Here is a 127,146-nt window from a genome sequence, read left to right on the forward strand (position 1 = left end):
TTCAAGATACAAAAAGGTACAAGACAAGGTTGCCCATTATCTCCATTGTTATTTATTTTAACCCTGTAAGTCTTGTTGAACACAATTCGGGACTCAAACTCCTTAAATGGCATAGCTATTAGGCAAAAGGAATACAGAACTAGAGCATTTGCCGATGATCTGGTTGTTACCCTTTCACATCCTCTGAATTCAATAATTCAGATGAAAAACATCATAGCAGAATTTGGCATGGTGTCTGGGTTTAGACTAAATCAAAATAAAATGAAAATGATGGTTAAAAACATGACAGAGACTCAAAGAAAGAGACTTGTAAGTCTGGCAGGTTTCAAAATAGTTTCCAAGGTCAAATATTTAGGAATACAAATTGCAGAATCAAATACAAAACTTTTCTTAAATAATTATGAAGTGTTGTGGCAAAAGACACAGAAAGACCTCCAAGTATGGAAAAAGCTACAACTATCTTTGCTTGGAAGGATTTCAGCAATTAAAATGAACATTCTACCTAGATTCATTTTTTTATTTCAGATGATACCGGTGCTTAAATCAGATAAAATTTTGTCAGATAGGTAAGAATGTTTAGATTGACAGATGATCAGAGTAAATAATATATGGGATGCTTGGAATTGTTAGAGTGGTGTATAGCGGAAGTCAGGGGGGTGGGTTTGATTGGGAAGTGGGGGAGGGCTAGGGTGGAGGGTGGGGAAATATATATGTATAATTAATCTAGAAGATGGGATTAATGAGATATTGTTACTTTAAGAGAAACCTGTATTATGAATTATATATGTTTAATCAATTTAGAAGATGGGGTTAATGGGTTATTGTTAGTTTAAGAGAAACTTATATTATGATTGTTGGGAGGTAAGGGGGTACAATATTTGAATGAGAAATCTATTTTAAGACAGGGGGAGGGGAGGGGGTACAGTATTTGTATGTGATCTACATTATATGTCGGGGGGGGTAAAAAGGGGGAAAATTTGTCTGTATAAAACTTTTTCAATTAAAAAAAAAAAGAAAGCATGGATTTGTCAAGAAGACATTTGCCGGGCTAATCTTCCAGGTATACAAGATAAGAAACATGACCATATGAGCTAACTCTATTAGAAAAATGTATCAAGATATTCTTACAAGTCTGAAAGTACAAATCTCTCACAAACTCTTTTTAATGCCTGAAAAGTCATGGAAGATCTTTTCTGATTTTCTCTTCCAGTTAGGCAGCTGTGGGCTCCCCCACCTTATCTGCTATGTATCTCCTCCCCCGTCCCCCAGGGACACTTATTATTTATTTGTATCCCATCTTTATTATTTTTACAAACATCTCAAGGCAATGAAGATATCCAATACACTTCCTCCTCCTATTTTCTCCACAACAACCCTGTGAGGTGGATTGGTCTGAGACAGGATGATTGGCCCAGAAATGGGTTGCTCCCGGTTCGGCCCAGATTGGGCAAACCGATAGTGGCGGGGCGGGAAGCTCCACCCACCCGCTCGGACGCTTCTGCACATGCGCAGAAGTGTCATGCACGCATGCAAGCGCACGCACAAGCACAAGCAAACCAGTAGTGCGGGGATTTGAAACCCACCTCTGGATTGGCCCAAAGTCACCCAGACAGATTTGATTGCTAACGCAGGACTCACAATCTCCTGCTTTCTAGCACGGTGCCATAGTGTCATATCACTACACTTCCTTACTAGATTGTGGGAATGCTGGTGGTATAACTTGATTTCAGCAAAGCATTAACAAAGTACTTTCTAATAGTTAACCTAATTAATTGATCAAATATGATTCTGTGATGCAACATTTATACCAACTCTTCGACAAAACTATTTTGATGTAATTTTAAAAATAACCAGATTCCATAACAATATTTATTATTTCCTAATACTGTAGTTAGAGGTACATAAGTAAAATCGGGTAGAAAGATATGCAATTTTTAGAACTAGTACATAACAAACTATGACATCGTTTATAAGAAAAAAAGGATGGCAGCTACAATGTAGATCTTTCATTAAGATTTCATTTGTATTGTTTCTTATGTTATTTCTTAATGTATAATTTAAACCTAGATATAAACTTCAAAACACATCTTGATGGTTTACCAAAACGTGCTGGGAAAAAAACAGTATGGAATTTACAGACAGGCAAATACAAAGTTATTCACTTAGAACAAAGGTGTCAAAGTCATTTCGTCACGGCAGAGTCATTGGGAATTTCCCCCCCTTCACTAAACCAGGCGTGGTTGTGGCCAGCACGTGATACATCCAGCCCATGGGCCAGGAGTTTGACAGCCCTGACTTAGAAGAAGGAAAATGAAATGCAAGGGAAGACGGATGGGGGATGATGAGCATATTTGTGAAAATGTTCTCAAAATTGTCATTGATTGCAAACCAATTTGCTAATATGTGAACAAGAATGATACTGCACAGGGAATATGTATAGCTGTAGGAATTTTGATTTACATTTCAGACCCTTGTTTTAATTCTGGGTTTCCTTTCACAGTTTCCATTAGTTGTATCCAATTTCAAATCATAACACTAGGCGGATCTGTGGCTCTATGTATTTGTGGATGATCCTTAGTTTGGCCTCAACAGGTGGAGACATGCTTTCCCAAAATACCCTTAGACTTCCTTTTATGCTGCTCTTGTATCTTCTTTGGTTTCAACTATAGTACCAGCTGCCTTGTCTATTTTTAGGAGAAGTGTGCAAGAGTACTATTGAGTGGAAAAAAATTTCCACTGTCCCTCTCTAAGTTGTAATAAATCTGACAGATGTAAAATGATAGCATGTTTCTTTACATATTATCCTTCTCTCCGTCACTATTAGTACCCTCTGGTACATGTATTTCACTTTTCCTGGCTGTGAGTCACATGTATGTAAGCCTGTAACAGTTCATTAAAACAGATTTAAAATGAGAGGTCATTCCAGCAGGTAAAAGCTTTAATGTGTTTTACTACAGTATTTTGTTTTTTATATTTAAAAAAATGTTTGCAAAAAGAAATTGCTTTATTTTTCCTTGCTATGTGTTCCATGATCTTTTTTTTTCTTAATTCTTATACCTCGGTTTCATGCTTTAATTTAAAAAAATCTAAAATATTAATGAAAGGATTTCTATGGCTACCTCATGGAGTGGCTTTAAAGAGAGAAATTGAAAAGAAAATTATAGTGATTTTAGGTATGTTGTTGAATTAAATTTAAAACTACTTCTAGTGAAGATGTTAAAACCAAGAATACAAACGATAGCTGGACATGGAATATTTAATAATATAAATGCTATTTTACAAATCTGATTTAAACTAAAAAAAATAGTAAGTAGGAATCTAGTACGTATATGCTTTTAATAGTGGTATATATGCATATGAATTTTGTACAGAGTACCACTTTTTCTTTTTTAATAAAAATCATTTTGATGTAATTTTATTAAAATCCAATGTGTATTTTGTGGCAGACCAATCATGTGGAAATTTGAATATATACATATACATATACATATACATATACATATACATATACATATACATATGGGTACCGCTCCGGTACGGTGCTCTGGAGTGCCCACTTGCCTGCTTGCACTCCTGACTGGTGTTTAAATATTCAGCACTTACATGCACACGCACAGAACGTACAGCACCTGCGCGATGCTCTGCGAGCAGTTGGAATGTCACAGAGACTAACGGAGGCGTCGCTGGATGGTAAGATGCATGCGCATGTGCACTGTGTGCATCCATGTGGACGACACCGTGCCCATCCAAACCATACCGGTTGGAACGGGATCCGAAACCCACCATATATATATGTCCCACTCGTCATCTTTAGGTTGGTGCCTTCGGCTTCGTGCCTGTGCGAGCAAAGTGCAATTGGAGCTGCCATTCCTCTATAAATATTGGTGTGTGTGTGTGTGTAGTGCTGGCCTTGTTGCTGTAAGCGGATTAGTTGGCTGTGTTGTAACATCTTGATTAAATGATGGAGTTGATGTTTGCAGATTAGTTGGCTGTTTCGTAACATCCTGTATGGCTGAGGTACTGGCTGTGTGCCTATTGTTCTTTTATGTTGTAATGACCTAGGTAACGACCTAGGTAATGGGCTGTGTGATGACATCCTAAGCTCTATTGTAGTGATACCCTGTGTCCTGTGCTCCAACTCCTGGGGGGTTGGCTGCGTTGTAACATCCTGAGCCTTTGTGTTGTAACCTCCTGAGTTCTGTGATGTAATGTCCTGAGCCGATGGCTGAGGTGTGTTGGTAACGTAGAAAAGCAGATGCAGACAGGAGTAAGGTTGTGATGGGAAGGCACCCACCCCGAGTATCTCTCCAGTGCTCCATTTTATTGTCAAGCTTCTTGGAATAGCAAAAGCTCATTGGAAAGAAAATCCACTTGGCAAATACTGATTGGTTTACAAAGGCATGGTATGCTCGTGGACAGCTCATGATATAGATCTGCTAGTTAATCTTCTGCTGCATGCAATGTGTCTACGTGTACATTCCATCGTACCTTCTTGTAAGCAAAGGATTAAGAGGAAGAAATGTGGCCTTTGATTGATCACAAAGTGTGGTTTGCCAGCTACTGAGTAACCAATTAACTCCACATCTCCTCCTTTTTTATTTTAATTCATTTTGTTTTAGCAATTTGTACCCATTCATTATGTTGCGTCTGTGAGGTGGAATTCTGAGCTGAAACATTGTTATTAATGCAGGTACACATTGAATGCAGCAACAGCAACAAATTAAACCAATTATTACCATGATTACAATGCATGCAAATTCAACAGTCAGTTCTGTTAATCATTTTTGAAACATTTTGAACATCCCACAGAAAGCAATTTTGGTCCCAAAGCCCTTGTTCTGGAATGACTTCCTGTGTGGATAGCGTTGCCAAAGTTGGAGGGAAAAGACATGTAAAAAGTATGCACAACACAATAGTGAGAGAATTCGCATTTAAGCAAGAAAACCACTAAAAAGTTCTCTGGTGTTGGCTCCATATTTTGATCTTGCAAAAGCTGACTGGCTTGAGCAGACAAAGCCTTTATTTGTCTCCAAGTTGGATTATGTTTCTTCCGAGATGCCCGGTCTCGATCCATTTGAGGATTCTGCAGACTGAGTGAGAGGTTGGGTATCGGATTTTTCAATCCTTTGTGCCATGACATCTTTCCAAGGTTTTACACACCGCGCTGGAATCCACACGGGTCCTGTTGGAGCAAGCACAGCAGCATATCCTCGTCCCCATGTCAACAAAGGAACTGGACCATGCCATTCGGGATTAGGTAACAATCTATACATTACTTGTGGCTGAGGATGACTTGTTCTATGGCCAAAGTGATTATCTACTGGAGTAGATAAATTTTTTACATTAAGATGATTTAATGTCAATAGAACTTTGTTCAGCCATTCCTGTTTCCCAGGAAGGTCTACGGGGTTTCCCCCTGTTTGTTTATGTTTTTCCAAAGCTGATTTTTAGGGTATGATTAGCTCGTTCTACGATAGCATGCCCTGTGGAATTATAGGGAATGCCAAAAATGTGTTTAACTTGCCATTTCTCACAAAATTCAGCAAAGAGTTTACTACAATATGCTGGGCCATTATCTGTTTTTAAAGTAGAAGGTTGGCCCATAACGCAAATGTCCTAATACAATGATTTATAACATGTTTTGTGACCTCTCCTTTTTGCGGAGTAGCCCAAATGAAATTAGAAGAAGTATCAATTGTAATATGAAGATATTTCCAGGGGTTAAAGGGAGGATATTGGGTAACATCCATTTGCCAATGTTCATTGGCTTTGTGTCCTCTTGAATTAACCCCAATAGAAGGTGATGGGGTTACCTGTGAACATTGAGGACACTGTTGTATAATGGCTCGAGCATGATCCAAAGGTATATCGAATTGTTTTGCAAGAGCCTTAGCATGTTGATGGAACATAGCATGGCTATCCCATGGATTGATAGTCAATACCTGCCGCCTGGTGGCAGCATCAGCAACAGCATTTCCTTCTGATAACATGTCAGGAAAAGATTGATGACTTCTAATATGTGCAATATAAAGTTGCGATGTTCGACCTTCCATTGTTTGCTGCAGGGTCAAAAAGAGGGATAGTAAATTTTCATCTAATGAAAGAGTTACATATGCCCCTGGGAGAGAACAAACAACCTGACAAACATACAAGCTATCAGACATAATATTTAAAGCTATATTTGGAAAAGTCTGTAAGGCCAAAATTACAGCTGCCAACTCAGCTCGCTGAGCAGATTTTTGTGGTGGTGTTATTTTAGTCACCCATTTCCCTTGTTCCATACAGGCAGCGGCACCCCATTTAGGGCTGCCATCTGTAAAGATGGTGAGTGCTTCAACTATCGGAGTAGATGAAATCCCTGATTGAACTATAATGTCAAACTGATTAAAAGCTAGCAGGCGTGGATCAGAAGGTACATGATAAGAAACCCTTCCTACAAAGTCTGTAAATGCCGCTTGCAATGCAGGAGATAAACTAACCATTTGTTTCCAATCTTTCAAAGGAAGAGGCACTACAACCTTAACCGGATCTTGCCCTATGAGTAGTTTACATCAATAATAATAATAATAATAATAATAATAATAATAATAATAATAATAATAATAATAATTATTTGATTAGCCGCAACCCTCTCCCGAAGGACTCGGGGCGGCGTACAATCAAAACGGATAAAAATACACATAAGACAAACATATATACAAAAGAACAGAGACATATACATATGTGCATGGAGGAGGATTGACTTATAAGTGAAAGACAGTTAAAAATACAATTTAAAATCCCCTTAGATAAAATTACTAAATTAAAAAACCCATCAGGAGCGTTACGAAGTTATGGTCGAGCCAGGCCAGCTATTTGGAAAAGGTGGGTCTTGAGCTTGACACGGAAGGAGCGGAGGTCAGTAGTGGTCCTAATATCCGGGGGGAGGTCATTCCACAGGGCTGGGCCCGCCACAGAGAAGGCTCTGCTCCTAGGCGCCGCCCCATGGCACTGTCTGGTAGACGGCACCTGGAGAAGTCCCTCTCTGTGCGAGCGGATGGGTCGTAGGGATGTATGGGGCAGAATACGATCCCGCAGGTAACTAGGTCCTGAGCCATGGAGCGCTTTAAAGATCTCTCTTCCCTTGAATAGTAGTTCTGCATATATGTGAGCTGGTGCACTAATTGTATGTCCTGGACTATGTGAAAGATATAACCACTCTATAATTAATAAAGAATTTTAGTCTTGCCCTGTTGTATGATTTCTTGAGCTATGACAGCTGTAGGTTGTTTCTGAGTAGGAATGAAAATGATTGTTAAAGGTGTGTTATCTTGACATCTATCAATCCAAACTAATTTTAATGAAATTTATTTGGTCAAATACTTCCTTCTGCGCTGCTGTCAATTGTATTAAATCAGAAGGATTATCTCTTAGTTTTAATGCACCAAATAAAGGGCTAAGTATACTGGTAGGAAGACCCACATATGGGCGTAACCAGTTAATTGAACCTAAAAGCTGTTATAATTTAACATATGACAATGTATCCTCTATTTTTAATTGAGGAATTTGTGGGTGTGAATAAGTCTGTAATAGCTTATGACCTAAATAAAGAAAAGGTTCTTTAACTTGTACCTTTTCTGGTGCTATTTGCAATCCATAAACTGCAAGATCTTGAGTCAATTCAGGTAACCAATTTAAAGGAATCTTTGGTGCCGATACTAAAATATCATCTATGTAATGATAAACTACAGCTTGAGGATATCTTTTCCTAAAAGATTCTAAAGCTCTAGATACAAAGTGCTGACATAACGTTGGACTATTCAACATACCTTGAGGTAAAACTGTCCATTGATATCTTTCCGTTGGCTTTTCTGAATTTATAACTGGGACAGTAAAGGCAAAAAGAGGTTTGTCTTTTTTGCATTTGGGACAAACTGTTTGTGGTCTGGCACCTTGCCCCCACCCCCCAGCCCATTGCCTATATAAGCGCCTCCACCTGGAGCTTGGCATTGCTGTTTAAAATGTCCAGCTTTTGGCAATTAAAACAATTTCCTTTGGGCTTGCCAAAGTGCCCTTTTTGTAATGCAGTTGCTAATGCATCCATTTGAAATGCATTTGTGCCTATGTCTGAACATGCCTTCAGCATGTCCGCTAAAGTATATTCTCCTTTATTTATAATAGACATCAAAGCTTTATGACAATCTGCATTAGCATGTTCATAAACTAGTCATTTCATCAATTCCCCACTAGCTTCTTCATTATCTATTTGGCGTTGGATGGCTTCTTGTAATTTATCAATAAAATCAGAATAAGCCTCTCCTGCACCCTGACGTATGGATGAAAAAGATTTACTAGGTTTTCCTGACACTGGCACTCTCTGAAAGGCCTTTATGACACATCATCCTACAACAGGGTAGGCTTGTGGAGGTGTTCCTGCAGCTTGTTGTTCTATGCTAGAAAAATTTCCAACTCCATATATTTGATCTGGTATAAACTGCCCACCTGAATTGTTCCCTGCATGTATTGCTTCTCTTTGGTATTCTGAATCCCAAACTACATATTGTGCAGGTGTAAGAAGGTTTACAAAGGCATGGTATGCTCATGGACAGCTCATGATATAGATCTGCTAGTTAATCTTCTGCTGCATGCAATGTGTCTACGTGTACATTCCATCGTACCTTCTTGTAAGCAAAGGATTAAGAGGAAGAAATGTGGACTTTGATTGATCACAAAGTGTGGTTTGCCAGCTACTGAATAACCAATTGACTCCACAGAGGTGTAGCATCCCGGGCTTTGGTTTGGCTCCGGGTTTGCGGTCTGGCTATCTGTTCATGATGTGTGTCAGTTTGCTTTGTGTGGGGGTCAGAGGGGGGTGCAGCAGTTGGTGATGCCGCCGTGGTTTGGCTTCTGGATGGTGGTTGAATTTGGTCTATAGGATGGGTTTGGGTTTGAGCCTGGGGAGAGTGATTGGTGGTTGCATCCTGTGTTGTTTTGGGTCCAGTGTTGGTTTTCGTGGCTGGGACTCGTTTGTTGACTAGGGCTAGTTTCCAGATGTCTGGTAGATGGGAGGTATTGTCACGTATATTCGTATTGTGGGGGTGTTTCTCTATTTTGATAGCTTCCATAATTATTCTCTTGTTGACGTGTTCAGTTTTGGAGATTAATTTGGTTCTTTCAAAATCAATTTCATGTCCCGTTGCTTTAAGGTGCTGGAAGAGGGAGGAAGTTTTTTCTTCTTTTCTGACTTTGTTCTTGTGTTCTGCGATGCGTGTATTTATTCTCCTATTAGTTTGTCCAATGTATGTTGCTGGGCAGATTTTGCATGGTATTTCATAGACTCCTTGGTTTTCTAGCTGGATCTTGTCTTTGGGGTTTCTTAAGATGTTGGCTATTTTTTGGTCAGTGTCGAAGGCTGTCTTGATATTGTGTTTGTGGAGAATTTTGCTGATTTTATCTGTGGTGCCTTTGATGTAAGGGAGGAAGGTGATGCCATTGTCCTGTTCTGTGTCTCGGTTCTTGGGGGGTGTCTTCTTTTGGATTAGGTTGGTAATTGTGTTTCTTTGGAATCCGTTGGAAATTAATACATTTGTGAGAGTGTGTAATTCAGTTTTCAGGTGGTCTTTGTCAGCTAGGCGTTTGGTTCTGGAGATGAGGGTATTGGCATATATATATATGCTGGTCTTGTTGTATTTGGGTCTTTTCCCGTGTAAGATACCAGACATCTGGAAACCAGCCCTAGTCAACAAACAAATCCCACCCACCACCCAGATCATTACAACACAAAAGAACAATGGACACACAGCCAGCACCTCAGCCACACAGGATGATATGAAACAGCCGACCAATCTATAAACATCAACTCCATCTACCAATCAGGATGCAACCACACAACCAATCAACCCACTAATAGCAACAAAGCCAGCACTCCACACACCCCCATCAAGATTTATAGAAAGATGACAGCTCCGACCACGCCTTATTTGCACAAGCACGAAGCCAAAAACACCAGCCAAAACGTTGCCAAGACAATCTCAATCTTACAAGGGAAAATACCCGAATACAACAAGACCAACATACCTACACCCATGAAAATCTACGAAAACAAATATATATATAATTATATTGCTATTAGTTAACTGTTAGTGACAACATTCTCCCATATAATGCTAAAACATGATTTGTTTGTCAGATTTAGTTTGTAACACATGAAACTAACCATTTATAATTAGTGTGGTTTGTGAGCCCAGCCAATTGTGATTTGGTCAATGCAGTGACATGCGGTGAGGTTTATAGCTGGTAAGTTTCAAATATTTTTAGACTTGTGGACTTCAACTCCCAGAATTCCACAGCCAGGCATGCTCTGTTCTGATTTAAAGTGACAGCATTTGTTTTTCTCCTTTGCGAAAAAAGGTTCCTTTTTTCATTTTCTTTTTCTTCTCCCTTCCCCTCCTTCCTTCCTCTCTCCCTTCCTCCCCCCTTCTCAAACACACACACACACACAAGTTGGATTGGACTATCTCTCCTATCCCCTTCCCTCTCTCACTCACTCTCAAACAAACATACACACACACACAAAAGTTGGATTGGATATCTTTTCCAGTGGCTTGAAAGCAGCTCCTCTGCCATCCCCTTCATTCCCCTGCTGCCTTCCCCAAACACCTCCACCATTGCAAATGCAGCCTGCTGTCTGGGTGGGAAATGCCTGGAACGCAATAAAGCCCACCCACTCACCTCCTGCTGGCAGGCTGGGGTGAGAGGAGAGGCAGAGAAGCCGGAGGGGAGCCAATCCAAGCCTTCCAAAAGAAAGAGGCTGGGGGAAAGTGTATGTGCTACAGCATGGCTCTTTGCCTGGCTTCTGTGGATGACTCTGCTTAACTGATAAAAAATGGCAGGAGAACTGCATGCCTCATCTAGTCTGATTTTAGGTGTTTTATGATCACTCGAGCAGAGTTAAGCAAGGGTTAAAAGCCTAAAAATTCCTGATGTAGAGGAGGCATGCAGTTCTCCTGCCTCCTAGTAGAGGGTGCTTTTTAGAGGCTTTTTTTTAAGCAGTTAAGCAGAGTCATCCACGGTGAGGGAGCAACTAGCTCAGCTTTTTCCTTTTACATTTTTTTTCTTTTCATGATGAGAGCAGTGAGGCTGTGCCTCACTTGCCTCACCTGACTGCACATCACTGGGTCAATGAACTATAGTGAAGTTAGGGTTTAATAGGATATGCAGAATGTTGTGGCAAACCAAAGTTTAATTATTGTAATAGAATCTTGGTTTCATGTACTCAGTTTCCCTCCTTCCCTTACTGGTTTGCACAAATTATAATTTGTCAATAATTTTGAGGTGGAGAGATGATGAATGAATTTTGGCTATTGCTTGCTCAATGAAAAATGGAGGGAATTGGAGCATGTAAAGAAAGAAACAGCACTAATGTCAGCATTCTAAATACCATGTATGAAATCAATCAGAGACCAAGGCAGAATCATCTTTAAAGTTCCAATTTATTCATACAGGCAAGTTAGCATGTCTATGGAATTCCAACTCTAATGTTCTTCCTGGAATTCCACCCAGTTGAAAGTTCATGATCTATCCCCACACCCCAAAATCCATCACATGTTCCAATCATCATCTTCCACGCTGGCATCTACACCCCTCTGCTTCTGGTCAGGTGTTGAGGTGCAGAGACAAAAGATGACCTTGAGCTTCTATAAAAGAATGACAACAATACATTCCACAATTCTACTCCTTTCTATTCCCCCCTCCCAACTGCTGCACTAATGAAACACATAGGAAATTATAAGAAAGTGTGGCAGGCCAAAGATTCTAAAAGAAACATAACTACAGGCCTGACAACTAGTTCATTCAAAGTCTGTATAAATCTGTTCGCTGTTAGTATATTATACTATATTGAACACAGGGAAGCAATCATCTATTGGAAATGCCTTCATTTTAATGACTGTTAAGAAAAATCTTGAATTTAAGAGTAGCTAGATTTTTCAGGTATTTTAAGAAATGGACCTGGAAAGTTCAGTACATCATCCTTTTCCCCCCCTTATTCCTTACCAAATTAGCAGTGTTTGTTTTGATGTTGTTGCTTTGCTGTTGTTGTTCTTGTTAAGTGGTTTGCTTGTTTTTTTGTGTTTTTTTTTGTAGAAATAGTGTAAGTTAAAACCTTATCCTTGTGATTTGTAAGAGCCACTTTACACTTGACTGCAAAAGCTTAAAAATTACTTCTTTGATAATAGTTTGATGCCATATTATTAACAAATGAACTGGAAGATTTTTTTTAAACCAAAACTTACTCCATGATCAGATAAAAGTCACTAATTGTACAGCATCAGTATAGTAATAAGACTAATTAGGAAAGTCCAATAATGACGTTTTATTCGTCTGCAATGTTCTCTGGCTATATAGTCTAAAACAATTTTATATATTGGCTAGGTTGCTGTATGTGTAGTTCTTGATACTCTATATTTAAATAAAATTACTATCTTTTACTGTAGGTATCAATAATGTACACGTGCCCATGAAGGTTATGCTTTCTCAATGAGCTGCGTTCAAATTAAAAGGGGACATTTATATTATTTAGTTAAAGGAATATCCATGGGCTTTCGGGATGTAGGCATATGGCTTAAAAATGCTAAAAATTAAAATATGGAACGCTTCACGAATTTGCGTGTCATCCTTGCGCAGGGGCCATGCTAATCTTCTCTGTATCGTTCCAATTTTAGTATATGTGCTGCCGATAGTTGATCAGAGTAAACAATACATGGGATGCTTGGAATCATTAGAGTGGTGTATAGTGGAAGTCGGGGGGGGGTTGAGTGGGAGGTGGGGGTGGGTTAGGGTGGAGGGTGGGGCAATATATATGTATAAATATACTAGAAGATGGGATTAATGAAATATTATTTTAAGAGAAATTTATATTATGATTTATATATGTTAAATTAGTTTAGAAGAAGGGATTGATGGGCTATTATTATTCTAAGAGAAATTTATATTGTGATTGCTGGGAAGAGAGGGGGTACAATATGTGAATGTGTAATTTACTTTTAGACAGGGGGAGGGGAGGGGGTAAAATAATTGGTATAATATTTGAATTTCCTTTTTTTAGGGGGGGCTGGGGGGAGGGGAGGGGGTATAGTATCTGTATGGGATTTATACTGTATGGTGGGGGGGTTAAAAGGGGAAAATATGTTTGAATAAAACTTTTTCAATTAAAAAAAATGCTAAAAATTATAACTGTTTGCTTTTCAATTTGCTCTAATAGCTATTTCATAGGGCTAAGTTTGTATAACATTGAAAAAGGCCATAGGTTCTATGCAAATTATTGTGCCTCAGGAAAGACTCAATAATCAATATTAAATTGCTATCTATTAATGATTTGGCCTTAAAATCCAATACCCTTATTATTAAATACCAATATATCTTTTAACCAAAGCCTCATTTTGCTATGTAATCGTTCTGATGGGGGCTCCTGGGAGAGAATGGGAAAAGCATGCCAGACATTTATTCCAATAGTGTACATTCCCAGTAGAGTATGAACACCATCCTACCTGCCCAATTAAAGCAAGCAGGTAGTCCCCGACTTATAGCAATTCAATAAATGACAGTTCCAAGTAACAATGGCACTGAAAAAAGGAGCTTATGATTGTTTTTCACACTTACAACCATTGCAGCATCCCATGGTCATATCAAAATTCAGACACTTGACAACAGAGTCATATTTATGATGGTTGCAAGGTCTCAGGGTCATGTGATCACCTTTTGCCATCTTCTGACAAGCAAAGTCAATGGGGAAGCCAGATTCACTTAGCAGCCATGTTACTAACTTAACAATTGCAGTGATATATTTAACTACCATGGCAAGAAAGACCATAAAATGGGGCACAACTCACAATTGTCTCACTTAGCAACAGAGATTTTAGGCTCAATTGTGATCATAAGTAGAGGACTACCTGTATCATGCAGCAGAGATCAATGAAAGTGCTGGAGATGGATGATCATTTAGTGATAATGACAATGGGAGTATATCATGATGTATAGGAGAAGGCAGTGTAAACCCACTTCTATATTCTCCACAAAACAATATGAATAGGTGTGATAGACTGTCAATATAGTATTGGATGATGGGATCCTCAGATCAAATGACATACAAACTTAGCATTGAGAAAAGCTGACACATTTTGGAGTATGACTATAATGTGTTTATGAAACAACCATTTTAAAGTCTTCCAGACTTCTTTAAAAATGTTAGAAGCTGCAAAGACAGGATTATAGGAGAAATATTGAATCTAAGAGACAGGAACATGAGAAAGTTCAACACAGTGAAAGATTAAGTGAACAAATCACAAATAGAGATTTTGGATATCAGCGAATAACAGTGGAGCAGAAATGTACCCTTTCAGTTAAAATAGAAAATATTTATTACTCAGAACATGAAAACCTTGGAATTATCTGGCTTTCGTAGATGTAAAGAATATTGAAGAAACAGTATTTGGGTATAGTGCTGTCTTTGATCAAGTAATATCAATTATATTTTTGTGGAGAATTAGAATTCATAAGGAATGTAAGGAAGATATCAAAGTTGTAGATGGTTTCTGCCTTTTAAGATTAACCATCATTAACCAACCAATAGTAGAGGAACTAGCAATCAAGAAACATGCCATAGCCAGCACTTGGTAGAGCAGTCATGAAGACATTGTAAACAATATTCAGATGCCATAATGAGTCCATGCCTACAAAGTCTGGAATAATGAAAGCAACTATATTCCTTCTGACACTCTTATGGAAGTGAAAATTTCGACCTTGCAGAAACAGAATAGGAGCTGTACTTGGGCTTTGGAGCTTTGGTGTTGGAGAAGACTCCAGAGAATATCATGGAAAGCCAAGGGGGGAAATCCTAAACAAAGCAATCCAAAGTTCTCACCCAAGGCACAAATAACTAGGCTCAAATTATCTTACTATGCATTATGCAAAGACCTGGCTCTCTAGAGTAGTCTATAATGCTGAAAAATGTACATGTAGAACAGGGGTGTCCAAACTTGGGAACTTTAAGACTTGTGGACTTCAACTCCCAGAATTCCCCAGCCGGCTGGGGAATTCTGGGAGTTGAAGTCCACAAGTCTTAAAGTTCCCAAGTTTGGACACCCCTGATGTAGAAGGAAAGAGAAGAAAACAAGTAGGAGCAAGGTGAGAAAAGTAAATTGCAACAGCAGTGAACCGAAAGTCCATTTTGAAGACAGATCATCCTAGAGAAAGTCTATTTATCTAATCACTAAAAGCTGACATTTATTTGATAGCACCTAAACAATCAATTTCTTTTAAACTGCTGTGTGGATGTTAAAGCTTTTTGTGACTAAGAATTTCTGCTTCTGTTTGTTACATGGCTTTATATGTAACATAGATATTTGCACATCCTCACATCAGGATGAAAAATATAAAATGAAAAATATAAAATATGGGAGGAAGAATTATTTTATTATCGATGTGCATTTTATTACCTCAGTTGCCTTTTGAAAGAAAGTCCAGTTGCCTCTTGATAAAGCATCTTTGGTATAACTTTAGTACTTAGTACAGTGTGTGACCAAAAATTGGTATATGCTGGCACTCTCCCAAAAATACTGAGGATGCTTTGTTCTGTTTATAAGTGAATATTGGTAATTGTGTGTTGTGACAGACTCCTTCAGCTTCAATGGTATGAAAGGGAGCATGCAAAAGCATTAATGTTTAGCACCTGTCTAGTTCTTCTTTCCCTGGATTCATATGTTTGCTCACCATAGCATATTTCTGGTACATGACATATTTGTTTAAGGAGCTAAAGACTGGCTCTATGTGACCAGGTATACACTGTACATCTCAAAGCATCTTTTATATTAGAATCTTAGGTGGTATACAGCCGTTGTACACAAATGTCATTGTGTATCCAGTTTTCACATATGCCTTATTTAAAAAGTTTTCAAATATCAGTTCAAGGTCATACTTGAATTACATTAGACTTATATGGTAGAACAGGGCTGTCAAACTCGCGGGCACGCTGGCCACACCCATGCCCGGTTTAGCCAAGGGGAAAAAAGTCCTAATACGTTAACGTGGTGCTGCTGTGACGACACAAGTTTAACACGCCTGTGGTAAATGTTAGAAAGAAGGCAATATTAATGGCAATTATTTTGATTTTATGTTTCATTCTAGATATAGTATATAATTAAATATCATTGTGTGGATGTTTTACTGATTAATTTTTTATATATATATATATAATTTTATAATTGTAAGCTGTCCAGAGTTACTTGGTTGAGTTTTCCTTGGCTATAGAAATTAAATAAATAAACAAACAAAGTCATGTAAATATGTTTGGTTTTTGCGTTATATATTGTAAGAACTCAGTTTTTGGTTTTGGTTTATATACCATGGCTTATTATAGCTTAGTTAGTGTAATGTATGTATTCATATACATCAGCATACAACAGTTTAACTTCTGCATGCCATTATCTATAATTTCATTTCTCAAATTTCATTTTATTTTACTGAGGGACACAGTAATGTAGAGGACATAGGCAACAAGAAGAGCTACAAAATTCTAATGGAGTAACTTTAATTGCAAAGGATAAAAACTGGAAATAATTGATTTCCATCTTGCTTGCTATTAAATCATTTTCTTTTGAAAAGTAAGAGAGAGCTCATGCATGTCTAGTTTAAATGTAAGTGAAGAATAACATCCAGGAGGTTACAGTATAAGGAGAAAAGGGATCTCAAGACCAGGACATTGATCTTCATCTCAATATTTTCCCATCAAGCTCTGTGTTATTTTAGGCTGGTCAATGATCCACTTTACACATCTTCTAAGTTTTTTTCATCATGGCTCTTTAAATAAAATACAATTGGTCATGTTTGGCTTAGCCATTAGCCATAATTTATAATGGCTGGATTAATACCCAGTATTAAGCCATCATTGGGAGGTGGAGGTGGATGGGTTGCAGAATATTCAGCCAAAACAACTTTATTATGTAAATTCAGCCTGAGTTGTGAAGCTAGGCGTTTGCCTTAATGGAATTTCATGTTGCTTACTACTGAGTAAAATATTAATATGATTACCTTGCACCACAATTTAACGTGGATATAATGTTGCCACAGCAATTACTACCATAAATCTCTGAATTCTGTGATATTTTAGAGGCATATATTGACTTAATTACAATTCTCATTTTAAAAACAACAATTTTAATTACATTTTACAAAAAAAAACAGGTTTAAGAAGATTCAGTAGAACTTTTTTTAATCGAAGTGTTAATAATCATGTTGTACCACTTTTATAGCAATCCATATTCCGAGATGCACCCCACTGATCTAACTTTAGAATAGAACAGAGCTGGAAGGGACCTTGGAAGTCTTCTAGTCCAGTCCTCTGCTCAAGCAGGGGAACCTATATTATTTCAGATAAGCTGCTGTCTAGTTTCTTCTTAAAAACCTCCAGTGATGAAGCACCTACAGCTTCTGAAGGCAAGACGTTCCACTGGTTAATTATCCTGTTGGGAAGTTTCTCCTTAATTCCAGATTGTTTCTCTCTCTAGTTAGTTTCCAACCATAGTTTCTTGTCCTGCCCTCTGGTGCTTTGAAGAATAATTCGATCCCCTTTTCTTTGTGGTAGCCCTTCAAATACTGGAATATTGCTATCATGTCACCCCTAATTCTTCTTTTGACACATTCCTGTACTGTTTCTTTTTCTTTTTTTAAGGAAACCTTGGTCGGTAGGGACAATGGCTTCTTTCAAATGAAGCTCAAGATACATTTTGATGGAACAATGCGTTTATTTCAGTGAATCTTTAATATTCCCCTACTTTCATCTACAAATCAATTTAATAGGCTTTCCCCCGCAGTTGATATGTCTGTCTATTTAGCGAAGGGGAGGGAGCAGAGATGGGCGGAGTATCTGGCTCTGCCACACTCAAGATGACCGGAGCGCACAGAAACCGACTCGTCGATAGCCGTATTTCGGAGGTCTATGACTTCTCCGAGGACATATCGCGAGATTTCCAACCGCAGCTCCCGCCCTACCGCGCGCCGCTGGTATTCTGAAGCTCCCGCCCCGGTGGTTCTGAGTCGGTTACTGAGCGGTAATGGCGCCGGGCTGTTAAACGGCTACTGGGGAGAGGAGTGGGCTCCGCTTTACCGCAGCTCTCAATTCCGAAGGTTTGAGGGGATGAACCGACAACCTCTGTCGCCGCCAGGAAGGAGGAGGAAGGAACGGAAGCGGCGATAGACTAGGTGAGGCGGCTCTCCAATTGTGGGGAGCCCTCCGGCTAAAACCCAATTGGGGGCTTATGGGGAAAGCGAGAGAAACTTGACAGGATTTCCGGCTTTCGGTTCCTGGGATTCAGAAGCGCTGGGAGGCTGTTTTCTGTTAGCCTGTTTCGGAGTTCGTTACCTCTTGTTCGTTATTTTCGCCGCCCCCTTTTCCGTGCTCCGTTCCACTGCCGTTTGGCCTGGATTGTCACAGCTTCTTCCTGATTTAAAGGGAGGAAGCTCGCTTATTTAGATCCCCGAATTAGAGAAGAAACACCCGCACACACCTTTCTACCTCTTGTTTCAAGTCATTTAGACTGCAGGAATCCAGAAGGAGCTAAATTTATTTGACTGCCAGAAAAATTCCGAGCTTTACGCTGTATGAGATATAGAGAGATGGGGAAAAATGAGTTATTCAGAAGGGAGTGATTCTGATTTTATTATTTACAAGAACTAGTATGAAATACGGATAACTGAATATACTTATTTTCATGCGTTCCCATCAGTACTAGTGACACAAACTTGTATGCAAAATAGCATAAGTGGCCAGGTAAGGTTTTATCTCCAAGGAATGTACTTTTCAGCCCTATTGCGTTGTAGTCTGTTTTAGCAAAAGAGATATATTACAGGCTCCAGGTAGCCCTCGACCTATGGCCACAATTGACCCCCCAACATTTCTGTTGCTAAGTGAGACAGTTGAAGTTTGCCTCATTTTATGACCTGCCTTGCCGCACGTTGCTAAGTGAACCACTTCAATTGTTAAGTTAGTAACAGTTTTTAAGTGAATCTGCCCTCCCAATTGACTTTGCTTGGGACTTTGCTTTCTATGAGAGTACTCATGGAAAGAAGGTAGGATGTTTCCCCATGCCCCATAGGACGGGCAGCCCTGTTGAGAGGTAGCAGGTGATATCTGTTTTTGCATGCTGTGTTTGAACATTGTAATTGACTTGCTTTAGCTGTTTGTAGACCTGTTTTCTATGTTTGTCCAATTCATACCATTGGAGCAGTGAATTTGGTACAATTTTAATGTGGTACAAAAAGTTATCTGTTTGTATGTGTTCAATTGGCTAATGTATTTTATTGGATGATTGTTCAAAAGCCATTTGGAAATCAATATTATCTGTTGTATCAGACTGCCAGCACATTATAAATGGTTGGGGAGAAAGTACCCCATATAGAATTGATGTTAACATAATATAATGAGGAATGTTACCCAGATGCATAGTGTTAATTTGCAGAAAGCTGTAAACTAGCCAAATATAAGAATCATTAATAAAATGTATTTCCAAACATGTGGCTATGGCTCTGGATTTGCTGAAAATTAAAAGGTGTTTTGTAGAGAGGATTTCGTGATACAAATCCAAGCAAGAATCAGTCTCATCTCCAATTTGCAATATCAACAAGTAGATGGCATTGTAGGACTATCATAAGGCACTATCAGTCATCATTTCCTCATTCTCCTGTAGTATCAATATAATACTCCACACTAATATTGAATAATTTTTAAAGTTTTAGAAGGAACGATTAAGGTTTTCATTTTAAAAAAAGTATAACCTCCTGGTTTTATGACTGGCTTTTCTTTAATGACTGAAAATGTTTTTGTTTAAAAAAAGTTAAAATGAAGTTTTTATAAAGAGCCCAGTCTGAGGAAAGAATAAGTTCAGCAGCAACAGTATTAACAAATTCTACATTTACAAAATGAATCATGACTTTTAAAAAAATTCTTGTCTATCAGTACTTTTACTGCTTTTGATGATGGAAGTTGGTTTGATTGTTCAAATTTCACCTTAACATTTTGAGTTAAATTTCTGCTGTTAAGTTAACCTGGGATTTCTTTGAAAGTGAAAAATGGGAACTTAGTCAGTGCCAAGGAAACATTGCATCATTCACTAGACTTAGACTTAGAATAACTTTATTGTCACTTTGTACACTAATTGGCATACATTAAAATGAAATTATGTTGCATACAGCTCTCAAAGGGTCACTAATCTTTGTTATCTAATTTTTCTCCCTGTTTAGCAGTTGGAGAACATGGTAGGGATAATCTCTGGACAGTGATCTGGATTCCAGAGCTGGGAAAAATCGGTAATGTTTTTATATAGAATTTTTTAAAATCATGGATCTATACAGTAGAGTACCTTAGGTCTGAAATATCATCTGGTATTCATACAAAACATTTTGGACACCTGAAAATTCCATATGTAATTGGTACCACTATGGTCAGATGTGTGGCAAACCAGTAGTTGCATGCAAGGTGCCTGGTAGAGCATACAGTATTCCCCACTTAGCCATTTTTGGGTTGTGCATGATATGAACACAGCCTTAAATTTATTGACTTATTCCTTTGATGTGATATATGTTACCAATAGTAATGCTTCTCTGGATTCTGTGAAAGAAAATAGGAGAATCTTTGCAGGAAAAGAATTAGTTTGACATCATCACTCAAGTTTTATATCAGGACTCAAAACAGAGACAAAGTAAAATCAATGCATTTCACTACCCCAATATAACTTATGGCAGATCTGAAACTGACTTGTTTCAGAAAAAAAAAACTTTAAAAGTACTATTAAGTAAGAAATACACCAATACATAAACCATACTTGTTAGATTCTTTCGGGATCTGTAATGAGCAATCTAACTGAACTTGCTGGAAAGATTGTATTTACTTGCATTGATTATCCCTGGCAGCTTTCTTTTTTCATTGTCTCATTTTTTTATAAGCATTCCTTCTTTCATAAGCCAAAGGTAGTTTTTCTGGACAATCTATACATTATTTCCTAAAGTATTTCTATCTGTTATTTTTATTTAGCATGGCTTCTCTACTATGCACCCTTACACACACTCATATATTTCTAAATTGATAAGGTGTGTGCAATAGTACAGTGCTTGCAAACTCAAAAATATAGCTTAATAGTACTATATGATGTTAGTAAAAATGGGGTAAAACTGGACTTTGTTTGCAAATAAGTCCAAAATGTGGCAAAATTGACTGGTACACTAGCAAGTGATGTTGTATATGGCAAATACACTGTGTGCGCAATTACTAGGCAAGTGAGTATTTTGACCATATCATCATTTTATGCGTATTTTCCACCCCCAAGCTGTATAAACTTGAATGCCTAGTGGATATAAACATATCAGTTAATGTGTATTTATGTAATGAGGGATGGTGTGGCCTAAGGAAATCAATAACCTATGTCAAGGTGTGCATAATCATTAGACAGCTTCTTTTCTTCAGGCAAAATGAGCCAAAAAAGAGATTTAACTGACTCTGAAAAGTCAAACATTGTAAAGTCTTTCAGAGGGATGTAGCACTCTTGAAATTGCTAAGATATTGGGGTGTGATCACAGACCCATTAAACGTTTTTTTACAAATAGTCAACAGGGTCACAAGAACTGTGTTGAGAATAAAAGACGCAAATGAACTGTTAAATATTTGAGAAGAATCAAACACGAAGTTACCAGGAACCCATTATTCTCCAATGCTGTCATGTTCCAGAACTGCAATCTGCCTGAAGTGCTCAGAAGTAAAAGGTGTTCAGTGCTCAGAGACATGGCCAAGGTAAGGAAGGCTGAAACCTGACCATCACTGAAAAGACACATAAGTTGAAACTGCAAGTCTGGGCCACAAAATATCTGAATGCAGAATTTTCAAAGGTTTTGTGGACTGATGAGATGAGAGTGACTCTTGATGGACCAGATTGCTGGCTGTGGCTGGTCTATAGTGGGTACTGAGCTTCACTTCGACTCAGATGCCAGCAAGGTGAAGGTGGAGTACTGGTATAAGGTGGTATTTAAAGATGAGCTATTGGACTTTTGGGGTTGGAGATGGACTCAAAATCAATTCCCAAAGCCACTGCCAGATTTTAGAAGACACTTTCTTCAAGCAATGGTACAAGAAAAAGTCTGCATCTTTCAAGAAGATCATGATTTTTATGCAGGACAATGTTATCACATGCATTGAATTACTCCACTGTGTGGCTAGCCAGTTAACAGCCTTAAAGATGAAAGAATAATGACATGGACCTCTTCCCCACCTGACCTAAACCCTATTGAGAAATTGTGTACTCTTCTTAAATGGGAGATTTACAGTGAAGTAAATAAGTACACCTCTCTGAACAGTGTCTGGGAGCTGTGGTTGCTGCTGCACAAAAAGTTGATCGTCAACAGATCAAGAAACTGACAGACTCCATGAATGGAAAGCTTATGACTGTTATTGAAGAGCAGCTGTATTGGTCACTGGTTTTTTTAAAATGTCAGAAATGTTTATTTGTAAATTTTGAGTTTGTTTATTATTCTCACTTTAACAGATGAAAATAAATGAGTGAGATGGGAACATTTTCATTTTTCATTTAGTTACTTAATAATTCTGCACACTAATAGTTGCCCAATAATTGTGCACATATAGAAATTCCCCTAAGGAAACCAAAACCTCACTTTTACTTTCTTAAATATTCAAGTTTGATGTTTATTAACATTTTGGATTGACTGAGAGTACTGTAGTTGTTCAATAATAAAATTAAACCTCAAAAATACAACTTGCCCAATAATTGTGTATGTGAGATAGACATCCGACAGCCTGTACCCACAGGCCAATGAAAATTAAAATTAAATAAACATTGTATAGCAGTCACTTTTCAAATCTGTATCATGAGTTTACGACTTACAGCAGTTCATTTAGTGACCATTCAAAGTTACAATGTCTCTGAAAAAAGTGACATGACATTTTTCACATGACTATTGCAGCATCCCCATGGTGACATGATCAAAATTCAAATGCTTGGCAACTGACTCATATTTTTGATAATTGCAGTGTCCCAAGAGCACGTGATCCCCTTTTGCGATTCTCTGACAAGCAAAATCAACGGGGAAGGCAGATTCACTTAATACCTGTTACTAAACAACTTCAGTTATTCGTTTAACAACTGTGGCAAGAAAAGTCATAAAATGGGGCAAAAATGTTTCGCTTAGCAATAGAAATTCAATTGTGGTCATAAATTGAGGACTGCCTGTATACTGTGAAGACAGATTGATTTCCTAAAACCTAATCTACCATTTCTGTCTTATATCATTAATATACATAAGGAAATGAAGATTCAGGTTTGATTAAGGATGAAAGAACTAAAATGTCTGAAAGCATGAATTGGTATGGAATATTGAAAAAACATGTTAGGTAACTTGAATAGATGGGTTTGATCAAGATGAGAGAATACAGAAAATGTCTGGACTATTTAGAGACCTAAACATGAATGACATGGTGATAGTTTACTGAGGATCCGTTTAGGAAAAATGTCTGTTTTAAACTTAGCCTTATTCATATACATGGCAATGGAATAATTCTAAAACTAATGTGATTTTTTATGATGAAATATTAGAATATATGTAGTCCTTTAACAACTGCCCTGTTTAGCAACTGTTTCTAATTATAACAGTTCTGAAAAAAATAATTTAGGACTGTCCTCACATTTGCAACCATTGCAGTGTCCCATGGTCACATGATCAGCACTTGCGTACTTTATAGCCAGCTTCCAACAAGCAGAGAACCAATGGAGTCAATGGAGAATCCAGCTGTAAAATTGCAAGTCACGGTCATGTGTTGTTTCACTTAACAACCATATCAGTTAATAATTGAGTTGCTGATTCCACTTGAGGTTGTTAAGCAAGTAATTTCTGAAATATACAAGGGTGAGTGTTTCTAAATGTGGAACAGATTATTATTTAGTAGTAAGTAGATCTTGGGGAAAAATGAAAGTGAAGAAGAAAAATGAAATGAAGAGTAGAATGAAATTTGATTGATAGTAGGAATATGTATGAAAAATTATTGGAATGAACAAAAAGTAGACATAAAGAAAGTTTGGAATCTATATTGAACCAAGTAAAATGAATTGTGTTAGGGAATACCACGGAAATGGGTGAAATTATGGTAATGTGAAGTATGAAAAAGTATTTTTAGTGGAAAGATGATGTAAAAAAGCTGCAGGTGAGAAAATGCAAATAGAAGAATATAAGTAGTTCTCAATTGAGCCCAAATTTTATGTTGCTAAGTGAAATATTTGTTAAGTGAGTTTTGTCCTATTTTACTTTTCTTGCCACATTTATTAACCACAAATGTTAATGTGATTAGAGAAAAGAAGGATTAATTCAATTAAAGAAGGAACAGAAAATATATAAAAATAGTTTTGGAACTGAATGGAGTGAAAAAAGGAGTCACCAAAAGAATGAATGTTTCTTGCATAATTTGCATCTGCAAACCAGGGTGAATAAAAATTAGTGATTTTTTAAAAAAAATTAAAAAACTGAATTTTTAAAATTTAAATCAGATTTTTTAAATAAAATACTTTTGGAATAAAAATCTAACTAAAGATAGTTTTCTGTTTAAGATACATTAATAATTTAATTTATTCAGCATGAAATGAAGCTTAGTTATATAGCATGAGGCTGTATATTCTGCAATATTTGCATTTTTGGTAAACTCATTCAATGAATCGAAGTTCTGCAAGCTGAGATAACATGCACTGCATTGATGCATTTACACAATTTCATAGTAACCATGAGATAAATCATAAAACAAAGTTCAGGAATATTGTTTTATCCCATTGTTCTGCAAATCAATGTATGTACAATGTAAGTACACTACAAACTGTATGATTGTTTGAAGAGAAATGCATCTGTACCACCCTGCTCTAAGTGTGAGGAGAAAGGGAAAGCAGTAAAAATGAAAGTGAAACCCTCTAAGCCCTCTAAGTAGCTTATAAATATAATTTTAAAGAGCACCTGTCATTTCAGATCCATCATGGCACTGCCTGTTAGTGGGTATCCACTGCCGCTTCACCAGCCGTCCCATTAAAGTGAATGGGACTGTCGGTGAGTCAGCAGTGGGTTAGAGAAGGAGCCACTGCGGGACAGAGATGAAAGTTGCCCTATAAAAATTATTATTTAAATCGAGTCGATTTAAATTAAGCCTTTTTACTAGTGATTTAAATTATGTTTTCAATCGTGATTTAAATCGCAATTTAAATCGAGTCCATTTAAATCAAATTGATCTCCTGCAAACTACCGTACTTTGGGGAGTACGGCCTCCAGAAACCCCACCCCGCGCATCCTGTTTTTGGCAAAAACAGGGCACTCAGAGGGTTTGGGAGTCATGCAGAGTGCTCCTAGGGTCTGGGGAGGGCAAAAACGCAATTCCTGGGGGGTTGGGGAGGTGAGAAAAATGCCTGTTTTATGCTAAAATGGGCCTGTTTTTCACAAAACTGGCGTTTTTGCCCTCCCAAACCCTCAGGAGCACTCTGCAGGCTTCCAAACCCTCTGTGCACCCCATTTGTGGCCTCCCAAACCCCCCAGAAGTGCCATTTTTGCTCTCCCCAGCCCCCAGGACCACTCTGCACACCTTCCAAACCCTCTGTGTGCCTTGTTTTTGCAACAAACAGGCCCTTTTTTGGCCTCCCAAACCCCCCAGGGGTACCATTTTTGCTCTCCCCAGATCCCAGGAGCACTTTGCAGGCCTCCTAAACCCTCTGCATGTCCCATTTATGGCTTTCCAAACCTCCCAGGAGTGCTGTTTATGCTCTCCCCAGCTCCCAAGAGCACTTTGCAGACCTCTCAAACCCTCTGCACAGGCCAATTTTGTAAAAAATGCACCCATTTCTTGCCTCCCAAGCCCCCACATTTCGTGGTTTTGCCCTCCCCAGACCCTATGAGCACTCTGCACCCCTCCCAAACCCTCTGCGTGCTCCATTTTTATGAAAAATGGGACACGCAGAAGGTTTGGGAGGCCAACCAGAGTGCTTCTGGGGGCTGGGGTGGGCAAAAACCTTTTTTTTCTTGTTTATGTCTTCAAAATCTTTGTTCGTCTTATACTCTAGTGCCTCTTATAATCTGAAAAATACGGTATCTTCCTCCTCTTTCGCTCTACTTTTCCTCTTCCCCACCTCAGTCTAAATCATATATAAATCTAGCCCAGTGATAGTGACCCTTTTAGGCTCAGCGTATCACAAATTTGGAAGATGCCTAACTTCAGTCTGCTAGTATGACGTCTCTCTCTCTCTCTCTCTCTGTCACACACACACACACACACACACACACACACACTTCTCTGTCTCCTTCCATCTAGGCCACCCTGAACAGTGGCATTCAGCACTCATTCAAAACACGGTGTCACCTTTGACGCATGTCAGATATTTGCCATCACAGCCATGCTATACAACAGATGAAGTGAGCTGCAGTTATGAAGGCTTATACTTTGAAATAACATTTGCTAGTTGGAAAAGGTGCTACCAAACTCCTCCTGATTCTTGAGTGCAGAAATCTCCTTTGCCTCCTGAGACAGAGATTATGCAAAGAATTTTATTGTTTCCAGGCAAAACTTTAAAAAATCCTCAGTGAGTGATATTCCAGATGACTTATATATCCATGAAATGTTTTGGTAACAGAATTAACTCTTTGCCATTGTCATCTTCCAGGATGCTTTAAAAAAACAACAACTTTACAATATATTTTGCAGACCTGGGATTCTACTATCCAAACTAGAACTAGATCTTCTAGGCTTCACAAATCAGATCAGTTTAGTCAGAAGCTTCAGAATACAGTCTAGTCTAAAAGCATGTTACAGTATTTTAGTTTACACTGTTTTGAAAATACGATACAGCCCATTGTTTTGAAATCTGATTCTGAAGACATAGTGGGCTAGGTTTAGTAAAACAGTACAGCTTAAAAGGACGATTGCTACATGAACTGGAGGCTGTGAGCTCAGGTTTCACAGTAACTTATGAAAGAGTCAAGTTTTATGTAGGCTACATCTGCTGCCAGTTCCACACTGGGAATCTCAGGATATATTGATTTTCCTTCCCTGTTTTGAGTGAGCTCTATGTCAGATTTCTCAACCATTGGTCAGTTCTTAAGATATGTCAGTGTCCTCTCTCATCTGGATTGATTCTTCTGTTTTGTGTGCTTCTTTCTGCAGGGTAGAAAATTTGCCTTTCTGGCTTTCTTTGCCCTTGTTATGTTGTTCTAGTTGTGCCTTTTTTGTAAATTCTGTCACTTCCTCCAATACATCTGTTGGAAGAAGTGATTTCAGCTCTTGAGGTTTGTGTTCCACTCACTCTTTCAAAACGTCAATTGTAAAATTAATCTGTCTTATTATGTCATTGAGAAGAGAGACCAGATTACCTTAAACAGTCCCATTTGTTTCTTAGAGCCTAGTTTTTCATACAATCAGTAATTGGAGCAGCACTTGTAAAAAGCACAAAAGTCTGCTGAATGGCACTCTGCAATTCTGCCCTAGTTTGTGGCTGATGGTGTATCTAAAGCGCAGCTGGACACACTTTCATCCTTAACTTAAAAACATTAATTTAGTGACTGTTCGAAGTTACAATGACACTGAAAAAAGTGATGTTAAACTGACTTATCCCGCCCTCTTTTAAACAAATGGTTCATTATATAAGAAGGTATTATTTTTCTTCTAAAGTATATAATTTTGTATGTTATTATAATATTTATTAGTTTATAATATGTATTAATATATAAAAAGTTTTGAAATGCTTACTGTAACATTTTAAATATATAATTACATTGTTTTAAAAAGGTTGGTTAATGGCAGAATTATTACAAGTGAGCCTTCACGTAAGCAACATAATTTTGGATACAGGGTAAAACGTGAACAGTAAATATAATTGGGTTAGTACAATTGAAAATTGTACATACTGAATCTGTTGAATTTGACTTGAAGTAAAATATTTTGTCAGGTTCAGGTTTAGCTTTCTGTGCTAATAAAGTTCAAAATAGTATTGACAGTTACTATTGACAGTTCAATACTATTCAATAGTATTGAATAGTTATTGACATAACTTACAAGGTATGTATATGTATTTCTGTTCCACATTTCAGAGAGCGTTTATCTTTATATTGTAGGTGAAGCAACAGAATGTGTAGCAAAAAAGCAAATGAATTTTCCTTACACAATCCAAAATTCCCTCAAAACAGGAGTTCCATCAGAGGTACGAATTAATTTAATTTTATTCTCACTTGGTGCAAAGAATTTTATCTGACTTTCTAAATTTGAACAGAACAGAACAGAGATTTATGTTAAACTGAAACGATATTCGTTGGGAAGAATGATGAGATAACAAGTCTGCTTTTCTTATTCCCTAACTTCTGCTAGCAAACACTTTGGTTTCTATTTGCAAAGTTATTAGTGAAAGCTAAATAATAAAAAATAATAATCAACCTGAATCACTGGAGGATGAAGGCCTCTTCACTGACAGTTATTTATAGACCAAAATCTATACCTACCAGCCTGCACTGGACCACTGTTGTCAGATTTTGGTTTAAGATTTCCTAGTTTAAGATTCAAGTTCACCCAAATGATTTCCATACTGAAAAGGAGACTAGAACCTGGGTCTCTGCTCCTAGTTCCTAATTCAGCCTCTTAACTACACCATACTTGTTAAAGGCTAAATTAAGAGGTGCTAAATTTGCAATTAAAATTAAAATTGCTACAAATAGTCAACATAACTTAATGGAAGATGCATATTTGAAAAAAAAAAGTTGGAATTGTAAAATTGTCTACAGAAACTTTTTTAAAATACACAAATAAGAGCATTTTTACTGTTTTCTCAATGCTTTCACAATTTTAAGGTTGACATATTGCTAACATATGTTATCTAATCAAATATTATTTTAATGCTCTTATACACTAGGCATCATACAGTATAGTTTGCCCCAGGTAATTTCAAAGTTCTGCATCATTTGATAGCTTCCATGTAAAAATCTGCTGATTGAAGCTGGCTGACTCTATAGATTAGGTTTACAAATTGTAATAACTCAGAAAGCATGGCTGACATTTTATGGGTTAAGACTCTGTGTGAAACAGAAAATGGGTCTTATTTTGAACCTGAAACAAAGTATTAAATTTAAGAAGCTATGTTGAATCCTTTTTGTCATGATTTGATAGAAACAAAACTTGAAACATTTTAGTGGTTCTGGGTTTTGACTGAAACAAAAGTCAATTTGGTCTAGTGTTAAGGCACCAGAGTAGTCTGGCTGCCAGCATCCAACATGCCAGCAACAAGAGGACACAAATTTGGATATGCTGATGATTTGGCCATAGTAGTTCAAGAAAAACACATGGAGGTGGCAGAGTTTCCTGTCCAAAGATCTTAAAATCTTGGGGAAATTATTCACTGACTGGAGACTTACTTATAGCACCAGCAAAATGGTAAATATGTGCTTCTACCTTAACAAACTAGCACATGAAGCCCCAAGATGTATTTAAACAAGAACCTACTCCCCTATAATTCCCATCCAAATTACCTTGGAGTAACATTGGACCGGACTCACTTCTATAAAGTACACTTAGAGAATATGGTGGCAAAAATCAATACTAGGATCAACATACTCCAAAAATGATGTGAAACTAAATGGGGAGCTTCAGCTGCCACCCTGAGCAGCAGAATACTGTGCCCCTGTATGGTTTAACAGCTGCCATACTGGTAAGTTAAATGCCATGAGGATTATAAGCAGATGTATTAAAACCACTCTGACTTGCTGGCTTCCTGTTCTGAGCCATATAGCATCATCACCTTTATGAAGGCAAGATCCCCTAGTGAGAAAATACAGTACAGAAAAATAATGAACATTTCCTACCAGTGTACGCTGACCTTCCTCATTTATCAGCCGGAAGACTCAAATCCAGATAAACCCCACTGGCACTTGCGCAACATCTCCCCAACAATTTTAACATTGATTCCCAATGGAAAGCCAAATGGTTTGCTGAACACACAGACATAGGAAGATATACAGATGACACCCCAAAAGGGTGAGAGGTTTTGAATTGCCACGTCAGCAAAGGACAATCCTGAATAGGATTTGCACCTCACACAACATCTGCCTGGACTCTGGACTCTGTATAAATGAGGCATAGTATCCTCCCTTCAGTGTGACTGCAGAAGTCCCATGTCAAATTATAGATTACATCGTGACCGACTGTAAGCTAAGGACAGATACCTGTCCAGTATCTGATTTTTTTGTTTAGTGTAAGCAATGCTGTGCTTCAATGGTTGGATGGCCTAGACATTGTTTTTGAACACAAATCTTTTTAACATTTATATTTTATTGTGCTTTACTTATCTATGTGCAATATTGATAGGTAGGTAGGCAGGTAGGCAGGTAGGCAGGCAGGCAGGCAGACAGACAGACAGACAGACAGACAGACAGACAGACAGACAGACAGACAGATAATCTATGTATGATATGCCATACACTAAATAAATAAGGTACCAAACTAGAAACAAAGAGGCCCTGAGTTCAAGTCCCATCTTAGCCATGAAAGTCATGGCGTGACTTTGGGCCTGTTACTCTCTTCTCACCCAATCAACCTCACAGAGTATTGTGTGAGTTTGTCAGCTGAAATTATTGATAAAAATAATAAAAGTGGAATATAAATAAATAAATAGATGTATGATTTTAAAGGGGAAGTAGGAAAAAACTTGTTTCATTGCTTTTTCCATCTCCTTCAGAAACAAATTAACACTAATACTGTTCTAATGTCCCCTGCTTGGTTGCTGTTCCTATTCCTTACAATAAGTTGCCAGCATGGTAATAATAGGCATATCATGGAGATACTGAGGGTTTAGTTCCAGACCACTACAATAAAGCAAATATCTCAATAAAGTGAGCTATGTGAATGTTTTGGTTTCCCAGTGAATATTTAAGTTACATTTACACTATATTATGATCTATGAAGTCTGCAATAACATTATGCCTAAAAATATTATACCTTAATTAAAAGACACCTTAATGCTAAAAAAAGTTAATCAGCATCTGATTCCTCAGTGAATTGTAATTTTTTGCTGGTGGATGGTCTTGTAAAAAACCAAAATATTTATGAAGCGCAATAAATTAAAGCATAATAAAATGAGGTAAGGCTGCATTTTGTCATCTTGCCCATTGATTCCCAATCTTCTCAATGCTTTTCATTTTTTAACTTCTCTAGCTCCACTCAGCCTCTTCTGCTATCAATGTTTGCAAAACAAAACAAGAAAGAGTGTTTTGTAAGCCACACAGGCAACAAGCAGACCCTCCCTAATATCACCATTGTCACGGGAAGGAGTTATCCATCTACTTTTCCTACTGAACCTTGGCATTTTCTTATCCCTCATCACAAAAATACTTTTTGCTTGGAACAATCATATTTTGTTTTCTATCTGAATCAATGCTTCTGAAACATATGTATCTTAGTTTTAATAAACCACATGAAACAAGCTGTTCTATATATATAGAATCATTTCGTGCTTGAATCATTTTGTTTTGCCCTAGTTTGGGTTTATACCCCAAACCAGATTAATTTACATTACAACTTATTGTGATGTGTAAATCCAGCCACAGTCAAGTAAGTATATTCAGAGAAAAAATATTGTGAATAGATTGTTTTAAGCAGTATTTAAAACTGTTACTGAACCTTGAGAGAATGTTTTCAATTTTTTGTACAGATTTAGCAACAGCATGGGATTCTTTTTCACAAACAAAGGCAACAGTAAGTAGTATTTTAGCCCTGAGTTAAATGAAATTGAAAATAAAACATACAGGACATTATTATTTAAAAATGAAAATTAATAACTTATGTTTATCTCGTAAATGTTAGAGGACAGTAAAAGATTAAGATACTGTTTCAGTAAAATACAACCACTATTCTCCTAAAATGCATATAGGAATCAGCCACCCCTTAGTTTGTCCTATCTGGACACTGAGCTGTTTCTTACGATCCTAGGATTCCCAAAATTAGGAAGCTCCCGTCTTAATTCCAACAGACACTCTCTTCTTGTCTAAACAGTTGGTGAGGTTTTACCTTTTTCTTGATTCCTTGTTTCTGTCAGTCATCCAGATTTTAATTTTATTTCTCTGAAAATGCAACTGATCTGCTAAGGCAATTCTTCTCAATTCCTAATATGCAGCTTGCTTTTACAAAAAAACTACTATTAAGGAATTTGTTTGGAAGTTTTCCAATACAATGACTTTGATGTATTTGGTCTGATACATCAAATTTTTATTTATCATTCTGTTTTTTATTCATTCTTTTTTCAGGATTGAAAAACGTAATATACATTGTTTCCTGCAATGAAAATTTTTGCATTAATGTGAAACTATTTTTGATTATACAAAGTTAAAATTAAGTCTGAGTTAATTTTACTTAGGTTATGGAATGTTTTCATCCAATTTTTGTAAACTTTTTTTTTTACTTTTTGGGTTTTTTAAGTGGCGGTATAACAGATTTAAAATGTTGATGCCTTTTCTATCTCCTTTAATTTATCTAGTTGCAGCATATTGAGAACAAATTGGAAACAGGTCTTATTCTCACAGCCAGATTGGATTCTGTCATGGAAAAAAAGCCATCAATTAGTACTACCAGGAAAATAAGCAGGAAAGGTATGTATTAAGGCCTTGTCAAAAATGAGCTTTCAGTTGCTTAGGGTAGCATTTTTGCTATGCAACCAGGAAATTTTGAAAATTTTGTTTGGGAAGTAGAATTTCTATATGATGGCTGGTGGGGTATCTTACCATATTTTTTTGAGTATAACATGCACTTTTCTCCCCTAAAAGAGGATGAAAATTTGTGTATGCCTTATACACCGAATGTAGCCCTGCCCACCCACCAGCTACCACCCTTTGGCCTCTGCCTCCCAGCAATTTACCTCCTTGCAGCAAACAGGGAAAATGGGGCTTGCGGAGGCAGCAATAGACTATGGCAGCGATGGCGAACCTTTTTTGGCTCACGTGCCATAAGAGGGGAGCGCAGGGGGGTCGTGTGCAGGCGTACCACATCCATAATGCAATGCGTGATCCTCCCAGTGCGCATGCGCGCACTACAGGCGCAACCTCCCCATTTTTGCATGCTTTTTTTGCCCTCCCCAGGCTCCAGAGGCTTTATAGGAGCTTTGGGAGGGCGAAAACAGCCTCCCCCGCCCCCCTGGAAGTCCTCCGGAGGTTTCAGGGACCTCCAAGAGGCTTCCCTGAAGCCTCCAGAGCAGTCAAAACGACCCTCCAAGCAAACAGGAAGTCCGTTCCCGAAATTCTGGTTTGCCCGTAGGGCAGGTTTTTTGCGGTCTGGAGGCTTCAGGGAAGCTCATGAAGCCTCCGGAGAGCCTCCGGAGGGGGGTGGGGGAGGCTCTTTTCGCCCTCCCCAGGCTTCTATAAAGCTTCTGGAGCCTGGGGAAGGCGAAAAATGGCTTTAAAAAAGGGTGAACTCAGCTGGCCAGCGCATGCATGGCAGCGCCTTGTGTACTCTGACAAATGGCTCCGCGTGCTACCTCTGGCACACGTGCCATAGGTTCGCCATCACTGGACTATGGCAATCCCTGCAGTCTGAAACAGTTGATCATTGGGAGGCTGCTGCTGAAACTGAAATTGAAAGTGAAACGGGCTGTTTGCTGCAAGGAGGCAAATTGCTGGGAGGCAGTTTTTTTTTCTTGTGCTAATCAGGCTAAACCGAAACAGGCTGTTTGCTGTTTGCTACAAGGAGGTAAGTCAATAACTATATGCCTATAGAATGTTCAAAATATTAGACTTATTTTTTAAAGACTGTTTTATTATTGTTTTAGGCAACTTAACAAAATGAAGAAGCTTTTTAAAATAAATGCTTGATCTGAAGAGGCCCAGTGCTTTTGTATCTTCTTTTAAATAACAGAGAATAATATATACTTCCAGAAAGCTACATCAATTTTAACAGCATCTGTACAAGTATAGTCTGAAATGTAACACCACAAACAGTGTATATTGTCTGTGCTATTTGCTGAAAGGAGGCAAATTTCTAGGAGTCAGAGGCAGATTTTTTCCCCTTGTTTTCCTCCCCAAAAGATAGCTGCGTCTTATACTTCGGAGCGTCTTATACTCCGAAAAAGACGGTAAGTTCTTGCAGTGAAAAAGTTCTACGTTGAAAATATGTATGCGGTTATTGCTGACGTGTGTGAAGAACAGGAAGAAAAACTACCTGAGACTCCTTGTTTCTGTAAACAGAAGTTTGCCTTTATAATGTTTCCAATTTGCATAACATTAGCATTTTATTATTAGGGTTATGCAGTGCATCATTTTAATTTACAACAAAGTGCTTTGGGCACAGTACATGAAGACATGCACATAGCATCAGTCAGCAATTTTAAAAATCAAATCAGGTTTTTTTCCCCTTGTAAATCCATTCCAGTAGTACAGAGCAACCATGAGACCCTGGGATAAAACAGATTTTAAAAAGTTGCCAGCAAGTGCTATATAAACATCCCATCATCATCATCCATTCCATCACCATCATCACCCTTTCTTCTCTGCATCATTAACCCTTCTACTGTGGCCCTGAGTGTGCTTTCGTCCTCCCATTTAATATAATCCTTGGCAATGACAAAGTTGTCTTTGTTTTATAGCCTAAGCTTTTGGGCAGCAATTTCTTTAGGCCAGATATTCTCAAGGTTGTTGATATTGTTACATCATGGTGGTATCTCTCGGGAGCTGTCAGAACGCTTTTTGTTCTCCTTAATGAAATTGCTTTTTAACAATTTCTCTTCCTCTCATTTTTTGCTTTTTCACTTTGTAGTTTTAGATATTTCAGGAACAAGGATGTCTTTTGTGATTTTCCCCATATAAATCCTCTTAGTGCAGTGATGGCTAACCTTTTTGTCATCATGTGTCAAAAGCACGCACCCGCACCCATAATGCAATGCACATGTGCCCCCCACCCGGACCCCATTTTGGGCCTGGAAGGCCTGAACCAACCTGGAAGCCAAAATGAGGTATGGGGGTGCTATGTGAGCCTCCAAAATGCAATGCAAGTGCATGCACCCACCCCCTTGTATGCCTGCAAGTGTCCCCCACATGCGCCCCACCCACTGCGCATCGGTGGCAGGCACCCGAAGATCAGCTGGCCAGTGGGAGACACGCACGCACAGTGGAGCTGGGTTGGGGCAATGGCTGGTGTGCCCACAGAGAGGGCTCTGCGTGCCACCTGTGGCACATATGCCATAGGTTCGCCATCATAGTGTTTGTGCCTTTCTATTATAGGTTTTTGTCTATAAATCAAATTTTGTTTATTTTTTCTGGTGATGTCATATTGCAGAATTCAGTTTATTTTGCTAGGCATTTATAAAATGGGCCAAAAGAAAAAAGTCACTAAAGCTGAGACTAAAAATATAGAAATAAACAATTTGAATAACATTTGTTAAAAAAAGTGACCACAGAGATATTATTTAATTTATATTTAAGATTTTACATAAAGTGAAAAAATAAAGAAAACGAGAAAAATGTGTAAAACAAAAGTTAAGAAAGAAAAGCAAAGTTATTAAATATAATGATTTTTGACCTCTTCAGTAGATAACTAACAAACCTACTATTTCTCCTTCCTCTTAACTCTTCCAGAAATCTCTTTAGCCCCCTATTTAATTCTCATCTGTTTGAATCATTAAATACATACATCATTTTTTTGTTTTCTTCTTTTAGTAAAAAATTCATAGATTTCCACTCTTTAAAAAAAACATTTTTACTCCCTGATCAAACAGGTTTTACTATTTCCATGAGTTCTGACATTTTTACAATCCATTTCTCTACTGTAGGAATTTCAATACAATTTTTGGGCACATAAAAATCTTGACATTATTAATGTATACGAACTTAGTCTTTCATAAGTCTTTTCTGATTTGAAATCTGTAAGTCCCAATAAAAATTTATGGGCTTTTTGCAATATTAATCTTTAAAATTCTTTGTATAGTTGTATTTGTAACCAACTTTTCACAGCTTTTTCACGAGTCCATCACATATATTTTTCACATTTCCTGCACTTACTTACCTTTATATATTTTTGTTAATTTCTCTGGTATAATGTACCAATGATACATTTTATGTAAAATATTCTCTTAAAATATAACACAATGTAAATTCTATTTATCCACATTCTTTGCTGTGTATCCTACATACTATAGCCAAAATTAGGAGCCCATTTTATTATAACTAACTTGTTCTTCTTCAGTTTCAAAACTAAATAAAAGTTTATACATTTTTGCAAATACACGTTTATCATTTGTACAATACTCCCTTTCAAATTTCCTTGTAGGGTTTCAATTCAATTACATGAATATATTAAATCATTCTTTTAGTTATATGTATTGGAACCATTGAAAACACTATCCCTCTGCAGTCCATTGTTCTCTTGACTTAAATTTAAATTCTCCATCTTTCTGTATTAGTAAATGTGTCTCATTTTTCTCTCTCCTGTTTCTCTTTTGTAAAATCCTTCCAGTGGTAAGACCAGTAAAGGCATTTTCACACACAGCCTGGATTTGTATTTGTTCCATATTTTAGTATGGCATTTCTTGCATAATGATTTTTAAAAAACCACCTTAAATTTTACTTTATTGTGGCATAAACATCCATGCCAATTAAACCTCAAGTTACACCCTTTCAATTCTAGCATTCTTCTATTTCTCAGCAATACCCTAACTTTCATCCAAACTAAACAGTTGGCTGCAAAATACAGTTTAAAGTCAGGGAAGCCCAGTCCTACTCTATCTTTTGCGTCTTTCAGTATTTCATATTTAAACATTGTTTTCACTTATCACACAAATCAAAATTTTACCATTGTTTAAATGATTCCTCAATTTAAAAACCAATATTGTTTGAAATTTAAAAAACATCATTCTGGGCAATAAATTTATTTTCATGACAAAAAATTTACCAAGCAATAATTGCATTTTCCCCAATATTAATAAATCTTAATTATGTAAATTCATACCTTTACATAATTATTCTGAAATAACATATAGAGTTTATTAGATATATCAGGGTTCAAATATTTAACTATTGTTTCAACCTGAAAACCAACATAATCCCATTCAATTATGTTTGATCTTATATACTCACATTTTTGTTAATAGTTTATTTTTCTCATCAATTTTAAATGCAGCATTGTAGAAGCTGTGATAAGTCCCAGTATAGAATATCCTGGGTCTGCTAGAAGAGAATAGCACGTTGAACTTAATATGAAAATCCTTTTGTAAATCAGAGCCAGAGCAAATAACCCTATCAGACATTAAAAAGAGAGAAAATAAGAGAGAAGGAAATGAATATTATCAATATTTGCAACCGAAAGGCAAAATCTATTACTTATGTTTCTTAAGTTCTTCATTCTTTAAATTCTCTCTTCCCTGCTTTTCATTTCAAATGAAAGGAATAGTTTTCTCCCCTCAGAATCATTGTTGGAAACTTTTTCTAACCCTGCTTCCAAAATGGGAAACACTTTGGAAGTGCAGGATGGGCTGAATGGACTGTCTCTATTATAGATAAAGGTTCAGCATGATAAATCTTACTGTTTCTTATAAGACTGGCTAACATAATCAATTGTCTAAGTTGACTCATCTAAGTACTTTTAAAAGTGCATAGTTATGTACAATAAGTTTACTATGGGTACTGTATGTTATGCCTTTTCAATCATTTGACTTTATAGAATTAAATTTCTTCCCCAGTAACTGTTGATGGAATGGGAAGAACATTTCTTTATCCCTCTTGCTTATTATTGGAATAAATATATAACCCAATTACATGAATAAACAGTTGCTCATATGATATTTATTCAATATATTGTTTTTTCACATAACATACTGCACATTTAAATATTTATACATACATACATACATACATACATACATACATACATACATACATACATATATATATATATATATATATATATACATTTAAACATTTTCTAGGTAAAATTGAACTTTACCTTTATGATTTTTGAGTGGTCAAAATTCTCTCTCTTCCCTTTTTATTAAGTCTTTATAAAAGATACTTAGTGACAACTGAGAGGAAACGTGGGAATTGCTGCAATGGTTATGCACAATTTACAGAGGTGTGATCTAATTGTTAGATTTAGACAGCTTCTAAATGAGTGTGCCCAGACACATAATGTTTAGGTGTGAATACAAAAGTAGTCCCTTGTGTAAATCATGCTGCAATGTATCACTTCTGACATTTGAAGTCAGGAGATACGCTGTGGTTATACATGCTAATAACTATAACTATTACTAAGGTAAATAAACATGTCTATAAACAGAATAGATTAGTAGAGGAGAATATTTGTCACTCAGGGTTGAAATGCGGGGTCCTTGGTGCTCTCTAAGCTTGGTTTTCTTGCAAGAGCACCAAGAAACCTCTCATAGAATGGACTGATGTAATTGAAACAAGTCATTCTGCCATCACTGCTATTGTCCTATAAAGTTCTTGGTTCCATTTAACCTGTACAGTGAGAAGCAGAAAATGAGCAGCATTAGTTGTTTTCTGATCTTGCTTTCTGTCCAAAATGTTGTGTCATATATTACAGCTGCTTTTGCCCCTGAACTGCGCTGACATTAAAAGGAAGAAGCCACCCAGTAATACTAATTAATATTGCAGATGTTTTGCCATTAAAGTTCATTAGCTTTATATTGTGTTAATCATATTATTTATCCTTAATTAGAACTTTAATCTTTAATTTCTTAAAGCAATGTATTATATTTCATGATTTATAATGAATTATGGGCTGAAAATCTGTTATTACTTTGGCTTTAGAGACATTTTTACAGAGCTTTATTTTCTTCTGTTTTCTTTATTATTTCTAAAATGTTTAATAAAATAACTAAATAATAAAAATGGGAGAAAAAAATGAGCTTATAAATTTGACATAATATAAAGCTTTCCATTAGTGGTTCACAAATGTATGTCTATCTTTTACCATAGTTTCATTCTTTAGGGTTTACAAAACCAATAAATAAATAAAACTTATGTGGTCTTTAAATATAAAGAGTATAAATGACATTCAACTCTGAGGCTCTTTCAGTTGCTAGGCTAATTATACTGTGCCAATGTGGAAAAATCTTTCACCAAGACAGTAATGTGTGTAGGAAATTTTTCTCCTCCTCCCAATTCTGTATAGCTGAAGTTATCCCAAACTTGCCATGTTGTCATCTGGTTGTTCTTTTAAACCCAGAAATGTTATAAATTGAGAGAAAATCATAATCCTGGAAGTTTTCTACCAGAGCTCTCTTCAGCAGAAGTTATAATTATCTACCATGATTAACAAAGTTAATCTATCACAACAAAATTCATTGCAAATAAAAATTAAAAATAGAAAACCACATTCAAACCTCAGTTGAAACTGACCAGGTGTCTAAGTGTTTGATTCAGATGTTTCCTACCATTATTACAAAAACTTTAATTGTACTTGGAAATAAATAAAATTCCACTAGACCTTCCCCAAAGTTCCTTCATCTTTGAAATTTTACTTTTCTCTATTATAATATTGCTAGCACTAATAGCTGTGTGTGTGTTTCATTCATGCATTATTAAATATAAACAGGAGGAAGGAATAGCCCCGTACTTTGTTATTACAGATAGTCCTCACTTAATGAACCTATTTGTGATTAGTAACTGCAGTGCTAAGCAAAATAGTACTAAGTGGGAGGCCATGTGATCACAACTGTGCTTTCGAGCTAGAAAGAGACAAAATTTGTAATGTGTAGAAGAACAAACTGTTGTCAGACATAGGAGAGATTGCCTATAGCAGTGATGGCAAACCTTTTAGACACTGAGTGCCCAAACTGCACACATGTGCATGCCCAAACTAAAAGGTCCATGCGCGCGATGCACGCTTTCGCAGCAGACACCCGAAGACCATCTGGCTGGTGGGAGGCAGGGCAGCCCAACATTGGCAGTGGGCAAGAGGTAAGATCTTTTTCTTTTGTGAGCTTCTGTTTCATCATTTGCAGGGAAACAAAAGCTCACGAAAGAAATACCACGGAGATCTGACCTGAGGTATCAGTGCACATGCTAACAGAGAGGGCTCAGGCGCAGCAGCGGGCTTGCCCTCAAAGATCGCTCCAAGTGCCCATTTACATGCAGATGACCCCATTTGCATGCAAATGTGCTCCGTGGGACAATGGGGTCTCATTCCTTTCCCCACATGGCAAACTCTAGCCGGCTGGACACAGCTGTGTGGGCCCTGGCTCTGCAGTGCTTCCTCACTCAGTTGAAAGCTTCGTTCCTGCACTCAAACAGTAAGGCCTGCGCATGCAAATGAGCAGCGCACCCAGGCCATAGATGGCATTGGTTCCTGAACCTGGCCTTAGATCTGACCTGCGGGCCACCCTGGAGCCAATGAGGGACTTCCCAGCTGCCTTAGCCCCTCCCCCTACATGTACGCATAGGAAGCAGTGAGCATGCATGGGCTGGCGTCCTGGGTGAAGGGGAGGAGCTCAAAACAAGATCAGCCTGTGGGAGAAGACTGTCCCCAGGGATGCCACACTTGCTCGTTGCCTCCTTTCTGCGTGCGTAAGGGGTAGGGGCACCACTGGCTCCAGGGCGGCCCCGTCAATCTAAGGCTGACTGCATCCTGGCCCAGATGGCTGCCACCAGGTTGTAGCAGAGTGCCTGGGCCGGGCAGAGGCGGCGTGGGCTAATCCTTCACTGTGTCCAGGGTGGCTCCATGGGTCAGATCTAACACTGAATAGTGTCCAGATCTGGCCCACGTGCCTTGAGTTTGACACCCCTGGATTAGAGAGTACTTATACAAATAGAGCTATGTGGATGAGTGCTTGACCGCTGCTTGCACAGAACCATCTCTTCTCCCCCTCCTCAACACTGCCGGAGGTCTGCAAAGCTGGAAAGGTTGCTGCAGTCCTGAGTTCCTGTCATGATTGCATTGCTTTTGATAATGTGGAAGAGCAAACTTTTCCTGTGCACCGCTTGGAGAGTCCAAGCAATGGGTTAATTCAGTCTGGTTGCCCTTGGACTGAGGAACTTTTTTTTCCTTTGACCACACCTCCTCGTGTGGCCACTCCCCAGAATTTTTCCTCAGTCAAGCCCGTTCGGATGCAATTTCTTGAGTTCCAGCTGAATTAATCCTATTTTTTTGGCTTGGATTCTCCATTATTTTATTCCTTTCCTAAATTCTCCCCTTTACTGTAGTGTTCTTTGCTCTTTTGTTGCTGTGTCTTCTCCCAGCGGATTCTCCACTCTAGAAGGCCAGGAGGTAAGTTGGAAGGTGGGGGGGGGTGCTCCTCAGCTGCGCCGCGTTGGGACGGCTTCGGAGGCCCGCCGCTTGCCTTTACATCGGCGCAGCAAGAGCGGCGAGGTCCCTTGTGCATTTAGGCCCCTCGTTTATTGTTTTTGTCACATTTTTTTCGTCTCCCCGGCCTGCTAGAGGGGAAGAGCCGCGGGGAAGAGTGTGCGACCGTCATTTCGAAATGCGGTCATCGCTCTCGCCTCCCTTCACCCCCACGATGTTGCAGCAGCCATTTTGGGTGCGAAAATTTCGTGCTCTTTTTTGGCAATGGCCATTCCGCTCAGCCACGCTACTACAGGAGACCGCTGGGGGTTGGGGGGCTGGCAAGGGTCTCCAGGCCGGCCCACCAACCTCCCCTCCCTTTTTTTCAGGCGGCGCTGGTTCCCGGGCTGTATAAGAGCCATCGCACCGGCTCAGGGAGGGAGCCTCGTAACAAGCAGGCCAACCCTACTATTTTTATATAGTCATGTTCCTCCCTGTCTCTCCTGAGGGCCCTTGCACCTGGGTGCAGGCCCCAATCCACCTCTGGGGCCTAGGACTGGCGTCCTTTTTGCATAAGGCCCTTCTTCTATGTCAGCCAGATCGCAATTTTTTTCTGTGTTTAACATTGTGCAAGTACTAATCCTCTTGGTCTTTGTTCTTTCTCCAGCACTGACCAGTCTACGCCTCCAGCTCTTCAGCCCTGCCATAGCCTTGCACCATCTTGCGTGGTCATTGACTATGGAGCTACCCAGTCCCCCAGATTCCCAAGATATTAGGCCAGGTCTTTCCCAGGCCCCTAGCAAGGGATCCTCCTCTCCAGGGAGTGGGGGAGTGGGCAAAGGTGGAGGGGTGGATCTGGGAAACATCATTCCGAGACCCCGTCCACGGCAGAGACCAAGGATGCTGAAAGGCGTCAACGGGCCCTTGACAAGCAATTCGAAAAGGCCCGGCGCCAGGCAGGCAGGGAACCATCCCACTATGACCTTCCCCTATCTCGGGAGGACCCCCTAGTGGTGATGTCCGAGGAGGTGGAGTCTCAAGATTTGTCCCCTAACAGGTCTCTAGTGGAGCCGGTTTCCCCAGCCCCATCTTGGTCTTGCGAACAGGCCCCTCCCCCAGGGGACCCGTGCAAGGATGACATGCCCGAGGATGCTTACCCTCCCCTAGAGGAGGCTCTGGATCCAGATTCCGACTAGGAGCCCGAACTATTGGCTCGCATGCAGGTGGTAGTGGCCTGTGCCATTGCCAAGGGCATCGCTGAGGGCATGAAAACACACGCTCCACCTTCAACGGCCCCCAAGGTTCCCAAGCCCGACCAGGCCGCCCCTCCTCCGGCCAAGCGGGTCCGCCACCCTTCCCTGGAATCCTCTGTGGTCAGTGAGGCCTCAGCCCTTGAGGATCCTGACCAAGAGGGTCAAGAGCTATCTGAGGATGAGGACCTTCCTCCGGAGGCACCTGCCTTTGCGGGACTCTTTAAGCCCAGCCTTTTTAAGTCAGTCCTCCACAAAGTCAAGGCTGCCACTAAGGTGGGGATCAAACCCAAACCCGCTCAAACTGCGTCGGAGTCGACTCCAGTCAATCCTAACGCAGTCATGTTCGACGTGCCCACTCCTCAACAGGAGCTGGTACTGGTCCCTGGGTTGTTCCTTGATCTTATTCAACGTCAGTGGGCCCAGCCAGCCACGCAGTCCTCTCCCAGTGCAGTGGACAAGAAACTCTACACTATGGAGCCTGCCTTGGAGGACCTACTGGTCCTACCAACTGTTGATCCTCCCATAGCTGCCCTGACCTCAAACTCTTCCCTACCAGCAGACCTCCTGGAAGGCCTCAAGGCGGAGGATAAAAAGGCAGAGAAGGTGTGCCACAAAACCCATCTTGTGGCCGCCTGGGCCATTAAGGCTTCTTTGTCTGCATCATTCTTCAACAGGGCCTCTGTCATTTGGCTGCGTGAGCTGCTGGCCAAGCTTCCGGCGGGGGACACACGCCTCCGCCAAGATGTCTCTAAGATCATCGCAGCTTCCCAATACGCCACTGATGCATCTCTCAATGCCACCAAATTTGCCTCTAGGGCCCTGGCGTCCAACGTTACTTCCCGTCGTTTGGTCTGGCTCCGGCATTGGCAGGCGGATCAGAAAAACAAATGGAAGTTGGCTTCCGCCCCCTTAAATTATTTGGTGAAGTGCTGGACCCTTTCCTCATCGAGGCCAAAGACAAGAGGAAGGTCCTGCCCTCGTTGACCAAAAAGCAGGACAGCAAGGCCGGCCCCTACCCTAGGAGGCAGTCCTTTCGGGCCTCCGAACCTTCCACTTCCTCATTTTTCTCTTCCCCCAATAGATCCTTCAGACAGCAGGGGGACAGACCCCAGGACAGGCCCGCCTTTCGAGACAGGGGCAGACAGCAGTTCGGCTTCCGCAAGTACAATCGCGGTGGGGCCTCCAACAGGCCGTTCCATAAGTCCAAGTGACTGCCCGAACACAGCGCCCATAGGGGGTCGGCTACAACTATTTGCCTCCCATTGGGCTCAGACCACCGAGGACGCCTGGGTCCTCCAGATTGTCAGGGAGGGCCTCTCCCTGGAATTCCTGTCCCTTCCACCCCAGAACTTCATCCGGTGTCCCACTCCATCCTGTCCTCTGAAAAGGGAACGCATGAGCCAGGAGGTCGATCACCTCCTGGAGATAATAATAATAATAATTTATTAAATTTCTAGACCGCCCCCTCTCCCCGGAGATCAGTGCTGTAGAGCCGGTGCCCCCCAGCCAGGAGGGGAGGAGGTTCTACTCCATCCTCTTCCTGGGGCTCAACAGTTCAGGGGGATGGAGGGCCATCTTGGACCTCAAGAACCTCAACAGGCACATCACCTACCGGAGGTTCAAGATGCAGTCCCTCCAGACCATCCTGGCGGGGATCCACCAAGGAGACCTCCTCATCTCTATAGATCTAAAGGAGGCCTATCTTCGCATCCCCATCCGTCCCCAGCACAGGAAGTTCCTGCGCTTCTTCTGTGCCAGCCGCCACTTCCAATACAGGGCCCTGCCATTCGGCCTATCGTCGGCGCCCAGGACATTCACCAAGGTCCTGGCGGTGGTGGCGGCCCAGCTCAGGCGCAGGCCCGTAAGGCTGCAGTGCTACCTGGACGACATTCTCATCCAGTTGTCGTCCAGACAGCAGGCCTTACGGGACCACCGGGTCACCAAGAGGTCCCTCAGGAGTCACGGTTTTTCCCTGAACTTAGGGAAGAGCCATCTCGTTCCCACCACCAGGCTGGTTCACCTGGGGGCGGTGATAGATACCACCTTGTGCAGGGTATTCCTCTCCCAAGACAGGTTGGAGGGCCTAAAGTCCATGACCCACAAGGTGATGCACATGAGGCAAGCTCCAGTGGTCCTTCTGTCGCAGCTGCTGGGGAAGATGATCTCCTGCATCTCCATCGTTCCCTGGGCCCGTCTACATTCCAGGGCACTGCAGTGGCTGCTGTTACCCCATCAGAGATCCTCCAGGAGCAACTCGCCCATGCTGGTTCGCGTTCCCCCAAAGGTGAAGAGATATCTCCATTGGTGGGTGTCTCCGGCGCTTCTCATGGGCCACCTCTTCAAGGAGCCCGAGCAGTTGGTCATCACCACAGACGCCAGCCTCGCCGGCTGGGCGGCTCAAATTGACCACCTCGTGGTACAAGGCAAGTGGTCTCCAGCAGAGGCAAGCTACAGCATAAATCTTCTGGAGTTGCGAGCTGCGCGCCTGGCCCTGCGCCACTTTCACCAGTCCGTCCACTGACGCCATGTGCTCCTGATGACAGACAATGTGGCCACCAAGGCGCACATCAACCGCCAGGGCGGCACCAGGTCCAAGACGCTGATGAGAGAGGCAGAGACCCTGGGCCGCTGGGCGGAGAGTCACCTGGCGTCCCTCCGCTCCGACCACATCTCCGGAGTGGACAACACCCAGGCGGAGTGGTTGAGCAGGACAACCATAGATCCCGTGGAGTGGAAACTGGATCCTGCACTATCCCATTAGTTGTCCCGCAGATTCAGCACGCCGACAGTCGACCTCTTTGCGTCCAGGGACAACGCGCAACTTCAGCGGTTCTTCTCCCGATTCAACACCCTGGGTCAGAGGGGACAGATGCCCTGCGCTGCAGATGGCCCCAGAAGCTTCTGTACGCCTTTCCTCCTCTGCCCTTCCTTCCGCAGGTTATCACCAAGATCATCGCGGAGGGCGCAGAGGTATTTCTCGTGGCCCCCCATTGGCCCTGCAGATCGTGGTTCACCGACCTCGTCTACCTGTCGGTGTCTCCTCCGTGGTGAATTCCTCCAGGCCAGGTCTCCCTCAGCCAGGGGGCCATTGTCCATCCGGAGCCTCAGTGGCTTCAACTGGCCGTCTGTTGCTTGAGGGGGACCAGCTAAGGGGCGAAGGTTTGTCGGAGGAGGTGGTGCGCACCATCCAAGCAGTTAGACGTCCTTCTACAACAAGGGCCGTCCTGGGCCACCTTCGCAAAATGGTGTGAGGAGTTGCAGATTGACCCGGCAACTGCTTCAGTTTCCTGGGTCTTGGATTTCCTGCAGGGTGGACTCGACAATGGCCTGGCTCCCAACACGCTCCGTCGCCAGGTGGCGGCCCTTTCCACCGTTTGGTCTGGCGATCCTCTCTTGCCCCTCAGCAAGATCCCCAGGGTGCGCCTTTTCCTCAAGGGTGCCTCAAACCTCCGGCCTCCCACAGTCCATCGCTACCCTACCTGGCAGCTATCTGTGGTCTTGCAGGCACTCACCTCTCCACCTTTTGAGCCCCTGTGCACAGCGTCCCTACGCCACCTGATTCTCAAGACAGCCTGTCTTATCGCCATTACGTCCGCCTGTCGGATCTCAGAGCCGGCGGCCCTGTCCGTTCGACTGGACCTATGCGTGGTATATCCTGACAGGTTGGTCTTGAGACTGGACCCGACATTCACCCCGAAGGTAAACAGATGGACAATAACTTGGGTATGTCCCATTGCTTGGACTCTCCAAGCGGTGCACAGGAAAAAGACCATTGGCTTACCTGAAGGGTCCTTTTTTGTGCACCGCGGGAGAGTCCAACCCGCCCTGGATGTTCTGTCCGGGATTCGGGTTCTTCATGTCAACAGGATTGTCTTCTTGGCGCTTCGCTCCATCCTCACGTTCCTGACTTTATCGAAATTCTGGGGAGTGGCCACACGAGGAGGTGTGGTCAAAGGAAAAAAAGTTCCTCAGTCCAAGGGCAACCAGACTGAATTAACCCATTGCTTGGACTCTCCCGCGGTGCACAGAAAAGGACCCTTCAGGTAAGCCAATGGTCTATATCTCTTGCAATCCCTTCCTCTCCAATCCCTATAGAAGTGGGGGGAAAGGGGAAAAATACAGGTCACCTATAGTCATAGGACAATATGTACTGATGGTAATGGTGATCACATGACTGACGTAAATGGTTGTAAATCAGTAGTAAAGTTATTTTTTCAGAAACATCAGAACTTTGAATAGTTGCTAACTAAGTGGTAAGTAAGAAAGGACTGCCTGTACTTTGGATTATAGTGTCTCATTGCTATGAGATAGAGTATGGAAGTGTAAAACAATTGAAACTGAATAGTGTCCAAACCTCTGCACAAATGTCAAGTAAAGCATAGAACAACATTTAAAATTTAATTATATCTCTTTAGCAGTTCCAGACACTTCTAAATTTGAAATCAGTGTTTTGCACACTGGTGACAGGGTTCCCCTACCACAAACTTTTAGTAGTCACAACTTATCCAGCTTAATAAATTATTCTTTATTGTGTAACTGTTTTGTTGGTAATATCACAAAAAGTTCACATGTGTATGTGTGCATAATTAATGCAGCTCTTTTATCAATTATTTTTCAGTGGGTACTTACAAACTTGAAATTATATTGAAAGATTATCTAATGTTAATACAATGTTTTACCATTGTTCTTGACTTCTTATTGAATCCCTAGAGATGCATGAAAGACATTGATTTTTGTTTCAGGTTGCAGGTCTTCCAGTGAAAACAAGGAAAGTTCTTTACGCAGGCCTCTTCGTGCTACCACTTTGGATAGCAACGTGAGTAAGAATGGACATGTTGAATTTCGTCAGCCCCTGTCTTCCTCCAGGTGAGTTTGATTACTTTTGTCATTTTACCATTGCAGGGGTTATAGAAATAATGTGTAAGCATAATTATGTGCTGTTTTTGAAGAACTTAAATTTATCGATATAATTACTGTTTCGCCTTTAAAAGATTTCATGAAATAGAGCTCTTGCTTATTCTATTGCTTGCAATTTGGAAGACTTTTTACCAAGTTATCAAAATACTAGCTGTGTTCTAAAAACACCACTATTCTAAGAGTGAGGGAAGGGCGTTAATGGATCTTGGGAGAGGAAAAATATACTAAGTGAAGAAATTATCCTACTTGAATCTTTGATGCTATTTTATCCTGGAGAAGAGTACAATTCATGAAATTAGATTTCTCCTATATTATATTATCTGTCTTTCTTTAGCAAAGACTAGAGTGCTTTCCCTTCACCTCTGGTTTGGTGGGAGCAAGTACCATATATCACATTCCCGCTATGTTCTTATCTGGAAAGAGAGGGAGCATTCTTGTTTTAGCTCATTATTTGCAAAAAGAGATGTGCTTAGTATATCTACAATAATATCATGACTATTAAGAAAGTTCCTATGCTGTTTCATGCTGTGGGCATAGAAAGGGGACTTTTTGGTTTGGCTTTTTATAGCCAAGGTGCATTGGATATTTGGCAGTGAAAATGCCAATCCAAGTTTTGTGTTTGTCAATTCTTGGAATTGAAGAAGGAATAGGAATTATCTTGCTTAGAACTATGGCTTCAAAATGAAAAGGCTTGGATGATAGGACATTCTCAATGACAGGAGGAAAAAGATTTTATAATTGCTTAACTCTTTCTCTCAATTTCAAAGTTGTTTTTGTTTTATGACAAGCATTGGCTTATTAGAGTTCTTGTTTTTATTTTAATGTTTAATGTGCTTCTGTTAGAGATTCTCGGTGCTCACCATCTTATAAAACCTCTTGCCAATTGGAGGCCAGAAGTCTGAAGTATAAAGAAGCAGGGAATAAAGCTGAAAGAAGTGGCATGATCTATGACAAAGGAGAACCAGATTTGCATGGCAGAGATTTGAAAAGCTCATTTTCTACAGATGAAACTATTGTTCGCTATTTGAATGACCATCCAGCAATTAATGCTTTGCAAAGTTCAGATGTGGTGAATCATACAAAATTAGAAGAAAAAAGTGAAGAATCCAGAGGAGATGAGTATACAAAAACATCTCCAAGTTCAATAATCCAAAATGAACTAAAAGAATTACAATTGGTACAATCTTCAGCTTCTTCTGCCAGTACCTCAAGTGCCCATAGATTAGATATTTTAAAGCAGCATCAGCATGCTGGTAAACTGGAAAAACTAAAAGAACGAATTAGAAAGCAATGGGAGTGTTCAGATGAACTGACTGTCAAAGGACATAATCCTGAACATTCTGATCATCCTATAACTATTACAGCTCCTGAAAATACAGTGACTCCTAAAATCAGAAAAGTGGCAACAGCACCCATGGCTCCTTCCTATAAAGGTACACAATTTGTAAATAAAATGTATATGTGGGAGAAAAAATCTAGGGGTTGTGTAATAAAGGCTAAGATTTCAATTGTTCCTTTCTTGGGATCAATTACAAACCCAGTTAATATTGAATGTGTTTAGATAGAAACTTCTCAGCTACCGGTACTTCCATGTAGTAGAAATTTGAAATTAAATAGAATGTCATGACTATTTTAACCTGCTAAAATTAATTGTGCTGTTCTTTTAGGTTTCAATCCATCAGAAGCCAAGATTCGTACTCCTGATGGAAAGGTATGGTGTGAAGAGGAATTTCTGAACCTCACTAGAGAGTTATGTCAAGATTTAGAATTCCAGTTGGCAGGTAAATAGCCAAAGTAATTTTGTGAATATTTACATTAAAAGCAGTGATATTATATATTTAACCTACTTAACCCATAAGCCTGTAACTAATACTTCGAAGCCCTGTAAATTTAAAGAAAAAAATAAAATTGGTAACTTAATTCATACCTTGAATTCTGATTTGAGAGTTAATAATAGTTGCTATAACATCCTCCTGTAGTTTTGATGGGAGTTTGCTTGATGTACTAATGGTTCTTCAATATATTTTTCAGAAGAGGATTTGACTGCAATAAAGACACCTACTGAAGGAAAAGAAAAAAAAGGACACAAACCAGTGCGTAAAACTCAGAAGATTGCACAACTCTCAAGCCCTTATTCTAAATCAGGTGCATTTTATTGTATTTTTTTTGTTTAACTATTGTGAGCAACCAAGAGTCAGCTGGCATACAAGTTTTATAATTTCATTCATTAATTTATTCATGACAATCATCAGTGTTGGCTTATACTTTTCAAGAGAAGGGAAAAAATAAAGTTACACAAAGAAATGAGTTCTCCTTTCATCAAGACAAATACAAAAATTTCAGTTAATTATCCCTAAACCTTTCAAAAAAGATGTGTAAACAATTTCAATCAAAAATCCCATATCTCATCTTTTATCTGTTACTTGCTAATAAAGCCTCGTCATTCAGTCTGAATCAGCAAAAGTCCATTAAAATCTACCAGAAAGAACAATACAGGTAGTCCTCACATTGTTGCTATGTATTTTTCCAGAGTTAAAATACTTTTTTCCCCCATTCTGTATTAGAGGCCTCCTCTCCTTTAAATAATTTTTGGTTCTTTCCAGTTGTCTCTAGTAGGCCGTTTTTATTTTTCTTGTGCTTAGATTCATAAGCTTCATGTATTCTAATAGGATTTTTTTTAAATCACAGGAAGGATTTTTAGTTTCAAAGTCTTATTTCCTGTCAATCTGGCCCATTTAGTCCATTTGTAATTTTTCAGAATCAACTTGCTCATCACCCTTTTTCTGTTTATTTCTGAACAGTAAATTTTGCTTTAAGTTCTTAAACATATATGAAACTTCTTTCACTGACAATTGAACGAAAATTATCCATTCTAACCAAACTTGCCCTTCTTAAGGTTCGCATATGTAAAAAGCAATTAAACTAGCCATTTCCAAAAATGATTAAGAGAGGAAATGGGCAAACTGAATGTCCATTCCAAACTATTCGTAACCAATGTTTGGTGAGATGAGTTTCTCTTGGCTCCCAGAACTCTGACACTGCTGTTATATAGTCTCCTCAAGGGGATCCTCTCTAAGGAGCACTTGTGAGTAATCCTCCTTGTTTCGGAGTTTGAGGAGCTGATCTATTTACTGGCTCCTCTTTCTGGTATGGTCATCAGCTCTGCTCTCTGTGGAGCTTATTCAGTCCGCTGCTACTTCCCTGGAAGTTGATAACATTAGTTCAGTAAAAAGCAATGAAGAAAGAACTCTGGGAGAACAGTAGAAGAAACTGCTACTACTATGATGATGCTGTCATTCTATGAATGGGTGAGATAGCAATGCATTTCCTTTTCTTGCCACTTCTATCCACATACTTGCCTTAAAATATAGAGTACTGGTGTGTTGTTCAATAAGAAATAGAAAATGTTTTGTATCTTTTTTCTTGGTTTAGGTGTTGCCAACGCAGTAAGTACAACATCCTGGCGGGATGGACAAAGACTAGCAAAGAAACTACTGGGTCCAGTGTCTAAACAAGAGCAGCCAAACACTCAGCTGTTGTCTAGTGGCAGGAATGAAAAAGATAAATCTATTAAATCTGGTAAGTTAAATATATTTGTGTCTCTCTCTGGGTGTGAGCATTTTCATGCCAGTGAAAAGCAGCGGTTCACATTATGTGTCATACACTGCACAAAATGGAACTTAATTCTGAACAATTATTCTTTAGATCATATTGCACACAGTTCTTTAAATCACAAAATAAAGATGGGTAACTTCACTTCAAAGCCTGAGTGAACAGTATTCAGCAGGGGGACCTAACCCCAGGCCATGGCTGGCGCATGAGCACATGAAGCTCATTTGCACAAGCGGCATGCACAGGTGTGATACCATCCCTTCTCTCTAGAGCCGGAAAGGTTGGGGTCTGTTGCTGTATAGCGCAGAATTACTAATATATTCCTTTTTTTTAGAGACAAAATAATAGTGGTAAATAAAACTTAAGATTCACTATGCTTGACCACTTAGCAATATTTCATGTCATATTTTGCTACTAGTAAAGGAATCTTCAAAGAAAATAATATAAAAATTGTTATCATTTTTCTATAAAGGCAGTGAGATTTTGAAGTTTTAAATTACTCCATTGCTGACCATACCCAGTTTTGCAAAATTGCAGATATGGAATAGATGCCTGATTATGCTGTAAATCAGGGATGTCAAACTCACGGCCCACAGGCCATATGCATCATACACTGGCCACTCCCACTCTCATTTTAGCAAAGGAGGAAAAGTCACAATACTTCACAAGACACCGCACATTTGACACCACTATTGTATATAATTTCTTTCATACAGCAACCTCTTTTGGATGTTGCAGTTGAAAATCTGAGAACATGAAAATTGTAGGCCTAAATAATTATTTCATGACCAGTTTCAAAGTTGTATGTATTCTTTTTCAGGTAATGGTTAAAATAAATTACATTGCAGTTGCATATTATTTTATTGCCCAACATTATTTCCAATCTTTTAAAAGTAATTCTTCTTTCTATATCAAAGAATGTAGTTTCTAGATATAATGTTCAAATTTCATTAAATAAGATAGATTAAAAAATATTTCCCACCAAATACTGCATATTAAGATGAATATGTGACTTTGAATCTTAGTTCCTTGCTAATGCTAAATTCTGATCTTCCTCCTCTGCTTCCATCTAGTATCTCCAGCTCAAATAACAGACACTGACTGCAATATGCCTGTGGCTGTAAAACCCCTCACAATATGTCCTGAGCGCTCATGGAGCAAAATAAGCGCAAAGTATAACCTGAAGAAAAAAGATGCTGCTCCTCACAATGAGGGACTGAGAGATGATCATGTAAATAAGGATTTTTTGCCAGTAGAAATCCGTGGGCTTCTTGATGATCTGCAATTGGATTCTGTAGCTCAGAATTTAGAAATGAAGAATGAAATATGTCAAAATCAGGAATCAGAACCACGTCCCTTTTCTAGAAGTCACAGTCCAAGCAAAAAAAAATCAGACAAAGTTCCCATCAGTGAAGACACTCAGCTTAACTTAAAGAAACGCCACTATGATGCAAAGGAAGTACGCCAGTATATTATGAGACAACAAGAGGAAAGGAAGAGGAGACGAAGTGAAGAAAAAAAAGCACAAAAGGAGGCAGCACAGCAAAAAAATAAGAGACTCCAGGAACTTTATAAGAAACAAAAAGAAGCTGTTGCCAATAAAACAAAGACAACATCAACATCTGAAACGGTCACTAAACAATTACAAGAAACTTATTCTAAACTGTTAATGGAACAAACATTGCTGGAGAACACAGGACTCTCTGTTCAAGAAGTTCAGGTAGGTTGGTAAAAGTTGGAATAGTTTCTGTGTTTTTTCCATGTTACTTTCAAAAAAATGCATGCAATAAAGCAGAAATAGTTGTTATTTATTATTTGTTGCATTTATAGCATGCCATTTCCTTGAGTTTATCGCCTCAAGGATATTAACATCTGGGTATTTTTTCTGAGATGTTAAGGTGATATATATCATGTCAGCTAGGGTTTAGACCTGGGATGGCGAACGTATGGCACCCGTGCTATTTGTCAGGGTACGCGAGGTGTTGCCCTGTCAGCTGGCCAGCACGCAAAGGTTCGCCATCACTGGTTTAGACTATCCCCTTAATACTATTAAAGTTGTTGAGGTAATTCAAAGAGGCTAGTTAGGGTTGTCTATTAAACTCCATGGTTGCCCAAAGACTGAATCAAGTAAGACTAGCATTAATAAGATGGGTAAGAATTGCCAACACTCTTGCAGTCTGCAAATGTACAATGTACAATTTTAGCATACTGGAAGATGTGAATAGACATTAGCCCACATTAAGGCATTTTTAAAAACCCAGACAGACACAAAGTAGATAAGGGCCCTATATTCTTTTCTGGTCATCAATATCTGGCCCTCAGTTAATCCTAGTTGCTCTTGGTACTTCTACACTAAGGAAAGATATGAAGATTTATTCTAGATATGTTTAGCTGAACACATTTAGAAACCATACAGGTATAATATTCATGGGGTATAAGCCAGTGGTGAAATTCAATTTTTTTTTACTATCGGTTCTGTGGGCATGGCTTGGTGGGCGTGGCAGGGAAGGATACTGCAAAATCTCCATTCGCACCCCACTCCGGGGAAGGATATTGCAAAATCCCCATTTCCACCCCACTCTGTGGCCAGGCAGAGGTGGTATTTGCCAATTCCCCGGACTACTCAAAATTTCCGCTACCAGTTCTCCAGAACCTCAGAACCTGCTGAATTTCACCCCTGTTATAAGCCTTGGCTATTTATCCAAGTCGTTATATAGCTGTTATTTTAATTAATGTTGAAAAGATCCATGTTCAAATCCTTAATCAGTCATGAAAGTCATGGGAAAGTATAGTTCATAGTCCAGTACACATTATTGATTCAGTTTGTCCTTATTTTATAAAAAGTGTCAGTTTTTCTTCGCAGTCCAAACCTGGATATCAACCATCTGGAGAATCCGATAAAGAGAACAAGGTTCAGGAGCGTCCTGTTAGTGCATCATCCAGTAGTGATATGTCTCTCTCTGAGCCTCCTCATCCTCTTGTAAGGTAAGAAAGTAAGAATGTATTCAGGGCTAGGAAAGTAGAACACACTAAATATCAGAAATAATGGTTTCATATATGATTTAGTTATACAGCTTTTATAGCAGCTGAGAATATTGAAATATTGTTCTAAAACTTTTGAAAATATATTTATTAAAATTCAATGTTCATAAAATTCTTTAATATGTCATGAAAAGCAAGATGCCACTTCATGAGTTATTAGAAATGAAGAATAATTTCTTCTGTATATTCATAGCTATATCTGTACCAAGATTCTTCAGGAATGCAAATGAAAAGTGCTAGATTATATTGTACGATGAATTTACATTCAGTTTAAAACATTCAAATTTGGGGCTAGTAATAAGTTTAATGTTTATCTACTCTACTGTTGTTAAACTGTATTTAAACGTTAAATTCATGTATAGAATGTTAGTGGTCTTATTGGTAGATGGAGTGTTTAGTTAGTTGGGCAGGAAGGCTGAAGAGAAAAACAAGAACCCAATAATCTCAAGTCTATTTGAGAGTCTTTACAGTTGGGATGGGCTATTTGTATCTCTCAAAACTCTTTTCCAAAGACCCCTTAAACCAGTGTTTCTCAAACTTGGCGACTTTAAGTCCTGTGGACTTCAACTCCCAGAATTCCCCAGCCAGCTATGCTGGCTGGGGGATTCTGGGAGTTGAAGTCCACAGGACTTAAAGTCGCCAAGTTTGAGAAACACTGCCTTAAACTATAGTACCAAGTATCAGTTTCCCATCATTTTTACATAAGTGAAAAATAGAGTGTCAATAAAAACCAAATCCAGGAACTTCCTTGCCAAAAGAACAACTAATCAACAATCCACATAATTTTTATTGCCCTCTTCACTGAAGTCATTCCTCCAAAATATCTATACCCTTGGCCACCAGAGGTTTATCAATTTTTAGTACTGGTGATTATAATTAAATGTCTAAAATTTATTGCTGTAAACTGATGACAATTCAATGGATTATTTACAGGGATAATAAACTGGAGCCTTTAAGGATTCATCCAGGGGAGCTGAGTTCAATAACGCAGGTTCCTTGCTCAAAATCTGTTTTGAATGGAGATCTTTTCTCTCAGCTTTTGTCTTTGGATAACATGGGTATCTTGCAAAAGGATTTTGAATCTGTAACATCAAGCAGAAGGAGCCATAACACAGCTATGGGATCCATGTCTTCAACTCCTCAGCCATGTACGTCATCAACTGTACAACCCCCCATTAATCATTTTAAACATAAATTGAACCGAATTGAAGCCCTAAAGACAACTGCAGCCTCTCTTTCAAATAGAATTGAAAGTGAAGCCAAAAAATTAGCTGGGACTGGCATTAACGATGAAGAAGCATGCAATACTGAACATGACTTGTTGCAAAGGGATCAAGGTGATGATACCTGCTGGGCAAAAGCCAGCAGCTCTCCTGTGAGGGGAGATGATGCCTTTTCAGCTACGCTTGAGAAAATGTTGGCAACCTGCAATTCACATGCAACTTTTGATGATAACCCTCCTGGAATGGAAAATTTTAATGAGTTTATAAAGCTCCCAGAGTCTATTAGTCCTTATACACTTGCTCTCGGTCTTCCAGGCAATAATATATCTGAAAGAATATTAGGAAATCTGTCTCAAAAGCAAACCTGCTCTGCTGGGCCTGAAAATAAACCTGAAGATCTGAATGATGGTGTGGGTTCCATAAGTGATGGTCTTCTCTCTGAGGAAGAAGGTGAAAAGTCTAATAATCCATCTTTGAAGATTGCTGAGGCATTAAAGGAAAAAGAGTTCTGTGTTGCAGATAAAATTGGTCTTGAATCTATAAAAGAATTCCAGAAGGAGGCAGAAAATTATTTACCTATTTTCACACATATTGGGACTGATCCAAAACCATGGGAAGACCTTGTCAAGGGAAATTCACATAGTGTGATAAACATCTTTACAAAATCTTGTCATATATGTGGGAAAGGTGAGCAAACACAAACCTTTTGATATCTCTGATATTTTGTGAGGTAAATAATTAAAGGAATGTTTCTTGAAATCAGCCTAGTTTTGCTGGTATCACTATCTGTTTATATGTACAACATTTTTAATTTTTTTTTAGAAATGTCGGCTGCTATACATTTTTGCAGTGAAGTCAATCTTTTGTTAAAAAGTTCCACCTCCTTGCGTTGCTAGGGAAAGAATATATTTTCTTCGTTCTATGTATAGCCATTCAGAATTTTCTGAGTTGTTTTGTATGATTGGTCTTCGGGTCATGATCATTTTACCTATTTGCATACTCTGTGTTAAACTTTTGTTGAAATGTAAATTCTTCTGAAATATTCATTGCATTTCATTTTCACTTTCCTCTTTTTGCCGGGATCTGAAGAATGTGCAAGACAGGGATCATCAACACATCAATCTTTTCTTCCAATTGTTTTCTATGAGGATGATTTCATCTCATCACAAGGTAGTGGTACATCAGTGGACAAAAAGTCTACACCTGAGCACAGGTATATATTTTTCAGATGGGGGATGAAGCTATAAAATGAGAGGTGAAAATTGATTTTCATTGAATAATATGTGGTTATACTGTATATAGAATTGTGTAATAGTTAATGTCTCAATAGTCTTATTCTAGTAGTCTTTAATGATACAAATTGCTATCTGAAAATTCTGAATTGTCAGCTTTAAAATGTTAGTATTCCAATGTTTTTGTTAGAATGTTTTAAATTAGGACTGCTAACTATTACAGGTAGACCTCAATTTATGACCAGTTTTTTAACAGCCATTCTACAATAATGGCTGCCTTGGAATGAATGCTTTATGGCTCATAAAGCACTTCTGGTCATCATAAAACATTGTGTTTCATAAAACCTTGGGTCACATGATCATATTTGGGACGCTTGGCAATAGGTTGCCAAGTGCTTGGCAATCATGTGATCACCACTTGCAATCTTCTCTATCGGCTTCCCCAGAAAGCCAGGGGAGATTTCAAGTGGAAACAATGTAGGATTTAAAGTAAATTCCCCTAGTGCACCAATGGATTTCTCTTCCTCTCTGTCCAGGGAGAGGAAATCTTCCTGCACAGTAGAGGAATGGACCTCAAATCCAGTGGGAATGGCAGTGAACACAGCAAATGTCTATGGAAATTCTCAGTCATCCAGGTCATAATTGTCTCAAAGGTGCTTTTTTCAAAAGGCAACTGGACTGTGTTTTCCTTCCTTGAGGAAGAAGAAGAAAATGAATCACTTCTAATCCAAGAAGCTTCATCATTTGTAATGATGGGGGGATGGAAGGGTAGGTAGTGAACACAGCAGTCTCATGATTGTTCTTGCTGATGGGATGAGGAGAGGGCCCAGACATCCTGAATATGGTGGCCATCTCCCTGCCCTATCATGTCTTGGAAGCCGTGGCCCTTTCCTGATGCTCTGATTAACAACCCACATAATCACTTAATGACCACAACTGAGAAATCTGAAATTGCAGTCAAGGAGAACCAAAAGCAACTTAACAGCCTGCTAGTGTTTTGTAAGATGTCAGGAAAAAGAAGAAAAGTCATCCTACTTATTGAAACATTGGTTTTAAATTTTAGTGTAAATTTCTAATGTACACAATTAATACTTTTAAATACTTTTCATTGTAAAGTTCAATTGAATATAAGTTAAATTTAACAGATGAAAATAACTGGTACATTTATTTCTTATTAAACTCTAACCCCAATTAAATCATTAGTTTTATTCATGGTGGGGGTTACATAAATTAATTTACTATTTTAGGGGGTTACAGTACCAAAGAGTTAGAAAATCCCTGTATAAAGGAATCAATTAGCCATAATTATGTTTATTCACCAAAACTAGACGGATTTCACTGTGATATGATAAAGATAAAAAATATTGACGATGTGTAATTCATGCTTGTATTGGCAGCGCCACATGTAGCACCAACCTGAAAGGAGAGCTTGCCAGTAAAAAATTGCCTTATGAACACCAAACTATGGAATTAACCCATCATTCCTCAAGACCACCATCTTCAGGTTCTTCTCGTTCATCTGCATCTTCTAAGAGAAGAGGAAGGGAAAAAAGTAAGAGCTTTTCTGCTGCTTGTTTATTACAAAGATAGGTTTGCTGCCCAGTTTACAGTTCATCACAATATACATCAATATACAATATACATCAAAAAGACTTTCAGGCCAGTACCAATTATAAAGATTAATTTTAAGTAAAATATTAAGAGACCCTTAAATTACCCTTAATAAGGTAATTTTAGTATTTGGTTAAGAATCCTGCCACATTCCAAATATCCAACTTGACAGACTTTGAATAAAATTGGGAGGCAATGGCCATTATTTAAATCACAAGCAATCATAGGAACATTATTCAGTTACTAATTTTTGTTTCTAATGTTAGTACCATTGTATAATATTAGGAATTTGATAAAATGCATTGTTAAATTTCACTTTTTTGTTCATTGCTGTATGAAGAGTTTTATCATGACTTGAACCATAATCCAGTACAAATACGGGTAGGCCTCAACATAGGACAATTTGTTCAGCAATCTTTAAAAGTTATCATGGGAATGAACAAAGAGTCATATGTCCAAAGATATGGCTGTTGTAGCAGCCACATGATCAAAATGCAGGCACCTGACAACTCACCTGTACTTACAACAGCAAGGGTGCTGCAATTCCCCCCACTCACCTATCTCCCCCCACCTATGCTTTTTTGGCCCTCTGCTACCTTGCACTTCAAGCCCCAACTGACCTTTTCTGCTATCTTCTTGCTTCGGCTTCTAATGCAACATGCCTTGTCTGGTTTGCGGGCCATATGAGGAGGGGAAGCACAGAAGAGCCCCTCCCTGAGGCAGAGTGTGTCAAAGCATTCCTTTGTGTCATCTTCCTGCACCTTATGGGGGAATCGCTTTGTGATGCCAAAAAGAAAAAGAAAAAGCAAGAAGCCAATCCATATGGCCTAGGAGCATGATGCCAAAAGGATATTTTGGCATGCTCTAGCTCCTTCAAGTTGCTTTGTGCTTTTTTTTCCATTGCAAAATTCAGCCCCATATGGTGCAACAGCTAGGCTGGGCACACTTCACCAGCAGCAAGAGTAAGAAAATGGCAGCGGAGCACAAGGCAGCAGGGGTCTCAGAGTGCAGGGTGGCAAGAGAAACTGGGTCTGATACAGTTGCAGCTTCCCAGGGCATGGCAAGAAATCCCAGCAATACATAGTCCTGGGGCTGTTTGGCACTCCACAAGGCAGGGTGCAGTGGGGCCAAAACGGCAGAGATTGGGGAAGGTAGTTGGGGGAGAATCGCTTACCTTATTGAGGCTCAGGATTGGAAGGAATCAAGCCCGGAATAGCTTGGATTAAGGTGGGCCTTTGGCTAATGACTGGTAAAATTTGCTTATTGATAGCCACAGGAATTGCTGCGATTTGGCCATTAAACAATGTGGTCTCACAGTGGCTTGCTTTACGACTACATTTCTTAGCAACTAAAATTCCAGTCTTGGTTGTGTTCGTAAGTCAAGGACCTGTAAATGTAAACAGTGACATTGTATCTTTCAGACTTTCTCTTTCTTGCCAAATATTGCTGTTCTCCCCTAGCAATTATTAGAATCTAATCTCCTCTTCCTCTCTCTGCTTAATTTTTATTCTTGCACTGAATAAAAGAGGATAGATGGAGAATGATTAGTTCAAGATAGTCAAGAGGTTTTATGAATGGGATTTAATGAGAGAGTGGCATAACTCTCAGATACAGATATGTACTGTAGCTCTCTAGTGCTGGCTTAAAAATCTCATGATTTTTAAATTTAAAAACATTCACTGTGTTTATCAGTTGGTGGTGGAATTCTTATTTTTTGTATTCATTTTACAACATTTTTTTTAAAAATACATTACAGAGACAGAATCAAATGGATTTCAAAATGCCTCTCTCTGGGAAAAAAGCAAAACATCTATAGGATCAGACTATGGTTTGGAACAAGCAAAACACTCACTATCTAGTAATACAGTATCTAACAGAGAACAAGAAGTGAACCCAGATTCTGACAGTATTTTAGAGGAACTATCTGGTCCCTCATTAATGAGGTAAAATACTATTACCAAAGTCTGATTTTAAACTGTATGGCATACCGTATATTTCGGAGTATAAGACACACCTTTCCCCCCCCCCTAAAAGAGTGTGGAAATGTTGGTGCGTTTTATACACTGAATACAGCCATTTTTGGCCTCCCAAAGCCCCACCTTCAACCCCCCCCCCCCATTTTTGCAAAAAACGGGACATTTTTGCCTTGCCCCAGCCTTGCGGAAGTCTGCAGAGTGCTCTTGGGGGCCGGGGAAGACAAAAACGTTTTTTTCCTTACCTCTTCGAAATCTTGGTGGGTCCTATACACCGGTGCATCTTATAGTCCAAAAAATATGGTAGTTTATAATTCAGGTATTGTAGTAGTACAACAGCATATTACTGTTATATTGGTATATTTATATATAAAGTAGGAACCAGTGTTCTTGGAACATAAGACATAATCTATATTTCCTTTCCTTATGTCAGTTTTCAAAATGGTCTCATAAATTTAATACAGCTTCCACTGATAATTTGTGAAAGCAGTGAGTGGATTAATGGGCCGTGCTCTGAGTGTAGAATTCTGCATTTACTTGTTGATTGATCAGGATTTACCCCTTTGTAATTAAAAATATTTTTGCAATTTATAACATCCTCAATACAAATGATAAAACATCCCCTGTAGAAATCATAAAATAATATAATAAAAGGAATCTAACATAACCAATGCTTAAAAGATAATAGCTCAGACATTAAAGATTTTATGAAAATGATTCATTTTTAATAGCTTATAGAAAAACAACAAAATATGACAAATTGAATTTTGAAGAGAAAGCTATTTCAAATATCCCAGAATTCTGAATTTTGACTTAGTTTGATTTCTTTAGAATAATTACTGAAAATTAACCCTGATCCTATGTTTTCTTGAGTGATATGACAGAGAAAACAATTGTCAATATCAAATCATAACTATTTCTCCTCCCGTTTTTATATATATGAATAATATGCTAAGAGCAAAACTCATTTGCTAAAATTGGTCTGGTTGGGTCAGAAACAAATTTAGATTTAACAGTCTATATTTACTCAACAGTGAGCCATAATAAACCCCTATTCCAATAAATGCATATTAATTGTACACATATTGATGTTTGTAGATTATTTTAGGTATGTTCTATAAAGTCAAATAATGTGAAAATAGGTGTATTTAGCCCTTTCATGTACAGCTGTTCAATTCTCTTGGAATTCAACTAATGTATTGTCAAAGTTTTTATTCTTTTTAATCTAAAACATATTGGTTGTAGAATTGGAAACAATATCCAAATGTATTTGAAATATGTTTTCTCATTCTGTCCCAGTGTTCTACTGATGAAAAGATACAAATTTAGTTTGTAATTTTTATTATCACTAGTTCTTTAAATAGAAAATACTTTTAAGCTATAATTTTAAACTGCTGCTTTCTGTTTTGAAGGATAAATACTTTTTCTAAATACTTTTTGTTTGCTTAGTCTCCCAGATAAAATTAGATCACCAATTATAATAAGCTCTTCTCAGCCTCCAAACATACAGAAAAAAATGGATCCTGTAGGAAATACAGCAGAAAAGCATAGATCTTTACATTCTTCCAGAAACGTAGCTTCTGCATCTAAGCTAAATCCTGCCTTCTCTGACTCAAGTATTGGAAACAACAGGACTGGAGTCAATATTCCGAACGGTGAGCTGGCAAAGAATGGAAAAATGTATAAAATACGTTATATTTTATATAGGGTGATTTGAGCCTATACATGTTGCTGTTTACTAAGTTATGTATTGATTTTACAGGTTCCATGCGCTACTCACCTGCTGGTCTCCAGCATCGTTTGTCTGCAGAACTTAACTACCTAAGCACTATTGAAGAGTCGGTACACCAAATCTCTGATATAGAACGTGTGCGAGGGATATCACTTGCACAGCAGGAAAGTGTTTCTCTGGCTCTAATATTAAAGGTAAGATTAATGAATCTGAAATCCCTTAAAATACTTAGTATGTATTTTCATTTTTTTCATCTCTTGGAAACTTCAAACCTTTCACTTCATGTACAAAAAGTTTCTATTAATAACTGTAAAAATAACTAAAAGTTGTTATTTTTTGCTTTATTTAGTTTTGGGACTCTCTGTAAAGTATCTCTGCAGATGATTAGAAGACTTACAGTAGGGCTGGGAGAATTTTATTTCAGTAGTACCCAAGGTAGACATTGGTACTCTCTAAAACAACAATAATTATGGGATCTTTATTCCAGTAGTGTATTTTTGAAATCTAATTTTCCTAAAAAAATGATTGTAGCTACAATTATATATATATATATATATATAATATATCTGTTTATATTATATATATTTATTATATATATTTATATAATATATCTGTTTATTTATATATATATATATCTGTTTTATTCTTAAGGACCAGGGGTTGTATACTATGGTATTTGTATTTTAAATTGTATTTTGTATTTTACAACCATCCAGAGTTACTACTGTGAGATGGGCAGCTATATAAATCCAATTAATTACATAGGTTATTCACTATGAAATTGGTACTAAAATGTATTAAGGTAGCAGATGCTGAAATATTAAAGCAAATTATTTTATAATTATTTCATTATTTTATAATTATATTATAATAAAAAACCTGATATATTACAGCTACTAAATTAAAACCATTTAGAATTAAGTTAAGGAGCCATTACTGTTTTTAAATGATGGCAAATTGTACAACCCTTTTGCATAATTCTATAAAAAGGAAGAATGTAAGTGAATAAATATAAAATAAATTTTCACCTGTAGTCCCAGCTGCAGAGGCATGAGAGGGACTTGGCTCTTCTAAAGCTTAAAGCAGAGCAAGAGATATTGGAAAATCAAAGGCATCTGGAAGAGGCAAAACAAAAAACAGCTCAGGTAATGTAGCATTTTAAACAGCTTGGGGAAAAAACAAAAATAGAATCCTTTTCCATAGAGAAATGGCTGGCAATGGCAATGGATAGTAGTTGAAAATAATAGGCAGTATTTTGATATATTGGAACATTGTGTTAGTGATGAGAGGCATTAGTGATTAGCAAATGCATTTCTTCACAAAGTGGTATATTTTGCCAGTATTTCTCTAAATTATTATAACTTCTCTTGTTCAAGAATCAGGGTTGCAGCTTGATGATTTTTACTTGTTTTTGAACCACTTACCAGCTTAGAAGCAACATACTTCTCAGGGGTTGCCACAAAGAAGAGGGAGTCAAACTATTATCCAAGGGACCTGAGTGTAGAACAAGAAGCAATGGGTGGAAACTAATCAAGGAGAGAAGCAACTTAGAACTGAGGAGAAATTTCCTGACAGTCAGAACAATTAATCTGTGGAACAGCTTGCCTCCAGAAGTTGTGAATGCCCCAACACTGGAAGTCTTTAAGAAGATGTTGGATAGCCATTTGTCTGAAACGGTATAAGGTTTCCTGCCTAGGCAGGGGGTTGGACTAGAAGACCTCCAAGGTCCCTTCCAACTCTGCTATTGTATTTATTTACTTAAAGAACACCTTCTTTCTATGTGAGAATTCATATTCTTCATTTATAAAACTGTGATTTTAAAATTACATTTCCTATCAGTAAATGAAATAAATTTTGTTATGAAGGTAACATTCCTCTAAGGCAAAGAGAAAAAATGTTCAGGTTAAGGTTAAGGTCAAAGCACAGCTACACTTTTAGTAAAAGTAAGTAGATTTCAAAGCAAACTTGTATCACCATGTATAGGCCCATGCCGAATCATTACATCAGTTGGCACAATCTCATCAGGAGGCAGCTGAGACTCTACAGGAGACCACATCTAAGATTGCAACTCAACAGCTGGAGACAGCCTTGTTGACTGTAGATACTGCTCGTCAGATACGTGAAGTGAGTTGTTTTCTGTGGATCTTTACACCGTAGCCCATAAGAAGTTCATTGATACATTTGAAACCTGTATTTTGCTCTGTTTTTTATTAGATGACAGAACTTGCACATTTCCAGATCTCTGATGCAGTTGGTACTACTGCAGCTCCAGTTACTACATTAATTGACCAAGAACGGAAGCACAGTTCAGCATTCATAAAGCAATTAAAGCTTCACAATACGAACAGGTATTTTATATAGGAACTTAATTTGGGGCTGTAATAGTTTTAGTCAAGGTATTTCAATAAGGAAAGCTCATCAAAGCATCTGTAATAATAGATTTCCTTGATAATTCCATTGACCGACTTCTTATAGGCCTGTAGGAAGACCTTGATCATAGAAAGTTGCCACTTCACTAGGTAATTTTTTTTCATAAATTTGCCTCAAGCGTGTAGGGAAGGGATAACTATGTACACGGTATTAAAGCAGTTTGATTTATAGGGGCATACTTGCTCTCCCCCCCCCCCCACCAAAAAATGATGGTTATGAAAGGAAAAGCCTTTGAGTTTTTCCAAACAATTTAGATCCATTTCACAAGCTTTCTGGCATGAAACTTCCTTCTCTTTTCAAGCACCTCATTTGTTGTGAAAAAGAAGCAGCACGGAACGATGTGTTTAGAGCTTTGCTAGTTTAGAAATCCTCCCCTGTTCTCCTATACTTGATAGAAAGAGGAACAATAAAAGCTGATACTTGTACAAATATACGGCATTGGAAATTACCATTTATTTAACTTTAATACACTGTATTTTTATTCAGTTATTTGTCAGTCAATTGCAAACACTGCTGTGATTTTTAAAATAATTCAAATTTTCCTCTTTTCTTTAATAGAAAAGCAGATTCAATCACCACGCCATCAGGTAGAGAGGAGACAAATGACTCAAAACGTCATTATTTGCATACATCTGATAGCTATTCAGAATCATCAAGATCAAAGACACATGATCAGAGGTGAGACCCAAGGTTTATAATCATCATATATCAAGTATAAATTCAACCAAATAAGGTATTTTGGTTTACTTAATGCAAGAAATGATGGCTAGGTTGAGGTTGTCTTTCTCTCAGATAATATGTACAATCATCTATATCTCTTTTTGTGAATTCAAAACTAGCTCAAAGTATTCTTAAACCAATTGCTAGGTTTATAAATAATAACCTTAACAATTCATTAGATTTATGGGTCTGTCAAATCAAAAGATTTGAGGCAGTATGCAGAGAATAATAATAATAATAATAATAATAATAATAATAATAATAATAATAATAATAATAATAATAATAATAATAATAATAATAATAATAATAATAATAATAATAATAATAAAATAGAAATACTAGCTAATTGGGGAAATAAATTTCTGAAAAACAGTATGCAGAAATTTTTGAATGTGAAATATTTTGGATTTGAAGTAGCCAATTTCTGGACTTGAATGGAACAGTTTTTTGACTTTGCAGGAAATATTACAACTTGTCTAAGCTTGTTTCAAATTGTTCTAAATTCAAACAGATCCATTTTAACTCAAAATAGGTATGAATAGAATCCAGTTAGAACAATTTGAGAATAGTAGAACTGCATCAGAATAATATCAGTTTTCACTTCATGAGATGGTTATTTTTGCTGCTTGAATCCCTTACAGGAGCTATTTTGTAAATTGGCTCCCTTAATAGCAGCATTGACATTTAAAAAAAATTCCTAATACACTTACAAGCCCTAAAAGTAGGGAGACTCCTAAGTCTAACTTTTCAGGCATGAAGTATCAGGGGCAAATGGAAATTTTGCAAAATCAACTATGTGCTTGAGGAATTTTGTTTCTCAAAATAGTTTGAGCCACCAGTGTGAACATATTCTATCAGCTGTGTATATTAGCCATTATAGTTAGCTCTCCAGGACTAAAAACATTTGTTATCACTAGGTTATCGAAGAATTTGATTCTGCTTCTTGTAAAAACATTGGAACTGGGGATTTTTAAAAGATGTAATTTTAAGTTTATACTTTGTCATGTGAAAATGAATTCCTAGGGGAGAAGTGTGTAGAGTACAAAATGCAAGTGCATATTTTTGAATTCATTATTTTTTATTTTATCATATTTGGATAGCTGCCAATCTCACAAGAAAGTGATTTGGGACAGTATATAGCACTGCATTAAAGAAATCAATAAGTATATATAAAACAATCACAATTTAAAAATACTATACTAAAATACAAAGAGGTGAGGATGTTATTAACCACAGTAAGGGAGCTGTCACAAAATCACCCCAGTCTCCTGGGACCTGCAGGCCTGATAACATAGTGATAGACTTGCAAAGTGTTGAAAATGATAAAGCTAATGTCATTTCCAAGGAGGAATAGATTCCACAAGGTGCGTACCACAGACGAGAGGATCTTTTTCTTGGGACCCACCAAATATAAATCCAGCAGTTGGGGTCATAGCAGGCCTTCTTTGCCAGACCTTATTGGATGGGAAGATGTAATTGTGAAGAGGTGCCCTCAGATAATCTGGTCCTGTGCCATGAAAGGCTTTAAAGGTAAAAACTAGTACTTTGAATTGGAGCCAGAAGCGAACTGGCAACCAATGCAGCTTGAGGAGCACAGATGTAATGTATTCCACTCTAGGGGCATGCACACAACTGCTCATTCTGCTGCATTCTCCATCAGTTGAAGTTTCCAGATACTTTTCAAGGACAGCCCCATGTAGAACACATGGCAGAAGCCCAAAGGGGAGGTGACTAGCACATGAGGGACTTTGAATAGAGCCCCTGGATCCAGGAATTGGTTCACCTGACACACAACATGAAGCTGTGCAAATTCATTCTGTGCGTTACATCAGTATTAATTCAGGACTCCTGTATGCCTTTTTATAATGCAGTAGTAGCAGCAGCAGTCGGCAGGGAAGTCCATCTTCTAAGGAAACCAAGAAACCTTCTCATCGTGAAAAACCAAACACTTCCATTGAGGAGGACGTTCCCACGGCAATCAACGATTCACTGCAGAATAACAGTATCCCATCCATTCATGATGAGAGAGGTTCGTTTTCAGATCAGTATTTAACCAAAGCAATGCTCAGTCAATTTTTGCTTCATAACTCTGTTCTTTCCACTGCTGTGTCAATGGTTTTGCTGATGGATTACATGGTAATAATATAAAAATAATTCCCTACCCATTCTCACCGTCCTGATTTCTTTATATATTTGTTTTTGAGTAACCATCTGTTGGACTCTGCAGAACTTGCAGTCTGACAGCATCAATGCCACGTTGTCTTGGCTTGCTGTTGCTTTCATCCTCCTTAAAACTAATTTCGTTGTATTTAAGTACAATGACAATAAAGATTATACTTATACTTATTCTTAGAACTATTGGCTGGATAAGTTCCTCTTCTTCTTTTGCTTGTCATCATTTTAAAGAAAAAAATAGTAAATTTAATCTCAAGCATGCATACACGTATGAATGCTGTGAAACAAATAATTCTTTTGGTTGCTTTCTGTGGTATTTTCAAGAAATAGAATTCTTGGAAATGAGGTTGGGTTTGGAAGGATGTATATTACAATCCCTGTACTTAGTTTTCAGTAGATTCCAGTAAGGTCAGGAATTTTGATAGTTAGGCACATCTATATTTCTGTCCATTCAGTCAGTATTTAATCCTTCAATTTTTGCAACATAATCTTATTTGTAACATTTTTGTTCTATAATGAATTTCTTATTTTTCCCCCTTCTTGTATTGTATCTTTTCAGATTCCACTTCTATTGCCACAGAATATTCCCTAAAGCTTGAGGAGTCTATGACAGAAGATGAGATTGAAGAACAATCATTCCGGTCCTTGTTGCCTTCTGAGAGCCACCGCCGAATCAACCTGAAGAAACGAAATCACCAAGTTTATTCTGACGAGGAAGCTTCTCCTGCAAGGTCTACCCTGTCACCTATTAAGGCAAGATTTCAATAGGCTGCAGCTGTTCATTTTTCGGAATCTTAAAAAAATGTATAAGCCTGTTTTCCAATTGCCAATTGATTGTGTAGGAATTTTGTTGATGCGTATGTTTTAGTTGTTTTAGCGGTTTTAAATTTGTTACGAATTATACAATATATGTGTAACTGCTCTTAGAAGAACATTTGTCATAAAAAGTGAAACAATCAGTAGAAATAAATACATACAGTAGCTCTGTCTCCTAGCTCTCACGGAATGTGACATTATCTGACATTCTTTGCACTAATCTCACTGCTGGGTCTAATCTATCTGCAAAGGTTCATCATTATGTTGTCTGCTAGAGATTCAACATTTTGCACAAATTGTGGTTTTCGTCCCATAATTTTTTTCATGGGGAATGAAAAGAATGATCTCCTTGAATGCAGAGGGAATAATTCAATAAATAATAGGCATAATTCATGAAGATGTTTTTAAAAATAAGTATCTATGGGTGAGGTGGATTTATAGAGATTTCTGGAAGTTTACCACTGCCAGTGGTCATCTAAAACCTAATTTAGATGAATCATTTTTCCAAATATCATTTGCTGAATTAATAATTTTAGTAAGACATTTTATAAAGATAGAATTACAGGAGGCCAGCTTCTGCTTGTGGTCTTCCTAGAAAGCCTGTGTCAGATAATATTGTAAATATGCAAAACATATGAGTTAATAGTTGGATTCTTCCCAGGTGCACTGGGAAAGATAGTAGATGCTGGAATACCTTTGCACCTAGAAAATCATGTTTCCCTGTCCTTTTCCGCCTCAACTGCAACTTCGTTAATGCTCTTGTCTGTTATTCTGTTGCTGCTTGTCTCAAATTACTCATTTTCATATTCTCACATGTAAATTTATTAAGTGAGTAAATGAACATACCTTATACATAAAATAGTAATGTATCTGCACTGTAGAAAACAGTATTTCTTTATAAAAACAGTGGAAATCTGATAATGATTAGTATAAAAGTACATCAACAGTTTGGAACATAAACAGTTTTCCCCCAGTAAAGAGATTGTAAATTCTGGGGAAACTATTTTTTATTTTATTTTTTTTATCAGGAACTAAACCTGCCATTTTCAGGAGGGCAAGACAGTTTTTCTAAATTTACAATGGAAATGGTACGTCAGTACATGAGAGAAGAAGAAATGCGAGCTGCTCACCAGTCTTCTCTGCTCCGATTACGTGAAAAGGCACTTAAAGAGAAGACTAAGGCTGAACTAGCTTGGCTAGAACACCAGAAACGGTAAATTTGGAAACCCCATGGTGTATAACATAACCAAGAGTTTTACCCATCCTAAGGATTTCGGGATTTTTTAAATTTACGTTAAATTCTTATTGCAAATGTTTCATGAATGCTATGAAAGAGATAGCAAGCAAAGGAGAGTTCTTTGCAATTTTAATACGACCACAATGTCTTTAATTTTGTTTGTTTTGCACCCACCCCCATCTTTGTATTTATGACTTTATACATTACATCATAATGAGGATATTTTCTCAAATGAAGTCTGCATTCAAATGCAGTTTTGCTTCCTTGATTATTTATACTTTTCCTATAATATATGAAACAAACAAAATATTTAAAAGTTATGATATTTATGTAGTTCCTTACCAAGCTCATCTAAATTATATTAAACAAAATATTTTTACAATCCCCCAAGTGTTTCATAACTTTTGAGTTCCCCTAATGTTTGGAAATTGAAAGTTGAAAAATTTGACACGCTCTAAATATAGTGTCATATGTTTAATTATCTCACCCACTTCACATTAAGTTTTTTAAACAATGGCTTCCAAATTTCCTTATGCATTTGCTGACATTGAGATAAAATTCCTGTATTTTATAAATAGTGTAAAAATACAATGAAAAGCAAAACGGCAAAAGAAAAAAAAATGAGGGAAAATAATTCAATGCAGAAGTGGAAGAAATTTATTTATTTTTGCTACTTATTTTTAGACATTTACGAGATAAAGGTGAAGATGATAAAATGCCACCTATCCGGAAAAAACAACGTGGCCTGCTTCTTAAACTTCAGCAAGAGAAGGTAAACACTACTTTTACGTTAGATTGCTTTGAGCTGCCTCATAGGTGGGAGTACCTGGCCAATCTTGGCTATTCTCAGAAGGCAAACAAGACTGGCCATTGTTAGAACTTGGACAGAGGATCTCCCAAGAATTCCAGGGATGTAGACTAGATTGGATAGGAAACAAACCCCCCCCCCCCCAAAAAAAACACACTTTTTTCAACCTGTCAAGAAACTTGAATAGATGCTCTCATCAAGAACTGGAGTTCATATGATTGTGTGTTTACTTTGAGGTAGTTCTGACTCAGTTAATTCTTAAACAGGTTGTTAATTGGGTATGCAAATATTCTGAAATTCATAATTTTTAAAATCATAATTAGTGCAAATAGCGCAAATATATTTATTGGAGGGCATTGACTTAAGGTTGATCCAAAATACTACCTTATCTTGTGTTTTATTTAGTGTATCGACATAAATAACCATTATTGCCAAGAGGCTGGTTCTGGGATACTGGAGTAACTTGTAATAGTTTGTACTAATGTCATACGTATTTATTTAAAGAAATATTAATTTTAATAGACTGTATTATTATATTAATAATTTGACATTATTGTGAATACATAACGTATTTTCTCTTAATTAAATTTACCATATAGGAGTACTGGCCATAAGGCATTTATTGTAAAATAAATGGTAAGAAAATGTCAATTTTGACCCATAAAGTGACAATTTTGATACAGTACTTCAGCACATATTATTCTAAAAGTGAAGACTATACACTGTGGCAACCCAAAATTAACAACTATAAATTATTATATGCAGAACCATGTGAAATCACAGCTGCCCATTCTTTAGCTGGTATTGACCTTCATGTGCACTGAATTCTTCCCAAGAACCTAGGATATCATACTATAGCAGCGTAGGGTATGTGCAGATTCAACTAGTGTGGCCTTTTGTAACTGCAATTGGAAATGTCGCCAATGTACTAGATTTTTTGCTTTGGCACCCAACGTGTTAATAACCATTGGGACCATCGGAGCTGGTTTTTGCCATAATCTTTCAACTTCAATTTTCAGATTTGGATGCTTTGTAATCTTTTACTGTTCTTTGTCTTCTATTCTATATCCCTTGGTATTGCCACATCAATTGTCCATATTTTATTACTTTCAACCACAGTTAAATGTGTGTGTTGTGTGCCAAGACTTTATCCATTTGTATTTGGAAATCCCATAGTATTTTAATCTACTCATTTTTGACTACTATTTCAACTATATATTCCAATCAGTTTTCGATTTTTACAGTTCCCGTTCCAGTGAATCATTTTGACAACTGTGTTATGTCATTATTTATGATCAGTTTATGTGATCTTCTTACACACAAACTGAGTATATGATCTACTCTTTTTTAACAATAACAGGATTGGAAGGGACCATGGAAGTTTTCTAGTCCAACCTTTTGCTCAGGAAGGAAACTCTATACCATTTCAGACAATTATTTTCTGCCTCTTTGCACAATATGCACTTTGAATCATTTGATCATTTTTCAGTTCTACCTTTGATTGCATTAGCTTGCTCTTGAGCAGCAAAAATCAAGACTTCAGTTTTGTTTTTTTAATGTTCCAGTTATAAGCCATTGCCAGTTTTTATCTTTTTACCCACATTGCCCTCAAATCTTTGTAGAAATTGAGCATGTAATGCTTTTCCTTGCCAGCATTCTGTTTGTATTTTTATTGCATTATTTCAACATTTGTTTCCTGTCCATTCAGTAAGTTCCAGTTTTTGCTTGCATCAATCCTTCTTCTTGGCTATGTTTTACTTAATTAGCCAATGCAAACTTTTTTTTTCTTTGATAGTTTATTTGACTTGAATTGAACCTCTGCATCCATTTCTGCAAGGCAGATATAATCTATCAATATCACTAGAGGGATGTCATGCATAATGAATATTCACATGCTTCTTTTTCTCAATCCAAACTATCCAGATGAGCTTATGTCCAGTTAATAATTACAAGAGGTATTAATGTGCAGGTATTGATGGTTTTGATGGTGTTTCAACCATTCAATTGTGTCTTTAGCAACGTTCTCACTCTTCAGTCGTATACTTTACTAATCACATTTTTAACTTATCCATACTTCAAGTTATCCAACTATAAATTCCCAGATACTTGTACGCTGCTTATATTACTATTATTATTATTATTATGCTTAGTTTCATAATCAACCTGATGTTTAGATTGGCTTTGGCATTTTCTTTCCAAGGACCTGGATTAGGGAAATGTTGTTCTTTGATGGTTTTAAAAGAATGGTCTCAAGATATAAGCCTTTTGCAATTGACTGATGATGATTTTATCAATGCTGATGGTGTTCAAGTGGTGCTCCAGATCTCCTGGGATTGCACCTAAGACACCTATTGGTGCTATCTTTGATTTCTGTTGCCACAGTTCTTCTACTTCTATTTGCAGGTCTTTATACTTTGTGATTTTCTTCAGTTCTTTCTCTTCTATTCTGCTGTCTCCAGGTACTCATTGTCCACTATCCAGACTTTTTTGTCTGTCTTATTCTAATTGTTAAGTCTGGGTGTTATGTGGCAGGTGCTTGTCTCTCTGTTTGAATTCTGAAATCCCAGAGTACTTTAGCTTCGTCATTTTCTTTTACGGGGTCTATTTTGTGGTCCCACCAGTTCATGCTTGTAGGCAAACTGTATTTCTTGTAGATATTTCACTGCCTCTTCCATTCTTGCTGCTTCATCATGCTGCTGTTTATAGTCAGTCTCTTCTTGCAGTAGTTAACTAGATCTGAGAAACAGGAAGCAGAGCACAGGATGCCTCAGGGTGGGGAGGCCTCGGGAAGCCCAGGGCAGGCAAGCCTAGCCCTGTACTAAGCCTTCCAAGTCCCTCCTACACATGAGGGACCCTGTGCTCTGCTTAATGGCCCATGCAGTTGCTTAACAACCACATCAGGGAGAGTAGGGATATGAGTTGTTAAGTAAAGCGATCATTTGAGCTGAGTGACCATCATGATATGACTTTAATGGAGAAGCTCCATTATGGTCGTAAGTTGATGAATATCTGTACCACCCATCCTTAAAGTTACAGCTGTTCCAGCATCCTCACAGCCATATGATCAAAATTTTGGGAGCTTGGCAACCCACCAGCATTTTGACCTCAGCATGCACTTCATTTCTCCCCATGCTCCTATCTCCCCATCTGTCTCTCCTTTCCTTTTGGCTGCCTTGCACTTCAGTACATACACTTGCTGCCCCAGCTGATTTTTGCTCTCTTCCTCCTGCTGCTGATGAAGTGCACCCAGACAGAAGCCCCTGCTCATTTTTCATGCATGGCCTTCATGTAAGTGGTTACAGAGTGCAAGAAGATCAAAGAGGCAGAGGTGGGAGAGATATAGGTGGGAATAGAAGTAGAGGTAAGGTGGCTGTGCAGGAGAAGTATGAGGTACTCACCTCATGACTGTGTGGTCCTGATCACAACAAGAACTGTTGATACTTCCTTTCCTAAGTTGTTCCTAAGTTCCTAAGCAGGTACATGATCTTCCACCTAATGACAGCTTTATTTAGCGATGGAAATTCTCAATTAGAGTCATTTGTGGCTAATCACTTGTCCAAGAATCTTAGTGCAAAGGTAGGGAACATTTCAGTCTTTGTGACAAATCACACATTTACACCCACAAAGCAGGACAAATTATTTATAGAAAGCAAACAGATACCGTATTTTTCGGAGTATAAAACACACCTTTTTTCCTCAAAAAAGAGGCTGAAAATCTGGGTGCGTTTTATACACCGAATACAGCATTCTTTGCCTCCAGAAGCCCCGCCCCTTGACCAAAATAGCCGTGCATAGCCTTATGGAGGCTTTCAGAGAGCTCCTGGGGGCTGGGGAGCACAGAAATGAGCAAAGGCCGTTTTTTGCCCCTCCCCCAACTCCCAGCAGCACTCTATAAGCTTCCATAAGGCTATGCATGCAATTTTTTTGACAAAAACAACCCCGTTTTCGCAAAAAACGGGCCATTTTTTGCTTGTTTTTGCCCCCCACCCTCCAGGAGCATTATGCAAGCCCCCCCCAAGGCTATTCATGCCTTTTGGGGGGGGGGAAACTGGCCCATTTTGGGAGGTTTGCAGATTGAAAAAACTTTTTTTTCCTTTTGGAAAGCTCTTTAATTGATTGATGAGAATTACGTTGATCAAATGCTGTGCTAGCAGAAACACTTACCTATCTACTGTATTTCTCTCTCTCTCTATTTCTCTCTCTCTATCCCTCTACCTTCCTACCTACCTACACACACACACTCTCCCTATCTACTTACTGTATTTCTCTCTCTCTCTCCCTCTCTCTCCCTCCCTCACTCCCTCCCCCCTCCCTTCCTCTACCTACCTGCCTACACTCTCTCTACCTACCTACTGTCTATCCCTTTATCTACCTAACCTACCTAACTACTTTCTCTCTCCCTACCTATCTACTGTATTTCTCTCTCTCTATTTCTCGCTCTCTACCTTCCTTCTACCAACCTACCTTACTCTCTCTCTCCCTATCTATCTACTGTATTTTTCTTTTTTTCTTTCTATCCCTCTATCTACCTACCTACCTACTCTCTCTCTGTCTCTACCTATCTACTGTATTTATCTCTCTCTATTTCTCTCTCTCTATCCCTCTACCTACCTACCTACCTACCTACCTACCTACTCTCTCTCTGTCCCTACCTATCTACTGTATTTCTCTCTCTCTTTCTCTCTTTCTCTCTCTATCCCTCTATCTACCTACCTACCTACACTCTCTCCCCTACCTACCTACTGTATTTCTCTCTCACTCTCCCTTTACCTACCTACCTAACTACTCCCTCCCACCCTCCCTATCTACTGTATTTCTCTCTCTCTATTTCTCTCTCTCTATCCCTCTACCCACCAACCTACCTACTCTCTCTCTCTCTCCCTACCTACCTACCTACTGTATTTCTCTCTCTTTCTCTCCCCCTCTATCCGTCTATCTACCTACCTACTTTTAAAAAAAATTGCCTCTTCAAAACCTTGGTGCGTCTTATAGTCTGAAAAATACGGTAATACTCAAATACAGAGAAAGTATAGGGAATACTATTTCCCACCCCCACACTAATCATAACTACCACAGGGATGTGAAGGAAAATTCTTAATTAAACTTTTTAACAAAGTCATAGACTAGGAAAATTGCCATTTGCAAGGGAAATTTCCTGAAGCAAACTGCTACCAATGAACACTATTTGGGGGCAAATAGGCTTCAGTAGATGTTGCCCCTGCTCACAAGCTTTGGATCTGAAGGAAATTGAAGTAAATTGACAGTAAAGAAAATTGAAAGCTGAGGATTCTTCATTTTAATTTTAGTTTTAAGAAATTTATCAATGAATTTCTATTGCTATAACTTGCCCTAGGAAAACTGTTTTAAAAATAACAAGTGATAGTGATACACAGAATTCAGAAAAAAGAATAAAGAGGGAGAAACCAAATTCATAGTAAGTACTAAATGGTGTATAAGATAAATTGGTATGGGAAAGATGAGATAATATTTACATTTTTAGAAAATAGATTACATACAAATTTAAAAACAAAATTAATAAAATGACAGTATATAAAGTTGAAGGAGAGAGTGGAGAATTCTTTGGGGATTGGGATAAACATATAATAAACTTTGGATAAAAGCAACAAGCAGAAAATTGTAAAGTGTGGCACAGCTTAGAATAAAAATGAAAAACCAAGGATATTTAAGAGGTAAACTGATGAGGAAATAACAGTTTATTTTTTGTAATGTTTTATCCTGTTTACCAATAAAGGCAGAAATTAAGCGCCTTCAGGAAGCTAATAAGGCAGCACGGAAAGAAAGGCATCTTATTCTTAAACAGCAGGAAGAAATTAAACGGATACGCCAGACCACTATGAAATTACAGGAAAAACTCAAGTTTGCAGGAGAAAACAAGGTGATAAGTTATAAAGCAATTATTCTGCTTATTTTATTTATCCAGTTGACACTGTCAAATGAAACAGCATTTCATTTGAAGAATAAAATTTGTGACATTCTTAAATTACAAAGAATAAATGAACTTCATTTTTCTTAGTGTAATGATTGTAACTGTAATCATCTTAGATTTGGGGCTAACCTTTAATGTTGGTTATACTGTGTGTATAATTGATACAAGAACCCTAACTCTGAAAGTGATACGACATCATCATTCTTAATCCACATATGTATTTTGGTTACCAGCAAATTTTATTTTTAAAAAGCCATTCCCTTCCCTTTTAGAAGTTAACATTTCTGTTTTTAAAAAAATAAAATATAGACGGTCCTCTATTAATGGCCATTCACTCAGTGACTGTTCCAACTTGTAGTACTGCTGAAGGAACAGTACTTAGGAATGTTTGAAGTTCCACCTGTCATAGTATCTCTGCCATCACGTGAGTAACTGGCCCAGATTGCCGACCATTGCCTGCCCCTGTACTCATATGATTGCGATATTTCCTGCCAGCTTTCGTTTGGCAAAATTAGTGGGGAAGCTGGCAGGAAGTCAGAGCTTGCAGTTAATACGAGGTTCTCATTTAATGATGCACATGGTCCTTATTTAACAATGATAAAAGATACTTCCAGAACTGTTGTTACTAAGCAGCATGGTCATGTGACATTATTCTTTATGATTACATTGCTTGGCAATAAAAAATTCAGTCCCAATTACTGTGGCTAAATGAGGACTACCTATAAAGAAGATTTGAAAACAGAGTGTCAGACTTTGTTCCACGGAGAACAATGGATTGGAAACAGTTAATCTAGAGAACTAGACTCAAAAACCTCTGATTTAATAATATTTATAAAAAGTTATACTGCAAAATTTCCAGCTTTAATTTCAAATTAGAAACCTATAGACAATTTTAGAGAGGCAAAACTTGTCCATTTGCTTCTACAGTACTCTTTCTGTCCAGAAGGCTTCTCAATTCACAAAAAGTTCTGTTTGCTGTCTTGATAACTCTCAACCTTTTTATCAGCATTAGAAATAATTCTTCTGCAGAAATCTGAAGAAAATTTTCATTGCCCCATCTGAGCATATGGCAAATCCAAAACCTAGTACAGTTTTCATCTGACTTCTTAAATGATTTCTGTTTGTTTCTTTGCTTTAGGAACATCGCAGTGAAGATGATAACAAACAAACACATTCCTCAAGCCCTCAGCCAACTGATGCAGAGGCCTATAGCCCTTCCTCCATTTCCAGCTCTGAGACAAGTAGTATCATGCAGAAATTAAAGAAAATGCGGAGACGAATGGATGAGAAGTAATTTGTATTTTGTTTTATTCCTAATAGAAATGGCTTCCAACAGCTATTGCGGAATTTCAGCTTAGTCTTGATAGTGGTTTGGTAGCTTAAATGTATTAATAAACATGAATATACAGTGTGCCTTTCCATCATGAATAGGCATGAAAAACTAATGTTCCTGATACCTGAAATAATGCTTAACCGGTAATAATAGAAAATGAATATGCGGCTTTCTGCAGGCAAAGCATATGTACTATCATTGAATCTATGTACGTGCCCCTTCTTACAATTGGTGCAGCAGCTATACAGACAGGAATTTTATATACAGTTATATTACTTTAATGCAGAATTCTTGCTGCAATATAATGTTTGTATAAAGCTTTTTAAAAACTTGCTTTTCTTTTTGAATTCTCTTCAATCAAAATATATTCTTATGCCTGAAAATTCTAAGTCATCAAGAGAAAAATGGATTTTTACTATAGAATATTGGAATTTGAAACTCGGTATTGAGTTAATTTTAATAATTTTGTGGGTGGTAATCGGTTTTTGTAGTAATGCGCATCTCTCTATAGTACAGAATGTGCAATTAATATTTCCTTCACAACAAAAGAAAGGTATAGCACTGTGTGAGATAGCTACTGAATGTAGTAGTAAAAAATTCAATCATAATGTATTTATTTATTGCATGATATTTTAGAATACATATAGGACATTTATATATATTCCTAGGTTTCAATAGTAAAATTGAATCTGTCAATTTTTCACAACCCTTCAAGAAACTACTCTGAAAACACAAAAATTCTATGACTTTTGTAATATCTTAAGAGCCTGGGACTTCTAGTCACATTTTTTAAAAGGATCTCAGTCTATAATAGAAGAAAAATAATATGGTGGTAAAAGTAATCTTTCAAGTTTTTAAGATTATGGAAGAACAGCAATTACCCTCTGTTTATTAAAAGAAATATATTTCCAATGAGTCAATTTAGTAAAGCTTTTGAATATGCATTTAGAGTGAGGAAAGAAAGCAAGATACAGATATTAATGCTAAATAATGCATAATTAGGTAGGGTATTATATTAGTTTGGGAAGAACATATAAAAAATTAGCATAGCTTTTTAAAAAATATTAAATGGTGAGGATGAGTTGGATAATAAGATTTTGGCTAATAAAGATTCTGGGGCGTACCATAATTGATCTTTAGATAATGAAGACAAAAAGACTATTGAATGGTTCGCATGTGAATAGGAGCATGCTCTGTCAAAGAATTAATCTCTTTTGATATTAGTTTTGATCTTATCTTTGTAAATTCTTAACTATCTTTCGCTAGTAGTAGCTTCTATGCTCTAAAAGCCTTTTCAATTATTTTTTTCCTTAATTTTTGCTACTTTTCTGGTTAGGCATTTAAAAATTTGCTGTATGCTACAATGCAATATATGAAAATGAAAGCAAAATGACAGCCTATAAACTCTTACGTTTACATAAAGATTTGAGCCATTTTTAAACTAAGCAATCTTACGAGCTAAAACTCTGCTTTTGTTTAATTTTTGGATTTTGTTAATTTAGCTTTCAATAGTTGAACATAGGCTCAGTGTTGACTCAGCCTTCTATCCTTCCGAGGTTGTTAAAATGAGGACCTAGATTGTTGGGTGCAATATGCTGACTCTGTAAACCGCTTAGAGAGGGCTATAAAGCACTGTGAAGCGGTATATAACTCTTAAGTACTATTGCTATTGGTATAAATACAGTAAATACAATAAATACAACACAACTTGAAACGTTGGAGTAATTAATTAAAATAGTGTAATAAGCTTTTTAAAATGCACTATTAAAGGAATAATTGGAATTGCCCTTAAATGTAGTTATTTAAACAACTGAAGAATTATCTACAGCATTATACCATAATAAAATAAAGTTGCTAGTATAAGAAACGGAGCAATTGACAAGGAATGAAGAATTTTAAGATGTTTATTTTTTGTTGCAGTTTGAAAGATTCTACTTGTTGATGGATGATGCTGTTTGACACTTGAGATTCCTTTAAAATTCTGCTAGACCTTTTCCTGCTCTTGCTTTCTGTCTGTTTCTTGTTATCGGCTTAAAACTCTTCCTCCTTATTTTGTAGACACTGCTCTCCTGTTCACTACTTCTTCTCTGTCTTTACGTCTCACCACTGGGCTTCTCTCAGTGTCTGTTTTCCCAACCTCCATCCCAAATTCCAGCTGTATATCTACAACCAATTGGTCAGGTAACTTTCTACCTTTTTCAGTGGTAGATTCTTTGATTGAGCATGCCCTGTTCAATTTTAAATGATTAGGAGTTCTTTTAGAACTCTTTCTTTCCCTGTATAAAGTTAGGCATTTCTGTGTAGATAGCTGACAATCTCTAACCAGTTAAATAGAGCAACAAAGATGATAATGGGCTTGGAGGCTAATACAATGCCTCATACAATGAACAGTTAAGAAAACTAGATATGTTTTACTTAAAAGGCCCAGGGGAGACATGATAGCAGTCTTCCAACACTTGAAAGGCTGTCACAGGGAAAAGGGCATAAATTTATTCACCATAGTCCCTGAGAGCAGGACAAGAAGCAATGGGTTGATACTTGTCAGAGGGAGGTTCAACCTGGAAATGAGGAGGAATTTTTTGGCAGTAACAATTTGCCTCCTTGTAGGTGCTACATCACTGGAAGTTTTCAAGAAAAGTTTAAACAACCATTGGTCCAGAATAGTATATAGACTCCTCCTGTCCTGGACAGGAGGTTGGACGTGAAGACCTCCAAAGTTTCTTCCAGTCTTATGATTGTATGATTCTATGATCATGCACAAAACAGTTTTGGAAAATTGAACTTTAGACGAAGGATTTGAAATTTAATTCTCTTTTAGTGTCCTATTTGTTAGGAAAGTCTGTTTTGAATACTGTTAACTACATGCAGCACAAAATTATTCAATTGCATCTTTTATCTCTTTTAAATTGGTTTTTTTTTAAAAATTAGCTTTGTATAAGGCCATAACAATAGAAATTCTTCTTTCCCAAATAAGAATTCAAATCCATAGAAGTGAGTTCAAGTCAGAATTCAGAATATTTTTGTTGTTTCTTTCAGTAATTGCATCTTCCCTGAAATAACTTGGAGTGTTTTCATGAGTTTTGTATGATGTAAGAAATAGGGAAGAGAATGGAGAGAAAATTGTTAGCTAATGTGGAAGAAAACACTAGAACTACATAGATTTTGAACCTATTTCATTTGTTCTTGATAGCTAATTGGCCATTACTTCAGAATTTTTCAGACTTTATAACATACACCTCTGGCATTCAGACTTTTTATTTTTAGTGAATGTGGAGAATCTGAGGCACTCGTTTCATTTAAAAAAAAACAGTGGTAAACTTCACAAACTACTGGAATGTTTTAAGCATTTTTCTACAATTTGCAGAAACATCTTGTATTTGTAGTAGAAATAAATATTGTAGTGACTAACCAATAGTAAAACTTAAGATTTTTATTTGGAAAGGAAAGGAAGGAAGTTTGGAGTACTTCACAGTAAATATACGAAGAGAGTAAGAATTGGGATCACTTTGATTTGGGAGTGATTACTGTAGAACAGTAAGATATAGCTCTATATTTTATAAATTGCTATATGTCTCAAATCCTAAATGAGCCAAGGTGAAATGTCTATGTGCTGATAGATATCTTTTTGCTGCCTGCTCCAACTCTAATCACACCTATTGCAATAAAATAATATTATAAAGAAAAGTATCTGATATTATGTACATCATTGCAGAGGTTGTTTGGTTTGGGTTTTTTTGCAAGAATATTTCTGGTCCCATAGTAGACCCCATAAATTTGGTCAGGGACTTCAGCCTAATAGTTTATTTGTAGACAAATTCTTATATAAAAAAAGAGGTTCTAAGTAGCCAAGAAAAGAATGCTTGTATATGAAAGTTCCTTTCTATCAGATCCCTTTCCTGTGTCTAACTTGAAGATATATAAAACATGCAATTTCCTACCCAGCAAACATGGAAAGCTAGGAGGATGCTTGCATGTGAAAAATATCATATATAAAACATACTTGTCTCTGTCTTGTTTTTATGTTATCTCTATACTTAACCTTTAGAGTTGGAAATATTGGGTTCCAGTTGAACCCAATAGTTAGTTGGGTTATCTGATTACACTGAACCATCCAAATCCAGCCAGCAAAGTAGCAGAAGTGTTCACTTATATTTTGTAGTATAATTTGATACTAAATTGTATCCTCAATTGTCCATTTTTTGTTTTTCATTGGTTGTAAGTTATGTGAATTTTGAAAAAGCATTGGAGATGAGGTTGATTTCAGATTGTGCTATGGTTCATTAGAACATTTCAGTATTTATTAGCCTCAACCCAGTCCCTTGAATTATGAGAGCTCCTGATGGAGAGCTTAGAATCTGCAGAAATTTTAACTATATATAATGCTCCGATATTCAATCTCAGAAATCATTTTCAACTTACCACCATCATCGCATGAGCAAACCTTTCTGTTTTAAATAGAAACCCTGCTGTTTGGAATCAGTGTGTGAATAGTATTTTACATGTAGATCTCAACTTACAAACAGTCACTTAGCAACTGACTAAAATGGACCACACAGAAGGTACGTACTTACGACCTGGTTCCAATTTCCCAATAGCCCCCATACCACACAATCACATGAGAGCATTTCAGCCACTCAGCTACCAGCCCACGTTTTAATTTGTAGCATCCTATAATCATGTGGCCATGATTTGCGATATTTTTGCAAAACTCAGCATTTACTTCCAGTTTTTGGCAAAATCAGTCCACAGCAAACAATGGATTTGCTTAATGAGAACATCATTCACTTTACAATTGAAAAGGGTTATAAAATGAGTCCAGTCATATCATGATCTGTTTTACAACCATACAGCAGGTAGTGACTTTAACAGGGAGCTCATCTGTTAGGACGTACAAGAGTCTAGTACACTTGACTATGTTTTAATCTGATACAACCTATTATACTGGTACTTTCATTTAAAGTAGATATGGATGGATGGTAACCATTCATTACTTTTACTTCATAAGAGTCTTTGCCCCCAACTGATGTCCTTTGACAGTTCTTTGGAAATTATGGATAATGATGTAGGGTTAGTCCGTCCTAGGATTAGATGATTAGATGATGATTAGAAAGATTAGTAGAAAATCCTGTATTCATAAATTTACACATATGTATTTAAATTTACTTATTTCTCCTTTTGCAATCTCTGTCCCAGTTATCAGAGACCATAAAGATAGATAATGTGACTTTGTCTGATGGCAAGTTTTAAGATACTATTTAAAATTAATTAAAATACCAAAGGGAGGTACTATTGGATTTTTTTCACTTTTCTTTTTTCTTAAAAGATTCAGACTGTGCTTATTTATTATACATTTGCTATATTCATTTGTAACATATTAACTTACTATGCTTTCCAGTTTGATTATATTTATATTGATATTAACTTGCATTTTAATACCTTGTTTATAATTTACCATTTTAGAATAATTACTTTGTTGCTTAAGTCACATGGAACAGTGGAAAGCATTGTATTGCTATAGGTGGATGAAAATTGGTTCAGTACAGCTTAGGAGAAGGGAAACCACTATAATGTGTATAATGGGGATGGCACTTAGAAAGAGAGCCGGATGTGCAGTTTCTAATTTACAGTTGTTAATGAGAATTATGTCCTGATTTTTAGAGTGATTTAAAAAACATCCAATTTTGAGCATGAATAACTCTCCATTGCTAAATGATAACCCCTGAAGCTTTCTTTCTAAATTGATCCAGAACTGGTTTTCAGAAGTCTGGTAGCCTTAATGCTGCTTTCTAGTGGCACTGCTTAAATATTAGTCTAAATAGAACAAAAAAAAATATTTTTTTTCTTGAAGAGCAGAGGCAATTTAAGAACTTCCTTTATAGTTTGTGTGTGTGTGTGTGTTACTTCAGAGTTGGTGATTTTTTTAACAAAAAAAATCAGACTCACATTCTTATTCACAGCAGCAATACGAGTGAAACACTTTTACCAAATAGCATAACAGAAGTTTGAATATTTATATCTCAGGACAATAGTAAACAGTTTCCCCTGTTTCTTCATCAGGTTCTTAACCAAGCGAGAGCAAAAACTGATGCAGCGGCGTCAGTATGCGGAGGAGCTGCTGCAGTGGAAGCAACGTTTAGATGAAGAAGAAGCAGAGATATGTCAGATAGAAAAACAAGCGCAAGCTGCTTGGGAAAAAGAGCTGCCTAAAATAAAAGCAAATAAAAAAGGAGCAGGAGATCAGAAATCTGATCAAAAAGGTAGAAACTTGTTGGGACTCTAATTAAAAGTTGGTAAACTTTTTCTTTAAAGGGCCATATTCCCTATCTCTGCTTTCATGGGCAGAGCAGCAATTGGATAGCTGGGTTCAATGATAGGCTGCTGCTACTGCCTGGGAAACCCCATCCTCATTCATCATGGGAATTCAGCTGAGGTTTGATTCTAGCAATCTGCTGCCCATCTGTCCAGAAGTGGCAGGCCAGATTTGGCCCATGGACCATGGTTTGTTTACCCCTGCTCTAAATCTTGTTATTAGAAATGTGCTGATTATGTGAAAAAAGTTTGGCTTATCCAAGTTATTTTGTTCAACAAAGGTACCTATGCAAGGTAATATTACATTTCAGAAAATAGCTTTCATGTATTCAGGACCTGATTGTGTTCCTATCAAGTATGATGTTGCATTCAAACATCATACTTATTCCAAATTCTTAAATTATTGGTTTTGGCTTACTTTTTGTATCAAACAGCTCTACTTAAAGGAGAAATAAATTTTCACTATAAAAAGCAAGTTAATAATAGATAAAATAATAATTTAGAAATATATTTCTCTAAAATTTTCAATATATTTTCATACATGTTCATATCAGAGGTAGTATTCAGCTGATTCTGATCAGTTCTGGAGAACCGGTAGCAGAAATTTTGAGTAGTTCAGAGAACCGGTAAATGCCACCTCTGACTGGCCCCACCCCCATCTATTCTCTGCCTCCCGAGTCCCAGCTGATCGGGTGGGAATGGAGATATTACAGTATCCTTTCCCTGGAGTAGGATGGGAATGGAGATTTTACAGTATTCTCTACCTGCCACTCCACCAAGCCACGTCCCTCAAGCCACACCACGCCCACCAAGCCATACCCAAAGAACCGGTAGTAAAAAAAATTGAATCCCACCATTGGTTCATATGAAAAAGTAAGTACAACCATTGTAAAGTTTTTTTTCTTTTTAACATCTCAATTGGTAGATGATCTGGAGAGTGGAATGATTGATGTCCAGTTGTTTGAAGATCTTTTTAAATCCCTCCCTAATCTCATGAGCTTCTATAACCTTTCTGAATTGTTTTTGAAGGCCCCAGAGAGCTCTTTTAATCTAAACACAAACTTCACCAAAAACAGCAAATCAAACTAAATATTTTAATAAGGTTTAAATAAGACAGGCTCTTCCCAATTCTTCTTTAACAATGTTGTAATTATTTGCACATGACTCTTATTTAGATATTTGAGATAGTGATAAATGTAGGGATATATCTGTTTTTTTCAAGAGGTGAAATTTGCTTTTGTGTTTATAAACTATAAAATGTAAATGGTGGATGATACTTGTTATATCCCTTGATCAATATTGTAAAAATTAAGATCAAATACTGTATGTTGAAATACGTTTAAAAAGACAAAAAGTTCAGTGGTGTCTTTTAGTATCAAAATATTTTTAAAAGCCTGTCAGTAAAGTACTGGGAATTTCTGAGGGATTGATCATTTTCCTTTTTTTTTTTTACCCTCAGAGACAGCCAGTGAAGAAGACTCTCCAATGGCACCTTGCTCTCATCTAAATAGCGAAAACTCAATCCCAGAAGAATTGAGCAATCTAGTTGTTGAGTCCATTCCATCAAAGGTTTCTGAGATTCAAGACAAGCCTGGAAGCCTAGCTCACACAGTAACTGAAGAAATAGTTTATACACAAGAACCGGAATCTTCTGTTTCTCCTGGAAAACCTGTAAGTGAATTTGATTATTCATTTGCCATTCTCTGAAGTGAAATTAAAAGCTTAATTTGAATATTATATTACATTAGTAAATAAGTCCGATAAAATGTCTGAACATACTCTTTCTTTAAAAAAGAAAAAAAAAAGAATATTCATTCTTAATTCCAGCTACTTCTAGAACACATAATATAAAAGTAATGTTCAGTGTGTATTGTAACACAACATGCTAATTCTGTTAGAAATGTAGAAAATATATTGTTAAAACATGAAATAGATGCACTCATAATTCATATTTTTTCTAGTTTCTTCTCAGATTCACTGAATGAGGGCTAAACTGTAGTTGATTGGGTGTTGCTATCTAATGTGAGATCATCTAAATAGGAAAGGTGACCTAATCTCCAAATACCATAAAATGAATTAAATACCATAATCTATCTTAATTAAGACTGGATGGACAAAGGAGATGAAATGATTTCTGATACAACACTAAACCTGACTAAAAGTGTGAAAAGGTGGTGACTTTCGTCACTAGCAGAAGTAGGCAACATTTTGTGAGTGGGATTACCCTAAACTATTTTTTCAGCCTGTTGAAGTGACATTCAGATGGTCTTTGACTTATGACCAAACTTGGCACCAGAACTTCCATCATTAAGTGATGATACTATTAAATGAGTCACATTTTTTTGCCAAGGTCATTAGGCAAATAATACAGTCACTAAATGAATCTGGTTTCCTCATTGACTTTGCTTGTCAGAATCCTTCTGTGAAGGTTGTAAATGGTGATCACAATAAAACATGTCAGTTGCCAAACATCCAAATGATGAACATCTGTGGAGATGCTGCAATGATTGTAAGGACAGGTCATAAGTCATTTTTTTCCAAAGGTCAAACAAATAGTCATAAGTTGAGAACTACCTGTAATAACATCTCTAAAGAGCTAGATTTTAGCACTTTTTTATATTTGGGGAAAGTTTTTTTTCCCCCTTTCCTTCTTTTCTTTTTAGTAAAATAAGGTTAATGCATCTCACACAGTAGTTAGAATGCAATATTGAAGGCTGACAGTGCTCACTGCCAGGAGTTCAATCCTAAATGGCTTAAGGTTGATTCATCCTTCCGAGATCAGTAAAATGAGGACCCAGATTGTTGAGGGCAAGATGATGACATTTGTAAACCACTCAGAAAAGTTTTGTAAAACACTATAGAGTGGTATATAAATGTAAGTGCTAGTGATATCAGAAGTTTAAATACTATTTTACTGCTTACTGCCATTTTTACAACAACAACAAAAAACCCACAAAAAATTGTTCCCATAGTTTGACTTCAGATTTCAGAAACAGAGTTTTGAAGTGCTTTAAGTACTGTTAGGAAAGAGATGCTGGAGGTCAATTTTTAAATGAGACCTTGAGAGAAATTGAGATTCTATTGATTTTCTACCCATGAAAATCTTCCTAAGCAAATGGGAGTAATCTTGAATGTGAAATTGAGAATCCCAAGGATAATAACTTTCAGTCTTCTTAATATTCAAAGCCTTATTCAAGGTTCAGAGAAAATTCATTATCTTCAAGTCAAATAGGCATTTCAGGGCTGTACTTAACAAATGGGTAGGGACAGGGCCCAACTTGGGACAGAGGTTCAGGTGTTTTAACAGGTAAAACTGAATGCCTAAAAGAGACCCAAGACTTACAGTGCCTGTTTTGCTTCTTAATCTCCCATAAATCCTCTTTAAAACTCCAAACCTTTGCCTACCTTCTCTTTAGCTTAATCTTTTCTTTATTTTCCCCCATTTTCTTTGCTTTTCAAGATCTTTATCTAGTCATTACCTTTTCTCTATGCTTTTCATATCATTTTTTATATATTGCCTTGATTTTATTTATTTATTTGCATTTCAGTTTCCTTCAGGTCTTCTTAGATCTAATTCAAAACATAACAGTATTTTAAGGTGGCACGCGGAGCCATTTGTCATGGCACGCAAGGCTGCCCTGTCAGCTGGCCAGCGCGCATGTGCGCGCTGGCCAACTGAGTTCACCCTTTTTTAAAGTCATTTTTCGCCCTCCCCAGGTTCCAGAGGCTTTATAGGAGCGTGTGGAGGGTGAAAAGAGCCTCCCCGCCCTCCTGGAGGCCTTCCGGCGGCTTCATGAGCTTCCCTGAAGCCTCCGGAGCGTAAAAAACCGGCCCTATGGGCAAACTGGAAGTTCGGGAACGGACTTCTGGTTTGCTCAGAGGGTCGTTTTGACTGCTCTCGAGGCTTCAGAGAAGTCTCCTGAAGGTCCCTGAAGCCTCCGGAGGGCTTCGGGGGGGTGGGGGAGGCTGTTTTCGCCATCCCCATGCTCCTATAAAGCCTCTGGAGCCTGGGGAGGGCGAACAAAGCATGCAAAAAGAGGGGTGCACCTGTAGTGCGCGCATGCGCACTGGAGGGGTCACACATTGTATTATGGGTGTGGCACGCCTGCAAATGACCCCCCTGCACTCCCCTCACTTATGGTACGCGAGCCAAAAAAGGTTCGCCATCACTGCTATAGGTAGTCCTCAATTTATGACTACAATTGAGCCAAAATTTGTGTTGTTAAGCAACGCAATTATTAAGAGAATCACTGCAATTATTAAGTGAATCATGCAGTTGTTAAGTGAATTTAACATCCCCCATAGACTTTGCTTGTTGGAAGCCAGTTGGAATTATTACAAAGGGTAATCACATGACTTGGAACATTGAACCTGTTATAAATGCTTGCCAGTTGCCAAGCACATACATTTTATCATGTGACCATGGAGATGCTGCAGCAGTCATATGAGAACAGATCTATGTCACTTTTTTCAGTACTTTTATATCTTTGAACGGTCACTAAATGAATGTATCGATTTTTCTGAGCATGTAGTCAAGGTCTTTTGCAGATTTAAGGGAAAGGTTTTCCTGTCTGATCATGTCCTGCTCTAGGGCGCAATGTTCATCTGTTTCTTAGCTGAGGGAGCCATGAAATGTCCAAAGACATTGTCCATGTTCATGTGGCTAGCATGGCTATATGCCAAAGGCGCACGGAACACTGTTACCTTCCCACCAAAGTGGTACCTATTAATCCACTTGCATTTACATGCTTTCAAACTGCTAGATGAGTCACTAGTGCAGTGGTTAGTGCAGTACTGCAGGCTACATCTGCTGACTCTGGCTGCCTGCAATTTGGCAGTTCAAATCTCACCAGGCTCAAGGTTGACTCAGCCTTCCATCCTTCCGAGGTGGGTAAAAAGAGGACCAAAATTGTTGGGGGCAATATGCTGACTCTGTAAACCACTTTGAGAGGGCTGTAAAGCACTGTGAAGCAGTATATAAGTCTAAGTGCTAGTGCTAAGTGGGCAGGAGCTCACCTCATTGCATGGTGCTAACCTGGGCTATCAGCTCCCGCTGACAAGCTCAATGTCTTTAATTGCTGAGCCATTACGCCCCCAATCAAAGAGTGCTGGAGAAAAGGCCCATAGCTTTGATTTTGGAACAATTCCAGGGAAGTAATTCTTTCCAATTCAGAACTGCAAGCATATGATTAGAATGTGGGAAATATTATCAGATATCTACTTCAGCTTCCAGCCATAGAAAAGATTCTCCAGGAATGATTATTTTCATTCTATACAACATTTAAAAAAAAAAAGAAAGAGCACACACATCTGTTCGGTCCTAGATATTATAGGATTAAACTGATACCTTGAAAAACCAGAAATCCAGAAAGTCTCTCTTTCTGGCAGTATATGACATAGGCAAGTATCTGTTTGAAATCCTTGCTTGGTATCTGAGAGGCCATCAGAGGCTTGCCATTTTCTGTCCAGTAACAATATTTCCCTAACTAGTTGGTCTCCCCTGCCTGAGAGAGACAGAAATCAAAATAAGTTCATGCTTGTAATTAATATAATTTATAAGTACATCCCGGTTTATAATTAGTTTGAGGTGTGCGCGCGTGTGCGATATATATTCCTTATTTACTCTTTTTTTTCATCTTGATATAGTCTCCTTGCAAAAGCAATGCATCTCTATCAAAACAAGAGTCAAACAAACAAACACAGAAGTCTGGAGGAAAGCAGCTGTCATCTACAAAATCTCAGGATATCTCATATAGTTGGTCTGATGAATCTTTATCCATGACCCAATCAGGTAAAAGTATTAGTGCTTCAACTTCCTTTTTTAAAATCATATTTACATTATTTTTAATGGGTCTCAGTTTTTCATTGGAATTGATGGGGCTTGAATTCTTTGTAGATTACAGCATTAAATATAACATATTTGCAATTTCCCACCAATTTTCGACTTGGGAATTGAAAAAGGGAAAACCCCTGATCAGAAAGATTACAGAGAAAGAATAGGAATGGCTAAAAGGAACAAATCATTTTTATCACTTTAGTTTACATATCCCTTAAATTTAGAAGTTGTTTTCTGTTTTTAATAAATAAGATGTAATTTTATTATAATTATGATTGAGATTGGATTCTTAACAGTGATTAGGTAAAGTAGATTTATGTGGCTGTTCTAGCATGCAAATATAAAATATTTTTTCTAAACAATATATTTTATCTTTTTTTAGAACCTACATCTGATCAAAGTGACATTGAAAATCGAATCTGGGCTCTGAAAGAACAATTGCGGAAAAAAAAGTCTGTTGTTTATAGGCTGAAAAAAGAACAGAAGAAGAGGCTCAAAGAGAAACTTAAAGCTCAAGAGGCAAGTTTGATCAAACAGTTAGAGGTAAGAATTAATTTGAAAGAAATGTTAAATAGAATGTGTGTGTATGTTACATATTGATATTCCCATGTTTTCTTTTGCCTCGTTTTCTCTGAATATTTTTTCCTTTTTAGTTTGCTTTGATACTGATAGTAATATAACAACATTGAACAAAAACAAAATAAAACTATCTTCATAGGTTAAATTATATAATAATCATGATATTTGTATATCTTACACACATACATGCATGCACACACACAATTCCAAATTTCAATATTCAATAAGATTAATACTTGAAAACAAATTTAATAAAGAATAAGATAATGTTTTAAGTCTTCCTAATGTCTTTTTTTTGTACATCATCAGACTTATGATGAATTCATCAAGAAAACGGAAGAAGAATTGAATCGGGATTTTGAAGCACCAATAGCTAAACCTCAAATCAAAACTCCATCCTCAATTCCTGAGAAACCAAAGATCAAAACCCCATCACTTCACAGGTAAAGTAATGGCTTAAAGTTAATGCATGATGACCTTTCTAAATGTACGCCTTTAGCAGCCTAGAAAGGGTTTGTATCTCTTTCAATATGCATGCATATTTATCTAAGATGCTGATCAAAAGAAATATTTGGATGAATTCATGCTAAGAGACTGACCAAATAAATTTTGGTATATAATTTTGTGTTCTGACCCACTCCCCTCCACGCCTGTGAATAAACCAGAACACAGGCTGGGCTGTTTGCCACTGTTTAATTACTGAGAGAACGAATCCTTTGGCTGAGGGCCCAGACAACTCACGTTCAATGGAGCAACCCAGATAATTCAAAATGAAGCAACACAGATAGTCCAAACAAACAGACACGGCTAGAATACTAGTTGTATGTGTTTTATTTTGTTAATTCTGATACAGTGTACAATATTTTCAAAATGTTAATATCTGTAAGTATATGTGTGAGTGATCTATTCAAAACTTCTTTTCAGGTCTGAAACACCCAAAAGTTGGAAATCACTCACTGATTCTGAACGTTCTAGAGGATCTTTGGAATCTATTGCAGAACATATTGGTATGTATCTTGGAAGTTACTTGTTTAATATTAAAATTACACAAGTTATCTTCATATACCTAATGTGTTTAAAATAATTTCAACTAAAAATATGTTTTTTAAAACAATATCGTTGAAAAACAAGCAAGTGAATTTAATAGATTTTATTATTATTTTTAATTAACACTTTTTTTAAAAAATGAGAACTTTCTCCATAGTATTGCAGTAAGAAAGAATCTATTGACTTATTTTATATTCAGTATACATTCTAAAAATGTATTTTATTTTCTATAAGTTGTTATGCATATTTTCTAGCAATTCTATTTATAATACTTCTTCCAAAAAAATTCAAAGAAGAATGCTAGTACTTGCTACCAGGCAGCTTTGGTTCAGAGTGGCTAAATAAGTATAAGAATCTCTTCTGACACTCTATTGAGTTTTCACTATGCCTGAACTGGAGTTGAAAGCTTTTTAGAAAGAAACAAGATAGGGATTCAGAGTAACACTATGTAATTTATTTGTGCTCACTACGTGTCTCTCTGCTCACACTTCTTCATTCTAGAATTCTTTTAATAAACATTTAAGTTTAGTAAAGTATCAAATAGAGAAGAAAATTCAAACATCTCAGAACAATCACCTCATTTATTATACAAGAAATTTAAAAGGAACATTTATACAATTTTAAAATCTTTGGATCTATTTTAGGATCTGTTAATTCCTATGCATAGTAGAATAAAAGCATGTATGAAGTCTTATTGATTATAATTTTGATTGGGATATTGTGTTTAAGTTATACTTTAGCTATTTATATGTAAACAGTGGAATATTCATGCAGGTTAGGTTAGTATTTTCTAGTAAGAATTTCAGTTTTTTCCTATAACACCCAGATTTTTTTACTTCTTTAATAATGCTAAATAAAAGTGCACAATTGTTTTAAGTATATGTATATGATTTTGTTTTATTCTCTTAAGATCCTGTGTCATATTTTGAACAATCTGTGTCTGTAAACATCATGAAATTCATAGAAGAAGAGATTCAGGAAGAGAAGCAATCTCATACAGCATCCACAGTCCTCAAAACCCAAAGAAAATCTAAAGCAGAATCTGATGATTTGGATAGTGCACGCTCCTCAGCTATTCTCAAAGAAAACACAAGCAAAATATCTCCCATATCAATGAATAAGTCTGAAGATGCAGTGAGTTATGATTCTCCCGCTACCAGATCTATAGTGCAAGAGATAGCAGAATCAAAAGAATTAGAGGTTGAAATAGTTTCCCAGGCTTATGAAATATCTGATGCCTCAGTTTTTGATTTAAATCAAAACAATTCAAGTCCTTTAAAGAAAGAGGTCCCTCCAGAGGCTGAGCTGTCGGAAAAGGATCAGTTTGTCAAGGAACGCATAAGTGTGCAGGAAATCAAGGAGATGCCAAGTGAAACATTCGGGAATGATGAAAGTATTACATCAGTCAAATCCACTGATAGGCTGGAGAAAGATACACTGAAAGATGATTCCCTGGTTTCAGAACAGATTTCCATTTGCGAAGAGCAATCATATTCTAGTGATTTTGAAGAGTCTTCCTTAGGAACAGATCTATCAAAAAGTGAGATAATTCTTACAGAATATCAAAAAGATATTTTCCAAGCACCTACATTATCTTTCAGGCAAGATGCAGGATCACAGGGTTTTGGAAGTGATGATGAAATAAGTGAATGTCTCAGTGAAAAATCTTTGTCTGTAGCTGGTAGCATTCAATCAGAAAGATTGTTGGAACTCCAGTCACCAACAAAATTTGTGAAAAATAAAGAATGTGGTGATGTGGAGAAAGAACCATCTGATGATGATGATTATGATGATTCATCTTGGGCTTCCAGTTACAAGGCATCATCAGAAGAACAAGACGATATTTTGCTAGGTTTCAGCATTGGTGACCGAGTTCTTGTGAGTAATGGCCGGCTTGGAACACTGAAATTTAAAGGTCGGACAAATTTTGATGAACGTATTTGGGTTGGTGTAGAGTTAGACAAACCTGAAGGAAATAATAATGGCACTTTCTATGATATTCAATATTTTGACTGTAAAGAAAAGCATGGTATTTTTACCCTTCCACAAAAAATATCTCATTTTTCAGAAAGTGTTGGTAATAACTTAGATTCAAATGAAAATTCTTTCTTTAAGCATGAACTAGATAATCAACACAAAACAAATCAGGGAGGCTTAGACAGTCTTGAAAAAGAAAAGAATGAAATAAATTCAAATGAGAAATCTCCAAGAGAATCATTGGCCTTAAAAGGTTCAATTGGAGCTGGAGATTATGTAAATTTCAATAAACCAAGGAGCTGTGTGGCAGTTATTAGTACTGTTGATGAGTTTGATCAAGAAACCAGTGACTTTGACTCTCCCAAATTCTCTAAAAATGATAATGGTATGTTACCTCCCGCCATTTCAAATATCCACAAAGAAGATTCCGCTATTGAAGTAGGGGGGATTTTGGACAGCAGCTTTCCTGAGAAATTGAAGCAGCAGTCTGTTTGGCAAGAGCAAACAAAAAACAGATTTTCTTCCAGTAATCTGGAGAAATCGGCAACGCCACTTCTGGATTTGTTGACAAAAGAAAGAAGCCAACTGGAAGCCCAACTTAAAGTCCCATCCCAAGAAAAGGAAGATGTACTAGATCAACAGGAAAGAGTTGGTTTGTTGGCTGACAGTCTCCTGCAAGGTTTTGTGAAAGACACAGTCAATCAAGTTCAGCAAATCAAAAAGGCAAGGAATGAGAAGATCCATTTTAGCAATAAAGGACTCGGTGCTGTCCAAGAAAAAAACTTGGCATTTAATGAACAGCAGAGGTTTTTAGTTTCAGAATTGGATGATGGAGAAGAAGTATCTTCCCCAGATATGTGTCCCAGACCAGTAAGTATAGTTCATAATTAAGATAAGTAAGACTAGAGTAATGCTTCAGTTATGAAATTTGAAAGTTGTGGCTTACTAATAAGCTATGTTTTAACAACAAATGTTTGTATTTCACATTTTTGTTTGTTTTTAATCACCTTCCTTTTTATCATGTTTGTACACTCTAATCAGACTCTCCATAGTTCACAACAGATCAAGAACATAACAATAGTGTAACTAAAACCACAGCAATACCACAGTAACATAAAGTAAAATTAAACCAACATTTCACTAGAAATACATAACAAAACAACAGTGTGTTAGATACAGTAACAATAGCTGAAACATTCAATACCATCATCTTAGTCTCTATAAATTCTCCCCCAAAAAATCCACCATTTATTTTCAAAACTGTTTGGAAAGTTTAAATGTGGAAACAAGTTTGGTATTGAGAGAAAGGTCATTCCAAAGCACAGGCCCACTACCAAAAAGAGCCACCTGTGAATCTCATTTCCCCTAACTTCATGGAAATCTGGAACAAGAGTTTTTCCAGGATATAAATATCCTGAATGCTATATATATATAGCATCCTATAGAGCTCATGACTGTCATCTAGCCAAGTGGTGATGAGTGCATAAGTCAATGTCATAAGGTTCTTTTGCTTTTAGGTAAGGCTACTATCAGTCAATAAATCAATCAATCAGAATAGAGCTGGAAGGGAAGACTTCTAGTCCAAACTCCTGCTCAAGCAGGAAACTCTATACCAGTGGTGGGCAACCTTTTCTTTCAACTGAGCCAAATCTCGCCAAAACCATGATTGAAATTTATTTTGAGAGCCACATTTTTAAAACCAAAAATACATAGGATGGTACACTGTTTTTAGTTTCAATAAACTCTGGCATTTGAAGCACGCAAGTCTTAAAGCTGTCAAGTTACAAGATCCTTGCATCCCTAACCCTTTAGGAAAAAAACCCCAAGGGGTCTTCAAACCTGACAACTTTAAGACTTGTGGACTTCAACTCCCAGAATTCCTCCTCCAGTCATGTTGGCTCAGGAACTCTGGCATTGAAGCATGCAAGTCTTAAAGCTGTCAAGTTGCAAGACCCTTGCACCCCTAACCCTTTAGAAAAAAAAACCCAGGGTTTTCAAACCTGACAGCTTGAAGACTTGTGGACTTCAACTCCCAGAATTCTGAGAATTGAGGTCCACCAAGGGCATCAATCATATTAGCCCAGGGATCTGCAAAATTGGCTCTTAAGACTGGTGGACTTCAACTCCCAGAATTCTGAGAATTGAAGTCCACCAGTCTTAAAACAGCCAACTTTGCAGACCTCTGTGTTAGCCCAAAGCCTGGCGCTGGGCGGGCCTTGCTCCCCCATTGGTGGAGCCCCAAGAAGCGAGGAGGGAGAAAAAGAGACGGAGGCCAAGGAGCTCCCCCCCCGCCCCCTCCCAGCAAAAATCTAACCGGGGAGCCGGGCGGGCAGTAGCAAATTAGCCGATCACGCCGCGTGGGCAGTAGCAAATTAACCGATCACGCGGCGTGATCGGCTAATTTGCTACTGCCCGCCCGGCTCCCCGGTTAGATTTTTGCTGGGAGGGGGCGGGTGGGGAAGCTCCTTAGCCTCCGTTTCTTTTTCTGCCTCCTCGCTTCTCGTCCCCGCCCGACTTCAGGATCCTCCCTAATCATTGTGGGTTGAAAAGAAAAAAGGGAAAGGGCGCTTGTTTTGAAGTGCCCAAGAGGAGGGAGGGGAGCGGGCGCCCGGCACACAGAAGAGCCGCATTAAAGTGTGCAAAGAGCCGCATGTGGCTCGCGAGCCGCAGCTTGCTGACCACTGCTCTATACCATTTCAGATAGGTGGTTGTCCAGTCTTTTCTTAAAAACCTCCAGTGATGAAGCCCCTACAACGTCTGAAGGCAAGTGTTCCAGTGGTTAGTTGTCCTCACTGTTAGGAAGTTTATACTTAATTCCAGGTTGCTTCTCTCCTTGATTAGTTTCTATCCATTATTATTTTTTTGCCTTCTGGTGCTTTGGAAAATAAGTTGACCTCTTTTCTGTGTGGCAGCCCCTCAAATAGTGGTAAACTGCTATCTTGTCACAATACAATAATACAATAGTAGAGTTTGAAGGGACCTTGGAGGTCTTCTAGTCCAACCCCCTGCCTAGGCAGGAAACCCTAGACCGTTTCAGACAGACGGCTATCCAACATCTTCTTAAAGACTTCCAGTGTTGGGGCATTCACAACTTCTGGAGGCAAGCTGTTCCATTGATTAATTGTTCTAACTGTCAGGAAATTTCTCCTCAGTTCTAAGTTGCTTCTCTCCTTGATTAGTTTCCACCCATTGCTTCTTGTTCTACCCTCAGGTGCCTTGGAGAATAGTTTGACTGCCTCTTCTTTGTGGCAACCCCTGAGATTTTGGAACACAGCTATCATGTCTCCCCTAGTCCTTCTTTCTCTTAAACTAAACATACCCAGTTCCTGCAACTGTTCTTCATATGTTTTAGTCTCCAGTCCCCTAATCATCTTTGTTGCTCTTCTCTGCACTCTTTCTAGAGTCTCCACATCTTTCCACATCGTGGCGACCAGAACTGATTGCAGTATTCCAAGTGTGGCCTTATCAAGGCATTATAAAGTGGTATTAGCACTTCACGTGATCTTGATTCTATCCCTCTGTTGATGCAGCCTAGAACTGTGTTGGCTTTTTTGGCAGCTGCAGCACACTGCTGGCTCATATTTAAATGGTTGTCCCCTAGGACTCCAAGATCCCTTTCACAGTTACTACTACTGAGCAAGGTACCATCTATACTGTACCTGTGCATTCTGTTTTTCTTATTATTTATTTATTTATTTATTTATTTCTTAGCGCTTATAGACCGCCCCCTCTCCCGAAAGGGACTCGGGGCGGTGTACAGTCCATATCAGAAACACATCATAAATAACTATAAAATTTAGACAATTAAAATTATTAAATAGATAGATACATAAATAAGAGGAGGATAAAAGATATACAGATATATATATATTCTTGCCTAAATGTAGAAGCTTACTCTTTTCACCATTAAATTTCATTTTATTAGATAGTGCCCAATGTTCAAGTTTGTCAAGATCCTTCTGTATCTTAAGCCTATCTTCTGGAGTGTTGGCTATTCCTGCCAGCTTGGTGTCATCTGCAAATTTGATGGGTTCCCCATTTATTCCCTCATCCAAATCATTGATGAAGGACCCCTTGTCCTTCTTTTCTCTAGACTGCCCATATCCAATTCCTGCAGCCGTTCTTCATATGTTTTTGTCTCCAGACATTTAATCATCTTAGTTGCTCTTCTTTGTACTTTTTCCAAAATCTCAACGTATTTTTGTAGTGTGACCAAAAACTACTACAGAATCTGATCAAAAGCCCTTTGAGTAGGGGCTTCACCTGCCTAGTAGGCATGGAACAGTAGGCATGAGTCTACAAGGACCCCAATATTGCAAGTATTTCCTCTCTGGGGTATCAATATCAGTATCAATAGACATTATAGGAGATAACAAAGCATCTTAGTTTACGAAATATCAACTCCATTTTCTTTGGGCAGTTATATATTTTTTTTGGAAAATAAGTTGATGACAATAAATTGAACTTGCTGTTTTCAACAACAAATTATACATGTCATGAACTGCTTTTAGAACTCTAGTGTTTCAGAAGTGATTTATTAAAAGGCAAAGAGGAGAGTCTTTAACAAAAAGAAATAAAAAGATTTCATTGGATATTTTATAGTAGGTTTGGTCTAACCTTTGGATTTAGAACGTTTGGTTTACTTTTTTAAATTTGGGATCCTAACAACTGAACTCACATTGCTTTTTTTTAATCCATGAAACTAAAAACTAGATGAACAAGAACTGCATTTATTTATTCGTGTTTATATCCTGCTTTTCTTGAAGATGCAAAAATCAGTGTACCTATATTTCTATCTAGTTATATCCTCAAAGAATACAATGAAGTAGGATAATAAGGAATTTAATATGGATCGTTGTAATCCTACTCAATACATTTTTCCATGTCAAGTATTTTTCTGGGTATAGAATTATATTCTTGAATATTGTTTCTCAATCCATGAGTTAATGCTGTTGTATCATTTCCATTTAACTGGGGCTTTCACATGTAACTTGCTCTATGGTCACCTAGAAAAGGCATGGGTTTCCTAGTAAAAGCCATTACATTTTCTCTATATCCCATTTTCTTGTACCCTAAGAACAAAAAAAGTAACAACTGAAAATATGACTATATATCATTAAATCTTAAAGCATTGATGGATAATATTTATCAAAATCAGGAGCATAGTGCAAGAAATAATTAAGGTTCTACGTAATAATCAATTTTTTATTATTTAGGAAAGCCCTGTATTTGGTGCCAGTGGACAGGAAGAACTTGCCAAGAGACTGGCAGAGCTGGAACTTAGTAGGGAGTTTCTAAATGTGCTAGGAGATGACCAAGATTGGTTTGATGAGAATTTTGGTTTGAGTTCACATCAGCTCCCTGAAAACCAAGCTGAAGAATCAGGAAAATTACCTAAGGTAGAACTGCCAAGAGTGTCGCAAAAGCCATGTGAAGAACCTTTGGCTGCACTATATGTTGCAGAAGAAGTGGAGGCGTTGGTGCATGCAGCAGCTGAAAAACTATGGAAATGCAAAAATTTGGGGCAAGATCTTCGAGCCCTCAGCAGCCGCAGAGACATGAATGAATCCTCCGAAGATGATGACATTGAAACCATTAGTAAACAAATCTATAAACAGGTATGGCAGTTATCTCAGATTATTGTGAAATGTATAAAAATAGAGAAAATGTACCAAAGGAGCCCCCAATCTGTTAAAAATATATATTCCACTTGCTGCATAGCCAGAATTCAGCATAAATACTTTCATTAATAGTTTTGTTTGGTTCTTTGAAAAATAATGCAGTATTATGATATACAATGGTAATACAGTGTTTCTTTTATTTTTATCAAGGTTGTGTTTGATTTAACAAGAGAGATTTTTGAAGAAATCTTTGCAGAAGATCCAAATTTGAATCGGCCGCCATGGATGAAACCCAAGAGGATAACTTCTAGATACTTTCGACGAGTTAAAAATCCACGTGATCTTGAAGAAATAAAAGTAGGAATGATTAATAGCTTGAACTTTAATTATATTTATAGAAATAAAGTGCAGTTCGCCTAGATAGTGGTTCTCAGATGTTTTGGTCTCAGGACCACGTTACATTCTTAAAAATGATTGAGGGCCCCAAAGAGCTTTGGTTTACATGGGTTATATTTATGAATATTTATTAAGGTTTAAAACAGAGAAGTTTTAAAAGCTTTATTTGTCTTCATTGACTTTCTGAAAGGGTCTTGGGCACTCCCAGGAGCCCACAGTCTATGCTGAGAACCACTGACCTAGAACTTGAGGAAGAATGTGAAGTTTGGTGGAGTTTTATCATGCGCTTTTATTTGAAAAATAAATTATTTTTTATTTGGAAAAAAATAATTTTCGTACACCATCAGTCATATTCCAAGATGAGTGTACATGATACTATCTCTCATTTTTCCACTATAGTTTCTTACTGTATTGTTGATTTCACTTAAATATTAATTTGAAACAGGATATGGATTGATGCTTCTATTTCTTAAAACTAAAACAATAAAGGCTTTAATTGTTAATGTTTAACTGTTCCAGTTACAAATCCATCCAAGATAGCTTACATCTAACATGCAATTTTTTTTTCAAAAAATACATGAATGATAACCAGTATATAAAACCCTTCCAATACAGCAACTAATAATACCTATATCTGAATTAATAAGTCAAGAGATGGGGATAGTTCCAAGGAATGCCTGATGCTGCATTTATCTATATACTGGAATATACAACAGTTGAATCAGTGTCATAATTCATAATGAGTGTCATGGATATTTCTAGAATTACCCATCAAGTTGCTTTACTATAGTTGTAATTACCTAGCAGTTCAATGTGTTTTCTGTTACATATACGCCATGCCTACAACCTCACTAGAAATCTTCTCCCTGAAAGCTGCTTGTAGAATTGAACATTGCAACTAGAGAAAATGTATTTAGTAGCATTCATTATTTTTTTATTTCTCCTTTACCCAAGGTCTTTATAACAGCTGAGGTTTTAAAGCTCTTAAATTTGAGAAAGGAATCAAATAATAAAACAGACTGGCAAAAAATGATGAAATTTGGACGGAAAAAAAGGGATAGAGTGGATCAAATATTGGTTAGTAATTGGTTTTTGAATTATGCATTGTAGTCAGGCATAAATACCTATCAATCTGCATGGTTTGAAAGCATGGATTAGATCTAATGTTGTTTACATATTAGCTTGTTCTTTCCCAGATTTGCTTTCAGCCCTTCTAAGCAGAAGGATTGTAGACAGGCAAATGAAATGTGTCCTTTTCTGTGCTTTTGAACAACCACATTTTTCCTTGTGTGTACTCATCCATATAAAGTATGGGTAAATGTCAACTAAAATTAGGCATTTCCAAATTTAGATTTTTAAGCAGAATAAGGATTATTATTATTATTTACAAGTGTACGGTATATAGGCTACTTCAAGCAGAACCAACTGACTGTATAGTAGGCTGTTTGATTGTTTAATGTATTTATAGGTACAGAAATATGCTTGTGACATAAGAGGCACGTTGTTTGATAACCTAATTATATGTATACTTCTGGGGGAAATGGTGACTTGTTGTTGGTTGAGAACCCAAATTGATTTTCAGCAGATACAACAAGAAATGCGATTGTTGTTTTTAACACAAAAATCAAGTGAATGGTTGCAGATTATTCATGAATGGTGAAAAGAAATAGAGCAAAGAGATGAAGGCATGCTTGTTGGGAAATGTTTATTACAGATGGGGAAATTGATGGAGAGGTTCAAGATTTGTAATTGCTGGTAAAAAGGCAACGGGTAGTATTGGTCTATTGTAAAAATATCAATGGCAAAGTGTGCTTCTAACCACTTTCTAAAGTGAAAATAAGTTGATTAAATCAAAAAAGCAAAGGAATGTTTAATTTCTTAAGAATTGGGTATTTAAATACATATGATAAAGCAAGATATAAGGTTAAGAAGGTATAGCTGTTCAGGAAATGTAGAGTAAACAAAAATGAGTGACCATTATAAATGTACATTGAGAATGAAAATCAAATTGCAAAATAAATATATGAAAGAAAAAGAAATGAGCTGAGAGGAAGGAGAGGAGTGAGAAAATAATGTCTGCCATAACCTTAATGGATATGGAACTATTTAATAATGCTGGCACTGTTTGCAAAGCATGAACAGGCTTAAAGTTACTAACACTTCAGAAGTAACACAAGTAATTTCAGAGGAAGATGAGTCACACCAAAGCCTGGTGTATTGGCTAGAGTCATTGGCTAGAGTCATTGATAAGTGATTCTGATTGATTGATTGAAAGTTAATGTTGACTTAATGATTTCATAAATAGTGATATTGTCCTATTTAAAATTTTTGTTTTAATTCTAATGTATCTGAGAATTATTATTCATTTTCTTTCCTGTGAGTCGTTGAAAATCTGTAGCTTTTATAAAATGATGGTTAGATGGATTTACAATAATAATTTTTATTATATGTGTTTACAGAGTAGTATATTAATAGTGGTGACTTTTCTCCCTCCCCTTTCCAATTCTAAGGTTCAAGAATTATATGAAGAAGAGGCTCAGTGGGTGAACTATGATGAAGATGAGCTGTATGTGAAGATGCAGCTAGCAGATGGGATTTTTGAGGCCTTAATTAGAGACACTATTGATGTTCTCAATCAGATCGCTGAAAAACGGAAATTGTTGTATGCCTAACATCAAACCATTTTTTTTTCCAAAATTTGTTTGGCTGAGAAGTGCTACATCGTCTCCTCTTCCTATGCTGCCTTTGGATCTCCTACATTTGATTTGTTCCAAAAAGGCTCCCCTGCCCCCAAAATGTTTTTGCCAATTCAGTATGTACAATAATACTTGGCATTTCTTCTTTCGATATTGGCAGTCTGAAAATGGTTGGGATGGAGCACCAAGAACCCAACGATGGAAACTCAAGTTAATAGTAAATGTTCTTCATTTTAACTTTGTTCAGTTCAACTTTGTTTTATGTGTAATTTATAACTCTGTTTTCTGACTTAAAAGTGTATGTCAGTCCAACCAAGTATCTGTTCCTCATTCTTATGTAATTTTAATCTTTTTGTCTCATTGTGGATTTTCTGTCATTGAATTAATGCATGCGGATCTGAGGAGTCACGCTCCTTTTTTTCAACTAAATTTTTATTTCCATTTCTTAAACGGTTAATCTGGGATACTTTTTCTACTTTTCCACTATATTTGTTTTTTCCTCAGTGAACCACCAGCTGCTCCTAAGTAAATGGTACTCAGGATTCTCTCAGGATTTTAATATGTGAGAGATAGGAAAAAATGCTTACATAATGTGGGCCATTGATCCCTTTGATTCCTCCCTTGCTTACCACCTTACTGTATTATACTGGTGAAACCATTACTTGAACTAGCTAGGGTTAGGAGTGTATGTACCAAAGAGAGTGATACTCAGTGCTTGACTCTGGACTTGATTTTGTTTATGCTTGTGACATTTGTTATAACTTATTTTAAACTCCTAAAAAATAATTGCTCAGTGCTCTATGAATGCACTGTTACAGGATTTAAAACGTCAGAATATCTGTACATTAGGAATGCATCTGTCTCATAAAAATGAGGTCTCGTATTATGTGCAAGAAATCGTCAGAAACAAGAGTCTACAAATATCTAAATGCATGGTTTTTTTCCCATCGTGGGGTAGAAGTGGATTGTGAAGAGGCACATGTTACATCAAACTAATGTACTTGGGAAGGGAAATAGGATGTCAAAAGCCCTTTTGCCAAGATTTTCATGACTGTTAGAGTGGGCCACTATTAAACCCAGTGTGGTTCATACTGCCTCCATTCCTCCTCCCCCACCCCCAAAGTTTTCTCCAAGGAACACAAAATATTCTCCCAGTAAGTGGAGACATCATCCAGACATGGGTTATTCCAGCCAGTATCCAATAGGATTGGGTCTATCAAATTGATAAGTCATGCCCTCTGTGCTAGCTCCTCCCGGCTTAGACTCAGTCCGTTCCTTGGACTGGCTGTGTCTAATGATCTCTCCAATAGGTTTTTGCTATTAATTGTACAATTTTTCTTAAATTCATTCTTATTTGACATATTGCTATTCCAAATTCCTAAATTTTCTAAAATTGTTGATTGGAGCTTGGTGGGGGGGAGTTGAGATCGGGGCTAGTTACCTAGTCTCTACGGCTACTCTGAGGAGAATTGGGCTGACGGGTATATCCCTCCAACCGCATTTGCCGCTTTTCTCACCACGCATCACCTGGCGGTCTTCTTCCTGCCTCCTGCACTGCTCACTGTCTTAAGGCTCTGTTTGATCATAAGATTGCCGCTTCACATTTTCCAGTAGCCTCCTGGCACCAACAACAACTCGCACAGCCTCAGACACTCCAGAATCGCTGTCCTGAGCCGCCAATATTGCTGCCTTTGATCTCTGGCTTTTGCTGTCGGGATTCAGCTCGCCAATGCTGTAGCAGCCTTAAACCGACTAGGAGGTCAGCGCGAACTAGCCAACATTGCCAGTTCGCATTTCTTGTCCCTCAAAGGACATGAAGATTCCAGGCGACCATCTTGGACACTCAGCAAGTCCGGCGGCCATTTTGAGTCACCACAACGAGGTCATGAGTACCATGGCAGCCAATGCCTCAGATGTGGGTGCCCCTGCGTCCCTTCGGGACTCTCCCCCTTCCACTATACCACCTACGAATCCCAAGGAGTCCGGCTCAAAGAAGAGGGGTTCTTCGGTGGGGGAGGATGCTTCCAGGCCTGCCAAGGTTTCTAGGTCCAGCCTATCTCAGGAGCCGGCCCCTAGTAAGGACCAGGGTGGGGTTCCTTCCTCAGTCTCTCGCAAGGCCAAGACCAGATCTCGTCATTGTGAGGTTTCTCCCCAGCCTCCCTTGGTCCCTTCCTCCAGGCCACAAAATCCCCCTGAGGATCTTTCCACTGACACACATAAGGAAATTTTGACACCTGCCTCCCCACTTCAGCCTGAGGATGGGGTTGACTTCCCAGTGGAAGATGGCTCGGAGGATGAGAGGAGTCTAACTCCCGAGCTGGAGGTTGTTTCACCTAGCCCCAGGGGACTGCCCTGTTACCCTTCTGATATGGCTGATATTATCTCAACAGCCATAGAAAGGGGCACTGCTGCTAGCCTGCAAAATCGTGCTTCTGTGGTCTCTACTTCAAAGGCTTCCAAATCTTCCAGGAAGCAGAAGGGACATTCCTCCCTCGCAGAGGGGCCTCCTGTTGACTCTCTTTCCCAGGCTTCTGTCTTAGAGGTTGATGAGCAGGTTTCAAGAGACTCTGACCTCTCAGATGATGAGGACCTCACTCCTGCCCCTTCCTCATTGGTGGGACTGTTTAAACCTGTCTTATTTCGCTCTCTTCTTTTCAAGGCAAAGAAGGTATCCGGCATCCCTGCCTCCAAGCCCACAGTATGGAACAGGATAAAGCTGATACTACTGACACTCTCTTTTCCGGGCCTACAGTTGAAAAGGATGTTGCATCCCCAAAGCTCTTTCTGGAGGTAGTCCAGAATCAGTGGGTGTCCCCAGGGGCTGGGCCTCTCCCATCTTTCCTGGACAAGCAGTTGTATAATATTGGTTCTGAGTTCTCAAAGGTATTGGAGGTGCCGTCCATAGACCCACCCACCCCGTGGTTGCTATCTCTTCTCCAAACGCTGCTACAGCGGCTCCAGAGGATGCCCTCCGACTGGAGGACAAAAGGTTTGAGCAAACTCTGGTCAAGGGTCATCAGGCCTCAGCATGGGCAGTGAGGGCGGCTTCTGCCTCCTTCTTCAACAGGGCTGCTCTACGTTGGCTTAAACAGCTTCAGGACAGGCTTCCACCTTCTGATATTAGATCACACCAGGACATTAATAAGCGTAAAGCTGCAATGGAGTATTCGGCGGATGCCTCTTTAGATGCAGCTCCCATTGCCTCTTCTGTGTCCACCCATCGTCTCTTGTGGTTGAAGCAATGACAGGCGGATGCCAGAGCAAAATGGAGGCTCGCCTCTTCCTTTTTTGCTGAGCGTCTCTTTGGGCCTTCTCTTGACCTCTTCTGATTGAGTCCAAAGATAAAAGGAAAATTCTGCTTTCGGCTACTTGCAAATCTAATAATAAATCCTCTTCCTTTTTTCGCAGGCAGCCCTTTCGGGGCTCGGACAGGGGTTTCAGTTACTCCCGTCTGCAACATCAGGCACCCCCCAGACAGGGACCCTCTTCTTATGACAGGTCAGGAAAGAACAACCAACGCTTCTCCTCCAGGAATCCCTACAGAGGAAATTCCAATCGTCCCTTCCGGAAGCAGAAGTGACTCCTTGGGCATGCCTGTCGGCCTTTGCCGACCGTTGGGATGTCATCATCAATAATGCATGGATTCGCCGCACAAGATTGGGCTTGGCTCTGGAGTTCCTCTCCACTCCCCCGCAGTACTTCGTCATGTGTCCGGTTTCCAAAGACACCATCAAAAGAAGGTTGGTGGAAAAGGCCATTCGGCATCTTCTCCAGATTCAGGCCATTGAAGAGGTGCCTCCCAACCAACTGGGACGGGTTTTTTACTCCTGTCTCTTTATAGTTCTGAAGTCTTCGGAGGGGGGCTGGTGGGGGGAGGGTTGGAGAGCAATTATTGACCTCAAATTTCTAAACAAATTTATAGTATACCGGAGGTTCAAAATGCACTCCCTGCAGTCCATCTTGGAGAGTGTTCGCCCAAATGACCTCCTCTCCTCGGTGGATCTCACGGAGGCATACCTCCACATCCTCATTCTGGCTGAGCACAGGCAGTTTCTACGATTCTCCTACGCTGGGAATCATTTCCAGTTTCGGGCGCTCCCGTTCAGCCTGTCATCGACCCCGAGGACCTTCACAAAGGTCCTCGCAGTGATCGCGGCTCATCTTCGCTCTCTACCAATTCACATTCTCTGCTACCTAGATGACATATTGTTGCTCTCCAGATCAACAGACCAGGCAAACAGGGACATTCAGACCACTCTCCAGACCCTCCAAGATCACGGGTTCTTGGTAAATACCAAAAAGGGTCATCTGACTCCTGCCACTCGCCTCATCCATCTGGGGGCGGTGATAGACACAAGCCTAGGGAGGGTCTTCCTTTCTCCGGAATGAAGAGTCAGCATACGCAAATTAGTCTCAGCCACCGGGCAGCAGCACACAGTTCCGTTCCTCCAATTGTCGCAGCTTCTAGGGAAGATGGTGTCAAGCTTCCACATTGTGCCATGGGCTCGCTTCCACAGCCGTCATCTGCAGTGGTTCCTGCTTCCCTATCAGAGGTCCAACAGCAGCTGCTTGACAGTCCAGGTACGTCTCACTCCGGAGGTAAGCAGGTCCCTATATAGTGATGGCCCTCCCCGGCTCTGTCTCAGGGCATTCTCTTCAGGGAACCCCAGCGAATCGTCCTCACCACTGATGCAAGTCTCCTGGGCTGGGGTGCTCACATACAAGACCATGTGGCTCAGGGTCTCTGGTCCCGCTCCGACCTAAAGAACAGTATAAACTGGTTGGAACTGCGGGGAGTGTATCTTGCACTACTCCATTTCAGGTACATAGTCACCAATGCACATGTACTTGTCCTCACAGACAATACCACCGCCAAGGCGCATATAAACAGGCAGGGGAGAACGCGTTCAAAGACTCTAATGACTTTATCATTCCAGCTAGTGGCATGGGCGGAGGAATATCTCCTGTCTCTTCACTCAGAGCATATATCAGGCATACACAACCTTCAGGCAGACAGTCTCAGCCGCATGCAGATAGACCCGGCGGAGTGGAGTCTCCATCACAGAATATTCAGGCAAGTCACGGACAGGTATGGCCTACCAATCTTGGACCTGTTTGCAATGCAGGACAACCATCAACTCCCCAGGTATTTCACATGTTACACAACCCCGGGCACGGAGGGCACCAATGCGCTAAGGTGCAGATGGCTCCAGGGGCTTCTATATGCGTTCCCTCCGATTACGCTGATTCAACATGTAATTCAAAAGATGCTAATGGAGGAGGCGGAGCTGATCCTTCTAGATCCCCACTGGCCCCGCAGGCCTTGGTTCGCTGACTTGCTCAACCTATCGGTGGTCCCTCAGTGGCAACTTCCTCAAATCAGTTCCCTGCTAAGACAAAGGTCCTTCCAACACCCCACCTCACCTGGCTTTGTCTCACTGCTTGGAGATTGAGCGGGAGGCCTTAACAGTGGCCAATCTCTCGGTTGAGGTAATCCAGGCTTCCAGGCTTTTGGCCATTAATCGCATTTACTTGGACACAATTCTCTTCATGGTGTCAGCTACAACGTATTGCCTCTTTGCAGGCCTCCATCCCTAACGTTCTTCAGTTTCTTCAGCTGGGACTATCCCCAAACACGCTCCATCGGCAGGTGGTGGCTTTGTTCTCAGTTTTGGCCATTGCTGTATCTAAGCCGCTCTCACACCAGCCCCTCATTCGCCAGTTTCTCTGAGGCGCTACCAATCTCAAGCCCCCTACTGTGCATAAATTTATTTCCTGGGACATTACCAAAGTCTTGGACGCCTTGACAGGGTCTCCCTTTAAGCCTCTGCTGTCAGCCTCTTTATACCATCTCACGTTAAAGGTTGTTTTTCTTGTCGCAGTCACTATGGCCAGGTGGGTTTCCGAACTAGCAGCACTGTCAACCAGATAGGACATATGCATCTTCCACCCGGACAGAGTTGTTCTCCGCCTGGACCCGACTTTTATACCTAAGGTAAATTCGGTGTTTCATAGAGCACAAGAATTGGTGCTCCCTGACTCCCTGACATAGAGCACAAGAATTGGTGCTCCCTGCCATCACATCAGCTGGAACGTAAGTGGCACTGCCTTGATGTGCATCAGGCTTTACGAGTATACATCAAACGAACTGCGGAATTCTGACGTTCGGAGGCTCTCTTTGTCCGATTCCAACCTGGAGGTAAGAAGGGATCCAAGGCTTCTTCTACAGACATTGGACATTGGGTTCGCTCAGCAATTTCCAGAGCATACCTAGCTCTGTCTCTTCCGGTTCCACACCAAATCACGGCACACTCCACACGCAGCGCTGCCACCTTAGCTGCCTGGTCTTCCCAGGCCCCATTGGAGGAGATCTGCAGGGTGGCCACGTGGACCACGTCATCCCCGTTCATTCGCCACTACAGGCTCAACAGATATACTTCAGCAGATGCGGCCTTCGAACGGCGAGTATTGCAGCGGGTGGTGGCCCACCAAGAATCCTAAGCCATCACTCTGAGCCCCCCCATGGGACAGAATAGACTTTGGCATGTCCCATGTCTGGATGATGTCTCCACCTACTGGGAGAAAGGGCATTGGTTACTTATCTGATACACCCCTTCTTGGGACGGTGGAAACATCATCCAGCCCCACCCTGTGAGTGTTGTTCGGACTAATCTTTATTTTTTCCATTGACAAGGAGAGATCACACATTTTATCTGAGATGTGACACAGCAGTCTACCTTTATTCTTCCTTCGTCTAAGCTGGGAGGAGCTAGCATGGAGGGCGTGACTTATCAATTTGGTAGACCCAGTCCTATTGGACACTGGCTGGAATAACCCATGTCTGGATGATGTCTCCACCGACCTGAGAAGGGGCGTATCAGGTAAGTTAACCAACGCTCAATCTAGGCTTGACTACCAATGCCTTAATTTGAAATCTGGATTACTTGAGGAAACATTGAATCAGAGTGGATTCAAAATCTGTTAATCTATCCCAGCAGAGACAGTGTTCCAAAGCATAGGAGGAGGATTCCAAAGACACTGTATGCCTATTTATGCCGTTTTTCCTTTCATCTTTAGTTTCTTGGTCTTCCGGTCAGTATATGTCTGCCACTACTCTCTTGTGGATCTCTTTTGAAACTTTTTTTTTTACTTGTTTGCTGTTTGCACAGTAACACACAACCAAGTTAGCTCCTTTTAACCAGAAAATATATTTTTTAAAAGTTGTTGGCATACAATCAGAAATGCTTATAGGTAAATTGACAGAATCACATTTGTAAACTTGGGATGATTAATTATACCTAAATGGGCTAGAGGAACAAAAAACAATGACTAGCACATAGACTTTACTAGCATATAAATGCCAACTTTAAACAAATCTGGTGGAGCAAGCTGCTATGAGTTAAGTACTTTTCATACTGAACCTCAGAATGTTTTTAATGCATATTTAATACTTAAGCGAATTTACTGTTTTTCTCTCTGTTTTGAAATAAATAAGGCCATTTTCTAACCGTTTTAGGTTTTGTCATTTTGGGGTCATCCATGTCTATTGCCCTACCTACATAGCTAAATTATGAGAATCAAGGGAATATCCAAGCAAAGAGGATTGGGGAAGTCACCAACTTAAACTGATAGCTATATTGATCTTCCTGTGGTGACGTCAGCGTGTCTGGAGCTGAGGAACGGGAGCTCTCCTGATCTTTAACTCCAACTTCTTCGTTTGGGCTCATATTTGAGTGCTGTTGATCCTATAGGGACCAACAGATCAAGGGGGAAACTGATATCACGCATCCAACTAAGTTTGAGCTAAATTGACCTAACAGCTGAACTGCATGTTACCAAAGCTGCATAATTTCTAGTATGGTATCTGGCTGGTATGGCCTAGGTCTTTAAGGGCTATTGACACTGGGATTCTTGAGAAGGAAATTTCCTTTTCGCTCAAGTGTAATTACCCAGTCACATCTTGCAATTGAGTAGACTGGGTGAAGAGGGTGTCTGCAAAATGAGAATCTGAGTTAGGAGGAAAGAGTGCATAGCTACTTGCCTTAAATAGCTGTTCTGGGCAACATTCTTTTGCTGATTGCACTGACATATTAAGGATGTGTTTTTCCCCAAATCCCCTTTCTGCTGCCTCCATCCAGATGACCCCAAATAACGATGCCTCTATGTTTTTTTCCCCTGCTAGGGAGGGGTTATACTGAGGTTCTCGATCATAGAAAAGGGCTGGAGACTTGTTGATTTCAGTGATTATGGCTACCAGATTCAGGTTTTGCACTATCTCGCAGAAACAACCTACTTATTATAGTTTTCTACAGCGCTTAATTATTCCTGCAAGTGAGATTGGAGGGCCATGTAGCTACTCTGGAAAAACACACCTAAAACATTCTTGGCGATTCACTATAATACCTCTAGCTCACTTTGAGAAATCCTATGTGTGTATAAACATGTAATACATGCTGTTGTCACCCACAAATTCATGAATTCACATACCTGAGTGTCATTTTCCTTTTTTAAAAATTTGCATGCAAATACAGGCATGATCATTGTGTAAACTAAATGTGAAAGTGAATTTTAACACAGTGCCCAGTGAATCCTTTAGAAAGTTGCCCTTTTTCCATCAGAGTTCAAAATGGATTTAAGCAGCATAGAGGAGTTTAATTATGACAAAGAATCACTAATTGTCTTAGAGATATATCCCGAATATATTAAATTAAATTATGCCCAGGCATCAGAATTTACTTTAGGGAAAAATACTGACAATAGTGTGTGTGTGTGTGTGTGTGTGTGTGTGTGAAAATAAAGACTGTTAGTGTTCTTTATTCTGTATTAAAATGAATTTTAATTCATTAAACATTAAAATGAATTTTTGAGGAAGATTGCATACTTCCAAATGTATGCAAATATAAAGAGCAACAATCTTTGTGGATCTATTCCTGACCTATAGATTTAAGATAAAATCCTAAAAAAGTTCTATTAAAGTTCGATTTAAATGCAAAACCATCACCAAAAAGACTATTTTATGTGCTGTTGTATAATCACCATTTACTTCAAAGGGAGGCTTGAATAGGACAGTTGTTCCATGGATTGTAACCTGTCACCTTTTCAGTGCTCCAGTATTTCAGAAAATTTAACAGCAAGGTTTTATGGCCTGTTTGGCAAGGGGGAGGAGGACAAATGGATGATCTTCAAAAAAAAAACCCGTGGCCTTAGCATTTTTTGCAATACTTGAATAAAAGTGTGTATTCACTAAAGAAATACCATAGCACAGCATTCAGAGACCTTTGAAGTCACTGCACAGTAAAGCCTTTTTTTTCAAGTAAGTTTGTTATTTAATCAGAATTGATTGACTTATGTTCCAGCAGCAAAAACAGTTTTGACAGTTGTAAAGTAATTATTTGTAAATTGTACATTGTCATTATAAACAAGCAAAACTCATCTGAATTAATTTAAAATCTAATGGATAAAGAGTAAAAAAAACTATACATTATAACACATTGCAGTAAATAAACGTTTTGGGAGAGCCTTTGCTGTACATTTGCAGAGTTGTCTTGGAGAAACTATTCTTCCTTGCATACTGTGCTGTGCAGATACTGTTCCTGCCTATGTGTTTATGTAAGTAACTTATTCATAGGTTTCCAGGCCAATTTCAGCCAATGTACTCACTTCTTTGTGTAGTACGGCTTGGTAGAATACAGGGTGTTAAGGTTCATGTAATTTTGAAATGTAAAATGAAGCAGTATAGTCTCTTTATACCAATGTAAATACCTTTGTTATTTTGAGATGTACTTTAAGAGAATAAAGTCTGTAAATAAAGTGATTTATAAATTATCCAAATAGTTTATCAGTTGTTAAAATAAAGTACATTTGTTCATACGCTGTTTGTTCTGGGTAAATCTATGTCTCAATTCCCTTCAAAAATATTCAACGGTGCTTTAATTACACAGATTGTTTACTTGATCAAGTCAGTGTCTAATTAATCCAGTATTACATTTCTAAAATCAAACAAACGCCTCTGGGCATTCCAACATGAAAATATTTGATTTTAGCTTTCAATAATGGATTCTCCTACATGCAAAAAATGTGTTTACTAATATTAGCAAGGATTATTTCTTCTCGGTTGCCACTTGAGGTTCTTTAAGCCTAGAAAAGAAACGGAATAGCACTAAGCCAAAGGTCCCCAACCCCGGGGCCATGTCATGCTAGAAACCGGGCCTCACAAGTGATATTCTGAATCAATATTCTGAGTTTTCTTAACTAATCATGGCTTAAATTAATAAATACCATTTTTTTGCTAAAACAAACTTGTTTATTATAAGAAGCAGCAGGCAGTATATAAAATGAGAAAAGTTCCCTGAAGATGGGCTCAATCGTAAGTACGAGATACTCCCATATAACACCTCTCCTGCGCGAGCTGCATTGGCTTCCTGTGGTCTATCGGGTGCGTTTCAAGGTATTGATTACCATCTTCAAAGCGCTCCATGGCACAGGACCTAGCTACATGCGGGATCGCATCCTGCCCCATACATCCCTACGACCAATTCGCTCTCACAGAGAGGGACTTCTCCGGGTGCCGTCCACTAAGCAGTGCCAGAGGGCGGCGCCCAGGAGTAGGGCCTTCTCTGTGATGGGCCCAGCCCTCTGGAATGACCTCCCCCCGGATATTAGGATTACCACCGACCTCCGCTCCTTCCGTTCAAAACTCAAGACCCACCTTTTTCAACTAGCAGGCCTGGCTCAACCATAGCTCCATTTTATTCCTCCTGGCAATTTTTAAACTTGTAATTTCCATTGGGGTTTTAATTTAACTTATTTTAATATTTATATGTTATTATAATGATTGTATTGTGTTTTATACCTCCTCCGTACAATGTGTAATTTTATAATATGTGTTTTTATTTATTGTATGCCGTCCCGAGTCCCTTTGTGGAGAGGGAGCGGCTAACAAATTTAATAAAATAAATAAATAATAAATAAATAAATAAATAAATAAATAAGTCTGAAAGCTCGGAAGGCAAACCTCTGGTCTTGGTGACCGACACAGATTGGATCCTGCAATATTATCCTGGGACACGTTCCATTCATAAAATAATACAATCTGAAATTCAGAGGCTGTATGCAACCTTGTTCTCTTAACTCATAATTCTTGGTCTTTTGTTAGAATTTGTTACTTGTCTATGCCAGTTATTTAGTAACTTATTCTCAATAAGTCTAAAATCGTGAAGAAGAAGAAAAAAACCTTTGTAGAATATTTAAATGGTGCAACTCTTTCAATCCAGGATAATTTTACATTTTTGTCATCTGGAAATATCTGCTGTTTTTCCAAGATGGCAAATAATTATTCTTAAATTTTATATTTTCCTACTGGGGGTGGCGGGGGGGAACCTCTGAATATTGAAGTTCTTAGCATCTGTAGTTTGATACACACATTATTATTTTTTCTATCAGATTCCATGTCAACATTTGAGGACTTTTCTTCATTAACCTGAAATTGAACCACGTTGTTGTGCATGCTCCATCAGTCATGTTAAAATATCTTTAGGCTGAGCAATTCTAAGTACAGCAAATAAGTTCATATGTTTATGTTCTTGTGCGGTTATTTCTGCACCAAATTTTGTTATTTCGGTGTAGCTGAATTTCCAGTGACTCCAGTGCCAGTAAAAAAAAAAAAGGAAACTCCCTTGGATTTTGTATATTGCTTGTAATAAGACTTAACAAAAATGTTGCCTTTTTTCTTTATAAATGCTCTGTACCCATGGACAAAAAGTATGGCCACAATCTTTTCCTCAAAACTACAGAATGAAGGTAGGTGATTCCAAATTGTCAAAGGCCTTTTCCAGCATCAAGAAAACTCATAGCTACTTTTTAATTTTTCTGATTTACCTTAACAACAAATATATTTCAAAGAGATACATAAGAATCTAATATCTTATATATCTCTGAGATAAAGCCCATCTGGTCAGGATGTATCATTACAGGTAAAAAGCCACTTGGTGTCTTAGCGAGAAATACTATTAAAAATGTATAATCCATAGATAGTAAAGAGATGGATTTATAGGCTTCAGGATGCGTTGAATCTTTCCCTTTTGTACCAATCAAAGAAATGAAAGCTGCTTTACATACTTCTTTCTAATGAGAGGTTGACCAAGTAGCTTTAAAATTGGTTTTTTTTTTAGATAGAATAGAATTCTTTATTGGCCAAGTGTGATTGGACACAAGGAAATCTCCAGTGCATAAGCTTGCAATGTTCATACAAGCAGCAAAGTGATAAGTCATAGATCATAAATCATAAGATACAATGATAAATCATAAGATGCAAGCAACAATTAATAAATTATAATATACCAATAGAAAAAGGTAGAAGGAGAGGTGAGAAAGATGAGAAGATGACAAAGATAAAAGTAATATAGCCTACTACATAGCTGAACATCTTTAGGCCTAAAACGGTGCTGTGGGAGTTAGATGTTTAGCAGAGTAATGGCTTGGAGGAAGAAAAATTCTTTGTGTCTAATTGTTTTGGCCTATAGTAGAGTCTTGTGGGGAGAAGTTGAAACAGTTTATGTCCAGAATGCCAGGGGTCTGTAGATATTTTTTCAGCCCTCTTTCTGTCTCGTGTAGTATACAGGTCCTCAATGGAAGGCAAGGTGGTTGCAATTGTTTTTCTGCAGTCCTAACTATCTATTGAAGTCTGTACCTGTCCTGTTTGATTGCTGTGCCAAAGCAGACAGTTATAGAGGTACAAATGCAGGTAGAAGTAGCTGATTAGTTATGAGCTATGGTCAGAGGTCGACTGCACATACTTTAACAACTGGTTCACTGAAAATGTGATTGCACGGCACGCCTGCTTTGCACGCATGTGCGCTAGGCACACACACTTTCCATATTTGCACGCAAAACCGAAAACAAGGCTTTTTCAATGGGGGTGGCTTCCTGCACACCTGCTAGGTCAGCCACAGTTAGTAGAACGGGAGAGGTGTGCAAATCAGCTTGGCTGTGGGGGTGGGGTGAGCGAGTCAGAAAGTGAGATATCTAGGACCAGATAGCATTGGGGCGGTGGGTGGGTGGGAGCAGCCAGTGCTCGGCCTACCGGTTTGGGTGAACCAGTTTGAACCATCAGCAGCTTACCACTGCTTCTGGTGAAGTTTAAATGAAACTACCATGAGAAGTATCCTAAAAATCAGATATTTAAAGACAACCATTGGATTTGCTACTTCATACTTTATTTCTGACGTTTCCAAGGAAGCTATCGGGCTGCTGGTGAAGGATTTTCATCTGAACACTATTCAGTAAATCAGATGAATTTATTTTTGTGGGAGAACATTTACTACCGTGTTTCCCCGAAAATACGACATGTCCTGAAAATAAGGCCAAGCCAAATATATGCCCTCCACCCCAAAATAAGCCCTAGTGAAGTGGGTGGGTGTGGCCAGCCCAGGAGGCAGCCCTTCCCTTCCCTGTTACCTCAGCCCCTTAACTCCAGCCCATGGATCAGCAGCAGCAGCGCAACACAGCAGCAGCCCTGAGGTGACCACGCTCGCTGCCTCCTGCATCCCCAAAATAATAAGACAACCCCCCCCAAAAAAATAAGGCCAAGTGCTTATTTTGGGGTTCAAAAAAGTATCCGACGGGGTCTTATTTTGGGGAAAACGCGGTACCAGAAATGTCCTTTCAAACCAGAGGACTAATCAGAATGACAAACTCTGTCTCTATTGTACACTCATGCCAAGTCAAGATGCGCATATTAAAGGAACAGAGTTTGTACCACAACATTGCACGGTTCGCCCTTTCCTCCCTCACCCCATCCCTTCCTTGATGCAAATGCCGATCTTTGATATACTTTTGCCTTCACCCCAGCATAGCATTCTAGCAAGAGAAAGAATAATGAAGCCACTGATACTTGTTTTCAGTTTCTCTTATCTTTACAGGGAACAAAAGAGATATTTTGAATTTGTAAAAAACCAGGGCAAAAAAATAAAATAAAAATCCTTTTGTAGAGGTGTCCCCAGCAGTTATACTGTGGATTAAGATGCCAAGGTTTAAATCAGAGAGGAGCAAAAACATTGGTTTCAAATCTGCAAGAAAAAACAAGAGCTGCAGCCAAGATTTTTAGCCTAGCTTGGAATGTCCTTTGGCTGAAGACTTTGGCACAGACCAAGTCCATTTAGAGAAGAAATTAATCCACATGAAGTTTTATTCTTGCTATCTTGTATTCTCAGCTGTCTGAAAATGCAGCAAGGAGCAAAATTCATCTTCAAAACATCTTCACATTTAACAATAAGGGGAAGTGGAAAGCTCCAAACCAGTCTTCCCCAGTCTTGAACTATGACAGCTGAGAATTAGAAGAAATAAAGATCGATGTTGTTCAATGTTGCAGGTTGGAGGATAACTGCAAACACCTGCCAAAAGTTGGGTTCCTGAGCTGGGTTCCTCTAAGGTGAATGCATATAGACAATTTATAAGAACTCTCTTAAACACACCAATAATATAATCAGGGATAGCAACAGTCTAAAAAGAAAGAAAAAAGGCCTCATATATGCATTGAATCCTATTCATGAAAATGGTCCCTATTTTTTCAGGCCTTTAAGGGAGACCAAAAAACACTTGTAGCTCTCTAAGTCATAAACGAATCTTAAAACAGAATCCCCTTTCTGTAAATTCAGACTGCCCCATCCTCAAGAGAAAGAAAGCAAGGAAGAAAAATACAGATGGTCCTTGACTTAAAACAGTTCATTTAGTGATCATTTGAAGTTACAACAGCACTGAAAAAAAGCAAGTTATGACCATTTTTCACACTTGCAGCATCATGGTGACATAATGAAAACTGAAATACTTCTTATGACAGTTGCAGTGTCAGGGGTCGTATGATCACCTTTTGTGACCTTCTGACAAGCAAAGCCAATGGGAAAACCAGACTTAACAATCATGTCACTATCTTAACTTTTGCAGTGATTCACAGAACAACTGTGGCAAGAAAGGTTGTAAAATGGGGCAAAATTCATTTAACAAATGTCTCACTTAGCGACAGAAATTTTAGACTCAATTGTGGTTGCAAGTCAGGACTACTTGTACAAGCCAGATATTGGACCCAGACTTGGCTGGCTTCTCAAAAGGAAAGGAAGACTAAGAAAACTTTCATTGCTTGTTTGTTTGTTATGAAATTCATTTTCTTCTGATCTCGTTTCAAAGTGACTCTGGGTGGCTTACAGCATAAAGCACTTTTAGCACTTTCTCCTTCTTTGGCTTTGTAGGTGGAGCTGCAAAGTCCATAAGCTCACATTTCTCTTGAGGACAGAACTTCCTCCAGCAGAGATGACTGATTTTAAATAAATAAAAGGCCTTTCAGAGCAGCTTGGACTACCCTGAAGTTGAAATGCAAATAAATCAGCTCAATTCTGCTGGCTGGATAAACAGCCCTCTGAAGTTGCTTTTCAAAGTGGCCCAGAATTCCAGTAATTCAGAAGGCTGTTGGTGTCTGGGTTTCCACAACATTAATCCTGGCTGAAAAAACAAAACTGCAGTGTTCATATCACACGGTAAAGACAAACTATTACAGTTTATTGTTTCTCTTGGTTTGACATGGTGGTTTCAGTAGTATGGTTTAATGCAGGAGTTGCAGCTTGTCAGGAGGGGATGGTGCACACCTTTATTTTTCTCCCTTAATTTTTCTCTCTTAATTCAGTCAAGAGAGAACAACTCACTTTGCACAGTTGCCATATTTAAGCTGCCCAATGATGTAATGATTAAAAACGTGTTTTTTTCTCGGCCAGTTCTAACCCAAAGATACATCAGATCACGAGGATGTCTCTGTTTATAGCCCTACAACCCACAGATCCCTCCCTTTTGTGATAACATTTAGATGGCTTCAATAAGCCTCTATATCAGGGGTGTCCAAACTTGGGAACTTTAAGACTTGTGGACTTCAACTCCCAGAATTCCCCTGGCTGGGGAATTCTGGGAGTTGAAGTCCACAAGTCTTAAAGTTACCAAGTTTGGACACCCCTGCTCTATATTATCTTTATCTTTTTTTATCTTGTTGTAATTTATTTGTTTGACTCTTGTGAGCTGCCCAGAGTTGGGCAGTGTATGGGTTTTATTATTATTATTATATTGTACAGACAGTGTTGAAGGCAAAGTCATTTTATAATGACTCAAAAGAGATCAGGATAAACAATGAAGTACACTGTCGTTATCTGAAGACAACCATCCATTTGAAGGAAGCTAGGTTCTTCATATTTAGCTCAGTTCTTACCAAATCTGAAGGCGCAGCCATGCATTTTTCTTGGCCACAGTATTGAAGTGGTTTGTTACTGCTTTCATCTATGTCCCAGACAATAACAATAGCACTTAGACTTATATAACCTTTCACAGTGCTTGACAGCCCTCTCTAAGCAGTTTACAGAATCAGCATATTGTCCCCAACAATCTGGATCCTTATGGAAGGCTGAGTTAACTTTGGGCCAGTGAGTTTCAAACTGCTAAATTGCTGGCAGCCAGCAGTCAGCAGTAGCAACCTGTAGTACTGCATTCTAATCACTGCACCACCATGGCTCCTTACAAGCTTATAATATTGGGGTTCCCTATTTAACTCCTAAACAGGAGCAACATTGCATAGCTTTCGAGCCCCAACAAAATCACCCACAAGCTGCCATTTTTTCAATTTTAAAAAGAAAACCATTTGATTCAGAGTGGATAGAGGAGCCATATTGGTAGAGTGGTTAGAATCAGAGGGGGTTGCTCCCGGTTCAGCCTGGTTCAGCCAAACCAGCGGTGGCGGGAGGCTCCACCCACCCATCCGGACACTTCTGCGCATGCGCAGAAACATCACACAAGAGAGAGCGCCCAAGCGAACCGGTAGTAAAACAATACAAACCCAACACTGGTTTGAATGCAGTATGCAGGTTAATTCTGACGACTGCCAGCAGTTTGATTCTGACTAACTCCAGGTTGACGCAGCCTTCCATCCTTCTGAGGTCAGTAAAATGAGGATCCAGATTGTTGGAGGCCAATTTGCTGACTCTGTAAACCACTTAGAGAGGGCTGCACAGCACTATGAAGTGGTATATAAGTCTATACCGCTAAGTGGTATATAAGCTATCAATACCACTGGTGCTGGTTGCGGCCTATCCACACTTTTTTTCTAATCTCACAATTTTATTTTGAAACTGTCTGTATTATAATCAACATTTGCACACATTTTACTTCATTGATTATAATCAGATGTAATGTGATTACATTGTCATGTAATCAGAAATCACAAGATCTGATTTTTTAAAATGTAATTATATATCACCTAAAGCATATTTTTAACTTAAAGTACCCCCCAGACTTATGCACTCCTAGGAATCATTTATAAAGAACAAGATGAAGCATACTATTAAGCTGCTCTTATCCTTGGCTCATAGCATTGACTCTAAATTGGCTTAAGAAAAAGTTGTGTGAATTGAGGCCTGAAGTATTGCGTTTGAACAGCAAACTATCATGTCCCTTCCACATTTCTTTTCCAGGAGAAAAATAGCAATTGCTTTCCTTCCTATGGATGGCTCTTTAAAAAAAAAACTAGTTCAAAATCTGAAAAGTCCCCTCCCCCTCTCATTATTATTTTCCCCGATGGTGCTTTCCCTGCTTAGTTTTATTTTATACTTCAAAGATTTATCATTTCCTATCATGGGAGGTAGAAGAGTTTTACTTCTAGATCCCAAATAGCTATAACAAATCCGTGATCTACCTGAGAACTGGAAATGAAATCGTTCTAAGTTGCATGATTGCAAAAACAGTGAAAAAAGTACATCTGTAAACTTCGTTTTTTTAAAAAGTTATCAACTCAAAAAAATGGAAAACGTCAATCTTCTCTACCTTAGAGAAAGATCTCTTAATCTATGTGGAAGTATAGAAATATGATAAGCGTCGGTTTAATTAAAATGGAACACTCTTTTTGGTCCAAACAACTAAGAATTATGGACATTAGTCCACAAACTAAAGGACTCTAACCCCAAACGACAGGATCATTCAAAATGAACATAACACAGAAAAGTGTCCTTCAGAGGCAGAGCAGAGAAACATGCCCTGAATCACTTTAAAGTTTGGTATAGGTGACACCATCTATTTTTCATTTCCAGAAATAGTCTTCCTCCTCTCCCCCCTGATGCCTCTCAATTCTGACAATGGGATAAATGGACAGTCCTTGATAAAGATTACCAGAATTGTTGGATTGGTTGGTAAACAAAGATTTTTAATATGGCTATAAACATATACATATAGTCCTCGACTTATAACCACAATTGAGACCAAAATTTGTGCTGCTGAGCGAGACACTTTTGCCCCATTCTATTACCTTTCTTGCTACAGTTGTTAAGTGAATCAATGCAATTGTTAAATTAGTAACGTGTTGTTAAGTGAATCTGGTTTCCCCATTGACTTTGCTTGTCAGATGGTTGCAAAAGGTCAATAACATTTGGAACACTGCAACCATCATAAATATGAACCAATTGCCAAGCATACAAATTTTGATCACCTGACCATGGGGATGCTGCAATAGTGGTGTGAAAAATAGTTATAAGTTACTTTTTTCAATCCTGTTGTAACTTTGAAAAGTCGCTAAATATATGGTTATATCGAGGATTCCCTGTACAGTAGAAACTCTGGTCACGACCATAATTTGTTCCATAACTTTGGTCGCAATCTGATTTGGTCGTGACACGAATCTAACCAAAATGAATACACAATTAATGCAGCGGCCACATGTGGGTCGCTGTTGTTTGTAAACAAACAACAGGGAATTTGGCGCTTACAAAAATCCCCAATTTGGTTGTGGTCAGAAGGTTCTACTGTATATGTACTATTTTCAGGTGAAAAGACCCCAAAGCAGTAGTGGTCAAAAGTTATTGTTCTCCAGTTCAGTCTATGACCTTCCCTCATGAACCTGGGAATAACTCCAAGTGTTACACCTCTCAAGCCTGAACCTGTTCCAGAGCTCAAATGCTTCATTTTCCATTTAAAAAATGGATATGCCAACAGGCCAACTAAAGGATATTTCATTATTTTTTAATAAACATAATTAAGAGTCTTATTTGGATGAGCCGCTAATATTGCATAAGTTCTTTTGTTATGCTAATGCCTTTGTGTTGTAGTTTCCAAGAACATTTTACATTGTCCTCTGATTCCTTTTTTTAAAAATTTTACACACTGCAGATAAGGTTTCAGTCTAACATTTCAAGTTCTCACCTGTTTATCCCTTTGTGCCTGCCATAACATACAGTAGGATACGATAGTTCTTGAATGCTATGTGGCCTCTTTGGGTAAAAGCATAGCAGTTTTCTGTTGTAGACACTTACTGCCAGGAAGACAGTTCCCAGTGAAGCCAGCTATAAGGAGGCAAAAGGCTTAGCTTAACTTCTTTTCAACTTTTGACATTTTAATTGCCACTAAAAAATTCTATCTTCCTACCGCTGGCAGAACCTGTCATGCAGAATTGCTTGGTGGAGTCTTAGGGAGTAATATGCCGAAGTAATCAACACAGCTGAGGAAAGACAAGATGCATGAACAAGGGTTAACAAGACCCATGAGCACGATGGCTGGGATGAGATGTTGAAGGACTGGCTTGGGTGGTAATTAGTTGGCTCAAAGTCTCCCAAGGTCCAGGAAAGAGTGCACGATTAACAAGAACAAGTCATGGCCCAGGTAAAGGAAATTTGTGGGCCATACTTGTCTTGGAGAAGGCTGGAACAGGAACAGGGGAGATTGCAGGATGGTAGCCTGACTAGTCTACATGGAGCAAACAATTGGAATGCAAACACTCTTTTCAAAACATACTCAACCATGTCATAAGGATAGTAAGAATGTGGCATAATGGATCTTTCAACATTGTTTGTATTACTGCATTTCACATATTTTGGGATTTGGGTAACTGCAATGGAACATGCATGAATATATCAGAAATAGATTTTTGAAAGAATAATTTGTAATCAATACTTTAGAAATGATTCAAATGCTGTCACCTGAGTTGACACTTTATGAGACTATGGAGTTTAAATGTGAATGCATTTTACTCCCTTGCCAACTATTTCAACTAACTAATTATGGCAATTGAGAGAGACAGTTCTTGGCTAGAACACTAGGCTAGAAACCGGAAGACTGTGAGTTCTAGTCCCGCCTTAGGCATAAAGTCAGCTGGGTGACCTCTGTCTTAGCCATAGAAAGAAGACAGTAACAAACTACTTCCAAAATTACTCAATTACCAGCAATCAAGATTGACTCAAACTCTCTCTCTCTCCCCCCTCCCTCCCTCCCTGTTTCCCCCTCCCCACAAGATGCTCTTATCTTCCTACTGCTTAAAACATTAATAAAGGAGAATATTTGCAATTCAGGGTTCACATGAGGAGTCCTTGGGGCTCTCTGTGCTTGCTTGTTTTCTGGCAGACTCAATCTCCTTTTTAACTACTTAATCGATGAACAGCAGCCTTTCTTAAACTGTGCTTTCAACCTTTTGAAATGTTAAGACTGGAGGGAGGGGTGGATGATTTCTTGCTACAATTGCAAAGGAGGACTGCTGACTTGATTCTTTTAAACTATTTTATGGAAACTTTGGACGTTGCTTTCTGATCTCCTGTGAAGGCAGAGCCAAGATGGCCAACTTCCTCCTCCTTCTTGCACTTATGAATGAAGTTTCCCTTTTGAAAGAATTTCTGGCTTCGTGTTATATCACACCCTAGAGATCTCCAGGAGCCTCTCCTTGCACGTATCTCCTTTGGATCTGGAACACTTGATTTATATCACCTGGCTTGGAGCTGTATAGAGACTAACGCTCTCCTCTGGATTTGTTTGCCCTATGATTTCTCCTGGTTGTGTCTCTCCACAGACGCCATTTCTTTGTGCAGACTTATAGCTATCTCTGAACTTAATATGGGTCCTAAAAAATTACCGCCTGGCAAGCCGTCCTCGGCCCCAACATCTTCTACTTCCAGCCCGGTCATCCAAAAGACACCAATGGCTTCATTTCTACAACCTAAAGCGACTGAAGAGAGCTCAAAGGAACTATCCGTTGAGCAAATGTTTCAAACTATTATAAAGGGACAGGACAAACTGAAAAAACAACTGGCAGATTTAACTGATGAGCTCAGAGAAACGCAACAACAAACAACACAAAATAAACAGAGAATAGGTGTGCTGGAGGAAGGCGCGACTGGGCTGAGGGAAGAGGTTAAGACAATCCAGAAGGGGAATGTAGAATTTGAAAATCATATGATAAATGTGGAATTTGAGAGAATGTCTTTTTTTCTTAGATTTCAAAACTTGCCAGAAACAGAGAATGAAGATCTCAAGGAGATCATGACCACAATCTTAGCAGAATATATTAAAAGAGATAAACAACAGCTATGGTGGGATATTGATTTGATCTATAGGATTAATTCAGCATACGTTAGAACACACAACGTGCCAAGGGAAATACATGTTAAATTTCTTAGAAAGACAACAAGAGATGAGGTCTTAGGAGACTTCTTAGATAGAATATTTTAACTGATTTCTTTTAATCATGATTTATTGAATCAGTCCCAAAGGCTGAATTCATAACAATACTAAACCATAAACCACACTTTACAAACCACCATGGCAAGATTAGAACACTTCAAGCTTAAACCAGTGACTGAAATGCAAGTCACGACTTTTGCGTTGATTCAAGGACTGAAGGTGGGTTCTGGCTGGCTTTACTGCCGGTTTGCTCGTGCGCATGCACTGGATGCGCACTGCACGTGCATGCACACTTCAATGGAAATTGTTCTGCGCATGAGCATAACTCAAAAACAAGATGGTGGCGACTATGGCGGCTACCGGGGAACTGGTTCGGAGGCGTGTCCAGCCTGGGTCGCTGCCGATTCTGTGACCCAGGCCGGCATACCACTAACCGGTTCAGCCGAACCAAGCTGAACCGGTAGGAACCCACCTCTGATGAGGAGGCTGTAGATATTTAAGCACTGAGGTAATTTCAAATTGCAATCATTCCACTTTGGCATCTATTTTTGCTTGGTTTTTTAAAAAAACCTACAGTAGTAGACATTTTAAGAGATTCAGCAGGTGGCAGTGCCCGGCAGAATTTGGCCAATCTCAAAAAAAGCTAAGCAAAGGGGCAACTAGTTACAGTACTATTTGGATGGGAAGCTATCAGGAAAACACGTACTGGAAGAGGGGAATGGCACTTTCATATCACTTGCAGTTAAAGTATATTGAAGTGTTCCTGACATGACTGGGATGCTTTCCTTTTTTAACACCATCTCCATTCATGTCCATCTTTGCCTTATAACATTATTACTAATAATCCTTACTAATAATAAATGTGATTATTAAACTCATCTATCCTGGAAGTTTAGTTTGAATAGAAAAATTGTATCTAAATCAAGCAAATGAGATTTGGTTTGGATTACTTGCAAATATTACCTACAATTGATTCATACAGGAAAATGCCTTGAAGCAAAAGGCTTTAACCGTCACTTAGCATCTGAACAAGAAAAAATAATGCAATTGGGTTTCCTCAGAAAAAAATACATGATAGTTCAGTATTCTGCTAACAGATTATATATTTGTAGCAATAACCAGATCTCAAGCATATTGAAAGATACTGTATGTACAGACACAAATTTAAGTTGAGCTCTAAAAATGGCAACTACAAAAATTAAACTAAACTATACACTGTTTGAACCATATACAACAATTTCTGGTGGTTCAGAACAGCTCTAGAACTGTTTTACCAGCCTCATGTGAGAGAAATCTTTTTAATGGGTCTGCTGTGATTTATTTAAAACTGGACAATATTGGTGCTTCCTTTGCAGTACTGAAATGTTGTTGGTTAACAAATCACAAATCTTTTTTTTTTTTTTTTTGCAGAAAAAGCCACATCTTCAAGGCTCTCTTTAAGGCAAGGAGGGTCAGGCCATACAGATCTCAAGAGGGAATGCAGTTTCAGAGCAGAGAAGACATGCCTCTTGGTCTGATGGGACAGAAAGCCCATTGGACAGAAGCAGCCCTACAAATATTCACCCAGTGTGCCACATAGAGGGCTTTATAGATGATAACTGGTATTTCGAATTGCACCTGGAACCCCACTGATAACCAGGGCAGGTTGTATAATAATACATGTTACACTAAGGTTGGTCCATCATCATTTGTATAATTGCATTCTGGACCAGCTGTGGTTTGCGAGTGATCTTTGACCATGGTTGAGCTCACAAATGTACCGATAGAAACTTTTGCCACACTCTGCCTCCTTGCTCCAGATTTCGAGGCAATCAATATTCTCTCACTTCCAAGGAAATTCAAGCAATCTCTTCCCAGTATCTGCCTTTCAGCTTTCTTCAGAATTCATTTCCCCATCTTCGTCATCCTTGCCACCCTCCCCAAAAAACCCTTGCAAACATGACAACAGCTACTATTTTGGGAAAATATTTGGTTGCAAAACTGTTGTCAGCTCTTCAATTGTCATCATAGTTTATAATGGGAGCAGGAAGAAAAGCAGCTTTGTACACAGAAAGCTTTTCCTCATAATACCTGTTCTAGGAGGAGGAGGATGATGATGATGATTGATGATGATGATGATGATGATATGATGACCATGATCATGTTCAAACAATCAGACAATTGTACATAGCAGGAATTTAAAAACTGAGATGTGAGGAATTTATTTTATTTCCCTTTCGTAGATGGTGGAGGATATATATATATATTTGTAATGCCAGGATTGGGGGCAGCATAGTATTCTATTGATTGTGTTTTCTAATGATCATCTAGAGAAAGTCCTCTAGAGAACACCAACCTTGCTCGTGGTTTTCTCCCTGTACTCAACCCTCTGAGATGGCAGATCTGAAGATGAATACGGGTCAGACTTGAATTGCTTTGGGGGTATTGGAAACAGAAATAATCATTATGTGAAAGTGTCCAGAACAGAATAACATAGAATAACAAGTTGGAAGGGACTATGAAGGTCATCTAGTCCAACCCTCTGCACGAACAGGACAGTCTATACCATTTTGGACAAGTGGCTGTCCAGACTCTTCTTAAAAGCCTCCAGTGATAGGGAGGCATTTCTGCTTCAATGACCCCATTTTAAGCCCTTGGCAACCGGCTACTATTTATGACTGATTGCAGTACTCACATTATTGCGATTTGCAATGGTTTTAGCCAGTTTTCAGCAAAGAAAGGCCCATTCAAAAGAATGGGTTCACACTTATGACTGCGTGATTCTCTTAATGATTATTGCAAAAATGGTAGTAAAAGTGGGTGCCGTCACATGGGTGCCTCAACTTACAACTACCACCACTTATGACTGAAATTCTAGTTCCAATTGTGATCGTTAAGGACAGCTTATAGTCTAAATCAGGGTTTCTCAAATGTAATGGCTTTAAGATGTATGGACTTCAATTCCCAGAATTCCCCAGCCAGTCAAGCTGAAAAAAATAACAACCACACTAAAACAAGAACAACAAACTTTTGTCTGTCACTCAGCTAAGACTTTGGGTGGACACTGTAATATCTGTTTTCATATTTAGAACACAAGGAATAACAATACTGTCTTTTGATTAAATGTGTTGAAACATACTGAAAAAATGTGCTTTGCAACAGCAGAGTAATAAACATAGTTCACATTTATGTGCTTGCTTGTGTACATAATTCAATCACTACTCACTATTTAAAACTATTTTTCTATGTCTGGAAGCCTCTTTTTAACCTCTTTCATGATCTTAATTTTTTAGACAGCATGCCAAAAGTGACACATCTTTTCTCAAGGGGAGAAATGTTAACCTATCCTGCTCTCATTGGCTGATACAGATTACTTACTATATGGACCCAAGGGTAAATTTTTTTCTACAAGCGCACTCCCTTCCTAGTCAAAGCTTATAGTAATCCCACATAACCCTTGTCTAAGGCTAGGATGCCTTCTTGAAATCTTTGGCTCCATTGACGTAAGCTTTTTCATCTTCCATGCATTTCATTTTCTCTATTCTCTCCAACTAATATATAGCCTTTTGGCTTCAAACTTTTTGTGCAATTTCTTCATTCTTGCTTTCTCCACTCCCACTCTCTGTCTAGATTTTTTGTTTTGTTTTTACTTTATACTGAGTTTAAATATAATTTTATTTTTTTGACATGGCGTGCTGGGTGTTACCATCCAAAAGGACATGGGCATATACAAAACCCATATGTTCAAATAATGTTTACCCAAAAGGATCTTCTATAACAGGGATGTCCAAACTTGGCAACTCTTGTGGACTTCAACTCCCAGAATTTCTCAGCCATGCTGGCTGAGGAATTCTGGAAGTTGAAGTCCACAAGTCTTA

General features: G+C 38.5%; 1 protein-coding gene across 13 annotated transcripts; it reads left to right on the forward strand.

Moving 5' to 3' along the window:
- The first annotated feature begins 17,918 nt into the window (after positions 1-17,918).
- On the forward strand, positions 17,919-111,700 carry CEP350 (centrosomal protein 350). Of its 13 annotated transcripts, none has more exons than XM_081947367.1 (40): positions 17,919-18,234; positions 20,272-20,337; positions 21,631-21,814; positions 28,162-28,247; positions 31,740-31,783; positions 32,562-32,673; positions 47,301-47,424; positions 48,319-48,908; positions 49,143-49,256; positions 49,507-49,620; positions 50,908-51,054; positions 52,161-52,807; positions 53,951-54,072; positions 55,063-56,039; positions 56,442-56,565; positions 57,982-58,136; positions 59,952-60,138; positions 61,618-61,823; positions 61,931-62,094; positions 62,935-63,045; positions 63,884-64,024; positions 64,115-64,248; positions 64,889-65,008; positions 66,928-67,082; positions 67,788-67,981; positions 69,073-69,257; positions 69,966-70,053; positions 75,842-75,985; positions 77,175-77,326; positions 83,427-83,626; positions 85,138-85,349; positions 89,325-89,469; positions 89,897-90,057; positions 90,403-90,536; positions 91,018-91,100; positions 92,051-93,987; positions 98,334-98,735; positions 98,949-99,095; positions 100,089-100,211; positions 101,645-111,700. In XM_081947367.1, the coding sequence occupies exons 4-40, from the start codon at positions 28,175-28,177 to the stop codon at positions 101,804-101,806; spliced, it is 9,030 nt and encodes a 3,009-aa protein (XP_081803493.1). In that variant the 5' UTR covers positions 17,919-18,234; positions 20,272-20,337; positions 21,631-21,814; positions 28,162-28,174; the 3' UTR covers positions 101,807-111,700. The 13 variants fall into 13 exon arrangements, with proteins under 13 accessions (XP_081803493.1, XP_081803496.1, XP_081803500.1 ...); XM_081947370.1 differs by having other exon boundaries at positions 20,275-20,337; XM_081947369.1 differs by lacking the exon at positions 17,919-18,234 and adding an exon at positions 18,542-18,802.
- Positions 111,701-127,146: the final 15,446 nt, after the last annotated feature.

This window comes from Natrix helvetica, assembly GCF_964273705.1.
Source record: "Natrix helvetica genome assembly, chromosome: 3".
Lineage (NCBI taxonomy): Eukaryota > Metazoa > Chordata > Lepidosauria > Squamata > Natricidae > Natrix > Natrix helvetica.

Excerpts from the sequence above, each read along its gene's own strand:
- CEP350 (XM_081947367.1), top strand. The coding sequence starts at position 28,175 with ATGTGTAGCAAAAAAGCAAATGAATTTTCCTTACACAATCCAAAATTC. Across the intron at positions 64,249-64,888 it reads AAGCTTCACAATACGAACAG|AAAAGCAGATTCAATCACCA; the intron begins GTATTTTATATA and ends TTTCTTTAATAG. Across the intron at positions 85,350-89,324 it reads CTGTTTCTCCTGGAAAACCT|TCTCCTTGCAAAAGCAATGC; the intron begins GTAAGTGAATTT and ends ATCTTGATATAG.